Below are 116,246 nucleotides of genomic sequence, written 5' to 3' on the forward strand. Positions count from 1 at the left end.
ACGACAAGATGTGAGTGTGATTTACGTTTGTTATTTTAAAGGCTCTTCTATCTGCCCAGGGACACAAATAATGGAATTATTTATTATTTATTTCCTCAAAAGCTATTGATTGGTATTACAGAACCATACGCTCAATTATGATCCATATTCATGTTTTTATTGTAGTTAACAAATGTTACATATGACACCAAAACTCCCACAATCCTACTGAAGTGAACAGTAAACAGATAGAATAACACAGTCTGTGCAGAAGCTAAAGTGAGTATGGTGAAGTTCATGACCAATGACTTTTGGATCAGTAGTGTACTGTAGTGTCTTGTTTCTGCCTGCAGGAGGCGACATTTGTCAGCCTTACTCATTATTATATTTTAAGGGCAATCTCCTCCTATCCTACAGACTGGATTGACGATGAATAAACAGCTCCACCTTGTGGAGAATCTGCAGACTGATAAACATGCATGAGAGAAAACACCGCTGTGTTCAGGGCAGTGTTTTGATTTTCCTTTTCTTGAATGTTGAATAGTCACTTCTTAAGTTCTGAGAACTGTCCAAAGGATTTGATTTGATCTAACAAGTTTGACCTGAGAGTTCTCACACACTGCGGACAGAACAATTTATCACAATATGGTTTTATATTAGTAGTTGTAGCAGCCGTGTCTCATTTTTATTAGTGAGATTTTCCCCCAACAACGAGGGAGTGTTGTACTTAATTTCTTATATTCTGCCTGAGGCTGACACCGGCCCGGGGTCATGCTGGGTTGTTATTAGAGGTCACCTGTCATTTTACTCAGGTGTTGCTGATTGAAAGGGGCAAACAGTTTTCTGCATGTGCTCGGGTTTAAGTTTCATTTTGATTTGTTCATTTGAAACAGAAAAATCATTTTTAATTTCAGACACTAAGGAAGAACCAGCCAATCAGCAGCAGTGTGTAAAAACTCATCATTCATCACCAGATGCGTCTCACAAAATCCATCCATCCTGCAAATCAACCAGCTGAGACAGCCTGAGCGTGCACTGATAATGGCTGTGTTGATAAAACGGAAACTATAGCGAATGTCAACACTTTTCTCCATTTTAATCCACAAAGGGAGGCAGTGATTGAGGTTTTATTATTATTATTATTATTATTATTATCATCTGTTGAAACACTGCGCTACACAGAGCTTTTTTCTGACACGGCGAATTAAGTCGGTAATTCATGTGTTTATTTATTTAATAACAGTGCAGAAGCGTAGAAAACAGAGCTGTCAGACAGCAGACAAAGAGGAGAGAAGACAAATGAGCAGTGAAAACAGTGCAGTTCTTTATCACACAGTCGCTCCCTCTGCCTCTCTCTTGTTGTAATGGATAACCAAGGCTTCCACATATTCAGGGATGAGTTGGAGGATCTTTGCCCTATTGCTATAGCACCATAAACCTCAGATGGCCAAATAAAAGCCCAGAGAAACACACGCACACTCCCATTCCTGGCATTGTTTCCCCCTCCATATCCATATCTTATGTAAATGTGAGGTGAATCACGATGACACGGCTCCATATCAGAGCTTGTGACTCAACATGAGACTCAGCTTTGCCCTTCCTGCTCAGACTTCCTGAATTTAAATAGTTTATCATGTGATGTATGCAGCATCTACTACATTTACCACATATTTCAGCTCAGTTCACTCCTCGGCTCTCGTGTTTTTATGTTCAACTGATTAAAAAAAAGCTTCTTTTTGTTTTTTATCCTTATGAAGACTGAGATGGAAATGAATGGTGAACATTACTCACCAGGGGAGTTGGTGTGGTGAACTTCCACTGATATAATAAACTCATTAAACACAGACTGGGGAACCAACAGTCCCTTGTCCTTGCTGATAGGGATTTTTTCCTGGTTGTGTATAACAGTGACACGGCATTATGATGAATCACTGCAGCTAATCTGAGAGTTTCACTCTTCATTCAAGAACTTTGGCCGACTCAGGAACACAGCAGTGAAGTCACAAACTCTATTCAATTATAGTGATGACTACAAATTCCTCTTTGGGCTGTGAGGAAATGCCTGAACGAGGATTAAGGATCTAAACTAAATGTCTCGTTGTTCCATGAAAACAAACAAAGAATTTAGCTGGAAATCCCGCAGCAGCGTTGTGGATTAGATCACAGTGTAATTGTTGTTTTGTTTCTGCCAAACTGACATGATTTCCCTGTTTACCTCATTTGTTTCCATTTTTAGTAGAGTATATATACATATACATAGATTTAGTTTCAATATTACCCATAGACATGGATCAATTACTGAATAGGCTTTCTGAACACAGGGGGTCGGGAAGCCTCAGGTCCTCACCTACAAAATATCCTTATCATGTGAGAAACACGTCACTGAAAAAAGGCACAAAACAACTGCCAAGAGACACAGACTGACCACAACAACAACAACCAAAACATCTGCAAAAAAGAAAATTCTGACAAAAACAACGAGGAAAATCTACAACAAACAAACACAGTCTCTCTATCTATGGAGTAATGTTGACGGTATAATGCAAATAGTTAAGATCTGTGTTTAGTGGAACATGAAAACCATTTGCTTGTGGTGTTGATCTTATCACTTTAACCACAGGAGGGCAGCAAAGCTACACAGTACAGTGTGACGCTGTATAACGCTGTAATGTCCAAATATGTAGATGATAATGGTGCTGCTATATGTGGAGTCTTCAAGCTCCTGCCATGTACCCACACAGCATTAAAAATAACCCTGGTTACTGTGACAGGCTCAGCAAAATGACCACACTATTCATCCATTCATTTCCTGTTTTCAACATGAGCTGCATTCCCAACAAACACAGTCAAACTGGGTTTAGATCCTCTGCAAACGTCACTGTGGAGTTCTAAAAACAAGCAAACAACAACCTTTCAATAAAGCATGAAGCTAAGTTTAAGTTATGATAATAAAAAATAATATAAAGGGGAATTACCTAAAAAAATGTAAAAAAAAAAAAATATATTATTATTCATAGTATTCTTTAAATTATTTTATTTTTATTAATTTAATAAGGCGAACGATGTGGAGACTAAAATAGACGCTTTGAGTTGTTAAAAGCCAGTTTAAAAAGGTAAAATCATACAGTAATACGACACAGTCACACAGCAAAAGAAGACAGTCGTCTGTGTTTTGACGCAATTTTACAAGATTAGAGGATTTTACAGTATAAAACATCACAATGTGAGAGACAAAACATTTGTTTATACTGTTGCTGTCATTTCTGTGTAACGTGACAGTGTGTGTGTGTGTGGTTGTCCTGTGACCCAAACACTGACTCACACTCACTGTGAGCTCTAAGTATATGTTTAATTCATCACCATCAGGGTGTTGGTTGGTTTATAGCACTTACTGCACAACTACTCACACATATTTACAGCATGAGTTGCCTTTTCTTTTTTTCTTTTTCTTTTTTTGATAATGGTTTTAAACTAAATCATTCCTTATTTAAGTAAGGGCCCCTGCATGGAGCCACTTAAAGGGCCCCACTGTGTAAGTCACTGAGCAAGATCATGTAAATATAAGTGAAATATAAGATTTAGCCCTCATGGCTCTTATATGTCTATTTAAACTCCTCATTGACCTCGTTGTATGTCATGAATCTTGTTCTTTCTCTCCCCAGTTTGTGTCTTTCCTTCTTGTCCTCCCTCACTCTCTCTCTCTCTATCCTCATCTTGCAGGTTGCAGGATCCAGATCCAGTTTCGAGGCTGTTATTATTATTATTATTGTTGTATCATCACCATTATTATAATGCTATAATTAAAGTTAATATCAGTATATTTTTTATCAACAATCTCTGCTGCTGCTTGTATAAATGACATTGTAGTTCTATAAACACGTCATTACTGACTAATCACTGTCTTGTCTAAACATATAACTTGATACAGTTATTGTATATCTGCGCCTGGACTCTTTCTTCTGTCTCTACCTCACCTCCCTCTTGTCCTTTCTCTCCCCCCTTACTGTCCCCCATTTTTTCCTTTCACCCCAACCTGTCTTGGCAGATGGCCGCACATCTTTGAGTCTGGTTCTGGTTTGCTCATTGTGTGAATCGTAGTAATGTATGTTGTGATTTGGCGCATGGATTTAAATGTATATAAAAAGTTAAGGTTAACGCTATATAAAGTGTATAAAATGAATAGAATGAGAGAAATGAAGTGACATGTTGAGTGTATTGGTGTGGACAGTGGGCAGCTCAGCATCAGGGCTTTCTTTTATTCCTTGTCTTCTGTGGAAAACATAGGACGACAGCTTTGTCACCATTAAGCGTTTCATGCATCTGTCCGTATGAGTTGGCATCAGACACAATAGCTGCCGCTAGGTTGCATCATCAGCTAATTGTGACCCTAGAGATACCCTTCTCTGGCAGGCAAGTGAGAGGGGCAGCCGTGTGTGTGTGTGTGTGTGTGTGTGTGTGTGTGCCGCTGATCCCACTGCCTCTGCAGCTGCTGATTCTGCTGCTGCTGCTGCAATCACCTGCAATCCTTTCAATGCCTCGCCACTCCTGCTGGTTGCTTAGAGACGGGGTCGTCTGGGCCACAGAGTTAATGATACTGGGAGAGGATACGGAGGGGAAAAAAGATGGAGATGAGGATACAAGAAGAAAGGAGTGGTTTCAAAAAGAAGGGAGAGAGGAAAATGAGACAAGAGGGGGGGAGAGGTGGGTACAGTGTTTGGACGAGAGGATGGAGTGTGTTCATGCTGTAACTGGGGGAGTCACAGGTTCTCTCCCTTCCAGCAGACATCCTTGAGTAGGACACTGAACCCTACGCTGCCCACTCACCGAACCTCCTCCGGAGAGACGCACTGTTTTGTGTTTTCACCCACAGTCAAATAAGAAACAGGGATGTGAGGGTGACAGAGTACACATGGACACACACTGATCCAGCTGCTCTGACCTCACAGGTCAGAGTATTAGTGTGTTTTCCAGCTCACATCATCTTCATCATCATCATCATCATCATCATAAGTCTCTGAAGCAAAAGCACAGCATCGAGAAAACACACAAACTTCCCCGGGCTTGCATCATGGAGAAAAGACAGGTTTTGATGGCTGTAAACAACATTAGTGATGCAAAAAAAAAAAGGCTGTAAAAACATTAGCGGTGAAATAACCTCAGGTTCAAATAAACAAAAGCAATGGGAGGACTCTAAATAATATATGCAGCTACGAAATGTGCAGCACATGACATCTGGTCATAATGATTTAAGGAAAAACTCCCCCAATATATCAAAAATGGAGAAAATGTTGTTTATTTTCTCTTTATATTTAATGCATGAGCAGTTGAAAGCTCAGAACTTGTGGACTGATGTTTTGGAAAGACCTTGATGTCTTTGCTTCATACTGGAGCTGCACCATTCTGTGCTCTGAACATTTTTAATGACATTCATAAAGTGAAATGTTTTTGCATAGATGCTCCGTGATGCTGTGCACTATAAACACAAGTAATAAACATACAAGTGCAACCTCCCATCTCTCCATGACCTGCACACCTCCAGGACCCTGAGGCGTGCAGGTAAAATCATCCCCATCGTCTCTTTGAGACCCTTCCCTAAAACCTCGTGCCACAACAACAGTTTCTACCCATCTGCTGTTGGTCTCTTGAACACAACCCTGCCTACACCCACCACATAAAAACAAACATGTCATCCGCAATCCAGCCAACGTTATATTAATGTGAACAGATGTAGATTTATGCGTCACATTATAAGTCAAGTCAACTTTATTTCTATAGAGCACATTTAAAAAAAACAAAGTGCTTTACAGATTTAAAGGCACAGCAACATAAAAGATATAAAACGTCAAATTAATAAAAAAAAGTGACATAATAAAATAGTAAAATGGTAAAAAAAAACTGCATATAATTGTCCGGTTAACACAAACCATATAAAAAAAATAATAATTAATAATTCCTTTAAACCCACTGCACCTTCGGAAAATATTTTGTGTTTGTGTTACTGTGAAAATTTTTTTAATATCTTAGGTTTTTATTTTCTAATTTTATTTTATTCTATTTAAATGCACCAAAACACCAAGTCAAATTCCATGTGTGTGTAAATGTTGTACTTGGGCAATAAAAAAAAAAACACCAATTCTGATTCTAATTCTGATTGTGAGTCTGACTACAGCCAGAAAGTCAAAGTAATCCCAGTTTATTTACAGTGTTAGTGTTTTTTGGTTTCACTCTTTAGTTTATTGTTATTGCGCAGGAGCAGCAGGAGATCAATTAAATCACCTATTTTGTTCGTGGGGGTGGGTGTTACAGAAGACCCACTGCTGGGTTGATACAACAACAGTGTCAGCGATTGCTCACCTTTGCACACTGTGCTCTGTGTGTGTGTGTGTGTGTGTGTGTGTGTGCAGACCTGCTAATTGATTTCATCCCTGAGGAAAGTCGTTTCATCATACTCTGTGTTTTTAACCCTTGTCTTACAGCAGCCTTTCAACACTTAGTCTGCATGGAGACTCGGGCTCATGGGAAATTATAACCTCCTGAGTGTGTGTGTGTGTGTGTGTGTGTGTGACAGGGGTACTGGATACATGAGGACATGAGGACGGATTAAGATAATATGGAGCATTTTTGTTAAATAATATTCAGAACGATGCTCATCAACTGGACAGTAAATGTTAAATATTTCATATACAAAACATGAAGCAGAATAGATAACTAAATAGATAAGATACATCACCAACTGCAGAGTATTTGATGATTTTTCTGGTGATTCTTGCTCAGGCTGAACCATGGTTGATTAAAAAATGTAAACTTTCTCCAGATAATGACGTCACAAGTATAATTATCAATGTAACTGTGCGACAAATGTCCACACTGTGGTCTGAATATTAACCACCAAAACACAAATTTCACAAATATCTCCACGTATCCAAGCAGAAATCTTAACAGCCAGATCAGTGCTAACGCGGGACATAAAAGTATAATGTGTGTGACGCGCTGACAAAGCTAAACGGGTTTGTTTTTGTCTCGTCACAGGCGAGGCGGGTGTTGTATGTTACAGTCTGAGCCTGACACTGAACAGGAATTGGGTGTGTCAAAACTGGGACACAGGTTAAAACTGATTCCACTACAGTCAGGTGAGTCGTACTCTTTCATGTTGTGGCCATTGTCACAGGCAACGTGAACAACAAAGACAGTTGAATTGAATTTGTGACATAATTCAGTCTTCCAAAAATGAGTGTGACATTTGTGAGATGTGGTTTTCTGTAGTAATTGACATGTAATTCAGGGGAAAACTTCCTGTGTTCAGTTTGCATAATTATGTTAAATAGGATACATGGGTTTCTATTTGCATCCTCCTCTTGTCATGCAATCTTCCGCTGGGCACAGATAATAAAAAGACAACAGTAATACAATGTAATCATGTATTTTTATTTGACAAAGCACCTACTGAAATAGTTTTACTATTAACAATTTTTTTTCCAGCTGTACGATGTTAATGTGACAAGCTGAGGGAGTCACGCGGGACCGAGTGCTTGAGTCTTTGCAAGACGTCCGTCCCCGATCTCAGTGCTAAAAGGCCACTATTATCTGCCATCGTGTATCAAAATACAGGACATGAAGTAAAATATAGGAATAACAAGAATTGCACCAAAACACCTACATATCCATTATCATGCTTAAATAAAAACACTTTATACAGTAAAGCTCTGCTTTTAAAGATATTACAATCATCTAAATCTAGACATTAAACAAAAACACACATACAAACAATTTGTAAAAAATAACTGACAAGCTCCATAGGGCATAAATACATAAGTTACATTACTAGGTCAGTATATAAGGCATACAAAACAACAATATTACACACGTTAACGCTGAGTTTACAATGAGCAAAGTGTCAGCCAGTGCACACAATGTATAAAACCTGTTGAGGTACAAAGTTGTTTAACATGACACCAAACATTAAAAGTTGGCCTAACATCAAATTTTCTAAACGGCCTAAATCAAAATCACTGTTGCATTGCAACCAATCACAAGTTCTTATCCAAAAAAGGAAATAAAACATTCAGTGTTCGGGACTTGTCCTTTCCAAGGCAGTGTCCAGGTACGCCCGCATCTTCTCTCTGTGGGTCCGAGTGAAGCAGTGGCCAATGACCTTCTCGGCCTCCCGGACTCGCCTTTGAAAGCGGTCCCGGTCTCGTGCCATCACCTCCCAGTGTCCTTTACGCGATGTCTGACGGGCGAACAGCCACGTCCGCATCACGTGGACTTGGACGACAGGAGAAAATTGCACCTGAAAACCAGAGGAATAGGCATTTTGTTAAAAGGAGGATTTTGTTTTTAATTCACATAAAACAGATGAAACCTAGTGTGAAGATTTCAGAAGACAGAACTCACTGACTGTTCTTGTTTTTCTGCCTCAAGGATTATTTTTAGAGTCTGATGTAACACGGCATTAATTGACGCGGTATTTAAAATGACTTTGCAATGCTGCTGCAACTCCTTCAGTCCGTGTGGAAGTCAAACTCTCTGCTGACTCGCTCGAGTCACATGACCAGCTTTAGTCATAGCGACCGGCAGCGTTGCTAGCCGACAACAAACAACTCAGTCTGACACACTGTTCAGTTCAGTGTGTGTGTGTGTGTGTGGACAGAGACGGGGATTTACCCTTTAATCTTTGACATTCACATTCTCAACAGTCAGCAGAGGAAACTCCCATGAGAGATTGATGTGTTAAAATATGGACTCACATTGTCTTCTGTATCTAAAATTTTGAAATTCAGGTTTCTTTTGTTTTTCCGTTTCCTTTTACTCATTAGAACCTGAATACATCGTCTTAAATAACCAGTCTACATGAGGCGTGTCCGTCTGTCAGTATTACTAAATCATTAAATACTAAATTATTTACTAAATTAGTAAATAAAGGATACCAGAAGATGTTAGCTATCCATTTAAATATATAATCTATATTAAAATAACTAAAAACTGGACTTACGTTTCACACATTGTCATCGTATTTGATTCAGTGTCCTGTTATTATGTCAAGAAGTCAGTCATCAGTTACTATTATACTACTATATAACAAAAGTGAAACAAAAACTAAACTCTGGCAATAACGGGTGAACGTCACATCGTGCTCTCTGAGAAATGATTATTCCGGGCCAAAATAATGAATAAAAAGTATTTACGCATGTAAAAATGCCAGTACTCAAAATAGTAACATTAAGAAGAATGAGTACTGCATAGTGGACAGTACCAGCACACTGAACACAACGTTAAAGATTCTGTGTTCAATTACCTTCTTCAAAGTTCTGCTGGCCTTGCTTTGCTTGCTCTCCTGTGATTGTGAATTAGGTTTTTGTGCTGGTCTTTTCCAAGGCACCAGTGTTTTGTCTGGAAGGGGATGACACTTAAATGTTCTCTCTGGCAAAGGCGGCATGGTGGGTCGGGATTTTCTGCATTTATCTGCGTCTTTTTCACATTTCTTGAGCTTCATAGGTGGGTTTTTGGAGTGCTGGACTTTAAGAGGAGCTTTTTTCTCAGACTGGGACTCTGTCGTTGGGTTGCTCTGTAGGCAGGCTCGAAAGTTGAGAGGGTGATATGGGTCATCGTGCTGGCAGAGAGACTTCCAGATCTGCTCTTCTTCGTCATCCTCAGATGAAGAAGGAAAGCTGATCTCCTTCTCGTCTGTATCTGGCTTGGGGGGTGGTGTGGGAAGTGAGGCCTGTACTTTAGAGACTGTGGTGGTGGTGGTGGTGGTTTTGGATATGGTGCTGATTGTGCATGCAGTAAAGCACAGAGGACTATAGGGGTCAGCAGGACTGCTGAAAAAGTCCCAAAGTCTCTCATTCTCCTCTTTGTCAATGTCAGGACTTGAACCATCTGAGCTGGACCAGCTGATTTCACTGTCGGAACGACTGACCAAGTTACTGAGGCCCTGCGGCCCCAGCCTCTCCTCGCTGGACTTACTCACTGACATCACGTCAGTATCGCTGCTGTCCCTTGCTTCACTTTTACTTTTACACATGCCTGCGTTTGTCGAAGTACATGCGGAGAAAAAGAAGGGATTGTAGGGATCACTCGATTTCGATAGAGATTCCCAGAGTGCCTTGCTTTCCTCACTGTCGAATTCTACTATACTCTGGTCTTCCTCGCTACTCCAGGTACTCCAGCTTCTTTCCTCCTCCGATGTGTCGTGTTTGAAATGATTCCCTTTTGTAATATCCTGTTGGAAGATTTTCTCAGCACCGTTACCACAGGCCTCACCTAAACTGGAGCCGTCGCTGCTTGACACAAAGATGTTCCAGTCACCGGGGAAGCCCATTTTCCAGGTGGACTGGTGTCCGAGAAAGATGCCCTCTTCTTTCCCAGCTGTTCTGGACACAAAGTCGTCCACCAGCCCGCAGCAGAGGTCGTCAGCTCGCAGACTGGACAGCAGGGCCTCGGCAGTGGATTTCCCGGGGAAGGTGTCGCCGACGTCGGCACAGAAATCCGAGAGGGGATTTGAACCACCGACCATGACTCCGTTCTCTCCGTCAAACAAAGATGAGAAAAGAAAGGATTCGGACGGATTCGCTGCCGAGGTCATGTGCTGGATGTGCTGCCCCGTCTCATCCGTGATTCTCACGTGGACTTCGAACCTGAACATCTGGAAAACTGGAGAAAAAAAAAAGTGTAATGTTAGAAATTCAACTGACAATTATGTCCTGTGTAACTGTCCTCTGTAAAGTCAAATGTGTGGTTTTTTTTTACCTTTTCCAAAAATACAAGGTTTTAACGAAATCGAGTTAAACCAGTCATGACTTCTCACTGTAAATTTTGTAGTGGGCTTATCATCTTTAAAGTGGGTCACAGCCATATTTCAAGTAACTTTAACTGCCCCGAGTTACTGGAAATATTGTTGTGACAGGATAAGAAGTAAAACTTAAATTCAGGAGAGACCTACTGGGTCTAGAAATACGGTCAGACTGAATGTAAGGGTATTAAATGGGATCACTGCATGATTTCTGTCTTTCACAGTGCTAGTAAACATTAAGAGAAGTGTGCAGTGACGTCATTAGTGTCTGCTTCAGAGGGAGCAACTTCTATCACGATCGCCCACGTCTGTTTCCTCGTTTAATACTAATCCGCCCAACATTTAATCGGTTGTGGGAGAAAAACCCCAAAGATTTGAATATGATGAAAGTACCAAGAGTTAATAGGCAACAGAAATCAAAGAAAGACTACACTGTGTACCTCTTACTGTACGACCTGTCCTAGTATTAGGACAGGACATGAAAACATCGAGGAAAGCGAGGAAAGGGAGTAAAAGTTCCATTAGGAGAAACATCGTGTAAAAGAATAATAATAAAATCAAAACCCGACCGACTTTAGTTAAACGTGAATTAAAACATAAACGGGTTCCTATTTACTCTAGTCTTTCCAGTCTGAGTGGACAATATAGAGGAGTTGGACTTTGACACAAAGGGTACGGACGCTGTAAGCACGCAGTTCGAATCCTCACCTGACAGGAACGTGTAGTAGATGACCTGAAGCAGCAGTCGAAGCTGTTCCCACACCACGGTCAGAATCTGTTTAGTCCAGGGAAGAAGCGCCATCCCTCCGATACCGAACCTCTCCACCGCCGTCCCCCCAGAAACCTTATCGGTAGCTACAGTCGAAGCCATGTCTTGAACTTCTTTCCCCCTCTTCGACCTGGACTGTGGCGGGTTTGTCAGACAAAAATAATCCTCACGTATTCTGGTATTCCTCGTCGAAAACCAACAGATTTCGTGTACTAGTCGGTGACAGATACGCGCCACTATTATGTCGCTTCATTTTCGGGCAGGTCAGTGACATTTTTTTCCGATCTCCCTCGTCAAATGTTCGCATGTAATCTCTCCATGTTTCTCAGTCGTGTTTAGTCGTCGTTGTAGAAATGGTGAATGCGTCGGGGCACGGACAGACTACCTCTTTAAAAATAAACACGTAACGTCACGCTGCGCTGTGATTGGATCCCGCGGCTGTCACTCATTAAAGGCAAAGACATTACGCAATGTATGACGGAAGGAAAATGCCAGTAAATTCCCGTCAGTCTCGCGTCACAATTGACAACAAAATCACGGTTCTCTTTCCAATCTCGTATGAAAGCGAAAAGTATTGTTTGATCAATGGAAGTCGAAAACCGAAATAATCGATTAGTGCCTGCACTGATAACGAAAATAAGGTTTAGTACCTTGTTATTGTCTATAAAATAAATGTAATGAATTTATTAAATAACCATATAAAATCGACTTTTAAATGCAATTGTTATAATATACAGTTGTACTATTTTGTTATTCAGTATCTTAACCAAGTGCCATTAGATTTGTATATTTAAAGGTAATAATCCTTAGCATACAAGCCCTTCTATAGAGCCATAGTATATTTAAAATGAAACAGTCTGAAAATGAAATTGGCACATTGCTAAAAAAAGGCAATGTTCCGATTCTGGGACTAAACATCATTCAGAAAGTAGTTTCAATTCCACTGTACACCTCATTTATTGGCTTAATATCAATTGAGCATGAAAAGGTGTCCTTTTTATAAACATGGAGCAAGACAAATTCAAGTATAGTTTTAAAAATGAGAAAGTACAGCACTACACTGTATTAATCTTAAATTCAAATTAACTTCACTGATTTGGTTAATATAATTTAAATCTATTTCAATCAAGCATAGAATTTCGAAATCACTGAAAGCCCAAACAGTGCTTTGTCTCTACACCAGAACAGTTGCACACAAAGGCTCTGAATAATCATTGATATTTAAAAAAAGAAAAAGCACAATTTTCAATTTAATTGTTTTATTACTCCAAAAAGTGATTCTTTATGCCACCAGAGCAGAAGCTGTAGAGGACTCACTGTAAACAGAAATAAAACAGACCATTAGGGGGAGCACTACTCAAATAACCATAAGCATTTACACATACAGTGTTCATAACATGTGGTCGTGTGCAGATAAACACTTTTAAGGCATTCACCAACACATCAAGTGTTACAACTTTTACGATACATCGGTTATAGCAGGTCAGGTATTATGGTCAGCCTCCAAAGGTGGTGCAGACAGCTGCATTAACTTTATAAAGTTTAGTTGGAACATGAAGTATTGCTGATAAAATGTAATAAGTTTTGTGTCCACTTAAGGATCCACATAGGAATCCATATCTGGAAAATGATGCCAACAATTGACATGGCAATAGCAGTATAACATGTATAGTAGTAGTGACAGGTAAGGTGTAATTTCACTGTGTGAAGGGGACTGGCAGATGAGGCACAAGTAGCCACTCTGCTAATTTACCTCCAGCATTTTTCTTGCACAACAGAAATATCACTGCTCTAAATGAAGTGAAGAACGTGACAATGATTTGTGCCTTTTTCATGATGCATTTCACTAGAATAGATATACGTTATATGCCATTATGTCACTGAGCTTATTTCCAAAACAGATTTTTTTTATTTTAAAAGTTCCAAAAGCAGAACCTATACGTACTACTTCCAGTTGGGGGCCAGTACTCTTTTGGTCTTGTAGTAACGGGCCAGCCTGTGGATCCTGCTCTCAATGAGAATCAGGCGGAACTTGGCATCCTTGTCCTGAAAGTGAGAATATAAGATGTTAAAACTAAGTGACATAGAATTAACATGCAAGATTAAAAGTCAAATTTAAAAGTGCAAGGAAGCATAAACATGTCTACTGTCACCTAACTGGTGATATTTGCACAATACAGTACAATGATACTTTGCTGCTACCTAAGGCCAAATAAAAACACAACTGCACAGGGTCTAGTCCTGTAATACCTTTCTGTTTCTCTCCAGATGCTTCCTGACTGCCACAGCCTTCTTGATAAGATGGTAGAGATCCTCGGGCAGGTCAGGGGCGAGACCCTTGGACTTGAGGATCCTCAGGATTTTGTTGCCAGTGACAAAACGTACCTGGGCCACACCATGGGAGTCCCTAAGAATCACACCTGTATATTGCAACAAATTAGTTTGTAACATGGATAGTGCAACACATGAAGACCATTTCAAAGATTACAGTTTGGAGTGCTACTGATTTTAATTTCAAATAAATGATGTATCCTACTTACAATACAGTTGCCAAAGTAAGAAATACACCTTTGTAAAACCACAACGGCCCCCTTTACACCGGACATTAAAATGGGTTTTTCTGTGATCTGACTGCAATCGTATAGTGCCTGACCTGTAAATTCACCCATGGACGGATTGTTATCTGATCTGCAAAACCACCTGAGGTGGTTGGAAATACTTTGTGACGACATTGAACAGGAGTGTAAATGATTCTCCGATGCATTTCCAGTGCATCTCTGCTCCACCCTCAACTATGTGAGCATAAATATGCTGGTGGCTCCGAGCACAGCTAATGTGAAAGTGTCTGTTTTAGGCTTGTTGAAGACCACTTATTCCCCTGCTCTTCCAAACAGGGGACCATACAATAGCGTGATTTCACAGGCGGTTCACGTTATTAATGACAGCGCACAGGACGTAAAGCTGTAGTGCACTGCTGGAAATCTTCGCATAAGAGAGGAAGGTGGGCGACCTTGATCAGATAGCGATCAGATGTGGACAACAGAGAGAGAGAGAGACATACGTACATAAATGCATGTTGTTTAGTGCTATCCGCTTGATATCTGATCACAGAAACACATTCTAATGCCAGGTGTAAAGAGGCTATAGTTCAACAGGACCAATGACCAGATCTGTTAAGCTGTCAATTTAATGGTCACTACTTCAAACATTTATAGATTTACCAAAAGCTGTTTTAGACTTTTTTGTTTGTAACAAGTATAAATATTGGGTCATGACAAAAAGTAAAACTAATATTTAACTTTAAAGTAAAGAAAACCGAAGTGTTTACATTTAAGACTAAAATTGTTTTAGATTTTGATCGGTACCTACAAGTAAAGGATATTTTCTTGTAAGAGTAGTAAGAAATGTTTGAAGGATGCCTGCTGAGTGAAGTTAAGGATAAAGTGACATTAAAATCATGAGCTTAAATGTAATTAAAGCAAATATAATAGAAGTATTAAACAAACAAATTGCATGATTTCCCAAAATCGTGCCGCACTGTTAAATCTGTTCTCATCAACTCATACAAGAGTAACATTACAAATACTTTGTGCTGCTCATTGAAATGCTTACCAATCTGAGAGGGGGTCAGGCCTTTTTTGGCCAGTTTGAAGATCTGCTCTTTGACATCATCGGATGTAAGCTTGAGCCACTGCAGATGATAAAATGACCGTCAATGATTCTGAGATATTCAAACAGGTGTTCTGACAAATCATGCTACCCATCCATATGTGCTACTTCGTGGTTCTGCGCATGATAATTGTAATAGATTATAATTGAGTATAAAAACACGCTTCCCATATTCTACATACAAGGTAATTTTGTACTGAGAGCATTTTTTGATAGGGGCTATCGGCCTATCGACTTATGCTATTTGATCAAAACATGCTGTCCGTATTCTTATATATTTAACTACGTGTTACCCAAAACCGTAAGGTAGCATTTTTAGATAGAGCAGCAAAACTCATTGACAAAACGCATGTGTATATATACTTACAGTGGGGACACTGCGCCTGTAAGGCAGAGCTGACTGGGACAAGCCCTTTCTGTGGAAAGAAAACTTCAAGTTACACGGAGAAAGAAGAAAAGTCTGGATTATGACAATAATGGCAATAATAATTAGGCCCAGCCAATGTTAGCGTCGTACAAGAACATATTGACACCAAGTGCTTGCGATTCAGAGGGAACATTTTTTTCATAAAATCACAAGTAAGTTTCACATCAGGACTATGGACTTGTAATTTGTCACTGCCAAATTGTAATTTAAAGTCAAAATGTTACATCAAGGTAAGCCGCGAGTATCGCTGGCTAATGCTAGCTAACTAGCTAGCCAGCCGGAGGTAGATGTCGATTGTGAGGGTGCGAGTGTTTAAGTATTTTTCTCGCTTCTAAATCGAGCTGGAGTGTTCAGTTTGGTGCTATGTGGTTGATTAGGGGTTTAAAAGCTACATCCCACCACAAAAACCGACCTCACAAAGCTAAATATTCGCTTAAAATTAGAAAAATTGAGCTCACCCGGGAGCGTGCATGCGACCCATGATGGCGGTAGAGGAAGAGAGGCCGCACACGCGACAGAAAATGGTATTTTGCGCCTGCGCCGGAAATTACGTAGTTACGTCTGAAAAAGCCTCATCGACGCATTCAAGAAATATTGTTTTCAAATGTTTATTTAAAGCATAAAAAAGGAAATACATAAGTTAATAATTAATGTTATTGATACATTTTGTCATTAAGTGGCATAAAACCCACGCTGGCCACAAACTGAAGTTTAGAAAAGAACAGCGCTTATATTTCAACAAAACTAGGTTTACGCCCAGATTTGAACACAGAAGTAAACGGATAACATTAGAATTCTAACAATTTGACGATTTTACAGACGAATTATCATGAATAACCATATACTTTGTCAAGATCTCAATATTGATCACTGGCCATAACCGAGAAGCCACAACATATATAATCACACGTTGAATAACAATATGATACATATTTTAATATAGTGTATTTTAATATTTTTAATCTTTATTTTAAGGAGGGGTCTTCTGCTGCTGTAAGCCCCTTTTGCTTCGTAGTTTAATATGTTGTTGTGTATTTAGGACGATAATACTGATTGTAACAAGTGGTTGTTTGAGTTACTGTTGCCTTTCTTTAATCCAGGCCAGAGTCTGCACCACCTCTGGCATCAAACCTCCTATTCAAAGTTTCATAAATCACATTTCCTCCTGTCTGCTCAGTTTGAACTTCAGCAGGTTGTCTTGATAATGTCTACATGTACAAAATGTGTGACTGCCTGAAAAAAGCAGATGGACAGGTGTACCTAATAAAGTAGCTGGCAAGTGTATATTTTAATAAATTTCGTAAATTGGATCTTTTTTTTTTTTTTTACAGCCAAATCTAAGGTCTACCTGCAATACCTCCAAGACCCCCCAATTGGCCATGGCATTTTGTCACTTTAAAATAAGAATCCTTTTCCTGAAATAGACAAGTATGACTTAAACATGCAATTCTGAATCTATATATTGTTTTAAGTTGTGTTCAGACACAACACTGTAGCAAACTAACATCAAAAACAGAGTAATTGTGATGAATTGTTTTTACCGTTATATGCCAGAATCTGGTTCAAATCCAAACAAGCCTTGGTTACAACGAACACATTTTTAACAATAGAGGCAATGAATCACATCATATTAGTTCCAAAAACATTTAATTGCTTTAGGAAAGAGGAATTACAGTACACACTGATCCATTCAGATTACAGGTCACCAATTAAGAATAAATAACTGGCCATGTTAATACAAACTCTTCTTGCCGTCTTTGTACAGTCACTAAAAGAATGGATCAAGTCACTAATATTTATAGTGTGAGTGTCGCTCTTAAATCATATTTTGTCTTGTAGATCTCTTAAAAACTTTTCAGATAAATTCATCAAAATTGCTTTATTAAACATTAACAACAACTTTAGATTTATAGTTAGAAGTGAGTGGAGAAGAAAGCAGCCGTTTTATTTTTGCTCACGATCTTGTTCCCTTTAGAAAGATGTTTTAAGTTTGAGTTGCCCTTTTACCACTGACCTATGGTCAGCGTGCATTATCTCAAGATTATAGAATGGACTAGATCTGTACTTCCCTTGCAGTTTATTAATATAATTACCCATGTCGGCCTGCATGGCATGAGTACACCATGATTAGGGGCCGGGTGCGAGTGTGGTATTGTTGCCAATGTGGGAAAAAGCCTCATCTCCACACGCTACATTTCTAAAACTGCTTTCTGCAAGTCTGCATTGTGGTTTTGAACCACCTGAAAGAAACGCAGGACTGACATATGATCCATGTGAAAGGGCAACATCTTCTCTTCATCCAAAGCAAAGACAAGAGTGTGTTCCAAGCTTATGATAAAAGTTCCCCTTTAAGGTGTGCTGTGTGAAAATTGTCAAGTAATACCACGACAGAAAGACCTGGTAGTGTGCATTTAGTGGCAGTCCACTGTTAAAAAATACACCTTAAGATGCCAGTCTCGCAGCAGACCTGCTCTGAAAGATCTACTCATGTAGCTTTACAGAATATATATATATTTTAATAAGGACAAATCACATTGTTAATAAAATATACATAGCAATAAGGCCAAGTTGAGCATTAAAAAGACATTGTGAGCACAAACAAAGGCACCCTTTTGGTGAGAGTGATTTGATTTGCCGTCCTCATTAATTTTGGCACATTCTCAGGGGAATAATAATAAGGTCACTGTTGATTTTTTTTTTGTAATGTGGTGTTTTGGACTACTCTACTCAGAAGTGTCTGATGCAGAGCAGGAAACCCTGATGCCTCCTTATTTGTCCATGGAGAAAATAAACATGTAAAGTGTAAAAATGAGCCCTTTCTGGTCTATTCCTTAAAAAAGAACTGGGTAAATCTATATATTCTCTCCTGCAAGTAAGCCGTTTTGGTCCTCTAATATCAAAATGTACAAATCATTACAGTTCTTTGTTATAGTTTAGGAAAAAAAGAGAAACACAATAAGTGGAGGCCATTTGTCACAGAAACAATCTTGATTAGTGACAATGGGAGAGAAACTAGTGTAGAATTGAGAACAGGCTCTGAGTGAAGAGGCCTGTTTCGGTCGTTGTTCCTCTGTTGTTGAGTCTCAAGTTTTTATTCTGCATTCATGTCATATGGGATTAAACTCAAAGGCAACGGGATGACAGGAGGTTTTAATTTATTAGTATAAATGTGTTTTAGCAAAATTTTGATCCTGCCATGATAATTATGATTAGAACAGCACTAATTACATACTTTAATGATGTCATATATCACCAAAGACATGATGATTCATCTCTGACCAATATTTTCAAGTCAGGCTGCATCAGCTGCCTTTCCCATATGATGTGAATGCAGCTTTTGTCTGGAGAGTCGTTGTTCGGCTTCAGGGAGGGACAAGTGGGCGCTAAAAGTATGGAACTGCTGTAAGTTTGTACCACTTGACCGTCTCCTTGCTGAGGTCAAAGTCTTTGAGTCTGAGCGTGATCCCGCCCAGAAAGTAGTTCTCACGCAGTGACTCGGCACTGAGCACACTCAGTTGAAGCTCCCGCAGGCCCAGGGTTTCTTTACTGTAGCCACTGTACACCAGCTGTGGAGGAAGAGAAAAGTATGTATTTGGGTCAGTTGCATCTTGGTGTTGAATGACCCAGTTAACTGCACGTTCTTATTAACTTTGAAAAACGAATGAACTCATTTTACATTTCTTAAACCCAAACCCCTGCTTTCTAGAGGTCAGGAGCTATAAATATATAATGTTAATGATGGCAACAGTATTTTTGATTTCCTAACCATCTCATTGAAAGTTGGGTTTCGGGTTTTCCTGGAGATCTTTGTCTTGCGTTTGGAAGTCTTGTGTGGATCAGGAAGCAGGTAGGTTTTAACATACGGGTTGGGATCTGTTCCATCTTCAGAAACCTGAAGATCAACAAGACGGTAAATAGAGTGACAACAGACAAACAAGAATGAAACAGTATTAAACTGCATCTAAATAATCACTGTTTTTACCAGATCCCTGATGTGCATGACCATGATGAAGAGAGTGCTGTTCCTGTAGGAGATAGAGAGCTTCACTTCTCCCTCCACTCGTCCAGAAGTGGGACTCAGTGGAGGCTCTGCAACAGACACGCATCAAACATCACAAACATGAAGTTAAAATTACAAAACACATACATTTTTCCAACACTGGTAGAGTCTATTATGAAGGCCACAGTGCATTCAAATTGCCAACACGATTCTGCTACTGTTCTGTTCTAAAATAAGTTTTTTTTAATACAAAAAAATCAGTGGACGCAACTACTTTGCTTTACTTGTCTTTGCTGGTCAGCAAGTGACAAAAATTATTTATTGACATTATTGACTAAATTATGACTATTTTGTTTGAGAACCAAGTTGAACTCCTTTGAAACAGAAGAGAGAACAAGAGAGAACGAGAAAGTAAATCTACACACAGTGTGACAAATGTGACTAATACTAATCAAATACTTGCCTGGTGCTTTGGCTGTGGCATCTAAACCTTCCGTCTTGTCATCCCGTGCAATCGGATGAAAGAAAGTGTAGATCAGATCGCACTAAAGGATGACACAGAGGAGCATGGGTTTATTCACTGCCGTGTACAAATGAATGACAAAATCCCATTGAACACTACTGATTTGATTGTGTGTGCATGCCTGAGTGACTTCTGTGGAGCTCCTCATCAGGTTGTGGACATAGTTGTTGAGCTCCAGCTTCCTCTTGGCTGCCACTTCTTTAATGTGGGTGCGGCCAAGCACCATTTTGTTAGAGAAACTAGAAACAAAATAGACAGTCATGGCATATTCAGTATCACAGGAGCTGCTCCCAAGAGAACATTTGCATAGATATCTCAAAAGGTTACAGGAGATATGTTTGGTATGAGTCCATACAGTATACTCTTGATGACTCTTGATGAGACGTAATAAGAGGCTGAAGGTCACAGCAAACATGAGTTCTTACCTTGGCAGCTTCCACAGAGGAAAAAGTATGGTCAGTTTGTTGTGGAGCTCCTGGAACTCATCAAAAGTGCGGAAGACAAACTGGGGCTCATTCTGACCATCTCTTAGGATCCTCACTACATATGTCTGCAAAGAGGGTACACAGAGTGAGACAGGTGTTGGTACTGTCCCCGTTTTACACGATTGATGTCATTCGTTTTAAGACAAATACACCACTTCAGGACTCACATAATGCTTGTCGGGGTTGTATCTCTTCTGGAAGGAAAAGATGGTCGCATGGACGATGCGGCCCTCCTGTTTCAGGGTGTAGGTTTTGGGGGAGAAAGACAGTATAGGCTCATCATTGGTCGGCAGGCCAGAGAATCGTAGCTGGGCAAGGTTATGGATAAAGAAGTTGAACTTGGTGGCCACACTTCCCAGACTGGACTCGATTAACCTGGAGAGATGGAGTTAAGAGAGGGGGAATAAGGAGAAAATCACAAAAACACAGTACATCTGATATTGCAGCTAGTGTGTAGAGAGGTTTCATTGCTGTAATGCGACACAGCATCTAGTGTAATCTTGTTCTCCCTATGCTCATACTGCCATCTGGGGGATTTTGGGTTTTTTTTGTATCAGAGAAACTCACACTTATCAAAATAAGATATACTGAAAACAAAAGGAGCCAAATCAAGTAAAACATAGAAGATGGCTTGATTTCAATCTTGTTCTGTTCTCAGTTTTAAGTTTGTAAGATTTTACCAGGACACCAGATTAGCTGCTGCTGCTACTAAAAATTTTATTTGTACAGTCAGCCAGGTCATAGTCAAGTCCAGTTGCTTACAGCTAACTACTGAAGATGCATATACAGTACAAATGCATTATACACTATGCACACATACTTATAGAAATACATTTTGTGAAGTCTTTAAAACAAAGAACAAACACTGTTCCAAAGTTTGGGAGGGGTGACAGTTGTGGTGTGTTTACCTGGTGAAGAAGATGGTCGCCTCAGCATCAGTGTTGTGAGGCTGCAGAGCATCAAAAACATACTTGAGATCCTGGGAGCCGGTCAGTTCTGGAAGGCCCGATGAGGTCATCTATGACACAAAGAACACAAAGATGCCTGGTTTTCGTGGGGGAAAGTAAACAAGCTCCTTTAACGATATATTTGTCACATTTCTACCAACATCTATACTTTCATTTCCTATCCAAACACCACCAAAGTTGGCCCTGCACACACACAGTGGTGCCAAGTTTGACGCCCGTCAAGTCACTGGACATTTATAGGATTAACAGGCAGACAGACATTTATAGAACTAGATAAGACTAAATCTTTAGGATTTTTTACTTCTTACTTTATTCTGTGTATATATATATGTATGTATATATATATACATATCTACTGTATATAAGCACTATTACCAAGCAAAGTACAGTAAATAAAACCACTGATAACACCAAAGTACCATCGTGCATTTTGTAGCTTTTAGACAGTATATGAAAGTCAGTTTAAAAAGACAAAGCATGAATGAGTTACACACCAACATATTCATCTTCTCTTCTCTTAAATAAAAGCCTTATGCCTCACGAAAAGCTCTGAGAATTCCCCTTTGTGTGTGAAAGGTGGTACAAATAAATTCTTCTCTTAAGAAATACGACATATATAAGAATTGTCTTTTAAAAATAACACAACATAGTCACGTATGCGGCAAACTATTCAGTTACAGGACAACAGAGATGCACTGATTTATTATCAAGACAGGACAGCAAGAGCGCTGCTCTTCTGGCTCTTGCAGGTACAGCTTAACTGGGAGGATGAAAAAGCAGCCAAAACTGCCGAGAGGCACAAAAATCAGAAAAAAAAAAAGACAGAAAAGCTAAGGTAGTTATTAAGTCTGCAGCACACATAGAATCTAGAACAACTACTCTATAGCTGAGGTATAAAACTTGGCACCCTTAATGCAAATACCCCATACACCATTCCACTGTATGTTGGTGTTAACTTAATCAATGCACAATGTATGCAAACTCTGTGTGTACACTGTGTGTGTGTGTGTTCTGTCTCACCAGTGACAACAGGTTGAGGAAAAGCCCGGAGTGTTTGCGGATGAGGTTGTAGGCCTGACAACACAAGTCTACAAACAGCTGGAAACGGCTGGTGGGGCGCTCGCCTCCATTGATGACGTATGCCATGTCTGACGTCAGGACAAATGGAGCCCGGTCCCTGATAGGAAACACCAAGAGGAGGAGAAGAGACTTCAATTCAGCTTCAGTCAAAGTGACAAGTTTGAATACAGGGTGTGTATAGATAATAGATCGTTAACACAATTTAATGCATTTCTTTAGGACACACTTGTACTCTATTAGTGCTTGGAAATAACCATAAACCATAAACAGCCAAATGTCAAAGAGCACGTCCGACTGTCACCTTTTGAAGCTGCCAAACATCTGGGCGTGGCCGAGAAACTTGCCAAAGTCAATGTGGAACATGTGACCGGTGGAGCGCAGCATGATGTTGTCGTTGTGGCGATCACAGATGCCCAGTATGTAGGTTGCAACGCAGCATCCCGCACATGAGTAGATAAAGTTCTCCGACGCCTTAACAAGGAGGAGGAGAAAGAGTGAAGCACAGAGTTCATTTGGCGCATTACACAGCAATGACTGCTATGATGTAGGATAATCATATATACATGTAATATTGGGAAGACAAAAGCTTTAACGCTTGAAAAGGAAGTAAGAGACAGGAAGTATTTCTAGTTAAGAAACCCAATATATAATATGATCTTGCAGATTTTTGAGGAAGTCATATAGTTGTACAATGAAATCACAGCTTCCAATACAGCACAGTTCCATGTGATGACAGGTTAATTTTCTGCTATTGTTCCTACATTTTCAAGGTCAGAGGTTAGGTTTTTGGAGCAAAGTTAAACATTTGTAGGCATCAAAGGTCATGCAGTTATACAATCAACATAAACATCAAGAGTGCATTGACTGTGTGTTTTCATTATGATGTCACAAGCAATTAAATGATAGTTAGTTTCATCAACTTTCATCAACAGCTGCTGTGGATTTGCAGTGGAAGCTCCTCAGTCGGTCTCACGTGCAGACATATCCTTCATGTGTGTACCTTCTCATACTCGTCCTCAGCAGGGTTGTATTTTCGAAGCCACTCTGCCAAAGGTTTGTCTTTGAAGGATCCCGTCACGCCGTATTCCACCTGGATCTTTCTCAAGGTGTCAGAGGACGGCACCAGCTCAACCATACCTGAACAATACATGTCAATGCAAATAAACAACGAATGAGTAGGCCTGTGATAAAAGAAAATGATTTATTTTTTAAGTATGAAATTTCATTTTCATTTAAAGCCAGGGAAGAATGTATTCTAATTTTTGTGTGATTTATTTAGTGGATTTATTTTTGAAGGGCCAATTAAATGGATGATTTTAAATGTGGGCTGGATCAGGAACAACAGAAGCACATTATCCCAGACAAACCTAGGACCACGTTAACCTTCGTCACCTTAAGTGCAGTGTAACATAAAACCAGTGGGTGGCAGCAGAGATCAGTTGACGTGATGCAATGCTTATCTCAAACCGTCCACAGCCCTTGCTATTAAAGGTTTATAAAGCAGCTGTTGTTGATTCGGTGTAGGATATGGGCATTTTTCAAAGTAACTCGCAATATGCATTGTATCATGGCCTCTGTAACGTGATACTTATCATGTCATGAGGTTGGAGGATAAAGATCCCCTTTAAACCCAAAAAGCAATTCTTTACATGTGGCTCCACACACAACAGCCAGATCTGTGTAATGTTTTTTTAAATGGAGTCAAAGACAATGATCAAATATTATATAGTCAGATATTTTAATAAAATGAAATAGCCATTAGACAGATGTCTGCAGGATAATCATTATAAATTAGGTGTTGAAAAAAATTCAGGTTTTATGTGTGGCTAATTGTAATAATAGTTTAGTTTCACGTCAGGATTGTATTCATAATTTCTACATATGTCATTTTAAATTAACATTATCACCTTTGTCTTTTCCAGTGGAGATGCACTTGAAGTTGACGATGCGCAGGTCCAGCCCCTCCTGCAGCCAGATGCGGTCCATGATGCGGATCATCTGAAGAGCCAACATGTCCTGGCGCAGGTCTTCTCCGACCTAAGCAGAGTGAGAAAAAACTTTACTGCCTTGATTTCACTTCAGCCACCAGGGGACGCAACGTTCAGAGATGCATGGACATTACTACCCATTAACTATGAAAGTCTGTGTGTGTGTGTGTGTGTGTGTGTATACACATTACCTTGAACATTACATTGATCTCTTCTCCCAGTGGATCGGCATTGACCAGGGCCAACTTGAGGGGAACTGCGTTGGAGTTGAAGAATGAGCAGGCCTACGTGCACATAAAAACTAACAATATGAGATCAACTTCTGAAAGAGGTCAGATGTGAATGTAACAGGTTCTACAACAGGATGTAAACATGACGGCCTTTGCTGTCACTGTGCACTGACTTGAGCAGAATAAAACTCAGATGTAAGAGAACTAAGATACAGTATCTGGATCATAGAAGAGGTCTGCTAATATTCAGTGTGACTGGGGTCTATATTTAATTTTCAATTTAACAATAACTGATTCTATGAGCACTGAGTTATGCAGACTGCTGAAGCAGTGGCAGGAAAGTGTGGTTACAAGCAAATAAATTTCCGACAGCAAACATAAAAAAAGCAAAACTGCTGTTGCCCTAAGTCTTTTGCACTGTACTGTATATTCATAGCAACTTATGATTTCAACAAAGTTACGGATATTTTTTATGGATCATTTTATATGAAAAGATTAACCCAAATAAAAATAAAGTGGAAATATTATATATATGCACATTACTTGCACATAATCATGATTTTCTCCTTATTATTCTCCTATGTATTGTTAATGTTTTTCTGTGCATGTAGGTTACCTTAAAATTAAGTTCTTTGGCCACCAGACTGGGGCCGAGAGGCAGTCGGCAGTTGTTTCTCTGGAAAAAGTTCTGAACGTTTTCAAGGCCGTCCTGCAGCGCCACCTGGCAACACACACAGAAATTAACACGAACAGATATTATTATCCATAAGCACAATACAGCATATCACAATGTATTATTGTCAGATTGCATATGCACACACGCACTAACCTGTCGCGTTGACCCCCCGGCTTGTTTGACCCTCTCCGCCACCGCTCCCAGCAGGGTCACCAGTTGAGTCTGTTTCTCCAGCTCAGCCCTGAGCTTGACTCCACACAGACACAGCAGGGCACCCAGTACACGTTCATAACGCCAGCCCCAGGCAGGATCCTGCACAGCATCCTTTAGCAGCCTGCAGGCATTACATACATCACAGCTATTAAGACACAAAGATTCTGAAGGAGGTGAAAGAAGATGGATTCCATATTTACAGTGATACGTCTGCATTTTTTAAAATCTGAATTTGAAAACATCTCTTTTTTTCTCTAGAAAAAAAATATATATTTAGGTACAAAACTTCATCTGACCAGTAGAGGTAGTGGGCGATGCTGATGTTGCCTTGTGCTCTGGACAGCAGGAAAATGACAAGGGCATTCTTCAGATGACACTCAAACTTTAAGGCCTGGAACGACAAAAGACAGGAGGGACAATTGTGAAAGAAAGGGATTGAACCCATGAAATAGTCAAGTTAAATCATACGTGAATGAGTGAGTGTCTGGGTGAATGGAAGTGAGTATTGTGAGAGTATTTTGCAAAGTATTGATATACCTGTACAAGCTGTGGCAGATAGTCGGCGAGTTCATCATCACTGCTCTTCTCAATCCAATTTACAGCCACTCTCCTCACCTCTGTATCTGCAAACCTACACACACACACACACAATTTCATACATGATGTGGAACAAAAAAACACAATTGCAAACTTGACTTAAGATTCACTTTAAAGTGAAAGAAAGTTTAACCACATATATTAGATATTGATGATAGATAGTAAGAAATCAACATTCTATATTATATTTTATTTTTATCAGAGGTTCGACTGACAAAATGTGGGTGGAAGCATTGAGAATATTTCATACTTTGAGTCGAGGAGCTCCAATGCAGTGACTGGGGGTAGAGGAGGCCAGTGGTGCAGCAGGGAGTGGATGTGAGCCATGCTGGCCCAGTCCCAGCTAGGTGCACTGGCCAGCACCTTGGGCAGGCTGCTGGGGTGGTCCCTCTTACAGTGAAGCCAATGGTCCCATAGGATCTGGTGATCTGCCCGCTTCAGCCTGAAGACAGAGCCCAAAACAGACCAAGAGGAAATGTGGGTGGAATGTTGTCAACATGAAAATACAGTTTTATTCAAAAAAATCTTGTGGTATGCATCTTTACATCAAATCATAGTTAGATTTTGTCTTTCTCACAGGTTCAACAGTGTAAACATAAAAAAAGTATTAAGTGACTAAGAATGTGGACTTCACTTGGCAACATCTACAGTAATGTTTAAAACAGGCAAGAGAAAAGAGCACTTTAATTGAATCATACAAATGTTATATAAAAAAAACAATATGATTCGCCTGTGCAAATTCTTTCAGAACATCATTGAGCACAAGTTTGTTATTCAAGACAGTCCTACTTGTGAAACTGGTTGTATAAAGTGTTCACTGTGTATATTTGGTCATTCAACAAATCCCACAAGAAACATTTCTTTGGCACTAAGAACAAGTCAAAAATGTGGCCAGTATCCTGATCTGCTATGCTGCAAGGCCATGCGCTTAAGACAACTTCTTTCCACTAAAGTTTGCTTTTCTGCAATCGATGACGGATGTTGATATGTGCCTGACTCTGAGCTACCTGTAGTGATGAAAATGAAAATGTAATTTTAAGGAAATGATGCACTTTCACACACATTCAATTGACACACAATCCATCAGTGGAACAGCTGCACAGCAACTTTTGTGGGCACAGACTAGAGGGTAGAGGCTGGACATATGAATGGGAAGTTCAGAAAGCAGGCAGTGGGAACACAGTGAGAGCACTCTGTGCTTCAGTGCTGGTTGAGCCTCATGGATTTTGGAAGAGTGGCAAATTTCGCTGGCACCAGGTGTTAAAGAGCTGGGCCTGGAGCAGCTGGAAGAGAACTGACACACTGGAGCAGGCAACATGCAAACCTTTATGGGGTTTATGGGGAACTGTGTCTGGCAAAGTTAGTGTCATTTTTTTAAATCTCAATCTTCAAATTTTGTCAGTCCATAGATTCTGGGTGGTCTGAAAGGAACAGCTGTTTGCTGAAGGGGATAAATATAACTACAAAAACTGTTTATGTGGATGTTTTTTTTGGTGTATTTATCTCAACAATGTCACTCCTTTACAAATTCAGTGATGGTGTATTTCACACCTATCTTTTTACTTATTTACTTGTGACAGTAATGGCAGAAAAGGTACACGCCTAAACTATTAGGAGGTACTTATATTTACTCTCAGATCCAAATGTTTGTATTATAAATCTCCCCATTACTTTAGATCCCCCTACCCGAAATTGGAAGCTCGGCTACAGATTTTCTCCAGTTTGCGTCGGAGGTCTGGGTCCAGCTCTTCCTGGGGGATGGGGTCCGGACTGGGAGCTTCCTTGGGTCCCACATACAGAACATCCACCGATGAGTTGGGGAAGTCGACCTAATGGTGACATAAAATCATCATGTATATTACTTTATTTATTTATAATATAATTTACTTGAGAACATAAAAGACAAACAACTTTGATGTTTTTAGAGTTTAAAAGTAAAACCTCAGCAAACGTTTTCCTCTTCGAAGTTCAATCATCATTGTCACCTTTTATTTTTGTTTTATTAATATTGTTGTGGCTAATCTTAGGTCAGTGATTACAATACATTATATTACAATAGGATTGTTTCAACTACTGCATTCACCTAATCCCCTACACCTCTGTCATACAGTTACAGCCAATTAATTGTACTGTAAAAATCTATAAAAAATCTATAAAACGACTGACAATATGTGACAATCACTACTTAATAATGCATCATGAAGAACTAAACCTGCACTTTCTAATACCACTATGCAGGTTGCTGCTGGTGTCACCACTGACCTGCAGTATAATTCTCTCTGTGGGCATCCTCTTGCGACCGGCTGTAGAGCCAGTGGCGACAGCAGCTCCTTGGGCAGATATCCACAGACAGAGCAGCCTGTTGCCCCTGGCAAGCACCCTGAAACACACAGTCAGAAATAAACGACAACAAAATCCAAAGTCATCTTACAAACAGCGTTCACCATATACTTTAGCAAGGATGTTAACCGTTCTGATATTTTAAGGCGTTACTATTGCTACAGAAAATACTTTATTCTGCATGCTATGAACATATTATGCATTCCTAGTTTCATGGATGGGTTAATGAAAAGGGCCAACTGCATGTAGCTTAAAAATCAAAGAGCTCCTCTAAAGATAGGCAAAACAGACCAATCAGAGAACCAAAACTGACACTAAGTGGTCATAAATTAATGCAAAAATGATTATAAAGGGACCTACAGCAACTAAAGTGATGCAAAACAACCGAAAAGAGACGTGACAGATGTCTACAAACAGTGTGGTGATTCTTTCAGTCTTAGGGTCCTATAACATACAAGTAAAGGGCCAGCCTGTGTTGAGGGAACCATTTCCTCTTTATGTGTCCATGTGTTGTTTGTTATTATTGCACTTGTTTTTTAAGTACGCTACCCCATAAATTGTAAAATACACTAAACATTAATCCTGCAACCACTATCTGTTACGCTCTCTCCTCACCCTCTGAAGTCAAAGAGTGGCATGGAAACTTTGCCGAGCTGCTCTGGAGCTTTCCTCTGTTTGTTGGAGTCTGGGGATCCACCGACATTCTGGTTCAGCACCCCGAACAAAGTCAGGCTCAGTATGGACTCAAGTGGGAGCACAGCGACTGCAATGGGGAAGTTGATCCTGGGAGAGACGAGGGACAGCATCGGCAGAATGTGAGGACAGTACAAACAGCACATTGTGGCTATTGTTGTCAGGGAAATTTAAAATGGTAAAACAACTGAATGAGACAAGGGAGGAGAGGGAAGGAGGGCAAGGCAATCCACTCACAGTTCATCCCATTTGATGTGGTAGAAGAAGCTTTTGTATGTGCCCACTCTCTTCGATTGGACCGGTTTAAACAGGTTCTTTCCATTGTGGGTGAGGGAGCACATTAGGAAGTACTTCTCATAGCTGAAACAACACAATGCATAGCACAGATTAATATGGCCGTCCTGCCAACACAATCTATTGCGTAGAAAAAAAGAAAGAAACAGGCTTGATGGTTTTTAGATAATTAGTGCCTTGCTCAAGGGTAACTCAAAGGGAAGTAAGAAAAAATCATCTGCATGTTTCCCAATCAGACACAGCTTTAGAGAAGAATGAGAAATTAGGAAATTGGTGTGATTCAGTCCACTCACTCACACATTTTATTGCAGTTACAGTCCTATTCTGTTTGGTTTTAAACACACATGTGTGAAAATGACTAGCACTAGGTGTGACTTCTCTTTCTGAACGGGGCTGTGATTGGTCAAAGTTTCCTGTCATAGGCTACATTCCTCCCAGGCTGGACACAGGGCTTTTTGAGCTGAATATGTCGTCCAGACCGAGGATGCAGCTATTAGTAGTGCAATGAGTGACACCCCAAAAGCAGAACATTTAAAGTATACTTTATACAGCAATGAGAGGGATTTGTGTGTCAAGTAATGCAATAAAAACAAATAATTCTCAACCAGACATTAGTTGGATCCATATATCATTTTGAGAGTCGTGCGTGAGTAAGGGGTGAAACTACAGGCTCATCAGTTACACATTTTCACTACGCCCGGCTTGAGCTTTTGCTAAGTGCCATCTGTGCTGGCAGCTCCACCACTATTCATGCTGTCTCAATATGCTAGCATATCTCTGTGGCATCTAGCGGAGCTCCAGATGGATGAAACACTCGTCACAACAACGAAAAAACACCCAGACTTCAATTACGTTCCAACACAGTAACACCACAACACAACACAACACGTGTGACTCGCTACTTATACGGCCTGGGGAATACTATATTCGCCTTCTCCCCCAACGGCCGTGAATTGTGAGGAGCTAAATATTTTTGGAGGTGCGGGTGGAATTACTGTCACTGCAGCAATGTTTGGTACTGGCTGAAAATAGCTACAAGAGGAGACAGTGCTGCAGAAAATAGGCCTGTTATTAAGCAGCTCTTCTCAGCATGAAGGCCTCACTGGCCAGAAAATTACTGTGGAAAGAAGGCGCTGCAGAAGTTCTCAAGCTGCCACCACCTCAGCCGTGGTTACACCTCCTACACATTTTGCTTTAACATTTTTTAACCTCTTGACCAAACTGGCTCTCTGCTGTATCAACAAATAAAATATTAAAAATCCAAAAATGCACACCTAAGTACATTGGTTGGGTGATAAGTCTTTTCCTGCAATTAACATATGGAAATCATTCCACATATATTTCTTAAATGTTATATCCCAGTGTTTGTCAGAAATTAACTAACCCTGATCCATGGTGCCTGACAGAGCCAAGAACGGAAAATTTGGCTAAGCTCCATTTCAGACACATGAAGGAGATAGTCAGGGTGAAACTGGACACCGACATGGAAAAAAAAAGCCACAGGGAGCACACCATACAAGCCAGTGAGAAAAGAAAACTACCTGGTTTGACAGCAGTGAGATTGTCCACTGAAATTATATCATAGTGTCTCAAAAACTCACTATTTGGTCCTTGCTGCTTACTAAAAAATGATTATCATACAATGAAAGAATGAATCGCCTTCTGTCATCATCGTTGAGCATGATTTTTACATAAGGAAAACTAAGACAAACTTGGGTGGCACTGAAAATAACAAGAAAATGGCTGAGCATGTGAGAAAATATGCATAAAAAAAGGTTTTCATGATCCTGCAGCAAAGATAATGCACATTCATTTACAAATGATTGTTGAAGCTTTGTTTGCCAAAGTTAATTGCCAATAATATAATTTACCTACAATTGAAGTGCATCACAATTGCTGCAGTAGCTTTATCATCATATAAGGAAAGGACAATTTATTTCCAGCCATTGTATCTTTATTGAATACAAACAAGTGATTTAATGTTGATCTGTTTACCTGCTGACCCAGTTGGCCGGGATTCCATGCAAAGCGAAAAGGGTGAACTGAAGGTGGTCTGTGGTGCCAGAAGCTTCTTTGCTGCTCCTTCCCTCCACAGCTTCCTTGTCTGCAGCCTGGGGCAGCGAATGTGACTTGAAGGAGGTGGAGGGGGGACAGAAGGAGCGCAGGTAGAGCTTGGCCACGTTGTAGACCGCCTGCGTTAGCAACGCCATGCTCTCCTCCACAGGACTGGTGTGATCTGTCAGGGTGCGCAGTCAATAGTTAAGATTAGAAGTATAGCAACACTGCAATAAATCTAAACCTAACCCACGATAAAAACGTTACTCTTTGGACAGGAAGGAAAGAAAATAAAGAAACTCTACAATAAGACTGGATTCATTTTCTTTTTGTATGAGGCAGTCAAGCTGAACTTACCATTTGATGACTGACCAGAAGATGTGGACCCCAACTACAATGCAAAAACAAGTTGGTCTTAAAAGTACATCCTTATATAATGTATACATGACCAACAGCACGAGTGAAGAGCCCACCTTGGGTGAGCATGTTCGAGGTACATTGACAGAATGCCGCAGCCTCTTGACCGCCTCTGTAATGGCTTGTGTCTCCACCTCATCCAGAGCACAGCACAGGTTCTTCACAGTCTGCACCACCCGATCCACAGTCTTATACCGAGTACTCTGCAAACAGACGGTCCGTTATCAACACATCACTCTTCACATGTTCATACCAGCTCCTTTTGTTGTGTTGTCCTCCTGATGTGTGATTTCAGCGTGTCAACAGCTGGGTGCCTCATGGAGAGTGGACCATCATGAACAACTCAAACCAGCTCAGTGTGCATACATTTGCATGACGACACACCTATTATATTATATATTCAAGGTACATTCATTACTGTGCATGATGTGATTCTCTCACAGCTTCACAAACCACCACTGCCTGAAACTAGAAAACACCTCTAAATAACGTCCTTGTTTACAAACGTTTATATGTCAGGTACTGGAAAAAAACAAAGAATCTTTGTAAAGTTTAAAACTGATGTTGTATCCCAAAAATTTAATGTAGTTTGATGTAGCATCCGAGATAGGATCTATAGGGTAAATGAATATGTACTGTATTGGCAAGGGAAATACACAACATTCTAAAATGATGTTCATTTGAAGAGTAGAGTACATATACTAGGCGGTCTACACGTTGAGGTTAATATGTGCAATATGTGCACAGAGCAATGGCAAACATTTCCAGACTTGTCTTGTTTTCCAACATCAAGACCTGGAAAATATCATTTTCCATCATTTCCTCAAATTCCCAAATCTGCACAGGGACCTTGTGTACCTCATTTTGAAGGCAGATGTTGACTTGATTGTGGTAACCTTCCAAGTAGTCAGCCAGGCCTTGTCTGCAAGAAGACAGAGATGAATGAAAAAGTACTGTAGAAGGAACTTGTAGAGAACTGCTCATTAGTCCATATCTTCGTGGTACTTTCATACCTTGTGACATTCTCCTTAAAAGGCCTCTCCACCTGGCCCAGGTGCTTCTCTAAGTCTACAGTTGAGCAGTCATCTTCCACCTAAGAAAACAACAGTGAAAAATTACCAACCACTTATATAAGCTGCCAAGAGAGCACTGTTGTCAGTTTCCAGCAGTGGTAAAACAGTTAGAAGTTAATCTTTAATTTATATTATGTCACAGTTCAGCTTAAAAAAAAGAAATCTTTTAAATTCATATACACTCATATGTTGGCTTGATGTAGTGACTTACACTGCGGGCCAAGTCCCTTCTCATGGTGGAGTGAGAGAGTAGTTGTAAAGTGATCTCATTCTCCCACTTCCTGCAGTTCTGGACATACTCATGGCTGCCGAGGCTGTGTTTACTGTGGCACAGGACAACACAGAGGCAAGGTGATGAAAAAGAAAATCACATACTACACAGCATGTACGCAGCAGTTGTTGGAAAAAAAAAAAGGTAGTAAGACGGAGATGTATGACTCCATCAGTGAAGTGGATTGTGTTGTTTTTCAACAGTAGCATAGACTGGATTATGCATTATTGCCAAACCATTTAAAAATGGTTGAGTCATTATGTGCATTGGCAATATTTCTGTTTGTAATTTTTGTCACTTGTTACTTCTGCTGAGGAATTTATGTCTGTCTGCTAGTTTATTTGCAGAATTACACATTATCTACTGAACCAATGTTGTTTTTTCACTTCATTTAACATGTCCAGGTAGGGACATTTTTGTGAATTTCTCAAGAAATAATGCCGATATCATTATGAAACATGTGTATGTAGGGTGTTTCAATATCTATGAACTGCTCACGTTATTTCTACGGTGAAAGGGCAAAAGTGTGTATACAAGGAATTAGTTTGCCACTATTTTGACAAGTTGTTCCTGGCACAGCAGGTGACTTTCACTTGGGAAAAGGTCAAGAATGATTATTACCAACTTTTGGCATTTGGCAGATGGCACAGAGCTTAAGGCTGTGATTTTTAAAAACATCCATCCTTTTAAAGTATAATGGCATTTAAGTGCTCTTTTTTTAGAGCTTGAAAAAAAATAGTAATACATTAATATAATAACAGTAAATGCACATTCTTGGTATGAGCAGAACAGGAATTTTAAGCTTAGTCACAGTGTATGATTGTGCAGTGTTTCTTTGTTCATCACTTATAAATATATCCAATGTTGAATATTTTGACTGTCCTGAGCCTTTAAATCTTGGTAGAGTGGTATCCGTTTCCATGTATCCCACATTAGAGGGAAAAGAGGCAAGATATAGAAACGTCACCCAGTCCTTTTTGTGTCCAAGAGGAGGCCAAGATACGGAGTGATACAAAAAAAGATAATGAGAGGAAGAGAGGGGGGAGGAGCAGGGTGCTGAACAAAAGAAAATGATACCCATTTAAAGCCCATCTAATTATCAAAAAGACAGCCTAGTCAGCCTACTTATTTCTTCCAAAATGTTTTAGAAATATTACTGAAACTTCCTTGATGTAATGTTTTGCACAACACAGTTTTGCAAGTACTCACTTCTGCAGCACCTCCTCCTGGCCACAGACTTTGAGCAGGTAGCTGGAGAAGTCGACCTGATCCAGGTCATCATGGACCCAGCACAGAGTCTGGCTGATCAACAACTCCACCGGAGAGCTCACTGACGATATGTGAAGGAAGGAATGGAGAGATAACAAAGACAACAACAAGGTTAGTATTGTGCAGGGGGGTTGAGAGCAGTGTGATGGAGGGACAGTGATAGCACAACGCCAGAAAGAGGGGGAGAGATTTGTGGCTGGGGAAGAACAGATCAGAGAGAAGAGAATAGAAAGGGGAGAAGGGGAATGACGGAAAACAGCAAAAAGGTCAAATTATCTTAAACCAAAACCATCTTCAAACAACAGCAAGCATATTATATTCCAACGGACGACGGAGGTCAAGGGTTGAAATTTAGGATACAGTTTTGGAGGGAGAGAGTCTTCGTCAAAATGACCTTGAAGTGTTTCTACAATTGCTGCTATAGGACGTGAACTGCAGACCTTAGTGGAATTTCTCTCTATCCACAGACCATCCTGCAATATTATGAATGTCTCTACTTTCTTTTCCAACCAAACCTGTTCTGAGATCGAAAGAATAACACTGTGTGCAGTTTTGAGGTGTGATATCAAATCAAGAGGATTTGGGTTCAGCTCGAGATGTTTATGTGATCAATATCTGAAGTGTCCAGACTGGGTGGAGAGTGGAAGATTACTGCACACTCTTAACTTATGTGCCTTCACACAAACAAAAGCAGACAGATCGAAAGACCGAAGGCGTTTGCATATGCACACATCTCACTTTGGACTGAGCAGACACACTCTCAGATTAAAAAACAGGACACACACACAGGGTGGAAGACCACCCCGAGCTCCAGCAATAACAGACCTCCACCCTTCAGAGGAATGGTGCATCTTTTCTTCCTGCTTAGGCCAATAGATTTAGGATCACAGGCAAAATAACACGTGGTGCTGGTGGCTGCTGTGGTTCTACACATACCAGAGGTTTTTTGTAACAAAGCAAACGAAACGGGTCATGCCTCATTCTGTCGGTGCTCTGAGGTGGTAACAATTCCCACCCGGGCATTTTGTGGGCACGACTTAAAAGAAGGAAAATTCCTCTGTCGCATACGGTTAACCATTTTACACATGGTTGGGGAAAAGTGTTGGCAGGTTTAAAAAAAATAAAATAAAAATTGATGGTTGATTTGATTACTTAAATTCCTACATGTGCAAGGAGAGATTATTGCATCTGTAACCATGCCAACTGTCAGAAACAGAGTCAGAGACAAGGAAGCAGAGGCAACTGGAAAGATTTGTTTCTACATTTTTAAGAAAATGCTACTTTTTAACAGGAGCAAAAAAAGACTTAAGGCAAAAAAAGCATGTACATTCTTGTATTTCTCAAAATTTGTCAATCACTAAAGTTAACTCATATGCTGCTATTTTTTCCTCACTTACAGCAGATCTCACCTGGATGTCACACTGTGGTGGATATTATATGAATATAATTCACCATAGCCTGTGCGGCTTGGATTTTTCCCTCATTGTGAGCTCATGCAACTCCAAATGTAGGTTGTTTTGTACTGCAACGCACCCCTTTAAGGAGCTGTGGAGTAACTATGGTAACAGAAGTGCTGTGGTATGCAAATAAACAGACCCAACGTGAGGCTCTGCTGTCTGGTTCATCCCTACAACTGTAGCTACACTGGTGTTGTTTCTTTCAGGCATGGTGATGGATGCAGTTCTGCTTCAGCAACATTCATTTGGGGAGATGAAAGTGGGGAGCTGGGTTACTCACACTGATATTATGGCATTGTTGCATTGGTCACCAGTTCAACAACTGGCAAAGTGATGAGCGGTGGTACATGAGCATGCTGTTGCATGTTTCAAATTGTACATTGACAGGGTTGGCAATATCATTTAGCAGCAGCAGCAGCATCAGATACAAGCATCCAGCTAATATTTCACCATACGTGGAATAACTGAGACACTCATGTATCATGTAGGTGAAGACTGACATGTTGTTGCTTGGGCAAATGATTGTGTTCCTGTAAACCCTGTGGGTTTGACAGCATAATTACATGCCAACTAACTCAGTTCAAGTTTGTACATTTACACCTACTTTATTCACACATTTTATTTATTATTCAGTTATATTTAGTGTCACTTAAAAAGTACAGGGTCTAAAGATTCTGAATAAGGTTCTTCAAATGATCTTCTTTGTGAGTGAAATGAGAAATATCAAGGTGACAAGCCAAATTGTCCGTGTCTCTGTGAGTCTGCCTTCAACTATTTTCTCTCTTTTTACAGCACTGTGACCTCAAAAACATTTCTGTCAATAATTTTCCCCTTTATGTCTCACTTTTCCCTAAATCTATCCCTCTGTATTTCTTGTTGTTTTGTCCATCCATGACTTTCCCCTCTCTTACTCCCTCATCATCTTGCCTTCTTAGCAACAGTATGTGAGGAATCCCCTGAAGCCAGAAGTAGTTCACAGCCAAACCCTAGAAAAGCCAGTTGTCCCTCTTTTTTTTTTTCCTTTTCACAGGAACACAAAAATATTTTTTTTTTGTGCTGTTGGGCTAATATTTCTTTTAAGCTTAACCAGCGTAACCCCATCATTTTAAATTACTGAGAAAAAGACACACAATCTAGTCATTTCCATTGGAAACAAGTCAGTAAAGGAAATAAAAAGAGGTTAATAAAAGATGACAGATGGGTAATAAAGCTGTGTGAAAGAAGAAGTGAAAGGTGAGGGAAAAATAAATCAGAACAGTTAAGTTCTTATGCGCTGTCAGTAGTAGTGTGAATATGTTACGACAAAACAAGGGTGGAAGGAAAAGCTGCAACAAAAGGGAGGGGTTGCATGCTTCCGCAAAACAGTCAAATTGCAGTTATGGTGGTGAATAATGGCCCAAAATCATTATGATGTCAGAGTCAGGTTGATACTTGACTGTTCAATAGAAAACGTCATCACCTTGAATAAACATCTGCAATCATTTCTTTCGTAATTGGCATGCCAAGTCTATGAATGTACGCTTCATGTCACAGTAATCAGTGACCAACAAATTATACTCTGAGTCCAAGTGGATGTTTGTGCCGGATTCTTGAGATTTCATGTGACAGAAAAATAGCTCAAGCCATCATGGTCAACAATATAAACAAGACATAAGATATAAGGACGGCAAAAGCACAAGGGGAAACCAAAAAGAAGCAGAAAGAAGTCGACAGCAAGGGGAGATGGAAAGAATTAGAGACCAAGATAGAGGTACCTGCCCTGTCCTCTGTGTCTCACTCTCTTCACATTTCAGTAAGCTGCAATATAGGAAGTCATCTAAGAAGGCAGTAAGCCTAAGCAGTGACCCCAGACACTGAGAATAAAGGAGGAGACAGCGCAGGAAGCTAAGAAAGTATATCTATAGGTTGCTGCCTTTGAAGTGAACTATTCTGAGTGTTTAGGTCAATAGGACAGATGCATGCATGCACAAACACAGTCTGGTTTCCATGACTTCAGAGGACATTACATTGACTTGAATTCATTTCCTGGAGACTAACTCTAACCTTATCCATAACTTCTACCGGCCTCATCCTAAACCTCATCCGAACCACAAGGTGTCTGTTTTGTACGTGTGTGTATGTGTGGTTGGCTATTATATCTCCAAAGACTTGACATTGCTTGTAGATATAATGAGGGCTTAGCCAATAACAGCTCACCAAACACACAAGGAAGGAAAGCAACATTTTGTTTGGGTCCTTGGCAAAATAATAAAAAAAAGGAAAACTCTTGTCCTTTTTGTCCACCACTGCTACTCCATGGTGAGGGGACAAACCTTTATTTGTGCAGAAAAGGAACGTAGTGTACTTCCCACGACAGAAAAAAAAATGAAAGGAAAAGAAAAAATGGGATGGGGAAAGGAGGGGGTGAAGAGTTTGGCAGCTGTGAAAGTTGTTTCCTTGTTCAGAGCCCTCTTATCTGCAATCTGAGCTGTTATTTCTCAAAGGCAAAGAGGGCACAAGGTTTCTTTTTTGGCAGATTTTACAAAACAATGGTGTGCGTCTGTATGGAGGATTTTCTGCACTTCCCAAAGTAAAAGTTAAACTATAAAATCTGTTCATTCTGGGAGAAAGTGTGTAAGGATGAAAATGTAATATTTGCTGTTAAAACATACATTATAAAATGTGTTCATTCTGGGGGGAAAAAATGGCTAAGAAAATAAATCAATATCTGTTTGCACCTCCTTAGTCTTGTAAGAGCTGGTTCAAAGATGGTTCAAATCACGGACACTTTAATCCAAGGGTGCTTACCGTCACAGGTGAAGGTTACAGGCTGCTGAGATTCTGAGATTTCAATAGAAACCTTGACAGAACAGGTGTTGTCACCTCCACCATCTCTCTGGGTGATGACGGGACTGAGGACGAAGCCGGGGTTGGTGGAGATGTCACCGTGAGGGAATTTAGAACGCAGGCTAGTGAGGGAAGAGAACAGGAAAAAGTCAACAACTGTTTTGCAGATTTCCATTTTTTTGACATGTACAGGCTGCGCATATGGATCACACTTCTTGGATGAGACTAGTGGATGAATCACAAGTAGCGATTATAGCAGTAAAACTGAGGGAAGAGAGGAGGAAGAGCAAACCGGAAAAAGAACTAGTATCAGCGCTCAATAACCAATCACTGCCAGTGAGGTTGACTCTGAGGAGTAGAGTAACATAGAGATTAAAAGATCTTTTCAACATTTGACACTAATAAAGAGTCAAATGTTCATGCCTGCAGCAGGAAAGAACTTACGCTGCAACGTCTTCACAGAAGGCGACAACCTCCAGGTTTTGTGCCTCTTCTTCCTCCAGGGCAAGGTTCTTCACCAAACCTTTTACTTTCCCCTTGTCCTACAAAAGCAAACAAACACAGTAAATTAGGAGCAAAAATAAAATGCGTGTATGTGTACGTGACTAACATGCATATGTACACTTCAAACTGACACCAGCCAGCTGCACAAAGAAAATGAAAAAGACAGGACACAAAGGCACTGTAAGGCTGCGTGTGGATTATAATGTAGTTTGTCTTTTATTGCAAGTCTAGCACATACTTTATGAATTCCTTAAATCACTTGAACAGTCCCAACTCCTTACGTGTTCATGGTGATCTGTGAGTAGGGATTGTTGAAGGGACAGTTTTATTAAAACACTCTTAAAGCCATGAATTCTTCTGAGTGAATAATACACGTGTCATCAAGGACAAGGACTTGACGCACTAACCAAGGATTCATGGGTTTAATTGTAAGGTTTTTTTAATGTTTAGTTCTAAATTGACCATTGACCATATTTTCACAGCGATGTGTTAATAAGTCAAAAGAGTTGTAATTTATGCTTTCAAACATGCTAGTTTTGCATTCTTTGTGTGGCCACTCATGGACATAATGCAATCCCTAGCCCCTTACCCTAACCTTATAAATGCCTAACCCAATTCTAACCCTAAAACCAGATCTTAATCCTCAGAAATCCTGTTAAAGTTGTGTGGACCAGTCAAAACAAAGCATACGCAAGACATGTACACACACACACACACACACACACACACACACACACACACACACACACACACACACACACACACACACACACACACACACACACACACACACACACACACACACACACACACACACACACACACACACACACACACACACACACACACACACACACACACACACACACAGGTTCACTCAGCCATCCTTTTAAGAACTCTTACTGACTTGTATTCATTTGGACAGCCTAATCAAAGTGTTATACCCAAGGCCTAACCCTAATTTTAACTAGACCACAATTTAAATTTTAATTAAGTTCTGACTCATTTGGACCAGGTGTTGTTTTCCACTGGTCCTGACAAGATCAGTGTTGATGCCAGACAACGTCCAGAAGAGGTAACGAATACAAGAACACACACACACACAAATCCTGAGACAGCACCCCGGGGAGTTACTCGAAGATATTCCTGGAGACCAGCCCACTGCCGGGAACTCGCAGTTACACTGGGCTTTTTACGGCGATGTGACTGCCAGCGGCTGAGGAATGTGCTTCCTGTGGCACAGGAAATGAGAAGTGAAAGGGCCCCGCCCCTTTCTTTGCCCAAGCTCTGTGCTGTCTGCAAAAGTGCTCAGTCATGACTTGGAAGTCTATGACTCTGACATCACTGCCACTGAATACAGCTAGTAAACAGAGAAGAGGAAGAGAAGGAAAAAGGAGAGCGGGTGAAAAAATAAAATATGACGGGAATGCTGCAACAATGCTTCGTTAATCCGCTCAGAGAATTCTGGGAGACTGAGTTTTCTGCTGTTCTGTTAACTGCTAATCCTGTGATCGGTGGACAACCCTCTCTTCCTCCTGAGCCACAGCCACCCCAGTCAAACCATCCTTCTCTTCACACGCCAACCCCGCATGTCCTGGTATCATAGTGGTTATGACACCACAGTAGGACTGATTTTATTGCATGTCGAACCCCGTCATCTCCTTTTTTGTTTCTTGTTCGTTAAGACTATCAAATAACAGGTGTAGAGCCAAGAAAACAGGAAGACTAAAATCCGACTACTAAGATCACAACATCCAACATGTCACTGTGCGAGTTAGAAGTTCGAAGTGAACTGCCCCATGAGAGGAGAGCTTGTTTTCAGTGAGCCAAGCTGACCTGACATAACAGCAGGAGAGAGAAATCTCTCGAATCAGCAGGGAGCTGAGAAAAGAGAACCAAGTCTGACACTGAAACACCTGCAACTCCCACAGGTTTCTGCCTGCACCAGTTCTGTCTCACATGTTCAGAATTTACAAATGCTGGTTTTTAAAAATAATGTGTCGGAATCTTGGGCAAGAGTCAAAAGAAAAATATTAACTAATACACAGAGAGAGGACAGATACAGAAAGCGAGAGATGGAAAGAAAAAAAACAGCATATTAAGCATGTTTATGTTTAGAGTCAAGAGATTGCTTGAGCATAAACAAACATGAGCACATAATCCAATGAGGCCATGTTACCTGATAGCCACACACAGTGGGCTGTGTGTAAGGCTGCATAATTTGACAGGCCCATCTTTGTTTCCCTCAATCGATTTTATTGGACCCAACAAAGAGCTCCTGGTGTCTGAAGTCATGGGGACAGCTAAATATGATTCACACTTGACTAATGCTTCATCCTTCCTCTGTGTTTACTGGAGTGTAACAATACTGACAGTAATACCAGGAACATGGTGTACAAGGGGGGGGGGGGGGGGAAGAGCCCTACTGGTGGCTTATCTTCAAGGTCCTGTGTTTGATGGTAGTTAGATGTGGTTAATGACAAATCTATCTATAAATGCAAGGCACTTCTGTCTGTGTTTGGTCCATAGAATGTCAGAAAATGTTGATTGGAGTTTCCAAAAACCTGGTCTTGTTTTCTCCACAAATTTTTTACAGTTTTACAGATTTCTTTGTCAAATGAAGCAATGAAACCAGAAATGTTTCACATTTAAGAAGCTGAAAAATCAGCTTGTTTAATGATAAAAAAAACAAACAGATAATGGATTATCAAAATAGTTGACTGTTAATTTAATAATCGATTAACAATGGATTCATAGCATAATCATTGCAGACTTACTTTCAAGCAGTTTAAGCCACTGTCATACAGGAAAGGCCTGACTGAACAAGGTAACACAGCTGAAAGTCTAAACCTACCACAGCCATGACTTGTGGCTGGTTGTAATTCCAAGCTCAACATGAGCATTGAGTTACAGTGCACATCCAGACATCAGACACCTCATTAGCTCTCCATGCCAGTCTAATAAAATGACCCCAAACTTTGCACAGCAAACCTGCTCAAAATGTTGTTGTTTTTTAAATCTACATTATGTTAAGTATTTATTTTATTTTATTTTTTAATTAAATGCACTTACTAACTATACTTCAAACACCATACGAAAAACTGTCTGCTCAAATGATTGGTGTAGTTTAGAGGAAGCTTGCCATTCTTCATTTGGAATAAGGTGTTTAATCTTAATCTGCAGATTTCAAATGAGTTTGAATTGAAAAGTAGGACAGTTGCCCCAGGCTTCACTTAACTACATAACGGTGCGGGGAAATGTTGAGTGATGCTCTGGTGCCGATAAAGCACTTAGAGAGGAGATGAAGATTGATTTTAATCCATTGTGACTATTCAGCCATGGCTAACAGATGAATTGTTTTTGAGTGCATGTGAACATGGTTTTCTAAAATAATTATAGAGATATTTTCATTTATGAGACCAAGTGCCTATAGAAGTGAAGTGGTTTACATCAGAGGAAACCAGATGCCCTGAAAAGACAAATCAACTTCTTCTTTCAATTAGGAAGTGAGTAGTGGCTGACAGAATGTCAAACAGACACATTTGTTGTTTTGTGACATGTCCAACTATTAAGTGGTTGATTTTTTAAACTTTAAAAGTAATGACAAGGTTTTCATTATGCGCAATGGCATCTGCCTACTCACGGTTTCTTCCACAGGGCTTCATCTGTTTTCTGCCAGTAAACAAGGTCAAAGGTTAGGAGTTGACACAGAACTGTTTGCCCAGTGACTCACTCATTTAACTGAAATCCATGCTGAATCCCAGCACAGTGACATCTTCAGACCCTGCAATCTGTCTGGTATGTGGAGTGTTAAACTCTGCTGCAGCATCTCATACGTGTGCTTAAGGTGCAGTTAGAAAATCAAAAAAGAAAATAGGGCACAGTGTAGAGTGGGATGGTGCGTAGGTGTGAGCGATATCAAAGACCTACTGCAGAGGCAGCAGAAATTTCACTGTATATATTTCTTGGTCAAATGTGGAGTACAGCACATGCTGGTATACTGTATAACCACATAGACAGTGAGATTGGATCGCAGCATGTGTAGAGATAACAACGAGCCTGCAGAAACAGAGCGAGAACAAACAAGCACACACATGCTCTACCAAATCTGCAGTGAAAGAGCAAGCTAAAAAAAAGGCACTGTGTTTTAACACTGAATTCCATATGTGAATCATGTTGGTAGGCTTAACAGCTCATCATAATGCCCAGTTTCAATTAAAGAATTATTTGTCTTATCACACAATTTTAAATAATAAAAATCAGCTTCATGTTCTCCTCTCATACTCTTGGCAAAGTAATGAGATGTGTGGCTGATTTTAGTTCAAATAATGTGTATGAAAACTCTTACCATTTGTTCTCAGGATCCACTTCATGAACCAAACACCAGCAGCATTCATTTAAGAGCACCCACACTTCTTGTAACAATTATGAGGAAAAAATAATACAAAATCTGTGTTGCCAGACATGGCAACATGCAGTGACACATAAAAGTTCAGCAGTGCTTCCTTTGCACACACTAAGAGCCAGGTCTGAACAGGCACAGGTGCTGTGAGGCGTGACAACTTAACTGTAGATAGAGGTATTTGTTTGACTGCTGATTATCTCTAACCTACAACTTAAAATCCAAGGGCCAAAAGAAAAGGATTAGCTGCCAGGCACCACAGGCGGTGGGGGGACGAGGGTGAGGGGAGGAGAAAGGTGGAAACATTTTACAGTAAAGCGGTAAAGGCCATGATGACGGAGAACAAGCTGGTAAAAACAGAAAGAAGTAACACATTGAAGTAGCACAATGTAGGATTTACGATTGGTAAACAGTTACAACCATGTAAAAATATATAGCCGTGTTTCCATCATGGTAAAGTTCAGTTTGGTACAGTCTTGGTAAAACCCTCGGTCAGGCTTCCGAACAACGACATTGAACGCGACAAAACAAACGGTTTTGTCTCGGTTTGTGTCTGTTTGTCTCAACAAGACGTCAAGCTTTGTATGAGAACAAGACTGTGGGCGTTGAAGAAACACCGGTTGCACCCCAGGGGAAGGGTACCTTAAAATGGAACAGTTGGGGCCAGTTATTTTGGTACCATTCCTAATGGAAACTCAAAAGAATACGTACTGTACCAAACTGAACTGAACCTTTCCAATCGGTGGAAATAAGCCACCAAACGTTGTGGTAATGTGCAATTGTTGACAAGCCACCGATACTGTAATGTACTAACAACCATGTCTTCAGACCGCGTACAGCAGCCTATGTTATATCATTTTCTACAAATGACATGTGGCATATTTTAGAATGTTGCACTTCATTTTTGTGCCATGGACCCAAACCCACCACATCAATTTACCCCGTTGTAAGTTGATTTACCATCAAAATAATCTTGCAGACATTATTGGCAAGAAAAAAGTTGTTTAAATAACTTATACAAATAAAAAAAAAGAGTGAGACATAAAGCAGAGGTGGTGTGACAAATTTTACACCCTACCACAATGAGGCCTGGCAACTCCAGGCTGAACCATAGGCATACATTCAACTAGAAAATAATAGTACATAAAAACTGTTGGGGACATATTGATATAAATTTAGAAGAGTAAAGCCATTACTTGTTCAGCTATGACATATCAGTTCATCACTTGGTCAACTTGCAATCACAATGCAACTCAAGCCATTGTTGCAGAGTGTGTTTCTGTGCTGGTTTCATTCACTATCCAGACTTGAGCCACAAGAGGACACTGATGTCTGAACCTGCACTGAATCTCAGCAACAACTCAGCCATTATGCATTTAATCATTTGCACCAGTGCGTTTCCACCTGTGACCTGTCAAAATGGCTGCTGTGATAAAGGTCACTTTTAAAAAGCATCACCTTATCCTAAGGCAATATCTCAAGATCCAAGATCTAGATCTGCACAAAGTATGTCTTTTATAAATATGACATGTCTCTCTTCTCTAACAATAAATGAGAGTTAGAGCAGTAACTTATGAGGGCACTTAGTGAGGTCATTCTGGTGCCGCTGTGGGGCACAGGGGAGCTGCACAGGCTTGTTCCTGTTTATTACAACAGAAGCCTTGACAGAACAGAGAAGCAGGCAAACTCGCATACCATCTCAATCTCACATACACAACAACAAGATGAAGATAAAAGGAAGGGGAGCGTAGAGGGATGCATGTGCACAGCACTGAGCTAATAGGGCTCAGCTTACACAACACAGCAGTCAGACCAGCAGTCGCAGGCCGTAACCCAGACATAATATAGTGTATACGGGCAAGTGTAAATAAACTGTTTCATTCTTTGTAGGCAACAGAAACTCTTTAAACCAGGGAGATATACCACAGCTGAGTGTACAGGCTGAAGTGGTTGCCTTTCATGGCTTCAACAGTATACTATGTCAGTACAATCCCACAGCACTCAAAAGACCTTCTAGAAGCATACGGTCACATTTTGAGCTATACCACAGGACTATAATCTTTTCAAGCATCATATTCAAATTGTGTCAAACTTCCTCGTTTTCCTCATCCATGGGGAATTTTGAAAATACTAGCCTTGTACAGTACTGCAAGGTTAAATATCACCCTGGTGTCAGACACATACCACATAGAGAAGTTCTTTAGTCCTGACACAGAGACACAATCAGCATTCTCGAGTAGAATAACATGTTGAGGGCTTTTGAGCAGTGGAGTTATTAAAGCTCATATCTTCCTTTTTGGTGTTTTATGGCAGTTGCATTACTACTATTATGTTCCATACTTCATACACGTACATCATGTATGAAGACCTAACAAATTTCGTCCAACTGCAGATGATGATAATACAGACTGCACCTGCCCAAACATCCAAAATGAAGCTTTTCACTTTTGGAAGAATATCTGAAATACAACTCTGATTAAAAACAGAAGCAGATGACATCTCTCCACTTAAGCTAAGAGCTGCTAGACAAAATGACAGATGGTTGTTTGGATTTAGGGGAAGAAACCTAAGATTATATTCCATGCCACTTGCCCACAGCATTGTCCCAAATGAATTCTATGAATATTCATCACAAGAAATTAGTTCACTCAAGTCTTGCTTGAAAAAATGAATCACAAAATGTGGCCAAGAGAAAATATTTGGGGGAAATCGTGGGTAGCTTACCACAGTGAAAAACTTGATTACAGGGGCCAGAAACAAAAAGATGTTTTTTCTGTGTTAGAAAATGAAAGAAAAGTAAACACACAGTTGTAAGCAGAACTTTGGTGGGCGTTTTGGCTGAAGACGACAATGAACAGAACTAAACTTCACTCATACTTGCGCATGTTGTATGAACTGTGGTTGGATTGTGGTTGGTCATTTAGTTCCGTGAAAGTATTGCTGTCAGTATATTGACTTTTTAAGGTGTCACCACACTTAGCAGGTGGAAGGATGTAAACCCCCTGGTCTGGACAATAAAATATGGGTGAAGAAAGGAAAACGTCTAGCACTGCAAAGTAACAAAACAGTTCACAATCAGCAAATGGGCTTCATCGGAACAGTGTGGGTGTTGGTTGATATGATTCACATGATAGTGGTCTGACAACACTGGTAAACAATGATCTTATAATGACGCAAACAGTGACAAATCCTGATCATGATATTTGGACTCCACGATGTGACATCACTTCATTCCAAATGAATCCCTGCTTCATTCAAACAAATTAAGCTACTACTCCTGATATGACAAACAAGAATGAAAAGTATGAAAAGGCCAACACTGTTGAGGTTTTAAAAGTAAGTAAACATATGCACTTTAGACAACTTCATACCTGACTGTTTGATTTGTGATGGGAGGAGGTCCCAGGGATGTTGAGTGAGTGGCTCCTAGTGACAGCTACTCCTGCTGATGCCCTCCTAGGCTGTGAGCGAACTGACAGTGATGCTTTCGCCTCCAGTGAGGGGCTGTTGTTACTACTGTTTACTTCAGTCTCGAGCACTGCATCCCAAGGATCCCCAGCAGGAACACCGGGTACCGTCTGTGCAGTGCCTTCTGATGCCACTGATGCTTCCTCACTCTCAGCTTTTCGTTTAGTAAGCGGGTCCAGATCCAGCCAGTCAATGCTACCGACACTTGACGATTCCATCCCTGCTGGCTGCTGAGGTGTTGGGTCGGGTGCCAGAGAAGCTGTGCCCACTTGAGAGGAGTCGATCTCAGTGCTGGCGGATCTGCCATTCTTCAAGTATTCTGAGGTGCTGGCAATCTTGTCAAACAGTTTGGCCATCTCTGGGTCCACAGCTGGTTGTGGGAACACCATGGCAGCAGCAGGCTGGATGGGAGTGAAGACCATGAAAGATGGCTGCTGCGTTGGCAGAGCCAAAAAGGGCGATATGGTTGGAGTGAAGCCATTTAGCAATGTGCCTGGTTTGGGGTAGGGCGCAGAGGGGAACAATGGGGAGCGCTGATGTGTGGGAGTGGACACACTAGAGTTTGTTGGAGTGGACAGAACAGGTGACCACTGGCTGCCATGGAAAGGAGAGGAGCTACAGGCATGGCCTCCAGGGTAGGAGGCGCTGAGGTTGAACCCCAGCAGCGAGGAGGGACGGGACACCTTACTGTTTGCCCCAAAGTTTTCATCCAGTAAGAGCTTTTCAAGTTCTTCATTGGTTAGCTTGTCCACATCAATATCCCTGAACTTATCCTGCTCTGCCTGCTTCTTGGTCTCTGGGAAGACAATAAGGTCCTTTTCTGGTCTGTTAATAGAGGGCAAAGTACAAGGAGCAGTAGTGGTATATTTAGATGGATTTGGTTTTGAGGATGATGTGGATGTTGCATACAAAGATGAAGATGTCAAAGTTGAATGAGTGGGTCTCTTGTCTTTTTGCAATTTTGCCAAAGCCTCTTCCTCCATACGGAGGGCTTCCTCTTTACCCACAACCCCCTTTGGCTGGGAGACATCCAGCTTGAACCCATTACCACTTGATATTTGGGCCATTCTGTCAACTGGAAGGTGCCATGAGTGTAACTCCGTTTAAGTCAGTGTGGCCCAAAGGTCTGTGGAGCAAAGCTCTAAGCACCTAAAAGAAAGGGGAATAAACATTAGTTCAACACAAAGAGAAGGTCACAGATATTCAAAACTATTAGAATATTTAAATTTTCATACATATATCTGGAAGAATCTATGTTTCCATTTTCTCAACAATCACTCGTTCTGTCAAACAGTTTTTCTTTTCTTTTTTGCAAGAATGGTTCTCAAGAAACACTCGAACCTATCTAAAGATGTAAAGAGCAGCAACTCTTGCTCACTTTATAATACAATTCATTTTACATAGTAAACTACAGTGACAAGCCAACAACTATGAGGGTCTCGAGTGAACAATGTAGTTACAAGCTGCATAACTATTACGATTTCTGAACATGGGCTTGTTGACTTAAAATTAATTTTGTGTGAACATGTTGACCTCAACCTCAGTTTATCCACTAGACTAAGTGAGCATTTGTACAATTTTTAAAGTAATTCTCTCAACGCACCCATTCCACATAAACAGGAAAAGCAGTACTATCAAATCCCGGTCTTCATCCTGAGCAACAACCTCTCAAGGCTTAGCTTCATTTGTTAATTGGCAGCTGTTTATCTCAGGCGTCACGGAGCCCATGTTTCGACTGTTCATTGACAGGCTGCCAACTGTCATACATTAACCAATAATTACATGTGCTTGTTTCTAAGTCAAGGGCATCAGTGAGGTTACACAACTAACACATGATGATGCTCCATTACCAGCCGCACGTTCATGGTATTTAAATTGATTAGGTAACTTACAGTAGGTTATCTTCTATTGGTATATGTATACATTGTTCACCTTGAATTGCACTATGAGGTTGTTTAATTACGTAGCCCGGCTGACCACATGCCAAACATAAGACTAAATCAAACTATTGCACAATATGTTGTACAAGGAGGAGACGCATGACTCACCACGCCGACCGGCATTAAGTTAACTTACAAATATGTGAGCTCCTTTATTTTCATTATCAATATATGTGTCGATTAATTTCTGTGAACCGGTATTTTGTTTGCTTTAAAATATATAAGACAATGGTGAACACTGCCCATCATAACTTTCAAAATAGCAGGGATTGTGTCATTACACTGCTTGTTGTGTTGTTTTTCACACCAAAGTTGCCGACAAAAAAAGAAGAAGCATCCATTGCATTCTTGATCATTCTAACTACAGAAAGGGGCCAAAAGTACCTACATCTACATCAGGGGCCTACATCTTTAATACAAGAAAAACATTGCTGAAAAGAGTGTTTTGTGGTACTGAAATGACACAGTGCTTTCTCAAAGCAACCATTCATCAAACGATCACAGTCCCAGGGTTGAGTGAGTTCCTTCTCTCTCTCCAGGCGTCACCGGCCTCTCCTGAGCTTCCCCTCCCATTGTGGTGAAGCCTGGCTCTGCTGGGGCTCAGGCTAGCCTAACACTATTGTGCAGCTGAGGAATTTGGCATGCTAAGCAGCCCAATGGGTCTCTCTCTTCCTCTGGCTTTCTCTCAGTCTCTCAGCATTATGTTGACACCACGGTCCAAGATTGTCTTATCAGCTGTGCTAACACCAGCAGGCAGCGACAATGTGGCTGCATTCATTAAGCATTTCTAGGAGAGCTCAGTGCCAAACCCTACCAGGAAAGCAGCAACTAGAGATAGGTCATCAGCTTTTTGACTCGGGTCAGTGATAGTTTCTCTGCATAAAAAGGCACATATTTTCACTTATTGTTTACTTTGCACAAAATAGGCATGCACGCCCTTCAATGTCCCATAACTGTCAAGTGTATAAGTGTTAATCTGGTTTGCATTGTAAGTCCTTGTAGATCAATTCAATATAGTATCAGCTCAGGTGAGCTTTGTATTTAAACCAAGGCAATTCAACAGGATGCAGAGAACACTAAAATAACTGCAACCATCACTACATACATCACTACTACCTTACTGTATTTTTGAAGTCTACATATGACAGTGGGCGATATATAACAGTGGAGAAAAGCCTACAAAAAAAGACTGTGCAAGAATGACAGCAGAGCCCACATCTTTGAGAATTAAATATTTGATAATAGAACAATTAGTACTGAGAACACAACAGCAAAACCATAAGGCTCCAGTGAAAATGGTTGCTTGGGTGAAAAAATATCTTAGTATGCGGAGGTCACACTAACAAATGAGACTCTGGAGTCTAGTGATTTCCCACATCATTTGCTTGAAGGTTTGACAAAACCACCATCATTGTTTTAACCCCTTAACATACACTACTTAAATTGACACACTGTGAATTCTTAACATCTTACTGCATGTAAAAAATAGTCACTGTAGGCAAAAACAACAACATGTTTGGACTGAGTTATTTTAGGATTTAATCTCAGGAGACCGAGTGAGATTCAAGTAGGTGTGCTTAAGTGCAGATGTCTGCAAAAAACAGTCTACAGATGATCAAAGTACAGGCCATCTTTAAAACACAGAATAAGTAACCAGATCATGCACTCAGATCTGTTATGCATGTTGTGTCTGTGGTTATCATGAAAGGAAATGGAACGTTTTTTGTCTACCCTGGCTTGTCAACTAGTATGAAAGGCCTTTAGTACACAACAATACAGGTATATTTTAATAGATGTCAGCTGTTGAATCGGGCTGATTTATTTTTGCCATTTGTAAATAATCTGCACTAATCATAATTATTATTATTATTATTATTAATTAATCGGCCATTTAGTATGTACATTTACCTGTTTTGTTCTCAGAACAATGCTGTGGATGAAACTTCATTTAAAAGTAGTGTAGTACTGTATTTGACATTTTATGTAGAGCTAAAATAAGTACTCGATTAATCGATAGTCAACTATTTTGATAATCGATTAATGAAGCTTTTTTCATGACTAAAAGAAGATTTCTGATTGTTTTAGCTTCTTAAATGTGAATATTTCCTGGTTTCTTTGCTCCATATTACATTTTTCAACGTTTTCTAACTTTTTATGGACCAAGCGATTACTGGATTAAACGCGAAAACGCACATGGTAAATGTTGTAATAAATCTTTACAAAAGCAATTCAAGCCTTTATGAGGGTTTTTTTGTGTTACATTTTATCAGGAAAAGATAACAAATTGATCTAATATATCTGCCATCAGCTGCCCTGCTTTCTAAAGAGCAGCTTCAGCAATACAAGAAAAGCTTTTTATCATTTTTCAAAAATTAAACATTTTATTAACCTTCCACGGCCCACCTGCAATAGCTTAACAGTCCACCAGGGGGCCGCGGCCCACTTTTAGAGAATCTTTTTACGAATTCTGATATTATTCGTTGATGTTAAAATGCTTGTCCAAATGTATTTATAATGCTGATAAAAGACCCCGTCTTCATTATTTACGTTTCACTTGTAGAAGAAAGTGAAAGTCAATGTAACTATCAGGTAAAATAAAAGTAAAATAAAGATTTTTAAAGCGTTCACAGACCTGTTAACTGCTTAATCTGCTGATGTTCACCTGACCCCAAATGATGCGTTGTGTACTGTCAATAAACATCTGCTTTACTAACAAAACACGCCTCTAAAACAGAAAATACCGGATGGTAAACGACAGATAACACGCTTTAATGAGGTTTTATCAAACTAATCCATCTGAATAAACCGGTCGGTCCGATAAAATGTCACTTCTAAGGACTTTTGTACCCGTCTTTGCTGGAACTTTAACTTTGTTGGATGCTAGGTGTAGCCGCTAAACTCGGGCAAAATTGCACACAATCAACCGTGGACAAACGTGTCGTTTACAAAAAACACAAAAACTGCCTGGGTTTAGCTCAACAGCATCAACTTACACGAGTGTATCCTCTCAGAGAGGCACTGATTGAATAATTTAAAAGTACCCAGGCAACTCCTTCGCTCCTGCCAACTGCACACAAACAAGGAAGAAACGGAGGTTTGGTGCCACGGAACACAAACGATCTACCGCGGAACCGCTGAACACACACGACAACAGGACACAAGTTTCACAGCCACACATTAACTAAGGAAAACGGGCAAACTTCTTACCTTTTAGCGGCGGTACAGTGTTTGGAGCCATTTTTCCTGCAGCTGCGTTTTTTCCATCCACTTGCATGGAGGCGACGTCAGTTCCTGTTGAGGTGGTTGGACGGAGGTCTCTGGTTGGACGCGGTTGGACGGCGTTTCTCAGGCTGGGTCGCTTCTTCCTTGAGGGTTAAACGGGAGAACAGCGTCGCCGTGTGGACAACAGGAGTCACTGTCAAAATAAAATCATTGACGTCTGTGCGAGCGCCTCCTGCTGGGCTTCGGTTGTATTGCACGTGGGCCTCTGACTGTGTTATAAACTTATACTAAATTCATTGAAGCATGTTCTTTAACAACCAGTGGAAGTGAAATAGGCACCAAATGTGAATATTTTCAATCCAGGTTAAAACACGGCTTAATTTCCAGCACTTTACATTATTAATTATTCAATTATTGATAGTTATTTATTATCATTTAAAAAAAAGTCAAAATAAATAGTTTCAAAGTAAATTATTGTTTTATTCTGCACTATTGTATTTACTCAAATGTCTTATTTTCGTTTGTTCTTTATATTACTCTGTTATATTAGCAAAACATGATATGTTGTCAATATTATCTCTAAATTGTCATAATATAATGATAATAGTATAAATTGTTATTTATATAGATGTTTATTGAGCAGGGACAAATGCATTAAACATTTCATATGAAATGCAAAACAGATGTAATGCATATGGGTTTCTAGCCAAGGATAATTTGCAAACCCTGGTTAGTCCTTTACTATTAACACAAAAGTTCAAGAGCAAAGTTGAAAACAGTACAAAAACTTTAAAACACAAAACATATAAAAACAAAGACAGAATAAAGACAAAAACACAAAACGGATAATAATACAACAGTTTATTATAATTAAACAGCACCACACTTAGGCAAAGTGCATCGCAAAGTGCTCTATAAAGCAGTCTAAAGTAAAAGTACAAAACACACAGCTCAACAACAACATACAGAGTATACACCTTTAAGCACAAAGTAAACAACTGAACAAGACTTTTTTGATTGATTATGTAATTTAATTCAATAAAACAACAAGAAACAAGAAAAGTCCATGAGTGATACCACAATTATTCCAGTTGTAGCTCTTCCCAAACAGAAGCTGTCTGTCTAAATGAGGATTTCAAATCTGAGTCAATGTAAGTCTTCATCATGTTTGTCATTTTAAATCATAAAGCACGACATCTATGTTTATGAAATGAGTAACCTTAACCTCAACATACTGAATTCCTGAAGAACATAACAGTGTGATCTCATTTTATTGGACTATTATTATGTGTTGATGTGTATATCACTTTACTGTTGTAGTTGGTGAGAGTGGTGCAATCTTAATTATTATTAAGTATAAATAACTACCTCTGGGAGGGTTGCTATTGTGCTATTTCAACTAAATGTCGTAATACATACTTTTTAATCAAATTAACGGTTAGCCACATTTTTGTACAGTGTCCAAAATCATGCAGTTGAATGTTGCATAAAAACATCAATACATGTAAAAGAGACATTCATACAAACGCCTGAGTGGACAATCGGGCGTTCATTAGATGCATTAAAGTTAAATGATGTTAGGTTTATTTGGCAGGGACAGTGTACATCAATAAATATTCCAGCAAGATAAAATATCAGATACAAACGACAATGAAGGGAGACAAAAGACTGGTGACAATTAGTGAACAGACACAGAATAAAAACTTTGTTCAAAGTCATCATAGGACTCCTCGCCCTTGAACTATTGTTTGCAGACACACTCACACACACACACATCTTATTTTTTTGCTTATTCTATCACTTTTTTGTCACCCGTCTACACTTGAACTTTTTTGCTGCTGTTAAAGAGATAATTTCCCTGATCAGAAAATCAATAAAGACTAATCTAATCTAATCAATAGCAATTTTAGATAGATGGAAGGGGAGGTTGGTCTTAAGTCTTCTTCTTAAGTCTTGTACAAACTGTGAGTAAAAAAATATTGCTGCTCTCATTTGCACCTTGTGTAAATAGAAATACTGCCTGTGTGTTCTTCTTTATTCTCATTTGTGTTTATAACTTAACTATAACTTAGAAGTAAGTTGACCTGTTTTGTGTGTGGTGACAGCTGCTCTATGTGCCTTCAGTTGTCCCCTGAGTGACAAACACATTTTTAAAAATTGAAATTAAACTTGAAATGTGTCCCACTAAAAACACGAGCTCCGCCCGCGCCTCAGGTAACAGGTTGATTTAAACGCCACGTACGGGGTTCGGCTCAAAGATGTGGACTAACGGATTACCAGCTGACACCGTTGACTGACAGCTGCTGCGACCAATCAGCTCTCAACGCGATTGTTTTTACAACCGTCGTGAACACGTTCCAGCCAATGGAAGGCAGCGGGGGCGGGGCGTTGCCATGGTGAGGAGAAATCCTTTTATTTTAGTGGTAGGCTGTGGCCACCATCACATCAGTGACTTGCCTTGCACTGACGGTGCATGACGGCTGTAAACAAACTCCGGAGAAACGGTTGAGCACAATATTATCTGAAGGAGGTCAACAGGTCGGCGTACAAGTAAGTGTTGTTTTTAGACGAACATATTGTAATAATTTTATAAAAATGTAAAGAGTTTTTTTTTTTTTTTCTTTTTCTTTTACGGGTTTTAAGTCAGAGGTGGAACTAATGTAAAGTAAACCTGGTGTGTTTACATCCACTAAACATGTGTGTTGCACCATAGAGACCAGTGACATTAGCTCCCCTCACTGTCTACAGGTGCAAACACGTATAAGCCATTGCACTGCTTGAGAAATTGCGGGTGTTGTCTTTTGCAATGATTTACCACAATGTACTAGACAGACTAATTTCACCATAACTGGTAATATCCTTTTGCAAACTTGACACCAAATACATTCTCTATTTCTATGTTTTCTTTTATCTTTCTTTATGTGCCTAACCAGATGGTGTGGGGTAAAGCCTTGGCTCAGTGCGGGTTGGTTCTGCTGAGTCTGTGGCTGTGTATCCAGTCAGTGCCTATAACTAACCGGACCAAAGAAAAGCTTGACGAGGAAGAGGAGCCATCGCAGAATGCTGTGAGTCAGCTGGACACTGTCATACACAAGTGTAAACATGAGATACAGCTTATTAAATGATGATAGATAGATGTGAGCTTGCTCGTTATTGATAAAAGATTGTAAAAGTAGTGTGTTTGCCGGAAACAAACGGAAGCAATAAAGGTTAATGATGTGGCTCAAAAAACTGAAAACAAACTCAAGTGAAATGTCCATTTTAGCCATGAAAACAAACACTGATGTAGAGTTTATGCTTCAGGGTATTAGGCTTCACTATCAACGCTACCTGCAAGAAGTCTTGGAGTACCTCGAGGAAGACCCCCACTTCAGAGAAAAGCTCAAAACTGTCAACATGGACGACCTCATGGCATGTCTGCACGTCCACTAAACACTACATCATTTTGCAACCCCCTTTACTGGCATGGCTAACATAAGCATTGACCTGTGGCATGATCATTTGTGCCGACAGGAAGGTAAATTTTCCAAAGGGCTGGACTTTGTCCATCACAGTGTGCGCACCAAACTGGATGAGTTGAAGAGGGAGGAGATGAACAGGCTGCGGATGCTCGTCAGGGCCAAAATTGCAGCTGAAACGGACAAAGGTAAATATTTTGCATGCACTGCTAATGTTTCGCTGACAAACTCGTGCACTTTTCAAGTTTTGTAATCCAAGAAATATAGCACGTGTCTCCCAGTACGTCATCTGACAGCGAGTTCTACACATGGTCTTAGATTAAGTAGTAACAGACATTCAGATCAAGCTATGAAACACATTTACACTCACTCTGAAGACTTTGAGGGTAACTTTGAGTAAACAGCGCTTGTGTAAACATAACTTGTTCCTACCAACAGTGTCTTAAAGAAGTGGTGTGGAAATGTCTTAAACACACACACACTTGCTCATTGAAACTTTTCATTATTTTCTACCTTGCAGGTGGGACAGTGGACCATCGGGTCCTGCTGAAATACTCCGAGTACCTCAACCACATGAATCCTGAAAAGTTTGAAGCGGAGGACCTGGATCGCCTCTTACAAACGGTACACGGTGTGATGTAAAATCGCCTGTGCACAGTTCATTTACTTTGCTACGATGTTGCCCCATATTTTCTGCTAAAACTAGCATGGAGGAACCTGAAGAGCCGTCAGTACATATAGTGGTTTTGTCACACTGGAATGAAAGTGAAAACCCTGAGGAAACGTCAGCCTGCAGTGGAGTTGTCAATCAAGTGGATCTTGATCCTGACATAGACTTGTGTCGAGTTAATGTTTGTTTTATGGTAATTTATTAACCGTTCGTTGTCTCTGAACCGTTCGTTGAAGAGCAATTGAAATGATCAATGAAATGAAAAATGATCGAATTAGTGTTTGCTTTGTTGGCAAGGCTTTAATTTGACTATTTACCTTCAGGCCTGATCACTTGTGCAGGAGGTGGATCCACTGAGGGCCTTTCTGTGTGGAGTAAACATGTTCCCCCTGTCTCGCATCTGTTGGATCCAGCGTCCCCACAAACCAAAACAGAATGAAGTGGCAGACTCTGTAAAGCACCTTGTGTTGCATCTTTGCATGAGCTGTGCTCTTTAATAAAATAGAGTATTGTTTTAACTGCATGATCTTTTCTGCTGAGAACAATTGTGTATTAACACTGACCCAGCAGCCATTTGACTGTTTGTTTGCATATCATTGCTCACGTGGCATGAGCTAAACTTATACAGCATGTTTTGGATTGATTCAGCATCCTGCCCGAGTGCCTGAATGAGCCATGAAACTGAGACAGACATGTAGTTTGTCTTACACTCTGTTTTGCACTTCTTTGGAATCAATTTCAGAAATTCCTTTGTTGTTGTTCGTTGTTCACAGACATTGAAAAACCTTGAGGACTTTGACAAAGAGCACCACGAGGAGTTCAAGAGATATGAGATGATGAAGGAGCACGAGAGGAGAGAACGCCTGAAGAACATGAACGAGGAGGACCGCAAGAAGGCAGAGCAGGATTATGAGGAGATGAAGAAGAAACGCGCAGAACATCCCAAAGTTAATCATCCTGTAAGTCTCCTGCTGTGATAATAACATGTGTTTTAATCTTGAGTCATTAGATGGAAGAATTATTTGGACTTCATGGGACTTCTAGGAGCAAAATATTGAGACATGAGCCTGTTGAGCAGGTTTTAATTAGATGTACTTAGGAGGATTATTGAAAAGCAAAGAAAAACAACTCTGAAGTGGGCGCATGTGCGCGTGCATGTGTGTGCAGGGCAGTGAAGACCAGCTGAAGGAGGTGTGGGAAAATGAGGACGGTTTGGACCCACAAGACTTTAATCCCAAGACTTTCTTCAAATTACATGGTAACTATTGATGGCATACAGTACATGAACACATACAGTCAGTAATCCGAGTCGTAGAAGGGATCACTGTGGCTGAATATGTTGTACTTTTGTTGTCTTTCCAGTAAACTTGATGTATGATTAATAATTATACAACTCCATAATGTATGGAAAATGGCATGTTGACATAGCAATGATGTTCATGTGATTTTTGTTTTACAGACACTAATGAAGACGGTTTTCTCGATGGGAATGAGATTGAAGCTTTTTTCACGAAAGAGGTGTTTTATGTTTACGCATTTATGTCTAACTGTGGTGATTATACTTAGATAATGTAATATAGAATATAATATACATATAGCATGTAATATAATCCATTTAATTATGTGTGTGTGTTTGCTCTCAAGCTAGAGAAGGTGTACTCTACTGAAGATCGAGAGGCTCATATGGCTGAGATGGAGGAGGAGAGACTTCTAATGAGAGAGCACGTCATGAACGAGGTGAGGCACTACAGCACTTCACTTTATAAGTTCAGTAAGTTAATGAGTGAAGCTTTATTTTTATAAAACAGTGCAGTCAATAGAGGATTTTTGTTTCAGAGCATACAGCAGGTTCAAGTGTAAAAACGGTTTGTGTTCAAATGTAACAACAATGGAGAGTAGTGAGTACTTTAGCAGGGAGTTGAAGAGTCATGACTGCTTCCTCCTGTTTCCTGGGGCAGTTGTGGCCAACAGTTAATCATGAATATCATTTGTTGTCTCTGACATTAAGATGGACACCAATAAAGACAGACTTGTGTCACTGAGTGAGTTCATGGCGGCCTCGAAGAAGGAGGAGTTTATGAAAAATGACGAGTGGGAGGTAAGATCGAGGCCAAGTGTTGGCAAAGTTGTTTTACATATCCTCACTTAACTATCATCCTACTTATTCATTATGTATGACCATTGTTCGTCTGCCCCGTGCACGTTCATGCCTCCTCAGAGCTTAGAAAGTAAACCTGTATACACCGAGGAGGACCTGAGGAATTTTGAACTGAAGCTGGCAGAGCAGGAGAACAGCATTAGCCAGAAGTCAGCCGAGCTGCAGAAACAGAGAGAGGAGCTCGAAAGAAAACAGGAAGAACTCGATGCTCAGCGGAAGACGATACAGGAGGTGAACAAAAAGCCATGTTTTCCATGTGAAATACCATTATTGATCTGTTTCCTTATAAAACATTTACAGCTCTACTAATGCTCTTCAATTTAACCCAATGACGAGAGATTTCGACTAATTATGTGATGCTTTTCCATTGTCTCTCTCCTTTCTCCACTCAGGCTGTAGAAGGAATGGAAAGGTTGAAAGCCCAAAGCAAAAATGACGAGGTCAAACGTAAGTACCATTTGCTGTGATTGTTGGCTAAACTGGATTTGTGAATTTCTCTGTGAGATGAATAAAGTATCTATCTATCTATCTATCTAAAGTCACTTACTGTAGGTCTATTCCTGTCTTTTAGGGGCCCAACCCATCTAGCATCATGAGTTGAGCTTCAAAAATGTTTCAACCCACACTTTTTAGCATCATTCATCTGAAAACAAACTCCATCAGGCAATATGATCGGAGTGTTTGTGTGTATATGTGGAGCAGTGCAGGCGTAGTGTAGCAACCAAGTCTTATCAGCGATTCTTCCAATGTCCACAAAGCATCTTTCTATTTCCAACAGACAAATCAAAAATGTAACTTAAACCCGAGCACAGTACAACTGTCTCTCAATCATCAACACCAAAGTAAAGTGACAGGTGACTCAAACAACCCAGCATGATCCTTGGCCAGTGTCAGCCTCAGCCAAAATATAAAAAATTAAATACAACCCCCTAGTGGTTGGGGAGCGGGAACTCACAAATAAAAATGAGACATGGCTCTTACAGGTGGGTTGGGTCAAGCAGCATGTATCTCTACAAACTACTGAATATTATTTTAAAACGGAACATTGACTTCTGAAGCTTTGCGTGCACTTCTTTGTTTTTGTTTTTTGGTAGTCATACCCCCTTTAAGTGTGCATTGTTCCTTCTGCCTCCATCTGTCTTGAAATAAATAAGTGGTTTCCTGTTTGTAGTGCGGGAATGTTGTAGACAGCAACATGAGATCGAAACACTACACTTCTATAATGTGGAGATGTACTTTGACAACAGTTTGAATCAAACAGACCTTTCTTCATGCCTAAAAGGCATGCATTACAGCTTTAAAGTTCACAGTATTGATTAAAATCCAAAACAAACCCAGTCCTCTTACCTAAACGCTATAGCATATGATACTACATGATTACATAAATGCATTTAAAATGTGCTAATGTGACTCTCCTGTAGGTGAAGGTGAACCAGCACCTGTCGTACCAGGGAACAACCAACCACTGCCCCCCAGTCACCAACAGCAAGACGTGCCAGTGCCAGGACACTCTTAGCAAACCTCACCACTGTTTGCTCTATGAATGCCTGTGAGTGTGTGTATGTACGTTTGCTTCTTAATTATTTCAATATTGTGTTGTGAAAGAATTCCTGAACTCCACATGACAGAAAAATGCTTTGATACTGGAAAAAAGGGTTTTATTTCGCAAGATTAGGTCTGAATCACTACCAGAGAATTTCTTCCAAATTCATCCGTTACTTTTTTTTTTTGAGTTATGCTGCTCACAGACATGGACAGAAAAACACAACCAAAAACATAACCTCCTTCATGGAGCTGGAGCAAAATATGACTTCATTTTCATTTTGTGTCCCTTTTGCCATTCCCCGTAATGGTTGATTCAGCTGCATGAATGACCATTTAAACATTGGAGCTGGTCCAGGTTTCTGTGTGCACAAATTACTTTTTTGATTTTGTCTTTATGATCGGCCTCTGTTCTCCATGGGAAGTTTAATAGAAAAAGTTTTGTCAATTGTACACTGTAGTGTCTTGTCGCTGTGTCTTCTTTTTCTTACCAAAATCTATTTTATGCAAAACTGCAAGTTCCATTTTTTTTCTTTTAATGAGATAAAAAAAACTGTCGTGCCCATTTTAGCAAGTGTTTACACATCAATAGAATAAATCTATTTGTTTAAAAAAGTAAATACATTTTTGAGATTTCCCACTAAGCTCTCTGCTTCTGTAAGTAACTTTTTAAATGGTTGAGTGTTGCCAGTGAAACTCTTCCAAACACATGAAGCTAAAGAAAAAATCTGGTGTAAATTGTTTGTTCTTTGGACCAGATGATTGTTTACATATTTTTACGTGGATTATTTAATTTAATTTAATTTAATTTAATTTAATTTAATTTAATTTAATTTAATTTAATTTAATTTAATTTAATTTTGCTGGTGTGACTGAATGGATACAAAAGGGGCTGTTTACCATGCGCTTGTGAGAGTGAGTTTTCATAGTTGAATGATTAATGTATTCTCTATTGTTGTCAATGAAAGTGAACATGGGAGTTTAACTGAAGGGTCACATGTCTAAAAAAAACAAAACAAACAGATTCCAGAACAGTCATCAGCAAATATATAGTAGGAAATAAAATAAGGACACTCAATACAGTACAGGGGTAATGACTTTGGTACAGGTTTATTTAAATTTTGGTAGATTTCAATGTCTTATCTTTGGTTTACCTTCTTGATGTTTATTTTTATTTATTTTTTATTTGATGTCCTTTTTTTGTTTTCTAAGTCATTAAATCTGTCCACCAACAACATCATGTGAATTCCTGAAGCTGCTCAACTGTACAAGAATGTAATGTGGAGAATAAAGTGAATAAGCTTGCAGTTATGGAATATCTTCTGTTATACATATTGACGCACACGTATAAGACCACCACAGCTGCCCTAAATGAACAGCATTGGTAATTATTAACATTTATTATGTTTCTGTACTGGTTAACACACCAGTATGTAGAAGCTCTTTAACCAAAATTATATTTTGAATACTAAAATATAAGTATTATTATTGTTGTTATCCATGACTTTTGCAAATTTACTACAGAAAAAAAATAGTTAAGCACATTATTATTTCTTTATACAGATGTCAAATTATGGTTATTGCATTTCTGAACAGATAAAGTTGTTTTAGTGGTTGTTATGCTTGGTTGATTCATTTCTGACTTCTCAGAGAAGCTCAGTGAGCCAGCTCAAATTTGGGTATAAAAAGGTGAATTCAGTTTGTTTTTTTTACAACATTTTATATTTCTAAAACATTTATGTTTTCTCATTTTTATGACAGACGGGTAAAACAGACTGATAAATGTGTTAAGCACTATATATATACTGTACATATATATAACGGAAATTCAGGGTCGTCCGTATGAGTCCTTAAAGCGCTCAATGAGGTATTCACCTGACAAGACTGGAGGGTATTTGTCAGAGCCGTCGCAGCAGGTGATCACTGCCTCGTCATCGGGCTGGGCGAAAAAAGCCAGGGACTGACGAGTGCTGGAGTCTCCGGCAAGGGGCAGCAATACCCTGTGCAGCTGAGGAAGAAGTAAAAAATAATATTTTATCCAGTTTAGCACTTTATGCAGAAACAGGACTTATAAAGTGCTTCACAAGAATAGAACTCAAAAGAGAAGCTGATTTAAGTTAATCAAAAATAGGGATTTGAATGGGTTTCAATGAGCACATTTTTGTCCGTAGGTGTGTTAATGTGAGTATTTTAGTTAACATTGTTAACAATAGACTAATAGAATTAAATGTAAAATATGCATGAAAAAATTGGAGAAATTAAAAGCCAAAATCCCAATGATGTGTCTAGGTGTACTTAAGGATTAACCAGGTGAGACTGTAATAATAAACAAAAAACAAATACAAATGCTGCTCTATGTAAACTTGTCTAACAACTGCAGTAAGAAACCAAATTTACTTATGAAACACATACACATTATGACACTGATATCAGAGGGCAATATTTCTAATTATTCTTAGAATTTTAACACTTGTATTTATGTATTACCTTCTCAGATTAATCATTTTCATGATCTTCATCACTGTCCTCTTCAAAACCATACTCACCTCTTCTAAAATAGATTACTATGTAATTACAATTTTCTGTCATTTTATCGTTTGTCTCTGTGTCTTGAGTGTTTGAAAGGCGCTTATAAATAAAATGCACAAGTTAATGTGCTGAATGTTTTAAGCACATACATCAGACTTATGCAGTCAGTTCTATCCGTGTGAAGAAATTAAGCATGATTACAGAACTCAACAGCTGCAAAGGAAACTCGCTCTCTACTCACCACAGAGACAAACCGATCACTGGTCCAGCGCTGCATCAGGTCAGCGATGTTGACGAGGACAGTTCCAGGAATCAGGGGAGCACAGATGAATTCATCTGATCGTGTACGGATCTGAGGTTGAAGTTCAGTCATAATGATTAAACAAAACAACACTGCATCGGTGGTGAATGTGTTTACTGAACTGTTGTGATGTATAAGTTGTGATGCTAGCATGTTTACCTGCAGACCTTCAGAGCTTTGGAACAACAGTGTGATGCTGCCGTAGTCTGAATGCTCTCCACAGCGAACCTGGCCTCCCTTCACTCTCTCAGTGTTCACCGGTGGGTAATACAGACAACGCAGCGTTGTGCCATTCATATTAGCTACAAGAGACAAAACACACTGGTGCAATAATAACGCAATATGCAATGCTGTTATATAGGAATGTATTTTTTCAAAAAAAATTTGCAAATTCAAAAAAGTGTGTTTGAAACATACTGGTAAAGCTCTGTCCAACCAGGTATATCCTCCCTAACTATTCAGAACTGTACAGTTAGACAAGTGTTGAACTGTACATACTTCCTATGAACTGGTGTTCACTCACGAAAACCTCTGGGTCCAGACCCAGACTGTGGGCCATCACCCTCATCACCCGCAGACTCAGCTCTTTACAGCGCTGGAAGAAAGACGTGTGGATCTCCCTGAACCCAGACCCTGTGTCTGACGATGGCCATCTCTAAAAACCGAAGGAAAAGGCAATTATGTCTTTAAGAAACTTTAGATTTCTGAGGCTGAAACTATTCTTATGTTAAATCTCTGTCTCTTTTTTTTTTTTAAGTCTTTTTCATTTGCCTTATTACTATTGTTGATTATTGATTATTGTTGATTATTAGTATACTAATAATAATACTGGCCATCCTCAACCCTAATTTATAAATTGGGCTCAAAATACAAAAAAACAAACAGAGGACCAGATTTCAGACTGATTAAAGGAGGGTCAATTGTATAAAATGGACAAAGTCAACGTTAAAAAGACACATTACTATGTCTGGGTCAAGTGATGAAGTGTTGAATGATTCCTTTAGGTCTCCAGGTCGACGTGGATTCAACCTGAAAAAGAAAAGATGTTAATTTAACACTGTATGTGTGAGCTGTGTAAGCTGAACTCAAAACCCTGTCCCCTGTTTTCCCAAACACAAACAAAACAGGTATGTTTGATTTGTGACTGTGTGACTTTACTATGGTCATTTATATTGCTTTTTATGACTAATAATGCTGTGCCACTGTTGTGTAAAACTGATATTTTATGTCAGTTTTCTATGTAAGGCACATGAAGTTTACTTGCATTGGATTTAAAAACAAACACTTTGTGCAGATGAGATATTTCTTTAGTATTATTAGTAGTAGTAGTATTATTATTATCATCATTATTGTTGTTGATGATACATTTTGATTCTCAGATATTCACACATTAGTGAAACAACAAGTGAAATCTACTTTATACCTCTCAGTCTCCAGTGACACCCAGCCGTGGTTAGGACAGCCGGCGAAAGTGTTCCTGCTAAATTCCTGTTTCACCTCATCTGGCTGCAGGAAGAATTTCTTGGACACATCCATAACACGGTCCACCTTTACACACACACACGCACACACAAAAAATTAGAACCCTGTATTGTAATGTAACAAAGTACACATACTCTGTTACTGTACTCAAGTACACAATTCACACATCTGCCCTTTACTTTGTTATTTATATTTCTAGCAACTTTTACTCCACTACATTTCCTCTAACTATCTTTGTTACTCGTTACTACCAAATTAAATCAGAAGAAGAAGAAGAGTTGGCAATGGTCTGCATTTATACAGAGCTTTTCTAGTCTTGATGAGCTGCTTTATAGTTTTGCCATTCAGCCATCCAACATGGGATGAAGTGTCTTGCTCAAGGACACATATGGACTAGCAGAGGCAGGAATTAAACCCACAACCTTCCAGTTGAAAGACAACTCCACCTACCACTGAGCCACCATGGCTCAATCCTTAACTCCTCACTTTTCTAATACTTCTAAAACGTAAGTACATTGTATTTCAGAAAATTCCTTTTGATACTTAAGTAAATGTCATATACTTTAAGACTTTTACTTAAGTAATATTATTAAAAGTGACTTTTCTGGTAAGATACACACTTTAAGGTACTTTATACAAGTTACTGCTAGGATTACGAGTTTGTGACTTGTGCGACAAGTTGTGTCCCTCTTACCTCCTCCTCAGTGATTCCCGTGTTCTTCAAGAAAACAAACCCAATTTCTGTAAAAGCTGCTTTCAGCTCTTGGCTCAGGTCTTGCAGCTGCTGGTCGGAAACATGCCTTTCACTCAGGCTGTAAGCACCAAAGTCCACGACGGGAATACTCATTTTTACTCAACCACACAGGCTACAATGTGCCTGAGAGTCTCAGCAGCTTCAGCAAAGTCACGGAATAACAGTTAGCAGGACTCTGAAAACATTCCTCCAATGTGGCTTTTAACAGCCAATAGGAAAGAAGTTCCCTGTGACGCAAAGGGGAGGAGTAACAAGTCTGTTTGGTGTTGTGTGGCAGCAGGTAGGGGGCGCCACACTTTTATTTATTTTACACCTTAACAGGTTGATCTTTGGAGAGAGATAGAGATAATCAGTGTTTGGTGCATGTACACAACCTGGACTCTACAGGCCGAAGCACGCACACCTGAGAAGATGTTTGACGTGGACAAAGAGTGGAGCATCTCCTTCGCAGGCTGTGGCTTCATGGGGATTTACTATGTCGGCGCCTCCAGCTGTATCCTCGAAAGGTTTCCTCACTTCATTCAGGGTGCCTCTAAAATCTATGGATCCTCTGCAGGTTCACTGATGGCTGCTGCTCTCACCACTGGAATCCCTCTGGGTAAGAGTGGAGGACCAAACCTAAAAACTCTATTTATAGTGTCTTTTACTTTTGTCATAGCAAGTAAGTGAAGTTTGTTTATATAGCACTTTACACAGATAAAAAAAAAGTGCTGTACAATCATAAATAAAATACTTAAATGTCAGTAGTATACTTGCATGTTGGAGATGACCTTTCTCTGTATAAAAATAAATGAAATAAAATAGAGACCACACCTGTGTAATGTAAAAAGCTTACTCTAAAATAACAGAAAGTGCTTCATTTGCATTTGACCATAAAAATGGGAAAACATACATAATTATAATTATTCTTTTGAATATCTGTTATTATAACAACCTAAGTCCCCATATACAGTAGGACATTTGATATAAGTCACAAATAGTCGACAAAATTTGACACATTACCACTAAATACCACTGTTTTTTGGGGTTTTTAATTGAGAATTTGACTCTACCTCTGCTCCATCTCATATATATTTTACTTGTTAGTCATCGCTGTGTTTCTCTGTAGAAAAATGCTGTGCTGATTTAATGTGCATGGCCAAAGAGGCCAGGAAGCACAAACTGGGGCCCCTGCATCCAACCTTCAACCTGCTGCAGATGGTGCAAGACTCTCTGCTGAGAAGTCTTCCAGACGACGCTCATGTCCGAGCCTCTGGGAAACTCTGCGTGTCTCTGACCAGAGTGTCTGATGGGAAAAATGTCCTGGTGTCAGAGTTCGATACAAGAGAGGAGCTCATTCAGGTACTGTCTGGGAGTTAAAATGCCCCCTTTGGACTAAGATTTGTAAGTTATTATTATCATCATTATTATCGTTGTATAACGTTGTGTCATGTATAGAAAATATACTCTGTCCAATTGGACCAACAAGGCATCATTATTTAGAGACACAGACATGCAAGCCAGAGCAGAACATAGAACATAAATATACCTTCTTGATATTTTATTCAGGCTTTAAAAACACAGGTAACTTATAGACATTAACCTTCACTAATTATTCCATCCTGTTATCTTCAGTGCACCAGAACATTTTCTGGTTTTGATAAAACCCTTTATTGAGTATGGGTGTTTTTAATTAATTGTACAAAACTAAATAATTCACAATTTTACCTTATTTACACAAATTATTTAGTTCCTCAACATACATTTTTTTACCCTCACCTTTGAGGGTAAAAAGGATCAATCATTTTTATTATAATATAGAATAAAAAAAAACACATGCATATAATAGTTGTGAATCATCAAACATACACATTTTACATTTTGCTCTTGTCACCATTTGTATTGTGAATTGTTTGACAAAAGTTTGTCTTCTTTAAAAAATTGGGTCAGTTTCCCCATTAAAAAAAGGTATAGGAAACTCTATGATGGCTGACTTTATATGTGTTAGATCTAATGAAATGCAAAATCGAAAACTTAATTTAAAGGTAATGTGGGGGCTAAACCAGCCTTCTTTTCCAGATGATTTATTCCCATGTCACAAGAATTTCTTACAGCCTTATCAAATAAGAAGAAAAAGGTGCTGTTTCTATTTTATTTCATTTATTTGTATACACTGAAATTGTATTTATCTTTTTCAGTATCCAACATGAAAGTATACTGAATTATATGTCCTTTTACCAGGTGCTGTTATGCAGCTGCTTTGTGCCGTTCTACTGTGGCGTTGTTCCTCCTGTCTACAGAGGAGTGGTGAGTAATAATCTCGCATGCTGCTCCACTTGTCTGTTCAGGTGGGATGTTTACTTAGATGTTCACCGTGTTGGTCAATTTCTCTTCAGCGCTACGTGGACGGTGCCGTCAGTGACAACCTGCCTCGCTGTCACCTGAAATACACAGTGACCGTTTCTGCGTATGCCGGTGAGAGTGACATCTCCCCTCCGGCAGGTACCATGAACCTGCACGAGGTGCGCTTCAACAACGTCAGCATTCAGGTCAGCGCGGAGAACATGTACAGAGTGACCAGCACCTTCTTCCCCCCTGAGCCTGAGGTGAGTGAGACACTGCAGGAGCTCCATGGACTCACAGCAGTTGAAGGGATAGTTCAGGTCTTTTTTTTTTTTGAAGATTGGTAGTATGAAGTTCTGACACTATCTCTATGGACTTTGGTTAAAAAAAAAACCTGAACTATCTTTCCCTTACTCTTACTTTACTATTTTACAGCCGGATATATAAGGTTAACTGATATGTGAGGTCACCAGTATTTAGGATTAGTACATTGTGTACATTATCATATCATTGTGTGTGCCAATTCCTTACAATTCAACTTAAGGTTTTTTATATTTTTTGGGCCCAAGCACATATTGGAATTCACTTCTGAAAGGAGGTACTAAACATTGGTGAAAACGGATGAAAATTGGCACACAATTTTAAGCAACATTTTTTGCAAAATAGCTCAGTAGCACCCCCAAACGTAAAACCAGAGAGAACACAGCTGAAACTAAGTTGCACCAAATAGTGGTGGGAACATGTCACAGCCCAAGACAATCAAAAAAGTCTATCAGGACCATGGCCTCAACTCAACAGGAAGTCAGCCATTTTGAATGGCTGACTTCTAATCATACAAAACTGATTTGAAGGGGCATGGCCATGGCAACCATCGGAATTATGGTGATTTCAAGCAATTGCCAGGAAACAGGAAGTGGCCTGTTCATAGGTGACACTAGAGACCTGGCCAGAAATCATCAGCACATGAAAACTAAGTCAAGGGCATAGCGGGGATGTTGCGTGCAGCTTTAATTAAATGTGTTTTTTGATGGATAAAACATGATTTTTCATGTTTTCAATCAAATATCTTGTGAGTGTAGACAATTCCTTCCAAGGTTCAAGCAAAAATAGCCTGCACTATTCATACATTTGTGAGACATTTCTCTGTAAATCCACATGTAGATCCCTTATCTTGCAAATCTATTTGTCAAGATGAATGCAAGATTGAAATAAAACTTTGCCAATACCTTTCTTAGTTATGAAATGATTTACAAATTTATTGTGATGTATTCTTTATGCCTTCTGGTTTCACTCTTGTTATGAGACCAGTGGACTGTGAACCACTGTAATCCTCTGCAGATTAAGTGATCCTGTTTTGCATTCTCATCAAGAACCCTTGGGTTTTACAGGTTATGTCTAAAATCTGCCAGAATGGTTATATTGATGCTCTCCGCTTCCTGCAAGAGAACAGTAAGGACATTTTTGTCAGTGAGGACGGAAACAGAAAAACATTGCCAGATTCTGCGATTGATCCAGTATGTATTATTTAAAAAAAGTATTTTGTATTTAATAAATGTCACAGATCTGATCACCAGCAATTGTGCACTGAAAAGTTTGGAGCTGGACTCACCCAGATGTGCTTGTTGTGAGCTGGTGAAGGAGCAGGAGGAGAACACACAGCAAGATGGCTTGAAACACCATGAGCACTTTTGGCTGAATCCACAGCTCACAGAGAAACTCCCAATTCACATCAGAAGGGGTAAGTGAAGTAAGTGTGAACTCTGCATTTTAATTAATTTTTTTTTTATTTCTGGGCCATTTTGGGCAGTTAGTTTAAGTTTCCCTGTGTTTGTGTCAGCGTTGTGTGAGGCCTGTAGAGCGTCACATGCTGCCGATGGTCTGTTTTCGCACGTGGCCGAGTACCTGCCAAAGAAAGTGACTTCATACCTGCAGATTCCTTGCACTCGGCCCATTGAGTCGGCCTACTCTCTAGCTCACAGGTAAGATACACTAGCATGTATTTAACCTGCTGTAATGACACAAATGAACAACTTTCCCAAGAGTTTAGCCAATCATGTGCTGTACCAATAAGCAAGTAAATGAATTCATAAACAGGGATACACATAGCTAGACTGTCATATTTTAGCAGTAAAAAAACACAGGCGTTACTGATCCCATCAACGATGGCATGTATGACAGTGAACTACAGAGCTTGCTCTATGGTGAGATAAATGGAACTCAGCCTTGATTAGCTTGATTATTTACACCTGTGATTTTCCTACACAAATGACTGTTGTGCAAATGGCACTTTCTTCCTTGAGTCATTTTGTAAAAATAACTGGATTTAAATACGGTGCCAGTTTATGTTGCTGTGTTCATGTGACAAAGGGGGAGAAATTGTAGCTTTAATTGTGTCATGAGATTTTCCTTTTAAGGAAAACCCCATCTCCATGGCAAATAGAGTGACAGTGAAAGCAAGGCTTATGTAGGTGGTTGATTCAAAAGGTCAGCTCGTCATCAAGCTCTGCAGAAGCCTGATAACGAGCTGTTCATTGGAATCAGGTGTGTTGGAACAGGGCAACATCTAAGACATGGAGGGCAGTGTTCCCTGAGGACCAGGGTTCAGGAAACACTGGGTTAATGTAATGTAATGTGTGGGTGCTGTTTTTATTTCTCTCACCATTACTCTGTGCAGTTTGACCGTCATAGTGACCGGTTTAGGCCCCAGAGTTAACTATTTCAGGTTTAACATTTTGTCCCTGTAAACATGTTAATATATTTGTTTTCACTCAAGCTGAAATTAATGTAGGATTTATTGTTTGGACTGAACTGTTCTCATTTATCAAATTGATAATGTTTTTATATTTGGTACATATTATGCTGTTCCATTTTATTTGATTTTACTTACTTTTCATTTATATTATATGTACATACTGTATATATATCTATATATCTATATCTATCTATATATATATATTTATATATACATTTAAAAGGTTTGTATACTGTATATATATATATATATATATATATATAGATATAGATATAGATATAGATATATAGATATATATATCTTATAACTGTGTGACTACACAATTTCCTCCGGGATGAATAAAATATTCTGATTCTGATTCTGATTGTGAAATAAATCCTTCCAGACTGGTGGACTGGATCCCAGATGTGACCAAAGACATGAGCTGGCTCTATGACATGGCTGAAGACGTTTACAAGCAAGCGTGGAAGAAGGGGGTGAAAGACAACGACAGGTATATCATGTGAAGGTCATATGTCTTATCCCGCTCAATGCCTCGCTTTTACTGGTTCAGATATGATATGGTTTTTCACACTATGTGCTCGTTGCAGTTGAGCAAGTGCTTTGTACGTGTACAGTATGTAAAGGGTCCAGCGTGTAACACTTATTTACACACAATATGTTTGTGTAAGTGTATAATCGCTTGGCCTGAACGGATGTGTGTCCTGTGTGCTGTAATTCCTTCTGCACTTAATTGCACATGACTCTATCCCAGTTGGGAAGAGTTTTCAAAGAGCTTCTGAGACTCGTCACACAAATTGCTGCATTCGACTCACACAAAAATATTGCTTAACTTCTGTCTTTCCGTGATGCTTTCTATAGAGAAGCCGCTCTGCACAGATGTACAAGTCTGCCATTAGGCCTGAACATGTGGAGTAAAGGAGACGATGACCTAATCACTCCCCCATTGACCCCAGAAGGCAGTGGCACGCCCAGCCTCGTGTTCAACTGGGATGAAAACAGTGCGGTGGACAACATGCCTCTGACTCCACCCCCCACGCCCACCATCAGCCACACCTCTGAGTTTGAGGAAGCTGCTTCAGAATCACCTAATAATGCAGGACGAGGCTGGGGTTTGGGCAGAGCGGTGGGGTGGTTCCAGAACATTGCCTCAAAAAGACAAGAAAAGAAATGATTCATTGTCATTTTTTTTTTGCATTTCAGTAAATATTTTTAATATTGTAGAGAGGAAAAGAAAGTGGAAATGTTGAATAAATGAATGCAAATGTTCTGTGTTGTGTGGTGTCTTAATCCAGGCCAATAGTAGATTAGAGTAAGAAGCAGTTTCTTGGGTTTTAATCCATATCAAACATGTACTAATCAATATTTTATATAAACCAATGGAGACTGTGTAAAGTGTGAAAGGCACAGCCCAAATGTGACACAGCTGAAGAGAAAGATCATCTTTGTCGGCTCCACTAAACAGTTCAGCATCTTTGCAAGCTCAATGTTTCTATTAAACGCTCTTCACTCATTGTTGAAGCAGCAGGATCAAGATAATAAAGCTACATTATGATTTACTTTTGATTATTGATATGGACAGTACACTCAAAAATATTTTAGTTTTTTTTCCCCTGAAAGATTAAAAAATAAAACAGAGAAATTGTCAAAACTGTCTTGAGGAAACAGATAAATCTAATTTAGATATTTACACATTTTTTTACTGAGAATTTTACTGAGAATGATCTATTGTTGCAGTCTTTCATAATCATAAAACTCCATAATCACAGCAACAGTCAACTGTGTAAACAGTTATAGTAATATACAATCAACATACATATATATGTATATATATGTATATACATATATATATATACAGTATACAAACCTTTTTAATGTATATGACAGGATAATTGCTCCCTCCTGGGAATTCATTTTACAGAAAAATGTGGGTTTTACAAATAAAATTTGAAAGAAAACAGAATATACTATAGGTACTATAAAACATTAAAACATACAATAAAAATAAATGTATTTTAATAATTATAAAATAAATATGCGGTTATAAGTTATGAAACCGTTATGTCACGCAGCGGCCCTGACTGCAGCAGTGTGTGAAGAGATTCCAGCTTGTTTTCTATTTTCAAACATGTGACATCCGAGTGGAGTAAGTTGCGCAACACCATTCTGTAGCCAACTTACTCTGAGCCCATTTACCTCTGGTTGTAGTGGAGATAACACAACTGTTTACATGTGGAAACCACTGCATGAACTCCTGATGCACCACCAGCTGAACTCTTTGACTTTCCATCAACCTCACTGTGAATGGAACCACCAGAGAGGACGTTCTGCTGGGATGAGGAGTGGAACATCTCGTTTGCAGGTTGTGGATTCAGGAGTATGTATCATATGGGAGCCATGTGCTGTGTCTTGGAGCGGATACCTCAGCTAGTTCATGGTGCGTCTAAAATCTGTGGAGCTTCGTCTGGATGCCTCGTTGCTGCAGCTCTGACTGTTGGGATTCCCATTGGTGAGTCAAAACAAAGGTTTTCCCCAGCCTTTAAAGCTAACCTTTAGTTTTTTTCCTTTTGTTATGTAATGTAGAGGGCACGGCCTATAGCATTACACAACATCATTCTGTATGTTGAACAGCATAGTCATTATGGTCTGAGGTTGGATACTTTCCATACAAGGGTTTATAAATATCCCATTCTCCTCCATACACAGCCATGTCAATTGTATTTCAATAACAAAATAGGAGTCTGATGCTCATTTCTCAACATTGGCTGCCAGCCATTTTCAGAGCAGTGGCCGAATTGACGTCTAGAGCAAGCCAGTAATGAAAAAACACACTTAATTAACAGTTAATTAAAATCTTTTTTTTTTTGTTTTTCAATATGAGTTAACGATCATAAAAAAGAAATGTCAGGATTATGTTATGTCAGAGTTATGTTAAGGATGGTTGGAGCAAATTAAGTACTTAGCAAGTTCACACAAGTTCACACAAGTTCACACAAGTTCACTAGCATATACTGTATATAGCACACAGTCTTTGCAATAGTGTCCAAAGTCCAAATGTCGAGGGTCAAAGCCAAGGGAGGCAAAAAAGGTAAATATAAAATTTCCCAATCAAAATACAAACATTATGCAGTACGATAACATCACTATGAAAACAAAATCATGTTTTGTGTTTCGCAAGGTTTTTTTTTGTTTTTGTTTGTGAAGCAAATAATAAAAAGGCGATAAGGAATGAACAGTGAGATAAGATGAAACAATAACCATAATACATTACATAACATTACCTAGAACGCAGTTTACGACACCAAGAGATTGATAGAACTAAAAGATTTAATGATCCATTCTGTAATTTATCCTGCCTTTCCTCCACAGAGCAGTTCTGTATGGATGTGATGACGATGGCAAAAGAGGCCAGAAGACACACACTGGGAGTTTTTCACCCGACCTTCAGTCTGCTGCGGAGAGTGCGGGTTTTCCTGCTGGAGAAACTTCCTGAGGACGCCCACCTCCGGGCCTCTGGGAAGCTCTGTGTGTCCCTCACCAGAATGTCTGATGGGAAGAATGTTTTAGTGTCAGAGTTTGACAGCAGAGAAGAGCTCATTCAGGTAGAATGGAGCGGTGAAAGGCCTTTCACAACCTTGTCTTGTTTCCTCTCATCTTTATTCTCATTGTCTCCCTTTGTAGGTTCTCATGTGCAGCTGCTTTTTCCCCCTTTACTGTGGTTTCATTCCACCATCATACCGTGGAGTGGTCAGTAAATCCCTGTATACGTCTATAATCTCCCTCAGAGCCACATCTGACAAATTGTTCAGGATTAGCATTCTCGATTCATCGATTAATCGTTTGGTCCATAAAATATCAGAAAACCTTTAAAAATGTTGATCGTTGTTCGTCAAACCCGAAAATGATGATGTTCTCAAATGTCTTGTTTTGTCCATAAACCAAAATGATTAACTTTTAATGATTTCTTTGTTATCCAGAGTAAAGAAATTAAGAAATTAAGAAAATACTAAACAATCTGAAATCTTGTTTTCATCATGAAAAAAGCTTCAAACTGGTTAATCAATTATCAAAATATTTGTCGATTCATTTAGTAATCGATTAATAATCCATTAATTGTTTCAGCTCTAAATCAGAAGATGTTTTAATGTCTCCTTTTGAAAAGATTGTACAGTATGTGCCTGGTCAGGTGAGATATGTCCGTCATGTACATTTGCTCTCCTCTCAGCACTACATGGACGGAGCCCTGAGCAACAACATGCCCCTGTTGGAGAACAGAAACACCATCACCGTAGCTCCATTCTCTGGTGAGAGCGACATCTGCCCCAAAGAGGGAACCCTCAACTTCTGTGAGGTGCACTACGGCAACGTCAGCATCCAGGTCAACACCGGCAATGTGCACCGCATATGTACATCCTTCCTACCTCCGAGACCTGAGGTTGGGCTCCCTTCATACTCTGAGTATTTGAAGTCATCAGTCAGTTTGAATAATGAATAAAGTTCCTTGTGATTTACATTTGTGCTCGACAGAAACTGGCTGAGATCTTTCACAATGGCTACAAGGATGCTCTTCGTTTCCTGAGAGAAAAAGGCGAGATGCACCACCTTCACCTCATCTCATGATGGAAATCTGTTTGGTTGACACGTAATAAACAATCATCAACTGTCTCTTTCAGATCTGCTTGGGACACAATGTCGTCCTCCCAGTTTGGTGGCACAAATGGACAAACCCAATTGCTGCGAGTCGATGAGGAAAGTGGCTCGAGCAGATGTAACCAAGAAGATCCTGCTGGACAGACTGAAGCCAACACAAGAGACAGATCACTGGCCGGACCAGGACGTCATAGCAAACCTCCCAGCAGAAATCGAGAGAAGTACGTGGGACAGATGGGACTGGTTGGATTCTTCACCAGCCAGGAAACCTTCAGGAATATGTAGCCATGAGACACGGTGTTTACCTTGTACAGACAATAAGAGTTATCACTTATTTCTATTTCACTGGGATCAAAAGTGTAAATATCCAGTTGTAATATTGACAAATAATCTTAGTTCCCTTCCTGTGACATTTGAAACACTCTGTGTGTGTGTGTGTGTGTTAGTCCTGTGTGAGGCTTGCAGGGAGAGTGGTGATGGCGTCAGTTGGTCTTGGCTCACTGACTTCCTCCCAATCAAAGTGGTCTTGTATCTGCTGACCATCCTCATGCTGCCCGTGGAGCTGATCCTTTTCCTTACAAAGAGGTAAAGACTTTTCTTTAAAGAATCTGTGCCATCTAATGGTGAGAGGACTTCTCCTTGCCCTGCCATTCCAAAGTGGGTCAGGTCTGGGAACTTAGGTGGCCTTCACTTATCAGTTGGTCTTCTTGTTTGAATAGTCATTTCAAGTGATTTTACACTTTTACAAACATATACAAGAGTATATTCAATTTCAGAACTCTTCTAAATTGTACACACTAGTCCTTTAGTTGCATGTATGCTTAAAAGCTAAACACATGGTTGAATTGATAGTTTTTTTATGATATTTTTGGGGGCTTTTTCCCCCCTTTATTGGACAGGACAGTGAAGCAAGAAAGGGAGAACCCTCACCGCAAAGGACCACATGTGGAATCAAACATGGGTTACTACGGGGCGTTATCCTTTGCCGCATTGAATCAAATGTTGTCTTAATATTGTCTTTTAAACTCTCATTGTTCTCTGTGTTGCGACAGCATCATCGAGGTGGGCTATGCAGTCCTTTGCAGTCTCTTCAACAGGTGACCCATTACATTATTCAATATCAAATTATCATTGTAACATAAATTCATTAGTGTTATTCATTAGAGTCACGTTTAGGTACCTTTAAGTTTGGTTAGGGAAGGGAGAAATTCCAGAAAATCCTGCCTATTGTGCCTCTAAACTACTGTACAAAATGGAGACATCGATCCACCAGAAGCGTGTGGACTTTTAGAGGCTGTAATTGTTATTATTTTGGTGTACACACCTTTTGTTTACCATCACCACATTATCTTCAGTTGTAAAACTGACAACACAGATAGCATCTTGTTAATAAGAGGAGTGATTGTAACCATTCCTGTCTCTATCTGTATGTTCATCTAGCGCCACACCCAAGCAGCAATGCAGCAAAAGATCCATGGACACCAGACAGGAGACAGGAGACATCAATAACAGGAAACCTTTGACCTCAGTAATAAATCGGGGGTCCAATAATAATCTCCACTGGGACGACAACAGTAACCTCAACCATAAACCAGGAAGAAACTAGATCTACCATCGGCTGGATGCCTCTGCCTGACTGATGAAGTCAGCATACATTTCCAAGACTCATATAAAAGCTGCTTATTGACTTAAAAGGACTTTCATTTTTTGTGATTCACAAGAATGGGATGGACAGAAGAAACTTTATGAATCTTTGAATTCATGAACGTGCCATGCTTTTGAGTGAACATTTTGAAAACGGGGGAATAAATACAATACCCGGTCCAATATTGGTCCAATATGCCAGGAAAAAGAAAAAGTAAAAGCCATGAAACCTTATTGACATAAATGCTTCATTAATCACAGGCAACATACTGTAAAGAAAGGTGTCCACCACTATCCTGTGCCAAGGACATGAGTGAGGGGTGCAAATGTCTCCCACACAGTTGGAGCACTGTGTCTTTGAAATGACTAGGTGCTTGGTAAGTGGTAAATTCAGCAGTGCAAATGGCTTGACAGGTAAGCTGATTAAAAGAGGTTAAAGACTGACATCAGTGTCTGTAGGACTTCAGGTTTGTGACACTGGCATCACATCAGATTGAATACAGTGGTTGTGTGCCATCCGTATTTTCAATAAACAAGAGACAAGATCATCAGCTAAAAGCAAACATTTTTCTTGGATCTGTTTTCATTGAGCCTGTGTAAAAACATTAGCATGAGCACTCAAAAGACTTTTAGTTTATCCATTGTTGCAAAAACACAATGCCTTCATAAAAGGCAGGTAGTTTGGTCAAGGGAGAGAATGTTGCTGTCATTTATGTCATTATCATTTGTGTAAATCTAACACTGCTACAGTGTTTTTGTGGCACAGTGGTCAAAGGTGAACACCTCGTTACTGATATCGTGGATTAGACTTTATCACATATAACCTTTGTTCTGCATCTGCCTTTTTTTTTTTTTCATGTTGGCCACAACTTATGTTCATCAAATGAAAAAATAAAACCGTTAAAAAGTCTTGAATTGTGATTACCGTTCTCTATACAACAAATTTAAACAATTATTATTGTAGAAGAAGCATCATCAGGACATTTTAATGGACAAGTGTTTCATAAAATTCCTTGTGCATGACATTTCCATTAAAACATACAATACATAATTCTAAAAATCCTAAAGCCAAGAGTGATAAAGGTTAAAATAAAACCTGTTGAAATTTGTAACATTACATCAACAAGCCTGTGGCCACAGGTTCCCTCTGTGGAGCCTCAAACTTGTCCGATGAGTCTGGTTTTCACTGAGTGCTCACATTCCATTGTGGTCAGTCCATAGCACCATGAATGTAAAAATAGTCATGCTTGCTAAGTCCTCGTTTCACACGGAGGATCATGTAGGCTCACACTGATGAGTCAAGCAAGCGTATAAAATAAACATCTCGAGTTTGATCTACTGCTCCGACAGTAGACGTGAATGTTTACAGCTGCATCACAGTGCAGTACAGTACAGAGGAAAAATGTTTAAATACACAGCCGTCTCCAATGAGAGTCAAGCGTCATTATCAAGTCCCTGATTTCACATATTTTAAAAAAACTACCATGGAGAAGATCATACGTGTATACAAGATCACAAACAAAATGCAGAAAAAAAATCTTCTGCACCATGTCTAAAAAAAAAAAAAAAGTCCATATATATAGTATTTATATATTCCACCCTGACACTACTAATGAAAATATTCTAAGACCTGACACAAAAGGTGAAAGGTGACTGAAATGGTGGAAGAGTCTGCTCATCGGCGAACACGGACACAGACGAACTTTCTCATATGCTACCATCCTTTGGTGCACCACTGATGTCCGGGATCTGATCGGCAAAGGACTGAGTCATCCACTGTCCGTCTGGAAGCTGGCCTTCTGCCGTCTGTGATGTGGACGCCTCTGGTGCTCCTTCTAAACAAAGACAGCCAAACAACAGGCACATCAGCTGCACGCAAGCGGTCAGATACTGTGGTCACTGTGTCACACAGATGTGAGGACAGAGTTTCTAGTGAACTATAGCTGTAATTACTCAACGCATCAAACACAAGTGCACAAAGCATAAGTGTTAATGGTTATGTACAAGCTTGTGTAGCTTGAACTGTGTGGAGGTCAAGCGATAATATTTGTGCTTCTGTGAAAACGACCACACGATAAAACATTTACACCGTCTGTGTTTACCATTAAAACACTTTTCCATTATACAGTTCTAGCACGACTCTGCTCTGCTCGACTCTACACGGTTTGGTATCAGGCACGTCGTTTTCCAGTACTTCGTAGTACCCCCTCAACGTGTGTGGGGTCATCATAGCATGGCTTTGAGAAACTGCTGCGACGTCATTTTATATGCAACACAAAGAAACACAAAGAAACACTAACTAGTGACGAGCAAAGCAGTTCTTTTTGGTGTACTCAACCAGTAGAATCAGTTAATTGAAAAGATGACTTCAATACTTCCTGGATGACCTGACACACCAGACTTGGTCTGTCACAGTCACAATGCCGTCACTAAATACACCAGACTCCTCTGTTAAATATTGAATAGAAATTTCCTTGCTAAATGTTGGCGATTAATGCCTGTTTTCAGGATCTTTACGTCTTTTTAACTGATCCACAGTTTCGGCATGGTTTGTCTTTGTCAGACATCGCACTCATGACTCTTCTAGAATGCAGTGCAGACCAACTGACCAATCTGTGGCCAAAAGTCTGTCGATTAGAGCTGCAACTAACGATTATTTTCATAATCGATTAATCCGTCAATTATTTTCTCGATTAATTGCTTGGTTCATAAAATATCAGAAAACCTTAAAAAATGTTGATCGGTGTTCGTCAAACCTAGAAATGATGATGTTCTCAAATGTCTTTTTTGTCCACAAACCAAAATGATTGACTGTTAATGATTTCTTTTGTTATCCAGAGGAAAGAAATTAAGACAATATTCACATTTAAGAAGCTTAAACAATCTGAAATCTTGTTATAATCATGAAAAAACTTCAAACCAATTAATCGATTAGAAAAATAGTTGTCGATTAATTTTGTAATCAACTAATAATCGATTTATCGTTTCAGCTCTACTGTCGACGCCACATTTTAGCATCGGCTCAGCTCGCCATCAGAGCAGGTACTAAAAAAGCACCAGGTACTATCGCTAATGGAAAAGCAAAAAAGTTGAGTCGAGGAGTGCTAGAACTGTATAATTGTAAAGCGCAACATCACATCCATCTCTATGACACAGAAGAGCTGAAATTACTGTCCTTTTTTTTTTTTTTTTTTTTTTTTTTTTAATACTCGACTAATACATTTAGTGGTTTCAAGAAAAAAAGGGTCACAACATCACTGGATGCACTAAAGGATTAAGGTACAGAGAGCTAAATACAAATACTATTGTTGACTAATGCAGACCCACATTTGCTGCATCCTTGCTTCCCCCTTGTGCCCAGCAGGTGTCAGTGTTGCTACCTGTGTTTTCTGTAGATGAGAATGTGCAGTGACCATTGGTCTGGCTCTTTGCCTGGCTTTCCTCGGGTCCTCTCTCTGCATATGCTCCTCCATAGGCATCTTCATAACCTGGATCGTAATTCTCCTCCTTTATCGCCATCCTCTTAGCGTCCTCTGTTGAGGGGAAGGGGAAGAGTAAACTACATGAAAAAGCCTGTTCTGGCAGTAATAATATGTTAACGACACAATGTACTGAAACACACAGAATCACATTTTTATCCATTTATTTACTTCTGTATGATACTAAATATATTTGCCGGGGCACAAAAACATGTCCACGTGTGTGTGTCATTTCAGTGGTTCATACCTTTGGCCAAACTCAGGTCAAATGAGTAGTTAACCTCCTGGATCTCAGCAGTTTTGGGCTGCACGCCCTTGAGTTGATCTCTGAGCTCCCTCAGTTTGATGTAGTAGTGAACTTTGTCTTGAGCACGAGGGAACTGAGCGCAGCGAGCACTGGAAGAAGGCATCAGATACAGAGCCTGTGCATGGGACGCAAAGGTCAGTTTAAGTTTTTTTAAAAACTGAAATTATGATCAAAACTGTGTACCAGATGTGGTACACAGTTCTCATTAATTTTTTTTAAAGCATGACAGAGGAAGAAATGCTTGGATAATCTCTTTTTAAATTCTCGAGTGAGAATGAGAGATGATGTTCATTTTTTTCTTCTTTTTTTCAAAACAAATGTTTATACATGATGCAGTGCAGTGAGTTCAATTAGAGTATGTATAATGTGTGATCGTGGCATAAAATGTGCAGTGGATTCACAAAATGACAGGTCAATATGGAAAAATGTCTAATGTTTTTCAACGTCCAAGAATTCTGTAAGAGTTGTGAAGTGCTCGATGACTTACCACGTCACAGTCTGGGATCTTGTGAGGTTGTAAACCAAATGCAAGTTTTTGTGGTTTTTTACCAAACATCTCTCTGCAGAACATTTCATAGATGCCTGAGAAATAAAGAAAAAAAAAAACCAGAATGTTAGCTTGATCAATTTAGTGATTAAAAAGACTGACACCTTCAAGCTTTGATAGAGAAGTTCTTACATTTTCCATTAAAAACGGCAATAAGTGGCTTGTACTTCTTCAACTTCTCTGTGAGAATTTTGCCTCCTTCACGCAACTCCTTACTGTTAGGATGAAACAAAAAACCGGTGACAATAAAGTTACAACAAAAATCTCAAAACTTAGCATTTAGCAAACAAATTTTCTGTTTTGTAATCCAACTCTAATTGCTCCATCTTTGACCTAAATCACTGGTTGCCAAACCTTTTACAATGGGGAGATGTAAAAAAAAATTGATGTCACACATGTCTCTACCTCGAGAGGTCTTTACTCCCTGGAGTCGCCCTTTCCACCATGTTGGTGAAGCCCATTTTGTACTTGGTTGGTAGGGTGATGTCATGCATGTGGTTGAGCTGCTCCTCAGTAAATCCAGACAGAAAGAGACACTTCCCTGAAATCAGAAGGTTATTGATCATTCATCTCTGCACCTTGATTGAAGTCAACAGTGTCACAGCAACACTCTCATAGTGTGATGATGCTTTTCTGTGCATGGTATTTATATTAGAATTGCAGTATGTGCACACTTGGCACAATTACATTCTAAAATACCTTAAAGACAAATATTAGCCTCTGTTGATTTTTCTAGACTAGCAGAGGAACTCAAATTTTTGAGACTTACAAAAATGATTTCCAGGTCCAGGGAACCATCGTCCAATGAAAGCTGCCATCAGACCTGGATTGATACCAATCTGAAAGAAATTGGCAGATGTTATTGAAACTTAGAAATTCAAAACCATTCCAAACAGCACAGTTCAATTGTGAAAAAAAACACTTACAATGACGTAATCAAGGTTGTAATCAAGCAGATCTGGTAGGGTTTTTTTCATGACTTCCTCTTCTGACATTCCCTTAAAGCGGTCAAATTTCCGCTTCACCTTTTTGAAGCTCTCATCAATCTTTTCCTGCTTGCCATCTGCCTGAGCTTCAGCGTTCTTCTTGGGTTTTGGACCAGGTTTGGCTTTAGGTGCATTAGGGTCCTTTGGCGGCTTTGGTGCCTTCGGTGCCTTTGGGGCTTTAGGAGCCTTAGGGGCCTTAGGTACCTTTGGTGGTTTGGGCGGCTTGGGTTCCTTGGGTTGAGCTGGTCTGCCCCTCTTTTTGGCTGGAGCTACAAGAGGACAAAGGAAGATATAAAAGGAAAAAATATTAAAGTGTGAACCAAGTCACCCTTCTCTCAGACTGCCTTTATGGTGAGTTACACATAAAGCTACAATACTACTTGAGACTATTTTAACAGACCAAATATATTTAACCCTTGTATTGCTAATGTACAAACAGTGTCTCTCCAAAAACATGCAAACTAACCAGCACACTTTCAACTCAAGTTTTATTGACAAATCAACTACTTTTCGATTTAACCCACAACCCAGTACCACATACAGAGACCATGTTTTATTCATAAGTGAACGCGCTAGCTACCCTTTGTCACGTTAGCAGGGTCCGGCTGATCCATCATAGCATCTGGATTAGCCATGTGTGCCATGGCTGTCTCTTCTGTCTGCACCTCTGGGTATTGATACTGATGGTTGGAGTTGTAGCCAGAATATTGTGCCTGAAGAGCGTGGAACTGCTGCGCAGACTGAACCCTGTAGAAGAAAAATGACTAAACATAAGTGGAACTCATTATTATGACATGTGAAATTGTGCTGGATAATGCTTTAAGGTAAAATACATTGAATTAGTTTCTTCAAAATTTGTCAAAAGTCACTGAGTCCTAAATAAACATTGGGTTCCTTTTTATTGGTGGACTTTACCTAGCCTAGTTATTAGTTGTTAAGTTGAAAAATTTTATGGTGTATATAGTGCTTTTTTTCCAATGAAAGTGGACTGAACATGAGAATTGCCTTTTACTAGTACAGGCTAAAAAATGAATTTATTAAACCAGAGAGTTGAAATAATATCTCTTACACTATTACCTCATATAGATTTAGACTGAACATGTTAACATGTATTTATTGATTGCATCGCATACATTGATTACTATTGTTTTATCTTTGTATTTGATAGACAATGTTTTAAGAAGTGCTTAAGCTCAATATTAGGAATGCAACAATCATTTTCAATATTTCAATATTTTTCTCAATTGAGTACTTGTTTTGTCCATGAAACGTATTCCATTTTAATGATTTACTTGTTATACGGAGCAAGGAAACCAGAACATATTGAGAGGCCAAAAAATCCCACTGCTTGTTTTAATGATTAAAAAAACCACTCAAACCAATTATCAACATAGTTGATGATTAAATTATAAAATAGCAATAATTGATTCACTGAATAATCCTTACAGCCATACTCAATATGATTCATATCAAACAAAAAGGGATCAGATGTGTGAAGTGTATTTTCACCCACACGTTCAGCTTGCAGTCAACAAGGTTGAGATGCGTTAAGTTTAGTTTGCAATACCATACCATCTGTTAAATGAAAAAAACACACACTGACTGTAAATCATAGAACATAAGCTAAATTTCAAATGGCATTAACTGAAAAAAAGGGGTGAAAGAAAGAGTTGAAAGAGCAGATGGGTGCACATGCTTTAATTTCATTTTCATCACACTTTGCCATTCAGAGCTCTAGTGTAATATTGTGTTCGTGTGGACACACACTGAGGTGGTGAGGAGGGAGACTAGACTCACCACTGGTGAAGATACTCCGGGGAGACAACAGGCAGTGATCCATTCAGCTTTTCTTCCATCTTTTGGGGGTGGTTTGACTTTATTAAATAAGCCAATCTGCGTGTTGGGGTGATGCACAATTGGTTTAGCATATCAAATCTGGCAGTGTGTGAAACTAAACGCATGTGGCAGCGTATTGACTACAAAAACAACAAAAGAGAAACCACAACGTGGGGGCAAAACAAAATACAACTTAAACGATGATGAAACATTAAAATGATGAAAAATACATGGGATATTATCTAAAACACCAAATCATGGAGAGAAACACAATGCTTAGCTAACATGAGCTACAACCCAGATTAAAAAGTTTTAAGTTTGCCGTATCTTAAAAGCTTTATAGTGCACTGTTGGCAGGTAAAGATGGATTAAATATATTTCATCTCCACTCCGAATGTGTCGTGTCTCGGCTGATAATATTAGTATTCTAGTTTGTTTTACAAGCAGTGCCACAAGTGCAGCTAATGTTAGCCCGGCGCTAAGTGCTTAGCTAACTTAGCATGGATGAATGGTTTGATTCGCCTGCACTAATATTTCTCGCGGAGAAAACTGTAAACACACACACACACAGTATATATATGTGCAAACTCAAAACGTACCTGTTGTGGTTAAGGTTTAAATGTTCCTCTTTTATATAAATATCTTGTTATTTTTCCATCTGTGCGAGGCTTCTAGTCTTCTAGAGGTGCAACAAAGACATGACAGCCCCGCTGTTCAACTCTGACACCGGGCAAGCTCATGTCGGAAAGATAGGGGTGTACAAAGAAAACGATTTCTCTGTAATGAATAAAAATGTATATAAAAAAAACAGCAGGTTATAGAGCGGATGATACTAATGTCGGGTTTAAAAAGATATTTGAATTTTCCATTCAAAATGTAAATTGCTTTCTCAAATCGCAACCAAACACAACCACGTATAACCCATTGTTGAATTGGTATGAGCTGCTCGACTTTTAAACTCCTCGTGATTGCTTTCTATTGGCTACCACGATGTAATGTTCGCAGTTTTCCCTCTGTTTATTTGTTTGTTTTTGCATACCAAGGTTGTTTTCCCTGTAAACTTCTTCAGCATGGAGTACTTAAACCATTAAACTATATCCATCTAATCCAGTGGCTCTTAAACTTTTAATAACAAGTATCTTGAAATACCACCATTATCATGTTAAAATACAGTGGTGCAAATACATTTTCAGATTTATTCCCAATAAGATAATTTGCCCTCTCATCCTCTTCCTCTTCTTATAGAAATCAGATTAAGATGGAGCAAGAAATAAGGTGACTCTAATTATTATAATTTTGTTATTGGATTAATTTTCTACACATGCTTAGTCAAAATTCCCCAGCTCCATTCTGATCACATACCCTGGTATATACAGTAGAAACATCTAACATCTAATGGTTGACCAGCTTTGGTTGTATTGTCACAGTGTACCAGCATTCTTTTATTTATTTTTCTCCATTGTATACAGTTTTTCCCATTTCACACACAGACACACACACAAATAAAACTGCACAAAATGCTGAAAGCCATGAGTAAATGTATGAAACAAGTAATGTTTGTGTTTCATTTTCAAAGTAGTGTAAAGCTATTTCAGGACTGAAAAACAACTTCACCAGATTCGGAAAAAGGAAATGTATTTCCACATGCTTGGAAACATTTGAATGTCACTTGGCCTCATGATGGCAAAACAAACATGAGGACTTTTGATGGTAGTGTTATGGATTTATTACATCAGTGTTTATTTGGAAGGACTCTGTTTTGAGATAGGAGAATCTGTTTTTTTTAATGCCGTGTTTCATCTCAAAATGTCGTCTCACCAGGCATTTAAGATTTTTTGAGAAGTTGATGAGAATGACTTCAGACAATCAGACAGAAATGTGTCAGCTTTAGAAAAGATTTAATAGCTGTAATAACAGATTATAAATTCTAGAGTACAAATACATATTTATACAGCTGCTAAATCAGAAAATGTGTCATTCTTTCAAAATACAAAAATAGGTCACTGGACTCAAATACCATAAAAATGCAATAAATAGTGATTAAAAGAAACACAAACATGCACAGTCTGCTTTGGAGTTAGAACGTGTAAATATCTGCCCTTCATCTGTGTTATCTGTGAATGTGTGAGGGTTTTTTTTACAGCGTCTCTGGAACAGTGCAACTCCTCTTCCTCTTTATCCGAGGGTTTCTTATTCTCATGGATGCATCTTGTAGCCATTATAAAAGGTATCTATTCAACAAACACCTCCAACTGCAGTGTCGATGTAAGATACATTAAAAATTAAATAAGCAGCTAGCAGAAGCCAGTCCATAAACACGTGCAAAAACATTAAAAAGGACTGCAGCAGTTTTTTTTTTATTTTGTTTTTTGCTGCAACATTTAACATTTTTCATGATTTTTTTCCCCCATTCTTGATGGTTATTATTTATCTGTCTATACGGTAGAAAGAACAAAACAGACTTGTACCTTGCTTTGGTAATATGTTACAGTGGTGGAAAGTAAATACAGCAGCGATGAAGTGCAGTAAAATAGTACAATTTGTAGGTAATTGTACATGACTGTTTTCATTTCAGGCTACATTTTCTGACATGTTTATCTAAAAACTGTAACTTTGCAGATGCTTTTAAAAATACATCAATACCCTTTAAGATAGAAGGCATTGTTTTATCTCGATATAAAAATTCCTTGTATCTTATAGGATAATGATGCGGATGTGTGATTACCTGATTATAATTAGATTTAGCTACATGAAAATCCATTATGATCCAATATGACATGTACACAATTTTACTTCTGTGTGGTTCTGAATGCAAGACTTTAGTGTGAAGTGTTTAATTTATTGTGGTGTTTCTACTTTTATTGAAGTAAAAGATTACTTCTTCAACCAATGGTAATCCATCTTGGTGGTTAATTTCTTAACAGTTACATTTAAAGTTTTCAGAATACTTCCAACTAAATTCAGTTGTTTGGAATGTCCAGTAACCTCACTACCACTGTGCTACAGTAAAAAGGCTTGTTTTTCTCCTCTCTTCTATCTCTTTCAGTTGGGTACGTTGTTGCTTTGCCTTACACCACCACCGCGTTCATATTCTGGATCCACCTGCTCTTCTTTGATTGCAATCCTCTTAGCATCCTCTGCAAGAACACAATTATCAGAAATAATGTGAGATTTAAATTCAGATACAAATGTGTGTATTTTTCCAGAAACACCCAAAAAGCTGTGCATCCACAAACACTTTCTGTTTCAGAGGTACAGTTAAAGAAAACGATGCCAACGCTTTACCTTTAGCTAGTTGCAGATCGAAGGAGTAACGTGTCTCTTCCACCTCGTCTCTTGGTACCAAGCCTTTAATTTCGTCTCTCAGTTCCTTCAGCTTGATGTAGAAATGGACCTTATCCTGTGCGCGGGGAAACTGAGCACAGCGAGGGCTTGATGAGGGCATCAAGTAGCACACCTTGGAAAAAGGAAGTACACTATGAAGATTGTTTATTGTGTTGCCAAGTATTTTTTAAAGAATAATTCAAGTACTGTACTCCTACCGTTTCAGTTTCTGGGATTTTGTAGGGCTGCAGACCAAACTCAAGATTCTTTGCCTTCACACCAAAGGTTTCTTTGCAGAATATTTCATAAATACCTGCCAAAATAGATAAATAAATATATATATATGTCCAATGCTTCATGAATAGGTCATGTAAACAGACAATAGTACACTTTAAATACCTTTGCCATTAAAAGCTGCTATCAGAGGCTTGTATTTCTTCAGCTTTTCCAGTAACTGCCGACCTCCTTCACGAATCTCCTTACTAGAACCAACACAGAAAAGTCGTTCACAAAGAAGTTCTGTCGTGTTGATGACATTAGAAGCATACATGACATAAAACCATCAACTAAAACAATGAAATTGTGGATGGTCACACCACAATCCCCCACCTGGAAAGGTCCTTGCTGCCAGGTGTGGTCCTTTCTACCATGTTGGTGAAGCCGATGCTGTAATTCTCTGGCAGGCTTTGGTCGTGCGTGTAGCTGAGCTGCTCGTCAGTTAGACCAGCAAGAAACAGACATTTCCCTGTACAGAAAGTGAGAGTTGCAAAATGTATCGAGCAACCCATCGAGCAAATATAAGCCGTCAAAAACGACATAAACTTCAGAGGCGCACACGCACAGATGGACAAGGTGGTCTTCCAGCATCATTTAGTGACGTAATGTGAAGCTAACAGCTTTGGCCAACCTTTTAGTTTGAGGTACAGCCAATGACAGCATCGGTGTCAAATGTTTGGCTGCCCTGTCCCGTAAACTATAATCAGCACAAGTAACATCAATGTCAGAAATTATAAAATGATACTGTAATGTTAAATAAAGAAGACTGTAAACATTGTAATAACAAATATAGTATTCTTGAGGAACTAGACCTAAAACCTTATGAAGAGTCAGGTAAAAAAAAAAAACTCACACATAATAAATCACAATTTGACATTCACAAACTTTTCATTGGCCCCTAAAATGTTGCTAATGCCCTTTACTGAGCCATTAAAAGCTTTAAATGGTTTCAACATTTTGCCGAGTTACTTGTCTCCCTTGTTCATACAAACAATAATATTCAAACCCAAGACACCATTTTTAAGGCTGCTTCAATGGATTGAGTGTTACAACATCAGACTTTAAACTGCATAAAAAAAACATTCACAATGAATGACCAATCGCTGTGTCCAACAGGGTGAATACTGGCATGGATTTACTGTAGTCGGTAAGGAAATTGGATTTCAACATACAGAAATGGTTTCCTGGGTTTGGGTAATGGTGTCCTTTGTAGGCTGACATTAGTCCTGGATTAATTCCAATCTGAGGAGAAACATGAAGGGGTTACCATGGCAGCAGTCCTAAAAACTACAGTTCTGTGTGACTGAAACCTCTCACCATTTACACACTGCTTTAGGCTTTTTCAAATGCATCACTTTTACCTTGTGTAAGGGTCACAGGTAGTTGTAAATAATCATTCTGTCAAACACATCAATTCTGAACAGGTAAATAGTGAACTCACTATCAAAATATCAAGATTGAAGGTAATAACATCTGGCAAGGTTCTGGCCATAACCTCAGCCACTGTCATGCCGTTGAAGCGATTGAGAGCCCTCTTAGCCTTCTTGGCGGCCTCAGCCTCATCCTCCTCCTCGTCTGGCATCTCGCCCTCCTCGGCTTGCTGTTTCGGAGGCCGGCCTCTCTTTTTCTTCACTGGTGTCACAACTGGGACAGAGAGGAGGAGCGATGTGAGGTATAACAGTGACCGTAAAAACGAGGTGGATGCTTGTTGGTAGATTCAAAACCAAGTCATCGTAATATGGATTCAAAGACCAACTGACTGTGTGCATACACATATATATATAAATAAATAATTTATGGTTTAAGTTCTTCATGCTTTCAATTATTTTAAAGTTGGCAAAAAAATAGTGTGTGAACTAACAAAACAAATTGATTAATTCTAAATTTAAGCTCTAGTTCCTGGATTATTTCGGAGAATCCTCATCAAACTGTTGGTTTTTTTTTGACCGAGATTTGAAAGCCAAAATGCTACATATTTGAATGAGTATGGCTACATTAAACTCTGTGATCTTGCTTTGGGTTTAAGAAGAAAAATTACATCATGAACATCTTAAGTACCTTTAGGTGGACCAGCAGGCTGAGGCTGGTGCTGGATGCTCAGCTCCTGCTGCTGTATCGCATGTTGAGGGTGGTGCAGAGTTGTAAGATGCTGCTGTTGCTCTGTGACATTCTGTGGGTACATTTGCTCGTGATAGTGATTCTGGGCTGGTTGGCAGTTCTGGTAAAAAGGTTCCTGGTAAAAAGACGACTCCCGGTGGACAGACAGCTCAGCCATGACAGGCTCATCTCTGGGACCCTCTGTGTGATAGCCCATGTTGTGATATGGCATAACATGCTGTGCCTCAGGATGCTGCTGGCTGGACTGGTACCTAGAAAAGGAAAGGTTGCATGAAAGAAGGGAAGATGATGAGGAGGAGGAAGAACAAATGGTAAAAGAGTGAAGGGAGATCAACGCTACAATACAAAAACAGAACCACAAACGAGACAAGAAAAGACAAATTATTTCTGGTGCTCATTGCATGAAGAAATAGATGAGAAAACATACATGCATTGATGTTAACATGTTTGAATTACATTTCATCAGGTCGATCTGGTCTGTGCATATGTAACCTAGAACAGGGTTTCTCAATCCTGGTCCTGGGGACCCACTGTCCTATCTAAACCATGCAGGGCAGTGATTCTCCAAGACCAGGATCGAGAGACCATGACCTAGAACATGTGTTTGTTCCACCGATCCATGTCTCCATGAAGTGTGTCTATAAATTAATGAAGACATACAAGCAACCAACAGGATGTGCAAAAACACAGTGACTGTGACCAACTACATATAAGACACATGTAGAGTTTATTTACTGCCTGCAGTGCATCTGCTGAGTAAGTGCCTCTGCAGGTGCAGTCTGTAGCAAGTGACAATGTTATGTAATATCCCTTTAAATGTGGCAAACCAGCATCAGGCTCATTGTTAGAATTGCACGTAAATATTATATCATTATCAATTCATCTGCACCTGATTCTACATCCATACCATCATTATAGAGTTTCCATTGGCATTCAGTTTATAATTCAATATGTTCAGAGTTAATACAGTCATGTTTAGGTATGTATGTATATATATATATATATATATATATATATACATACATATATACATATATATATACATACATATACATATAGTATGATATTCCTTTATACTTGTCAACTTATCTATCTATCTTGGCCACATTTGTCAGCCGTTGACAATACAGGTGCATTAAACAAATGTTAACCTTGCAAGAGAGGAGAGTGTATTGACACTGAGCAAATGTTTGCGATGTCTGAGTGCTTTCTCTAGTTTTCTCCATTAATCACCCACTCAGTCCATGAATTGTAGGGATGCACAATAGTATTGGTATGATATCAGTATCGGCAGATATTGGCTTTAAAATGTATTATCGGATATCGCCAAACACGCCAAGATCCCCCGATATAACTAAAAAGAGAATAGTAAAGTAGGCCAAATAAGCTGCTACCTCCTTGACTTCTATGCTAGCGCCCCCTGCAGATATTATTCTTTTGACGCTCATGGAGATATTTTATATCCAAATCTGCTGAAAAATTAGAATGAAAAATGTTGTGTTAATTTCACTGCAGAAGAGATTAATTTCCTCTGCAGTTAGGCAAAAGGAACGATATCGGTATCTGTTATTGGCCCAAGCACTCAGGATATATCAGCATATCGGAAATCGGTACATCTCATCTGATGTTGTAAGCTTTTGTCAGAACAACAGTCCAAAAGACAAACATATTTAATCTGCTATTTTATAAAGTAAAGACAGGCGATACAAATCATATTGATTCCAACATCTGATATTAAAGTCTGAGATTGATTATGAAAATGTGAGATTTCTGTTTTGACTGGCCCAATATATAAAGTGAATGATTACATTTATTGAGACACAACACCGGGTGGTAGATGTGTAGAGCTATTAATGGCCATTTGTCTCCATTTACAGGAACATTTCATCACCATTAATAATTACTGGTATCACTTGCTACAAGGCGAAGTATAAAATGCATGAGATATGATATGTCAAAGGATTTGTGCTCCTCCATCCCATGCATAAAAAAAAATGTAAGACCTGGCATCACCTCCATCACCAACTCACTCACCACTGCTGAAAATAATCCGTAGGAACCGTCAGTGACGACGTGTAGTGGTTTTCCTCCATCTTTTCAGTTGACTTACTTGAATAACATGAATATTTACTATGCTACTAGATGGAGCATGTCTGTCTACACATGAGGAAACAGGAGCTGTGGACATTCAAGCACGTTAACACTTCATTGACTGCTGGCACAAAGATGATAGGAGCTGTGGACGAACAGTCAGCTAACAACAACAATCATCGGTCCCGCAGCTGCAAATCTCGGACGTGGAGAGAAGACGATGCATTTCCGACACATGAACACAAAAGATCAAACTAACCTACCTTGCATACATTTTGTTCTTTGATTAAAAAAGGAGAGAGAGAAAAGGCAGACGGGGCTGGAATGATCCAACCAAAACAAAGACCATTTAAACGGTCGACGGTTCCTCTCGTTTAGAATGCGCTACCGCCACCGTCTGGTTGGGAGGTGTTCGCTCAACCACCCGGTTCTTCTTCTTCACCGTTTTATGGTACGTGGCAACCGGCATTGAGGTGAAATACCGCCGCCACCGACTTAAGTGGAGTGTGGGAATAGTATCGACCAGAGTTATCTGAATACATCAGTTAAATTAAATTAAATACATTAAAAATAAACACGAGTAGTGTCTCTCTCAAATAATGGACTGGACTACGTCATCCAGCAAGTACACGTTGTTGTTAGCAGCGCCTGTTTGACCAGACGCTACCGTCGACTGGCACTAGATGGCGACAGAGGCTAAATATATGAAAGCGCCAACACACATTTACATCACAAAGAAGCGCTGCATTCAAAGATGGTAAGCTTTTGTAAAGCGCATCACTCGGCAGTAAAAAAAAAAAAAAGGCACACTAGACACAGCCGAAATTATTATTTAAAAAAATAAAATACAAATAAAATAGTCGTTGTTTTTTATTAGTGAAACTAAATGTCAATAAACACAACTTGATGAATACAGTCGCAAAACAAGAGCCAACAAACTATGGTTAAACATGCATCTGAAATCTAATGTGTGTGGTATCAGTGAATTAGAGAGGAGTGAGCGCTCTCTACTATTTTAAAACATCACCGAGTTAGCCAAACAGCGGTGTGACCTGACGAACACTTGTTTTCAAAATGACGAAATTCAACTAATTTTGTGAGGATTTGTGTAAATAACAGTGGAATAACCGAGGTAAGGTCATACCAGTGTTAGTTTATGTCACTTTATGTCTAGTGCTCTGTCGTTATTGTTTGCTTTTAAGTGTTACAGCTGTTAGCTGTCACATTAGTCCCAACAAACCCAGTATGACCGAACCACACAGCTCATCGTCTCTCGAAATTGAAAACCTATGAAGAATTTGTTTTTATTAATGAAATATTTACAGAATGAAATTACTCATATCGTTACTAGAGGTGGGGCAAACTTTTCTTTTAATGTTCTTAATATTTCCAGCTTTGCTTTAAACATGATAGAGGTCAAGAAAGAGAAACAAAAAAAATTGAATTATTGTATAATAATTATATTATTTTACAATAGGAAATTGCAATTTTTAGTATTGAACATTCAGCACAATTTGGGGAAAGCCAGTAAGAAGAATCTTTTTACATTACATTAAGAATTTTCTTGAATTAATACTTAATAAGATTCAGATGTCCGTATTGAACATTAGGTATACGATTATGTTACCTTTTAAACAAATTAATATTTTCTAGTAATGACATTTAAGATGTCTTTCTCTGTACCTGTACAAACTACTACAAAATATGAACACAGAAAATATTATCTTCATTAATGAACACAGCTTGTGTTTATAATTTAAACACCAGTGTGTCTCTCTCATCGTTTTTGTCCACTGCAAGCAACATCCTGACTAAATGAGCACACATTTTCTTGCATAAACTACATATTTTACGGTTCAACAGTGAAAAAGGGAGAACATAAAAAGATGAGATGGTTGTTTTTGGTATATATTGCAGTTTTCTCTCAATTTCCAGGTGGAGGAAATCTGTAAAGATGCCAGCTGGTGTGTCTTGGCCTCAGTACCTGAGGATGTTCAGTGCTAGCATGCTGGCCATGTTTGCAGGAGCACAGTTCGTCCACCAGTACTACTTACCCGATCTGGTAAGGGACAATATAAACTGTGTTTCCTGTAGATGTTCAATAAACCTCTACAACAGAGATACATCAGAGGTATACTGATTAATCAGGCCTGTTTTTGTGATAAAGATTGAGGGTACCCAGCAGCATGAAAATGTTAATATAATTTAGTTTTTGATTTCCGGTATCATTTATTTATTTTATACATGATATTTAATGAAAGTCCAGTGTGTAACGATTTGTGTTGTATAATGTTGAGACTGCAGATTGTTGTAAATGGAGGACTCTGTTAACCCTTCCATTTCCCAAGAGTGTCAAGGAACTACGGTGGCCTTCACGTACCAGAAATCTTGATCTTCTTGTTTGTGTAGTACACTTTCAGTGAAATGCACCATCATGTGTTGGCCATTGCCTGCCCTGATCTCTAAAGATTGACATCGGCCATAGTAAAACCTATATTGATTGACATTATTAGATAGATAGATAGATAGATCTACTGTTGAAATCATACACATGTTTCACTCAAATTGATAATCAATTATGAAAATAGTTGGTGACTTATTTTAGTAGTTGAGTCATCATCAATTAATAGATCAATTGTTGAAGCTGTTGTCAAGTTGATGAACCACTCTGCTTTCACTTCTTTTTCCATCAGTTCCAAACAACTGGAGATTTTTTGTTCATATGTTACATGTTTGTGTGTCATTCCAGAGCATACCAGAGACCCCACCAAGGCCTGGGGAGCTTCAGACAGAACTGCTGGGCTACAAACTCAGAGAAGAAGCTGCTGCTACCTTACAGCAGCTTGCTGCCAACCAAAAAGCGGACTGATGTTAAATTATACATCCTCTGTGTGGTGGACTCTCAGTGAAGCAGACTGAAGTAGCTCAGTTTTGTCAGTAGCTCGAGGCAAAATTGTGCCTGGATGTTGAAGCACTTTCTTTGTCATCAGAAACTGATACCTTCTATGTTTGGTGTTTTCTTTTACTGGAACAAACAAGAGTGGAATCAAATGCTACACCTCTGTTGTCTGGTTGCTGCAATAAGGATGTTGTTTGAAACGTATCCAATTTTTTTTTTCATATATCCACTTGTATTCATTTGCTGTCAAGTGTTATTTTGACCAAGAAGACTAAATAAATGAGGTAATTCTAATCTTTTTTTTTTGTCAAAATGTGTTAAATGACTCTACAGTCTGATCCAGAGTGTTTACTCAATTACCTGAGTCTCTCTAAATCTATCAACAACAAGACAAGCTACATATCAGGAAACCATTCCACACTAGACATACAGTATGGATGCTGAGCCGGCCTTCTTTTTCTGGAGATTGTCCCTCATTTTAGAATGAAAGGACAGTTGTTCTCATGTGTCACATCTGCCTTTAATCTGATTAAAGGTACTGTGAAAGATGACTTTAAACCCTCAGTGTTCACTGTTGTTAAACAGTCAGAAAAGAACAAAAAGCAAGATTCAAAATGGATGCGGAGATGATGGCAACACAGAGAGAACAAGACACTGCTGAATATCTCGAAAAACACAAAATAATTGAGCTCATGGACAATATGACCAGCATGCTCTTCTTTTACAGGCCTGGTTAGTGATCATTTAAAGGACAATATTAAGTGTTAGTTATCCCATTATACAGATCTTTGCTGTTTGTGCTGTGTTTCTACTCTCTTGTCCACTGATGGTAAAGGCTGACTACCGTGTAATCGTGTAGTTGAATCAACACTACTCCAGTCTGAAGCTGAACATTATGACTTTCATTGTTGTGTTGTGTTTTGATTGATTCTTTCGTTCAGAGAAACCCAGAGAGTTTCTTATTGAGCAGCTGAAACGGCTGCAGATTTCCAAACGGAGTGGTATGAAAGGGCCAAATTTGTTTGACGACTCCAACCTGAACGCAGTCTTCGGAATACTGGACCCCACTAATCAGAACTACATCACTTTTGCACAATACAAGCAAGGTGAGCACAAAACATTGAGGTTTGTCTTGTTATATAGTATACCCACTGTAATAGAAGCTGTATTCTATATTTAAGCCGTAAGTCCTACTTACAATACTTCATATGAACTGCTCTTGATTCAAACATCACTCAGTGGCCTACAAAAAATACTATATTAATGGTAATGTTTTTAAACAATTAACTGTGAATTAATTCTCTCTGACCATTTTCCCCACAGCACTGCTCACACTGGGCATTAAGGACATCAATGAATGTCCTGAAGGTGTCGGTGAAGACCGAATATCCAACAAGACATTCAAAACAGAAGCGTAAGGCCAGCTTCTATATTCAAAACATCATGACACAGCCAATATTCACATGTATAAAACATTGTTGTTGTTTCTACAGGATGCAAGGCCTGCAGAGATGCTCCACAACATATGAACATCTGTGAAATTTAACCTTTTTGTCTACTCAGCTGATGTCTATTCCAATTTTTATTCAATTTAATATTTTACCATATTGATGTCATGTAAGTTGTCAGCCAAAAATGTAGTGTGGTGGAATATCTCAAAGCTCATATTTAGGTTTAATGAGTAATACTCTACTGCATGTAACTGTACTACTATTAGATAAAACTTTAGCACAACCTAATATACTGCTACTGGTTTTTTGACCTCTTACTGTTTTTTATTTTTGTTTATTTTATATATAATTGAAGGACAGATTCTATAATCAAATCAAACCATGTAACTGGGCATGTCACATTCATGCTATACTGTAGACGCTGCATTTACCTCCATGAATATGTCTGATGTTGATAATACTCAATTAAAACAAAATGCATTTATGACACCTGTTGAATTGTTGTACATAGAACATATTATGTAAAGTACTGTGTAATCAACAGAAACTGGTAAATTAAATAAATACATAACGAAATGAAAGTAAGGATGGGGGGAGGGGGGAATATGTGCATAAAATTCTGTTTGTGAATATAAAAGGTGATAATGGGGGTAAGTACGTAGCAATAACGTAATAGATGGATTCTTTAAAATCCGGGAGACGAGCCACCGTGACGTCGTCCCAATGTACCAATTCATACTTTGCACAACATAAAGTGGCATGATATTACAAACGTAAGATCGAGTGGGATGTTTTTTTTCTTTGTGGTTTCCTTTGCGTGCGCGCGCACAAACGACAGATGTTGGCGTCATAGCAACGAGCCTCAACAAAAGTGAAGTCAAGAAGATGGCGACGCAGAGAGAACAAGATGCCGCTGATTATCTGAAAAAACATAAAGTAATCGAGCTCATGGACAATCTGACCAGTATGCTCTTCTTTTACAGACCCGGTTAGTGATTAAATATTTGTTTTAAACATTTTTAGGAACACATGTCACACATTTCAGTCTTTTTTGAAACTATTTTTTTAATCAATTGGGTATATTGATTTGATGTTTCTAATATTTTGTCCAGTTTGTAAAGGCTAAATAACAAACACAATTTTATACTCAATATTATAACATTTGATAAGTTAAGCAATGCTACTGGTACTTGTCCTTTTGGCTTCCCCCGTAGGGTTTGCCACATCTGATCACAGCTTTCATCTTGCCCCTGTGTCCTCTCCCATACTGCTGCTCACTGATCTTCACTACTTTCCTTAACATTGTACTTACTTTTGTATAAAATACTGGTTTGTGTAGGGAGGGTTTAGAGAAAGATTTTTATTCTGAATCTTTCTTTAAACCCTACCTAAATTAGTAATAATTAAAAAAAACCGGGTGATTTATTGATACATTAAATGATTCTTTCATTCAGAAAAACCCAGAGAGTTTCTTATTGAGCAGCTGGAACAGCTAAAGAATTCCAAACAAGGTGGCGTGAAAGGGCCAAATATGTTTGACGACTCCAACTTGGACGCAGTCTTCGGAATACTGGATCCCACTAATCAAAACTACATCACTTTTGAACAATACAAGCAGGGTGAGGTATCACTGCATACAATGTTATTATTATGATTGTTACAACAATGTATAACATTCACAGTATCAATATTTTTAAACAATGAACTGTGTTTTTTTTGGTCGCGGATCCTTTAACCCAGCACTGATCACACTGGGCATCAAGGACATTAATGAATGCCCTGAAGGTATAAATGAAGACAGAATATCTCACAAGACATTCAAAACAGAAGCGTAAGACCAGCTTTTATAATCTAAACATCACGACAAAGACAATATTTACACGCTTTTTAAAAATCTCCCTTTTTTTGTGATTGTTTTTACAGACTACAGGGCCTGCAGAGATGCTCAGGAACTTATGGACACTTTTAGCTTCAGCTGATACTTTTGTGATACAAATGTGCAAAGGGACCCCGAAAAAGAAATAGCATTGCACCACAGTGCCATAGTAAAGAGTAATGAAGAAAGGAAAGTTGATATGATGTTACTGGATGGCAAAGGAAAGAAAAATAAATAAATCATGGTTTGGACATACATGGTTTATTAAGATTTATTTTAAAATGGAAGTGATAGTTCCAGTCGGTTAAACAATTGGTGGTGGTAATGCACCAGAAAGTTGCCAACCACCATTACATAACCAAGAAGAAGAAGAAAAAGAAGAAGATGACAAACAAAAATCTTACACAAAGATCAGTTTGGAGCCCAGCCATCGTGGCAAGCCCTTTTAACATTTAATCGTCAAGTTTGACTATCTGGAATTATCTTTAAAGATGTCTATCATTTAAGCTAGTCATAATTTCATTGGGACTAGTATGAATTGTAGTTCTAGACATCTGTGACGTCATTCTTACTAGTCAAAACCACAGTCACAAATATCTGAAATTCAGTTTTTACTAGTCGGAATGACGCCACTTTTGCCATATCTTTAATTCCAGTTTCAGATATCTACCATGTCATAATGACTAGTCATAATTCAAGTTCAAGATATCTCCATCCTCATTTTGACTATGTGAAACTTAGCTCATGATAGCTTAAAAATAGGACAATGTGGATATCTTCAATTGGGGATAGTTAAATATATCTTGAACTTGAATTATAACTATTCATCATGACGTTTGGATATCTGGAACGAATTAGAGACATCCATAACTGAATTGAGGATATCTATAATGGCAAACCCCATACACGTGAATGACAAAACATTGTGGCGAGTAAAAACTGAATTACAGATATCTGTAACTGTAGTTTTGACTAGTAAGAATGACGTTGCATATATAGTATATAGGTAGTGAATATCCTGTCTACCAATTAAATGTTAAAACCGCTTGTCATAAGTCATGTTAAGAAGACAAACTACGGATTTTGCAGCGTTGAAGTGTTGAACGCGCATCAGCAGGGGGCGTGGTTAAGAAGTGACATGGCCGCCTCCTTTTACAGACTGTCGTAGTCTTTCTCCGGTTACTTGTATATTAAATTAGTTTAGTTTTACTTAAATTCCGTCCATATTCAATAGGACAGCGTCCCGTGGAGCTCAACATGGGCACCGTTCACGCCCGGGTAAGAGAATGTCTGGTTAAAGTGTCAGCCATGACTGTGACCTCTCTATTTCTCTCTGTCTATGTCTGTCTGTCTGTCACAGCCCGAGTGTGTGTTCATACAGTGGGTTAATATAGTTTGTTCTCGTGTACTGTAGGAAAAGATTTATACTGTAAATTCAGCAACAAGGCCAATGCGTCCAGTTCTGTGACTGTAAAAATGGGCAGACACAGTTTTAATTTCATAGAGAAACGTTCATTCATTGTCTTTTGTTCAGTGAAATGCTAAAGGGGCTTCCACTCTCATATGCTGTGCTGCTCACAGCATGCTCTAGTTGCCTTTACTGTATACTGCAATCAGTGATGTGGTGTGGTGTGGTGTGGTCTACTTTACTGTCACTGCCACTAATCCCAGGCTGCTGCAGCTGCAGCAGGGGTATTTTCTGCACGTTTTACTCTAACATGTCTGTAGACCCGGGAACAGGCTGTTGAAAACACTCAAAAAGTGTCGCTAGCTTCCTTCTCATTTCCCCTTGCTTCTAGGTTTATACCTGTGATGCATTAGCGTGTAGGGACAGCAGGGCCGGCAATAGGCGACATTGGGATTCGGTGCCCCCACCCCACCCAACACACACCACCACAGTCAATCTCCTCAGTCAATCAAAGCTATTTTCCCTGAAAAAATGAAATATGTACATCAATGAATAATGAGACTAATGCATTAATAAACAAGTCAATAATAGTAATAAACAAACACTATATAGTTTGGTAGTCAACAGTGAACTTTACAATAGAAGTATCGACACTGCAAGCTAAATTTGCAAAACCAAAAGGTAACAATAAATAATAGTAAATGTTAATAAAAGAAAGAAAGTATCATCTATTTAGCTACAAAAATCTGGAGATATGATACATATCTAAAACAGTGAATAAACAGGTTCCTCTTTTAAAGAATTTGTGATATTTCATATGTATGAAAAGTGAGTGAAGTAAAAGGACAACATTTATCTAGTAGAAATAAATGAGCACTGATACTTTTAAACAATACTTAAATATTGTACAGTTATGTAATTGCACTTAATAAAGTACAGTCTTACTTGCAAAGAGGCTGTAGCTAGACAAATTGGAGCAGAGGTTTGAAGCTCTTAAACGTTTAGGGCGTCAAATGTCAAGAATATAACTACACAGACGGTCTGTGACAGACCTGATAGCTTGAACTCTGTCAGGAGTCTGAATGAAATTATAATGTTTTGTGTTGCAGAGCCTGGATCCTCTGCCCATGCAAGGGCCAGAGCTTGGAGTTCAACCAGACGACATAGAGGCTGCAGAGTTTGAACAGGAGCCTAAACAAGAAGTTCTTGAAAACAAAGATGTAAGTTTTTTCATGTTTCAGACATTAATTGCACCACACTCAGTCTCTGGGACTCTCTGGGACACTCTCTCTACAGTGTGTTTTGATTTGGATGTTGTTAATTTTCTCAGTATTGTCTGTCTCTCTTGTTTCTCAGGTTGTGGTTCAACGAGTGCACATAGACGGCCTCGGAAGAACCAAAGAGGACTTGTTGACGTACGAAATTGCAGAAGTTTTCCGGGCAAAAAACTTGATTGATGTAGGTGTATGTGTAGACGGCACTACGACTTTGATTACTTCGATTACATGTTACATGTTACGTACAAATTGTATTAGGTTCGCCTTTAGTTAAGTGGGCCAAATCAGTTTTTCCTGTTTAACTAAACCATCACCTGAAGGGTTGTTTGTGCTTGTGAGTAACATCTACCGGCATAAAAGCATGGTTTAATTTGTGTTACAGGTCATGCGGAAGTCTCATGAAGCTCGACAGAAGCTGCTGCGCCTTGGTATTTTCAGAAAAGTGGAAGTTGTTATTGACACTTCTCGAGGTACAGTTATTCAGAGCACAGTCTTTCCAATAAATGTACAAATTACTATGTATAAATTGTTTAATGTTCAAATTATAATGATCCATTTTCTTTAAGAGGATCAGTAATTATTATTAGTTCCATATTTTACCACAGGAGATTTGGTGTCATCATTTTAAACTTAATATTCTTTCTTTTTCCTCATCTCCTTAGGTGAGGATGCTCTTCCTAACGGCCTTGATGTGACCTTTGAGGTCATTGAGCTGAGACGATTAACAGGCAGCTACAATACGATGGTTGGAAACAATGAAGGGAGCATGGTGAGCAATATTATAGTTCCTGTCACCATCTACTTCCATCAAAATGGGCAAATCAGTTTCTTTCTATAGACAATGAGTCAGTTTTGACTTAAACCTCAGTTTTCAGTACTTATTTCAAAGCTGTCTGTCATTGTGATAATCTAATCATACCGACTTTAATTTTAGGTACTGGGGCTAAAGTTACCTAATGCACTTGGTCGTGCAGAGAAGCTCAACTTTCAGTTCTCCTATGGCACCAAAGAGACATCCTATGGCTTGTCCTTCTTCAAACCCCAACCTGGCCACTTTGAACGCAAGTAAGTTATGAGCACCTCCATAAAATAACTTTTCTTACAGTTGTAATCACTTTGCATGTGTGTCTATTATATCTAGATTGACATTAGACAGGTAGTTCCCTACCAAAGGCACAGCCAATGACCCATTATTGTATAGCAGTAACTATAGATGGATGTAGTTTACAATCAGGAAGTAATCTTTGTAGGGTATTTAAATTTCCTTTTTCATTTTCAGTATCACACTCAACCTGTACAAGGTAACAGGTCAATTTCCGTGGAGTTCACTGAGGGAGACAGATCGAGGCGTCTCTGCAGAACTAAGTGTAAATACTTGTTTCTAGTAATATATCGTGTTTCTTTTTTAAGTTTTACATGATTTAAAAAGCTGATTTTAGAGACTGTCCCAAAGCCATTGTTCTTTGTTTGTTATAAAGACACACTTTTTGCTATGCTATTGTTTATGCTTGTTGTTGCATGATAACTGTACAAACCTGTTATCAATCTGTCACACACAGTTCCCAGTGTGGAAGACCAATCAAACACTGAAGTGGGAGGGAGTTTGGAGAGAGCTGAGCTGTTTGGCTCGCACTGCATCTTTTGCCATCCGCGAGGAGAGTGGCCATTCCCTTAAGTCCTCACTTTCGGTGTTTGTCTGCAATTTTACATCGCATTTTTATTGACTGATTTGAAATTGTTCCCTCTGACAGAAAATTCATATCACAGCTGTAATCCAGTGCTTATATTTAAGATACGGTGACAATAATCTGTGTCGTGTATATTGAGAAAGCCATTTTTTTTCAGCACGCTATGGTCATTGACACCAGGAATTCCTCCATTCTTCCCAGGAAAGGTGGCTTACTAAAGATCCACCAGGTTTGTAGTTTACCCGTTTAGTCAGCTATCCAAATGATACATGAAAACAACATTACTTATGGTGTGGCTGTGTAGGAACTTGCTGGTTACACTGGGGGAGACGTCAGTTTCCTGAAGGAGGACTTTGAGATCCAGCTCAACAAATCACTCTTCTGGGACTCTGTGAGTTTATACATTTCATATTTTTCAGTTCAGTTATTAGAAGTGACCTTACTAAACCCTGTAATTGTCTCCTCCAGGTCCTCTCTGCCTCAATGTGGGGTGGTTTGCTTCTACCCATCGGAGAGAATCCAACAAACGTAGCAGACAGGTACAGTAATATTCTGCATCAGTCTATTGCTATTATTAGATAGTCCATTGATTTCAAGATGTTTGACTGTGGCCACAATGTTGAGTCATGTTTTTAAGCTTCTATTTGTGTTGATTTTTGATAAATGTACATCTTCTATAATTAATTGTTAGTTTGTGATGGACAACATGGATTAATGAAAGTGTAAGTCACAGAATTTGACTAAGTTCAAATTTGACTGACTCTCAAATGAGGGTTTTTATGGCCCTATTTGCAGCAGTGTTGCACTGAAGATACCTTCATTGTTGCAGTGAGTGCTGCATAACAAGTCACTGCTGCTGATAATGGAGACTGTGATTTAGTGACCCAAGTAAAAGAGCAGCATTTATCTGTGCTTTTAATTTGCAAATGTCTGGGCTAGACCCACTTTCATCATAAAACCTATGGGTTTTTGTCTTATTTTGACTTCTAGGTTCTACCTAGGTGGCCCCACTAGCATCAGGGGATTCAGCATGTACAGTATGGGCCCACAGAGTGAAGGTGAGATGCTAACTTGGCTGATTTCATTGATAACCACACTGGAATTAGATGACTGATTGCAAGCTTGTGTGCTGGGATTACTGGTGTGGCAGGTGACTACATGGGAGGAGAAGCCTACTGGGCTGGAGGCCTTCACCTCTATACCCCTCTTCCCTTCAGACCAGGCAGAGGGGGCTTTGGTGACCTCTTCAGAACACACTTCTTCCTCAATGCCGGAAACCTGTGTAACCTCAACTATGGTGAGCAATTTACATTTACAGTTTAAGGTTCATATTTTATAGAGCAGATCTTAACATTAATTCATTTTAATCAGAAGGATGGTTCAGGAAAGATCTGTTTTGATGTTATATTTACCTATTCCAGGTTTGGAATTTGTCTTGGCAAAACAGATCTACTGTTTGGCCTAAACTAAACTATATGTCTATTTTCTTTTAGGTGAGGGGCCACAAGCACATCTGAAGAAACTGGCAGAATGCATCCGTTGGTCATATGGACTGGGCATTGTTGTGCGTTTGGGGAACATTGCCAGGCTGGAGTTGAATTACTGCATTCCCATGGGTGTCCAGAGTGGAGACAGGTAGGGTTAGGTTTAGGTTAGCTGAGACACCAGGTATACTTGATCCCCAGTATCATCCCTGCAAACAACCACTGAATAATAAAATTTAACATTAGGTCTTGTCTCATTCAGTGTAACCCGCACTGAAAAAAGAAGCTTTTTATATACTGCAATTCTGTATTTTCACAATCAATGTTTTATTAGTCATGTAAAACGTTTCAAATACAGTATTAGACTGATATTGACATCAGTCGATACATCTGGTATCAATCCATCCCTGCTCTCTGATTCTGATGCACCAGAAATAATCAGATTCATGGTTTATTTGAAATTGCTCTGAAATCATTTTATCTTCTCCTTGCAGGATATGTGACGGGGTCCAGTTTGGAGCAGGAATCAGATTCCTGTGAAGCCACTTTTCTTCTGCTTATGCTTCACCACGTGATACCAGAAACTTTTTTTAAGGGAATGATGCTTGTACAGAATTTTTGTTGCAATTTATTGGCTCAATAAAAGTGTTGGCACTGATTTTCTTTTTTTGATATATTTATTTTTCATTTACTATCAGAGGTCATATCTATACGGAAGTACAGAAAAGAAAAAGAAATAAAACGGCATGAATTATGGCAGAATTCTGTGTTTAAATTCTTATTTGCAATGATGTATATGTGGCCCTAATTCTCCTCCATAAAGAAGAGTTTAAAGTCAGAATTCTGAGATTAAAGTCAGAATTTAGAGAGCTGTCATAATTGACTTAGTTCTGAAAAAAGTCAATTCTACAGTGGCCCTGAGAGGAAAGAATTTTGACTTTCTCAGATTTCTGACTTTGATCTCAGAATTCATGCAGGTTATTTTTTTTTTTTTTTTTTACTTTCTTTCAAAAATGTTTTTTTACATGTGGACCTAATGCTCTTCTGTACTTCTGTACATATGAGTGTGAAGGGTGTGTTATGCAAGCTTTATTGTTTTTTTATTATTCACAAGCGGCTTGGAGAGGGTTTGCGCACAGCTCTCTCTGCGCAGACCCGTGTCACGTGTGTTGTGGAGCTCCGCGCGGTTCGCTAAACTTGCGCATGCGCTGTTTTCTTTGTTCCGTAGCATTTTACCATTTTAGTCGGAGAGCATAGCTGGAGCACCGACGTCGGGGTGTTCATTCACGGTTTTATGCAGATCTCGCTTCCCCGTCCCCTTTCCACAGAACACACTCGCCGGTAAAGAGAACCGTTGCTCGTGTTCCAGTCGTCTGAAAGCAGAGACAAAGTGACCCGGAAGGGAAGGTTTTATTCCGTGGTTTTCTTATTTGTGAGCGGCAGTCACCCTGACGCACGCTGATGGCGGTCACTATTGAAGATCTCTACCGTAACTACGGAATCCTAGCCGACGCTAAGGACAACCTCAGCACGGTAATATCAAAATACTTCTTAAGGTCCACATTTAGACAAAACGGAAGGTGTTTTGGACTGTTTTCTCGCGTTTTTTCCACCCTTAATGTTGATAACTGTGTTGGCTTATATAACGTTGTTGTGCGCGCGCTAGGCTAACTGTAGCTAACACTGCTAATGGCAACAGCCTTGCCGTGGGGACCCACAGCACAGGCGGCCCTAATTTGACCCTCATTATTGATCATATTGAAACCATCCGGTTGATTATTTATGAATCTGTAGGTTGACAGGATATGAACTGATTATCTAGAACTTGGTATGATGCAAAATCCGGGCCTTGTTGTTTTACTGGTTTATGTTTTCAAACACTGGTCTTATTAAAATCATATCGTCGTGAACGATAACAATAAATTAGATATTAGCTGCATTTGTTTGGTGTGTGTTTATTTTCCCATTCAAAGTGGAGGTATCCCAGAATATTCTACCCAATGTGACGAGTTCCCTTAAGAATTATTTAACATCTGTGTGTAAATAAAATGACCTTTTGTGCTCTCACTCAGGCAAGTTTCAGAGCACTTCTCCCTTAATGTGACGATTTAAATGGGTTTCTAGGTAACCAGGTGAACAAGTCATTCAAAGTCCTTACATCAACATTCACTGATTGTCATTTTATGCACAACTATTCCAGTGGGCATTACAGACAGTGACCCTAAACTCTAAATTACTTTACTCTTGAACTCGTGTCATATTATAATGTGAACATGTTTATTTATAGATTTGCTCTTCATCCACAGCACAAAGATGCCTACCAAGTAATCTTGGATGGTGTGAAGGGTGGTCCTAAGGAGAAGCGCCTGGCAGCACAGTTTATTCCCAAGTTTTTCAGCAGCTTTCCAGAGCTGGCTGATGCAGCCATAAATGCTCAGCTTGATCTTTGTGAAGATGAGGATGTTTCGGTGAGTATGAAAGTAAAACACATGTATGTCTTTATAATAGACTAGAAGAGGGGTGAAGATATTGTCTTTATAGCCTCCAGGGTTCTTTGTGCACCTTTTTGTTTTCGTCTTATGGATAAATGTACTTGCAGAAGTAATTTTCATTCTATAACAACACTGCCTGTGTGTCTTGTTTCAGATTCGAAGGCAGGCCATTAAGGAGCTCCCAAGGTTTGCAACTGGCGAGAACATCCTCAGAGTTGCAGATATTCTCACTCAGCTCCTTCAGACAGGTATTCACAACTCGAGATAAATTGACTTGCAGTATTATACATTTCCATCAGCCATGACTGAAACATGTTTAGCAAATGTGTGCTAAGATCGATCTTGGGATAAAAAATAAAACACACGTTTGTTTATGTCTCATAAAATCTGAAAGATGTCCAGCCTCGTTGACTAATCCAAATGTGTACGTATTTCAGATGACACAGCAGAATTCAACCAAGTGAATGTGGCACTGATTTCTATTTTCAAGATAGATGCAAGGGGTAAGTGCTGCTTACCCTAGTGCCTATTCTCTAAATAATATTCTTGTATGCGTAAACTTAGTCAAATTCACAGTGGTCGATGTCAGTCGAAGTTATATTAAATCACATAACACTGCCTGCTCTTGTCTTTTGTCATCCAGGTACTCTTGGAGGCCTGTTTTCTCAGGTCCTGCAGGGAGAGGACATAGTGCGAGAAAGAGCGATCAAGTTTCTGTCAACCAAACTAAAGACTCTACCAGAGGATGTCATGACAAAGGAGGTGGACGAGTATGTCTTTGCAGAAACAAAGAAGGTAAGCATAGCATGTAGCACAGATAATTTACATTATTTGTAATTCTCCATATTGGCCTAATCTGAAATTAGAAAAATAATTTTGTATTGAAACAAGTTTTTTTTTGTAATCGTTGCTTAAAAAAGTGTGTTAAAGACCTTTTTGTCTCTTCTTTGCTTGTGGCTCAGGTGCTGGAGGACGTGACGGGAGAGGAGTTTGTGTTGCTGATGCGTGTGGTGTCGGGCCTTCGTGCGTTGCAGACGGTGCATGGACGGCAGCAGCTGGTGGAGTTGGTTGTAGAGCAGGCTTTCCTGGAACAGGCTCTAAACCCAGCCGACCCTGACACTGTTGACCGTCTGATGCAGTGCACACGTCAGGCCCTGCCCCTGTTCTCTGTGAGTGATGCCAATTTACCTTTGCCAAGTTCATGTTTCAAACATCTTTATATGTAGTACAAGCTGTTTTATTTTGCTTGCCTTTTGCTAAATAATTAAAAAAAAGTATTCTTGTCTTGTATAATTTGTTGGTGCTTTCTAGAGTGTAAAATGTTCTTATTAAATGTGTCTATGGCAGTAGTTTTTACTGATTCTAATGAATCAGTAAATAAAGTGAATAAGTTACTGCTGGATGTGCTGAGAAATTATGTCAGGAGACATTAAACTCTACTTAATTGTTGTTTTACAGAAAAATGTCCACTCCACACGTTTTGTAACCTACTTCTGTGAACATGTGCTACCCAACCTCAGCATCCTGACAAGCCCAGTGGCTGAGGTGGACATTCAGTTGGAGGTGAGTTCTTCTTAAATTTTTATATAACATATTGCAGACTTGTTGTGTTCCATATTTAATTTTGTTTGTAAATGACAGCACTCCAAATATGGTTGAATTTATTTCCAAATGAAGTTGAATGTCTATTTGTAGAGGTTGCACTTCTTTTCATTTCAGTCTTTTTTGTGTGGTGCCGAATCACAATCTCAGTATCTCAAAGTTTTGCAATGTTTTTCCATCCCCTAAGAATATGGTAACCTGGGAAAATAACTAGGAGTGTGTTTGAGAAACACATTGAAAATAAGTGTTCATATACTTTGTCATCCTCAGTGATTGTATTTTACATGTATACAGTTTTACCCAATAAATCTGTGTGGCCATCAGACAAACAAACTTAAACCAGAATCAAAAAATGTTTTAATCCTGGTAAAGCTCCTCCTCTTTCCCAAAGGCCTGACAAATATGGTAACTGGTGTAAGGTCAACTGCTAATGTCTGACATTTGGCGAGCACTTGTAGTAGCAGCAAATAAAAGTCAGTGTGGCAGCCACCTGTCAGAGGTGTCAGCCAACTGCATGTTGTTAATGGGTCGTTAATCTGCTCCACACAACCCTTTTTTCTCATTAGCAATGCACATTGCTCTGTGTGTGTGTGTGTGTGTGTGTAGGTACTGAAGCTGCTGGCTGAGATGAGTCCGTTCTGTGGAGACATGGACAAGCTGGAGGCCAACGTCAACATGCTGTTTACCAAGCTGCTGGTGAGAACAGATTGTCCTGTTGTAGTGGCAATACACAAGTACACATGGACAGTTTTCCCCTCTAGTTTATTTGAGGACTTGCCTAATTTTAAGTTCATATTGTTTTCCGAGGACATACATTTGCCTGAGTTCGTTTTTTTCATGTCTTATTTGAAACAGCAGCCGTACTTAAAACCTGTAAAAAATGTTTTTACAGGTGTTACTGTTAGACTTGTTCAACTCAATTTTGTTTGCATCATTTTTCATTTATGAATATCCCACATTCCCAAATGCCACAACCTTTTCCCCGATTGCTTTTTTAAAATTTGCAAATGTGTAATGCAGAGGCATGTCGTCCATTGCTTTTTTCTTCTTTTTTTTTTAAACTTGATGAAAAATATCCACATTTGGTCGTTTTGGGTAATCGTTATAGTCTGAGCTGTATGTATAATTAAGTTCCAGTTAAGATTTTTCTGCCTTTTGTTTGTGTAGGAGTTTATGCCTCTGCCACCAGAGGAGGTGGAGAATGGAGAGAACTCAACAAGTGAGGAGCCCAAACTGCAGTTCAGCTACGTCGAGTGCCTCCTCTTCAGCTTCCACCAGCTGGGCAAGAAGCTGCCAGACTTCCTTCTCGACAAAGTGGATGCTGAGCGTGTCAAAGATTTTAAGATCAGGTGATACAGCTTCTCGCAAAAAAAATGTATACGAGTACAATAAACTGCTACATTAGCTGATACAAAACTGAGATTGCTTTAAGAACAAGTGTGTGACAATCATTGCAAGCTATTTTAAATGGATTAACCTTTTCATTTCAACAGGTTACAGTACTTTGCCAGAGGCCTGCAGGTCTATATCCGACAGTTGAGAGTTGCACTTCAAGGCAAGACGGGAGATGCTCTGAAGACAGACGAGGTAATTATTACTGTCTGCTCATATTTTCTACCTTAAGTAGAAACCTGATTGCAAACATTGCTTGCAACAATGTTTTTTTGCTGACAGTCCTGTCATTAACGATCTCCTGTCTGACTTTTATTTTGTTTGTAATCAGAACAAGATTAAAGTGGTGGCCCTGAAGATCACAAACAACATCAACGTCCTCATCAAGGTATGGTGCTGGCCATACACACAAATACTGCAAATGTGTGCAATCTGGAATGCAACACCAAATTACCAATAACTACGTTATTGTTTTTTAATTAATAGAAGAGTAACGAAAGACAGTTGAGACATTGAGCTTATGAAAACCAGTTCAGTGTAGGCGAGAAGGGAATGTGCTTCTCATTTTAACACATGTTTATAGAGACTGAAGTATTTGTTGTATTTTAGATTTAAGTATAGCACAAATGGCTTCCATATCTATATCACCTTGGTGTAGAAGAAAAACAGAATGTGGATTGTGTTCTAACCAGTGGTGGGTTTTATCGGATCTCTTAATTTTTCTTTGCAGGATTTATTCCACAACCCCCCATCATATAAGAGCACAGTCACGCTATCTTGGAAACCTGTGCAGAAGGCCGAGGCTGTAGTGTAAGTCTGCTGCTACTGTTTGTCACCAGTTTTTGCCACAAATCATCGATGAAACCTGCTTTTCATTTTGCTGTTAGAGGCAATTCATACATCAGCTGAATGTCCTTGTTGCCCTAATTGATCCTCTCTTACTTTTTTTTCCCTCTAGGGCAAAACGCCCATCAGCTGAGGAGATGGGCTCTGGGGGCAGCACAAAAAAACAGATCTCTCCTCTGCCCCGAAGAGATGCACGGCAAATCTATAATCCCCCCAGTGGCAAGTACAGCGCCACAATTGGCAATTTTAACTATGGTAAGCAGCACTTGGTGGCACTTTATTGTAAACACTTATGCAGCATGTTCATCTTAAAAACTGCACACCGGTCTATTTTGTGTTATTCTAATTCACATCTAATCTGTTGAGATGCACTCACCTGAAAATGTTTAATTCCGGTAGTTTCTGACCCTGACTCTATGAATTTTAAAAAGTGCATCTGTAAAATCTTGAGTTTAATCATGTGTAAGGCCGCAGCTGAAATCTACTTAGATTCTCAGCACCAAAGAGTCACAAATTACGTTGAGATTACCTGATATATTGTTCAAATCGCATTTGTGGCAGATCAGATTTATAACTGCAAATATCTTGAATGTGACTGCACCTGTACACACATGCATACACTGATACCTTTTACATGCAACATCAACAATGCAAAACTTGGTGTTTCGGTGGGAGGTATGTAAGAAAAATGCAGAAACAGAAGCTCTTAGAGATTTTTGACACACTTCGTCAGGGCTGTGTGGGCACAGAAATCCAATAGTTACTTCCGATTTTAAAATCAAATTTGTTTCACCTCAGTATGTGACCAGATAAACATCTGATATAAGGTTTTTGCTGAAACGCATGCACCGAAAGTCAATGTCATCAACCTGCAAGTCAGATCTGTGTCATATCAATGGTAAACGTTGGATGCGAGTCACCCAAGCCTGCTAATCTGAACTTTGTCAGGTAGCCTAACTAGCTAAACAACTAAACAAAACAGCCATGAAAGTGTGCTTTGTGTGACACCTACAATACTAGCAATACTTCAGTGTTGGAGTTTTCCCTCTAATTTTTTTGTTTTGCTGTCAACTTGTAGAGCGTGGCGGCTTTAGGGGCGGCCGAGGACGAGGCTTCGGAGCCAGAGGAAACAGGAGCCGAGGTCGAATCTACTAAGATGCACACAAAAAATATTGCTCATTGAACTGCATCACATCAGGATCTTTTCCACATCGTGTTGGACTTTTTGTCATCTACTCTTCAGTTTTTTTTATAGTCTCCACCTTTTTTTCACTCCCCGCCCCCCCCACACACAGGTTGTCTTTTTGTTTTTTCGTTTTGGTTGGGCGGGGTTAGAGATTCTTGTCTTCAGACTCTCGGAGAATGGGCTCAGACTTTTTTTTTACCTGCGATTACAACACTGACTCTCTGTATATCCTCTTATCCCAGAGCCTAGTCAAAGTAAAACCTTATTGTGTCTTTCCTTGATTTAAAAAAAACAAAACATTGTTCTGTGTATTTTTGTGGATCAAAAGACTGCCATGTGGTAACTGAAATATTTTTGTCAGATATCTGTAGGAAAAGATAAAGATCCTTTTGTCTTGCAACATGTTGATGAATGCATTTCTTTTTACATTTTTATTTAATCTTATTTTTTATTAGAGCTTAAGTTGAATTGGCTGATTGTTACTTTGTATGAAACAATGATGTGTCATTGGATTTTTATCATAAACTTGTATGGAACTATGGATTTTGTCCTTGTTTTATGAAGAATTTTCCTCACTTAAGCCTCAAGCTCAAGATGCCCCCCAATCCCTCCTGCACATTTTCTTTTGGTCTGAATTGTTATTTCTCACCCATTCATCCATTCCATTTGTCCAATAAGCTTTCTGCTTTTCCTGGTTTGTCATTTGTATTCGCTTATGTATATTCTATAGCATGGCAAGTAATTTTAGCCCAAAATCTATGGTCTGCATTACTCCACATAACTCAATCAATCCTCTGTCTACCCCCCATCTTACTCTTGGCTCCTCCCCTTGGTCCACTGCTGGAGTTGGGTAAGTTTTGTCAAAGTAGCTTCCATTATTGAATAGTTTGTGCAGAGGATACTTTATCTACCCATGTGGTGGAGGCTCTGCTCCACCCAAACACCTGTAAATGCCCTTGCTATATAACAAAGCCCTCGTCAACACTGGCCTGTTTCATTGGATTCTAAATCATGGTTTATTATTTAAAGTTTACCCTAAGATAGACTTTGTAATACAAAGCCCTTTTAAAGATGAAATTCACATAAATGTTTCCTCAGTTCTGACGATTGTAACTGGTGGTAAAGAATTGTTAATTTGAAGAATTGCTCAATTGGTTTTCTCTTTCATTTTTAAAGCATAAATGTAGGGTGTGTTTGTATGTGGATACTCTGGAGGAAGTAGGAGGAGGGGATGCTTAAACTTTGGATTTTCTTTGAGTGAGTGTTATACACACAGGGATGATTGAATAGTTAAGTGTAAGCCATCATCCCTTAATAGTGATGAGCAAAACCTTTAGTCTAAAGTGAAATACACAGTGTGCTGCAGAATTGTGGTCATTTGTTAGAGCTATTAACATTATTTCGTATGTGCAAAGTTTAGCTTTCAATTTAGTCAAATACCCAAAAAGTAGAACAAACAGTGTTGTGATATGTGTATAATTGATTAGAAACAGAGTTTTGTATGTAAATTGGACACTAAACACTTTTGTATGTCGGTTGAACATGGCAGCGAATTTTATTGCTGAAAATAAACGTCTCAAAGACTTAGATTGCTTCTTGTCTTGGCAAACTTTCCCCCCTAGAGGGCGATCGAGACCATGGTTTTCCACGCAAAGCAACCAGGTTCTATTTTTATCAACAGCAAGTCACTTAAAGCTTTCATGTCTTTTTTGTCTCCCTTTGTGTTTGTGCTCGGATAAATGCCCATGGAGGAAGGAACACTGCGAGCCAGGCGAGCGTTTCAGACAACTAACGGAGGGAAATGAGTCTTAAACACATCTAGTTTGTCATGACACAGACAGAAAACATTGTATCATGAAAACCTTCTTCTCTGTTATTATGAGAGTTGTTATTCTCTGCTGAATGGTGGTGACATGCACTGACCCTCTGTTTTCTTGTGTAGTATTTTGTGTGATCCATATGTATCTGTGTTAGTGTTATTATAGCCTATACAGCATTATATACAGCTTTTTTTTTTTGCAGTGATAGTGCAAATGTTTTGGCACAAACTGTACAGTGCGTTTACGGTCTAATTGTCAGTTCTTTCCTTTGGACAGTAGGGGGCGGTGTGCAACCGAGATAAACCATCTTCTCATTGATCGTGACCAGGTATTTCCCAAACCAACCTGCCAGTCAGCCAGCCAGCCACCACACACACACACACGCACACACGCAGAGCGATGCTGAAAATAATCAAGTGGAGGAGGAGTGGGCGGCAGCAGCAGCAGAGGAAGAGAAGACGACCCTCGGATAGAGGGAAAGAGAAGGAAGGTGCGACTGTACGAGTCCATGTGAGTAAAAGTGAAGGTAAATCAATTGTCCTGAAGCACTTGGTGGAACTCGATTGGTTTTCTCACTTTATTACCCAGCTTTTGTGTGGTTGTGGTGTCAGGAAAACAGGACCTTCATACTGTTCAACACACTGCACGAGTGCAAGTCTAATATCCCTTTTCGTCCACGTGTTCCAGTCGCTTAATGATTGGATTTAGTATTTTAATTCAGTTAATCTTGTCAGGTCAGGTCAGGTCAGAATGTTCACTTCACCCATGTCTGGTGCCCTGAAAACTTTTTAAAAAGTAAAGTTACAGTTCATGCAGTTTTCAGGCATTTTAATGTTAAATGACTTCCCATGGTCACATAAACTGCAGCCTGCAATGCACACCACTGATGACTGACATAATTAAGCCTGCTTCTTGAGATACAGCTGGCAGATTTTACACCACAACCTGTAGCCAACCACCTTTTAATGGAGACATTCTCAGGTAAATTCAGTTTCCTGATATACCAGATAGTGCCTTGTTTGAGTCCTTGCAACCAATGTAGAGTTTAACTGCAGTTAAACAGATTTCCGATATCTGTTTAAACATGACAGATTTCCTAACAAGGTCATGGCAATTTTGCCACAGGTAAAAGGACAACAGGTAGTAGATGGTTGAAAATATAAGCAAAGGCTGTACCATGTTGTCCTTTGTTGATAATATACATGTTTAGAAGTCTGGTGGGAGCTGCCCATGGTCCTGAATCTCTGTGATGAGGGCAGAAGGTCTAGTTGAGCTCTCTGTGGTGCTGAAAAGGTACTTGCCTTGACACTAGCAGAGTAATCAGCGCAGGATGGAAACTTTGTGCCACTGAAGTATTTCAAATTATTTCATGACAGTTCAGAGAAACAAACTGGAATCTGAAAGACTGTATTTGAGTTTTAGTAGTGTCTGGTAAAGGTGGTGTGGATTGCTGTATGATTTGTACTGGCATATGTTGACTGAAATATTGATCAGGTTGATGTGAGGACAACATCTTTTGTTCTTGTAGAGGATCAGAGGATCAGAAAATCAGTATTCCTGGACTCATAATTGACGCTCCAACATAACACGACTTTCCTAGCTTTGTCAGTCGTTCTTGGAAAAGTGAAAGGTCTAACTGGAATGGTGAACAATGAACTATACACGTGTATGCTGTAAAATAAATCGGTTATGATAAGGGAACTTTTTCTTCTCTTTTATTAAGAAAAAAAAAGGAACCCGCAAAGTCCGCCCCCTCATGTACAATGCTGGGAATAGTAACAGCACTGTGAGGCTGGGCTAAATATAGCAGCCAGTGAGTGTTAACATGTCAACTTCAGCAGGAGAGCAGGGAAGCGGCTGCTGCACGTGTGACCGCTGTAAATACACATACACAGATATAGCCCTCAACTTAATCAGTTTGGACCAGGGTTTGTCTCCATGAAGTAAACTGGTACTGCCGACAAGGTCAGTGTTTGTGCCAGAAAAGGTCCTCAAAAGGTGAGAAATTCAAACACACACACACAGCATTTCTCTCTGCTGCAGCAGTATATAGCTATAGCTATATATATATATATATATATATATATATATATATATATATATATACACACACACACACACACACACACACACACACACAATGTAATCCTTGCAGCCAATAATGAGAGCAGTAAGAGCCTCAACCAACAAAAAAAGAACATTATCTGTTTGTGTGAGCTTTAAAGGAAGCGAGTTTGGGAACCGAAAATGATCGATTACTTGACGGCTCTTGGAAATGATCCGCCGCATCATCGGCGTCTCCCCTGTTGGGCTATTTACACGACTCCGCTGATTAAAGTCAGGTTTGAAATTCAGCGTTTGTGAATCTTAGAGTGAGTGAGGGAGGGAGGGAGAGGGAGGTTTATTTTTAACACGGTCGCATTTCAGAAATAGAAGGAAATCTAAAAAAAAGTGTAGAGTTCTTCTCAACCGAAGACGCGTGTGCAGCAAACCGTGCATTTTATTTATTTGTGAATCGAGAAGGCTTTAACCCACCCAACCTCCTGACCTACACACACACACGCAAACTATGTTACACTGTGTTACATGTGAACATTTAGAGACTGATTTTTGTCACATAGGGAACACTATGTTCTCTCCCACCAGGACGTACCATGTATGTGTGTATATATATATATATATATACTGTATATCTTAAATACTCTTAAATATATAAAACTCTTAAATACAGTCTTTAATACAGTATTAAATTTTAAATTCTAAAGTGCACCAACAGAACAATACAGGTGTCTTCCCACATTCAACCCATCTATTTATCTTTTCATTCACAGGCTTTGTCGGAGGAACTATGTGAGTGAATGAGAGGGGGAAAAGTGATGAATGAATGAATTAATGAATGAATGAATGACTGCACAGAGTGAGTGAATGGAGAGGAGCGGCAGCAGCAACATGAGGAAGAAGAAGAACAAGGG

General features: G+C 39.3%; 14 protein-coding genes and 1 non-coding gene across 22 annotated transcripts; 8 read left to right on the plus strand and 7 right to left on the minus strand.

The window, feature by feature from the left end:
• Positions 1-7,383: 7,383 nt before the first annotated feature.
• On the minus strand, positions 7,384-12,133 carry ppp1r15b (protein phosphatase 1, regulatory subunit 15B). Its single transcript, XM_058645877.1, has 3 exons — positions 11,480-12,133; positions 9,275-10,632; positions 7,384-8,269 (listed from the first exon to the last, which is right to left on the minus strand). Exons 1-3 carry the CDS (start codon positions 11,640-11,642, stop codon positions 8,042-8,044), a joined length of 1,749 nt encoding a protein of 582 aa, XP_058501860.1. The 5' UTR covers positions 11,643-12,133; the 3' UTR covers positions 7,384-8,041.
• Positions 12,134-12,782: 649 nt separating this feature from the next.
• Positions 12,783-16,179, minus strand: rps13 (ribosomal protein S13). Its single transcript, XM_058645878.1, has 6 exons — positions 16,095-16,179; positions 15,577-15,625; positions 15,153-15,231; positions 13,791-13,960; positions 13,486-13,586; positions 12,783-12,856 (listed from the first exon to the last, which is right to left on the minus strand). The coding sequence occupies exons 1-6, from the start codon at positions 16,115-16,117 to the stop codon at positions 12,823-12,825; spliced, it is 456 nt and encodes a 151-aa protein (XP_058501861.1). The 5' UTR covers positions 16,118-16,179; the 3' UTR covers positions 12,783-12,822.
• LOC131470703 (small nucleolar RNA SNORA19) lies at positions 13,239-13,368 on the minus strand. The gene has a single exon (XR_009241933.1). It is a non-coding gene; the product is annotated as a small nucleolar RNA SNORA19 (small nucleolar RNA).
• A 1,087-nt stretch (positions 16,180-17,266) lies between the features above and the next one.
• Positions 17,267-52,736, minus strand: pik3c2a (phosphatidylinositol-4-phosphate 3-kinase, catalytic subunit type 2 alpha). Its single transcript, XM_058645157.1, has 33 exons — positions 52,613-52,736; positions 47,369-48,614; positions 39,536-39,633; positions 39,053-39,213; positions 34,749-34,869; positions 33,480-33,591; positions 33,209-33,288; positions 33,054-33,117; positions 32,252-32,398; positions 32,136-32,169; positions 31,719-31,959; positions 29,667-29,789; positions 29,352-29,519; positions 28,659-28,776; positions 28,083-28,225; positions 26,647-26,838; positions 26,337-26,430; positions 26,096-26,190; positions 25,740-25,920; positions 25,527-25,631; positions 24,872-24,964; positions 24,600-24,729; positions 23,693-23,829; positions 22,994-23,163; positions 22,633-22,789; positions 21,553-21,662; positions 20,812-21,019; positions 20,585-20,709; positions 20,281-20,398; positions 20,100-20,181; positions 19,619-19,725; positions 19,403-19,528; positions 17,267-19,202 (listed from the first exon to the last, which is right to left on the minus strand). The coding sequence occupies exons 2-33, from the start codon at positions 48,530-48,532 to the stop codon at positions 19,020-19,022; spliced, it is 5,187 nt and encodes a 1,728-aa protein (XP_058501140.1). The 5' UTR covers positions 48,533-48,614; positions 52,613-52,736; the 3' UTR covers positions 17,267-19,019.
• Positions 52,737-54,428: 1,692 nt separating this feature from the next.
• LOC131470534 (nucleobindin-2-like) lies at positions 54,429-61,762 on the plus strand. 3 transcript variants are annotated; one of them, XM_058646425.1, is made up of 14 exons: positions 54,432-54,591; positions 54,842-55,177; positions 55,561-55,692; positions 55,931-56,042; positions 56,145-56,273; positions 56,606-56,709; positions 57,529-57,714; positions 57,923-58,013; positions 58,215-58,273; positions 58,400-58,492; positions 58,764-58,853; positions 58,974-59,144; positions 59,306-59,360; positions 60,335-61,762. In XM_058646425.1, the coding sequence occupies exons 3-14, from the start codon at positions 55,561-55,563 to the stop codon at positions 60,427-60,429; spliced, it is 1,317 nt and encodes a 438-aa protein (XP_058502408.1). In that variant the 5' UTR covers positions 54,432-54,591; positions 54,842-55,177; the 3' UTR covers positions 60,430-61,762. The 3 variants fall into 3 exon arrangements, with proteins under 3 accessions (XP_058502407.1, XP_058502408.1, XP_058502410.1); XM_058646424.1 differs by having other exon boundaries at positions 54,429-55,177; XM_058646427.1 differs by lacking the exons at positions 54,432-54,591; positions 54,842-55,177 and having other exon boundaries at positions 55,555-55,692; positions 56,141-56,273.
• A 469-nt stretch (positions 61,763-62,231) lies between these two features.
• si:dkey-10o6.2 (uncharacterized protein LOC100124608 homolog) lies at positions 62,232-65,652 on the minus strand. The gene is made up of 7 exons (XM_058646428.1): positions 65,462-65,652; positions 64,709-64,833; positions 64,248-64,314; positions 63,784-63,940; positions 63,445-63,587; positions 63,226-63,336; positions 62,232-62,463 (listed from the first exon to the last, which is right to left on the minus strand). Exons 1-7 carry the CDS (start codon positions 65,612-65,614, stop codon positions 62,284-62,286), a joined length of 936 nt encoding a protein of 311 aa, XP_058502411.1. The 5' UTR covers positions 65,615-65,652; the 3' UTR covers positions 62,232-62,283.
• Positions 65,653-65,900: 248 nt separating this feature from the next.
• LOC131470214 (1-acylglycerol-3-phosphate O-acyltransferase Pnpla3-like) lies at positions 65,901-71,845 on the plus strand. The gene is made up of 9 exons (XM_058645884.1): positions 65,901-66,119; positions 66,630-66,862; positions 67,742-67,807; positions 67,897-68,106; positions 69,232-69,292; positions 69,405-69,581; positions 69,681-69,822; positions 70,981-71,088; positions 71,457-71,845. The coding sequence occupies exons 1-9, from the start codon at positions 65,933-65,935 to the stop codon at positions 71,767-71,769; spliced, it is 1,497 nt and encodes a 498-aa protein (XP_058501867.1). The 5' UTR covers positions 65,901-65,932; the 3' UTR covers positions 71,770-71,845.
• Positions 71,846-72,783: 938 nt separating this feature from the next.
• On the plus strand, positions 72,784-77,799 carry LOC131470322 (patatin-like phospholipase domain-containing protein 2). Its single transcript, XM_058646066.1, has 9 exons — positions 72,784-73,104; positions 73,965-74,197; positions 74,277-74,342; positions 74,821-75,030; positions 75,123-75,183; positions 75,269-75,466; positions 75,692-75,830; positions 76,298-76,342; positions 76,686-77,799. Exons 1-9 carry the CDS (start codon positions 72,900-72,902, stop codon positions 76,849-76,851), a joined length of 1,323 nt encoding a protein of 440 aa, XP_058502049.1. The 5' UTR covers positions 72,784-72,899; the 3' UTR covers positions 76,852-77,799.
• A 42-nt stretch (positions 77,800-77,841) lies between these two features.
• tdg.1 (thymine DNA glycosylase, tandem duplicate 1) lies at positions 77,842-84,786 on the minus strand. Of its 2 annotated transcripts, XM_058646064.1 has the most exons (11): positions 84,644-84,786; positions 84,006-84,101; positions 82,789-82,955; positions 82,149-82,477; positions 81,992-82,061; positions 81,628-81,763; positions 81,355-81,437; positions 81,163-81,257; positions 80,616-80,790; positions 80,270-80,422; positions 77,842-78,724 (listed from the first exon to the last, which is right to left on the minus strand). In XM_058646064.1, exons 2-11 carry the CDS (start codon positions 84,062-84,064, stop codon positions 78,597-78,599), a joined length of 1,395 nt encoding a protein of 464 aa, XP_058502047.1. In that variant the 5' UTR covers positions 84,065-84,101; positions 84,644-84,786; the 3' UTR covers positions 77,842-78,596. The 2 variants fall into 2 exon arrangements, with proteins under 2 accessions (XP_058502047.1, XP_058502048.1); XM_058646065.1 differs by lacking the exon at positions 84,006-84,101 and having other exon boundaries at positions 84,644-84,758.
• Positions 84,787-85,925: 1,139 nt separating this feature from the next.
• On the minus strand, positions 85,926-92,445 carry tdg.2 (thymine DNA glycosylase, tandem duplicate 2). Of its 4 annotated transcripts, XM_058646320.1 has the most exons (10): positions 92,117-92,445; positions 91,797-91,940; positions 89,703-90,013; positions 89,086-89,288; positions 88,817-88,886; positions 87,978-88,113; positions 87,768-87,850; positions 87,587-87,681; positions 87,330-87,501; positions 85,926-87,181 (listed from the first exon to the last, which is right to left on the minus strand). In XM_058646320.1, exons 2-10 carry the CDS (start codon positions 91,853-91,855, stop codon positions 87,087-87,089), a joined length of 1,224 nt encoding a protein of 407 aa, XP_058502303.1. In that variant the 5' UTR covers positions 91,856-91,940; positions 92,117-92,445; the 3' UTR covers positions 85,926-87,086. The 4 variants fall into 4 exon arrangements, with proteins under 4 accessions (XP_058502303.1, XP_058502302.1, XP_058502305.1 ...); XM_058646319.1 differs by having other exon boundaries at positions 91,797-92,445; XM_058646322.1 differs by lacking the exon at positions 91,797-91,940 and having other exon boundaries at positions 92,126-92,444.
• Positions 92,446-92,863: 418 nt separating this feature from the next.
• Positions 92,864-95,051, plus strand: LOC131470162 (ubiquinol-cytochrome-c reductase complex assembly factor 6). Its single transcript, XM_058645794.1, has 3 exons — positions 92,864-92,985; positions 93,789-93,915; positions 94,603-95,051. The coding sequence occupies exons 2-3, from the start codon at positions 93,808-93,810 to the stop codon at positions 94,720-94,722; spliced, it is 228 nt and encodes a 75-aa protein (XP_058501777.1). The 5' UTR covers positions 92,864-92,985; positions 93,789-93,807; the 3' UTR covers positions 94,723-95,051.
• Positions 95,052-95,151: 100 nt separating this feature from the next.
• Positions 95,152-96,690, plus strand: LOC131470160 (EF-hand calcium-binding domain-containing protein 10-like). The gene is made up of 4 exons (XM_058645792.1): positions 95,152-95,484; positions 95,694-95,858; positions 96,076-96,166; positions 96,246-96,690. The coding sequence occupies exons 1-4, from the start codon at positions 95,367-95,369 to the stop codon at positions 96,289-96,291; spliced, it is 420 nt and encodes a 139-aa protein (XP_058501775.1). The 5' UTR covers positions 95,152-95,366; the 3' UTR covers positions 96,292-96,690.
• A 120-nt stretch (positions 96,691-96,810) lies between these two features.
• Positions 96,811-98,515, plus strand: LOC131470161 (EF-hand calcium-binding domain-containing protein 10-like). Its single transcript, XM_058645793.1, has 4 exons — positions 96,811-97,191; positions 97,658-97,822; positions 97,944-98,034; positions 98,127-98,515. Exons 1-4 carry the CDS (start codon positions 97,089-97,091, stop codon positions 98,170-98,172), a joined length of 405 nt encoding a protein of 134 aa, XP_058501776.1. The 5' UTR covers positions 96,811-97,088; the 3' UTR covers positions 98,173-98,515.
• A 660-nt stretch (positions 98,516-99,175) lies between these two features.
• Positions 99,176-104,594, plus strand: samm50 (SAMM50 sorting and assembly machinery component). Of its 2 annotated transcripts, none has more exons than XM_058645753.1 (15): positions 99,176-99,357; positions 100,597-100,707; positions 100,844-100,945; positions 101,147-101,234; positions 101,427-101,533; positions 101,699-101,829; positions 102,044-102,131; positions 102,324-102,452; positions 102,610-102,681; positions 102,757-102,843; positions 102,921-102,991; positions 103,443-103,509; positions 103,593-103,749; positions 103,946-104,087; positions 104,431-104,594. In XM_058645753.1, the coding sequence occupies exons 1-15, from the start codon at positions 99,337-99,339 to the stop codon at positions 104,474-104,476; spliced, it is 1,419 nt and encodes a 472-aa protein (XP_058501736.1). In that variant the 5' UTR covers positions 99,176-99,336; the 3' UTR covers positions 104,477-104,594. The 2 variants fall into 2 exon arrangements, with proteins under 2 accessions (XP_058501736.1, XP_058501737.1); XM_058645754.1 differs by having other exon boundaries at positions 99,179-99,357; positions 103,443-103,510; positions 103,603-103,749.
• Positions 104,595-105,165: 571 nt separating this feature from the next.
• Positions 105,166-111,995, plus strand: api5 (apoptosis inhibitor 5). The gene is made up of 14 exons (XM_058645752.1): positions 105,166-105,469; positions 106,243-106,404; positions 106,583-106,676; positions 106,866-106,931; positions 107,072-107,223; positions 107,391-107,597; positions 107,887-107,991; positions 108,637-108,726; positions 109,198-109,379; positions 109,524-109,617; positions 109,754-109,810; positions 110,153-110,232; positions 110,381-110,523; positions 111,347-111,995. The coding sequence occupies exons 1-14, from the start codon at positions 105,398-105,400 to the stop codon at positions 111,421-111,423; spliced, it is 1,581 nt and encodes a 526-aa protein (XP_058501735.1). The 5' UTR covers positions 105,166-105,397; the 3' UTR covers positions 111,424-111,995.
• Positions 111,996-116,246: the final 4,251 nt, after the last annotated feature.

Source organism: Solea solea, chromosome 12 (genome assembly GCF_958295425.1).
Source record: "Solea solea chromosome 12, fSolSol10.1, whole genome shotgun sequence".
NCBI lineage: Eukaryota > Metazoa > Chordata > Actinopteri > Pleuronectiformes > Soleidae > Solea > Solea solea.

Coding starts and splice junctions, on each gene's coding strand:
- ppp1r15b (XM_058645877.1), bottom strand. CDS start 11,642: ATGGCTTCGACTGTAGCTACCGATAAGGTTTCTGGGGGGACGGCGGTG. Junction 10,633..11,479: donor CTACTACACGTTCCTGTCAG/GTGAGGATTCGA, acceptor TTTTTTCTCCAG/TTTTCCAGATGTTCAGGTTC. Junction 8,270..9,274: donor CCAGCAGAACTTTGAAGAAG/GTAATTGAACAC, acceptor TCTGGTTTTCAG/GTGCAATTTTCTCCTGTCGT.
- rps13 (XM_058645878.1), bottom strand. CDS start 16,117: ATGGGTCGCATGCACGCTCCCGG. Junction 15,232..15,576: donor ACAGGCGCAGTGTCCCCACT/GTAAGTATATAT, acceptor TATCATCTGCAG/TGGCTCAAGCTTACATCCGA. Junction 12,857..13,485: donor CTGGCCCCCAACTGGAAGTA/GTACGTATAGGT, acceptor TTCTGTTTACAG/TGAGTCCTCTACAGCTTCTG.
- pik3c2a (XM_058645157.1), bottom strand. CDS start 48,532: ATGGCCCAAATATCAAGTGGTAATGGGTTCAAGCTGGATGTCTCCCAG. Junction 39,214..39,535: donor TTCTGTGAAGACGTTGCAGC/GTAAGTTCTTTC, acceptor TTCCCTCACTAG/CCTGCGTTCTAAATTCCCTC. Junction 21,020..21,552: donor GCGACCATCTTCTTCACCAG/GTAAACACACCA, acceptor CCATCTCTCCAG/GTTAATCGAGTCCAGTCTGG.
- LOC131470534 (XM_058646424.1), top strand. CDS start 55,561: ATGGTGTGGGGTAAAGCCTTGGCTCAGTGCGGGTTGGTTCTGCTGAGT. Junction 56,710..57,528: donor TGGATCGCCTCTTACAAACG/GTACACGGTGTG, acceptor CGTTGTTCACAG/ACATTGAAAAACCTTGAGGA. Junction 58,854..58,973: donor TGAAAAATGACGAGTGGGAG/GTAAGATCGAGG, acceptor ATGCCTCCTCAG/AGCTTAGAAAGTAAACCTGT.
- si:dkey-10o6.2 (XM_058646428.1), bottom strand. CDS start 65,614: ATGAGTATTCCCGTCGTGGACTTTGGTGCTTACAGCCTGAGTGAAAGG. Junction 63,941..64,247: donor CATCACTTGACCCAGACATA/GTAATGTGTCTT, acceptor TTCGGTTTTTAG/AGATGGCCATCGTCAGACAC. Junction 62,464..63,225: donor GTGATCGGTTTGTCTCTGTG/GTGAGTAGAGAG, acceptor CTTCTTCCTCAG/CTGCACAGGGTATTGCTGCC.
- LOC131470214 (XM_058645884.1), top strand. CDS start 65,933: ATGTTTGACGTGGACAAAGAGTGGAGCATCTCCTTCGCAGGCTGTGGC. Junction 69,293..69,404: donor CCGCTTCCTGCAAGAGAACA/GTAAGGACATTT, acceptor TAAATGTCACAG/ATCTGATCACCAGCAATTGT. Junction 71,089..71,456: donor GGGGTGAAAGACAACGACAG/GTATATCATGTG, acceptor TGCTTTCTATAG/AGAAGCCGCTCTGCACAGAT.
- LOC131470322 (XM_058646066.1), top strand. CDS start 72,900: ATGGAACCACCAGAGAGGACGTTCTGCTGGGATGAGGAGTGGAACATC. Junction 74,198..74,276: donor GCAGAGAAGAGCTCATTCAG/GTAGAATGGAGC, acceptor CTCCCTTTGTAG/GTTCTCATGTGCAGCTGCTT. Junction 75,184..75,268: donor TCGTTTCCTGAGAGAAAAAG/GCGAGATGCACC, acceptor TGTCTCTTTCAG/ATCTGCTTGGGACACAATGT.
- tdg.1 (XM_058646064.1), bottom strand. CDS start 84,064: ATGGAAGAAAAGCTGAATGGATCACTGCCTGTTGTCTCCCCGGAGTAT. Junction 82,478..82,788: donor CCCTGCTAACGTGACAAAGG/GTAGCTAGCGCG, acceptor GTCCTCTTGTAG/CTCCAGCCAAAAAGAGGGGC. Junction 81,438..81,627: donor GGGAGTAAAGACCTCTCGAG/GTAGAGACATGT, acceptor TCATCCTAACAG/TAAGGAGTTGCGTGAAGGAG.
- tdg.2 (XM_058646320.1), bottom strand. CDS start 91,855: ATGGAGGAAAACCACTACACGTCGTCACTGACGGTTCCTACGGATTAT. Junction 89,289..89,702: donor GCCTGCTGGTCCACCTAAAG/GTACTTAAGATG, acceptor TCTCTGTCCCAG/TTGTGACACCAGTGAAGAAA. Junction 88,887..89,085: donor TCAATCTTGATATTTTGATA/GTGAGTTCACTA, acceptor GTTTCTCCTCAG/ATTGGAATTAATCCAGGACT.
- LOC131470162 (XM_058645794.1), top strand. CDS start 93,808: ATGCCAGCTGGTGTGTCTTGGCCTCAGTACCTGAGGATGTTCAGTGCT. Junction 93,916..94,602: donor AGTACTACTTACCCGATCTG/GTAAGGGACAAT, acceptor GTGTCATTCCAG/AGCATACCAGAGACCCCACC.
- LOC131470160 (XM_058645792.1), top strand. CDS start 95,367: ATGGATGCGGAGATGATGGCAACACAGAGAGAACAAGACACTGCTGAA. Junction 95,485..95,693: donor GCTCTTCTTTTACAGGCCTG/GTTAGTGATCAT, acceptor TCTTTCGTTCAG/AGAAACCCAGAGAGTTTCTT. Junction 96,167..96,245: donor AAGACATTCAAAACAGAAGC/GTAAGGCCAGCT, acceptor TTGTTTCTACAG/GATGCAAGGCCTGCAGAGAT.
- LOC131470161 (XM_058645793.1), top strand. CDS start 97,089: ATGGCGACGCAGAGAGAACAAGATGCCGCTGATTATCTGAAAAAACAT. Junction 97,192..97,657: donor GCTCTTCTTTTACAGACCCG/GTTAGTGATTAA, acceptor TCTTTCATTCAG/AAAAACCCAGAGAGTTTCTT. Junction 98,035..98,126: donor AAGACATTCAAAACAGAAGC/GTAAGACCAGCT, acceptor TTGTTTTTACAG/ACTACAGGGCCTGCAGAGAT.
- samm50 (XM_058645753.1), top strand. CDS start 99,337: ATGGGCACCGTTCACGCCCGG. Junction 101,830..102,043: donor CCTGGCCACTTTGAACGCAA/GTAAGTTATGAG, acceptor TTTCATTTTCAG/TATCACACTCAACCTGTACA. Junction 102,992..103,442: donor CCAACAAACGTAGCAGACAG/GTACAGTAATAT, acceptor TTTGACTTCTAG/GTTCTACCTAGGTGGCCCCA.
- api5 (XM_058645752.1), top strand. CDS start 105,398: ATGGCGGTCACTATTGAAGATCTCTACCGTAACTACGGAATCCTAGCC. Junction 107,598..107,886: donor AGGCCCTGCCCCTGTTCTCT/GTGAGTGATGCC, acceptor GTTGTTTTACAG/AAAAATGTCCACTCCACACG. Junction 110,524..111,346: donor AATTGGCAATTTTAACTATG/GTAAGCAGCACT, acceptor GTCAACTTGTAG/AGCGTGGCGGCTTTAGGGGC.